The 144,179-nt window shown below is 33.7% G+C and overlaps 1 protein-coding gene across 1 annotated transcript; it reads right to left on the bottom strand.

The window, feature by feature from the left end:
• Positions 1–28,676: 28,676 nt before the first annotated feature.
• On the bottom strand, positions 28,677–142,209 carry LOC146528220 (octopamine receptor beta-2R). The gene is made up of 7 exons (XM_085202597.1): positions 142,051–142,209; positions 101,716–101,754; positions 79,756–79,807; positions 36,703–36,954; positions 36,237–36,419; positions 35,689–35,947; positions 28,677–34,653 (listed from the first exon to the last, which is right to left on the bottom strand). Exons 5-7 carry the CDS (start codon positions 36,407–36,409, stop codon positions 33,922–33,924), a joined length of 1,164 nt encoding a protein of 387 aa, XP_085058723.1. The 5' UTR covers positions 36,410–36,419; positions 36,703–36,954; positions 79,756–79,807; positions 101,716–101,754; positions 142,051–142,209; the 3' UTR covers positions 28,677–33,921.
• Positions 142,210–144,179: the final 1,970 nt, after the last annotated feature.

Below are 144,179 nucleotides of genomic sequence, written 5' to 3'. Positions count from 1 at the left end.
AGAAAGAGGAACAAGTCAGAAAAACTAGACAAAAAATATTTTAGTTTGTTAAAGTGTTGTACGTGAGGGGAGTATAGCCTTGTTATTATATCGACACACCTTATTTATGAAAACCTATCAGTTATTAGCATATATAGCTTAGCCTTAGTCTTATTCTATTGGCATAAATTTTAAAGTATAAAAATAAGTAACTTTGAAAAACGGGAAAAGGGTTTCGTATTTTCAGAAATAATGAAAAAAAAAATTCACAATCTTCGTTTCGCTTAATTTTTGGTATAATTTACTATCATTGAAAAAAAAACGAAAAACACTGGTTGTCTGTAAAGTATGTTTACGGATGGTACTCTTACGTGATACCGTCGTGAAGAAGAGAAAACATTGATAAAAAATTGCATCCTTATATGTATTGAATTGAATTATTGACACTGAATGAAATGTATCTTTTAAAAATATAATTATTTATTAGCTTGTGCTGTGCCTCTCTTGTATATACATATTTACGTAATATACAGGAATAACTTACGACGGATGTAATCGATTCGTACATTTTTGATCAGAAACGTCTAAAAGTTTCTTAAAGGATGAAGGCGTTTGATCAAAGCTTATCAGCCTGTAGAGTTTGACCATAATTTAACTTTACTTGTTAATTAACAAAGTTGAAAGAGGGTGCTATGGTGGTATTATAGTAGATTTTTTCTTTGGTTTTTTTAATATTATATGCATATGTAGTAGGTATAAGGCCAGGTCGTGTCCCAGGAGCAAAACTGTGCGACAATACAACTATATGATAAGCTGTGGTTTCGGTTCACGAAGAAATAAAATATATAATATTTTTGTTTTCTTCGCTCGGGTGTCAAGGCAAAACATGGCTTTAAGTTCCGCCTCTCAATTCAGCGGAAAATAGGTAGCGAAGTGTCTCTAGGTTCCCAGGTTCCCTCTGCTCACCAGGTTACGTGCAGGATACAGCATTCAGCTAAAAAAATCTAATATAAAATAACCAAGCAACATTTGTTCTCATCAAACTACACATCTATTTGTACTATGTCTTATTTAGTTAAGACATTTGCTTTATACAATTAGTCTCACTAAATACACTGTAAAGTGTTTACGTAACTGCAAGCAACTCTACACGAACAACCTCACCTTGTTTAAACTCGTATCTTCTGGACACATTGCTCTATTTATCTATCAAAGTCGACCACTAATGACCATACCGAGCTCATTTAATGCTAAACTTTTACTTGATTTTGCTGTATAGGAAACGGATCTTCTATTATGAATTGTTCAAAGGATTTTCATACTAATTCTGATAAACATAAAATTTAAATCAGCGTGAAATATCTTACATGTTGACTAGTAAGTGTACAGTTCGAAATTTTATTTGGTAACACTATATTCAACATGCGACTGTAATGTTTATTTCTATAGTCTCTAAAGACCACTTTTCTAACTAAGCTTTTAGCAATTGGTAGCAATGTTTAAGTAAATACAAAGTTTGGATCTGTCCAAACGATGTTACATCGCCGATATTCGGAGTAAAGTTGGGAACTTTTAATTTATTGCAACTAGTTCAATCTCTTCAATTTATGTGTTATGGCGTTAAACCCTGTCCCAATTATGAAAGCATTGTATGACGAGAGTGAAATTATACTCCAGCTTCAGCTTCACGCTGTATCCCGCACACAGCAGAGTAGGCAGAGGGAACATAGTATTAATACAATGCGTTCCCCCCTTTCCGCAAATTTTGACGCATTGCGTGTTGAGTGGCAGAACTCAACGCCGGGCTTTTGCGTTTATGCCAGAGCGAAGAAATGAAAATATTAAATGTTTCATTTCCTGGAGTGGGGATCAAACCCACAACTATCACGAGCATAAATTACAACGGGTTTTAACGCTGTACAGTTCACAGCCTGTTGGACACCAAAATTCAAAATTCTTCTACAATTTAAATGCCCTCCCGAATCATCTGTGTTCACAGGCGAGGCTGTTGCTTTGTTAGAAGCAGTCCTGTTTACACATTCCCACAATTTTAAACAGACGGTTATTTTTACTGACCCACTAAGCTGCTTAATGGCCTTAAAGGGAAGCCCATTTTATAGTAGATTGAGATCTTCAATTGTTTTAAGGATTCGTAAAGAATTGTACTCTTGTCATCTAAAGGGTTTGGATGTTACTTTGGTGTGGATTCCAGGACATTCTGGAATCAGTGGGAATGAATCTGCAGACTCCTGCGCTAAATCAGCTATTCAGTGTGGCACATTAGACCATTTCTCCAATTCCGCCCAAGATCTGATGTCCCTTGCGGATATTCATCTGCATAAGTCCTGGAATAATTCCTGGAGTGAGTCAAAATCCCATAAAGGTAAGTATTACGCCCTTATTCAACCTGATATTCCTAGGCGACCTTGGTTTTATTCTCAAAGGTTTATTGAACGGAGGATTATTACAACAATCTGTCGCTTACGTCTTGGGCATGCTTCTACTCCTGTACATCTAGCTAAGATCAGGGTCAGGGACCACTCTCTGTGTGAATGTGGCCTGGACGACGGCTCCCCTTCCCACATCCTTTTCTCTTGTCCTAAGTTAACTCGTCCCTTATATGATGTCCTCCCTCATAAAGTCCCTCGTCCTTTAAATGTTCAGTGTTTGTTAATGTTTGTGTTTAGTCCTTTATGTAAATTTTTATGTAAATATATTAAACTTAACAAAATAAAACTTTAAATTAACCCCCATGTAAAATATTATTTATTACTAATCTAATGTGTTGTGTATATATTGTAAATTTGTGTTTGTTTTGTTTTAGGTGAAGGCTGTACTAACACAGGATCTCTTTTTTTTTACATGTATTCTATAATTATGTATATTTATCTTTTTTATTACCGGTCAATTTCCTTCGTGTGTTTTCCATACAACGTGACATTGGCGAAATGAATTGTGCTCAACTGGCACGCTCGAAACGCCATATTTCGAGAAATCAATCAACGCTGTACAGTTCACGCAAACCGAGCTATGGGTAACAACTTTCGGTTAGACGTAACAACAGTTGTTAAACAACTGCATTACTTAAATAATAAAAAAAAACATAATATGAATCTCCATCCCTTTCGCACAAGCTAAGTGTGAAAAGGACAAAATAAACGACTAAAATCAACTATCTATCCATAAGTCTAATATTTATAAGGCCATTTCGCCTCTATCTGAATAAAACGTATCCGCTGTGTAACGTCTAAAGTATCATAGTTTTATTTTACTGTACCACAAAAATGTGGATTATTGCTATCAAATTTGAACTTTACATGCCAAATAATAAATATATCTTTTTAACTGAGCATTTTGTGCTTACGTTATAGGATAATGCATTTCAATTGAATGCAACATGCACGTAGAGACTAAAGACTTATGTCTCTTTGTTATCTATATATATATATTGTCGTCTAGAGCGCAGCGTTGAGTTCCCTACTCAACAACGCTGTCTCGAAAATTCAGTGGAAAGTGGCAGACGGAGTGTCTTAAATACTATTATTCTATTATGTCTTACTAATTCAAATAGACTATTGTAAGCATTTTTGAATCGCCGATTGAACTTATAAAAAAAGCAACCACCGGCTCGGGAGGCAGTTCTGCTGAGAGCTGGCATTTAGCAAGTTTTTTTTTCAAAATTTGTACATACAATCTATCGATTTCAATGATCGATTTACGAAGAACTTGGACTACTAAGACGCACAAAATTGTTGTTATTAAAAATTAAGATTCACATACGATACATGTTGACCCAAAAAAAGTTTTGATATCTTCAAAGGGATGATTCGACGCACGTTCACAACTTTTGGGTAGAACCTGAGTATTACGTGACTTAATCATTGTTTCTAAATATATACTTTTTTGAAAAATTGTTATTATATTAATTAACTATTTTAATGTTCATGTTATGTTAATATAAAAAAATATAAAAAAAACCGGCTACAAAAACTTAAAAAATAAAACAACATTTCCAATATTATTTGACTGATTAATGACCATCACGTCCGGTTTACCAAACCCACCGCTGCATCCATCCAAAGCAAGGGAGAGTGCTTGGCAGTTGGTTTGGGAATGGCAAAGACCTTCGATCGATTGTGGCATGGGACGCTCCTTGCAAAACTTAAACCTTACGAGCTTCCCGAGAATTTATGGAAGTGGAACGCCAGCTTTCTCACTAGGTGCAGCATCAAGATCACCGTCCATGATTTTTGCCCAGAATACATGCCCGTGGTCGCCGCGCTTTGCCTGGTAACCAAGACGAGGAAATGAAAATTTTTTTAATAATGTATTCCCCGAGTGAAGACTGAACCCACGACCGTCATGTTTACAGTCAGGTGTTTGAGTCCAAAAACAAGGAAAATGTATTATAAAATACAAAGTTTTTAACGTAAAAATAACGGACTTGTATATTTCGTGAGGGAAACTTTTAATAAACTCTTAAATACCCCGTAGCGTCTAAACCCTTTAAACTTTGGTGTTAAAATTCTATGACACTTTTATAAAGCTTTTTGTCCATGAATTAAATATTGTATATTACTACATATTTTGTAGACTAACAAAAAACATATAAATTATATATTTTTTATATTTTTCCTTTCTCTGTTTAGTTATCCACTGAGAGTGAATTTGAAATTTGTTTTTTATTTTAGCCACATTGTTTATTTTGTATAATATAGTAGACAAAGAAAACGACAAAGAAGACAAAAAAAACAAACATAACGACGCGCAGGCACATCGCCCTACACCTGCGACAAGTGGGCAAGGGCTACCGTGTCAAGTACGGGCACGGTTAAAGACGCAAGTACCCAGACGAAAACTCCGCTTTGCAACGTGGAATATTGGCTCTCTAACCGGACGATGCAGGGAACTCGCAGATGTACTCATGAGACGTCGGGTCCAGTGTGCTTTCCTCCAGGAAACTCGCTGGAAGGGCAATAAGTCCCGTAACATCGGACAGGGTTACCGGCTTATATACACTGGGTCACCTTCGGGTAGAAACGGTGTAGCGGTAGTGCTTTCTGAAGAGCTTCAGAATGGGCTCCTTGAAGTTGACCGTCGCTCCGACCGCTTGATGCGAGTGAGGGTACTGATTGAGGGCGTTATCACAAACTTAATCAGTGCCTATGCTCCCCAGGCGGGATGTAGCGCGGCCGAAAAGGAGACATTCTGGGAGCAGTATGAAGGGGTGCTACTTGCTGTGCCGTCTACCGAAGTGGTCTTAGTTGGGGGGGATTTGAACGGGCACGTCGGTAAGGCTGCTGAGCCGTATGAACGTGTTCACGGGGGTTTTGGGCACGGTCTTCGCAATGCAGAGGGAGAAAACATTCTGAGAACCTGTATTGCGTCTGATCTGGCCGTCGTGAATACGTTCTTCCAAAAGAATTCTCAGCACCTTATCACGTATAAGAGCGGGTCCCACTCAACTCAAATAGACTACTTATTGACCAGACGGTGTCATATGGGCAGGGTAACTAACTGTAAGGTCATTCCAGGCGAAAGCCTAACGGCCCAACATCGTCTTCTTGTCATGGACTTTAACGTCACTCCGAAGAAGAAAGTAGCCGAGAAACGTAGGCCTCGGATCAAGTGGTGGTTGCTGAATGGACCGATGCAGACCGACTTCCTGGCAGAGGTGAAAAGTCACGATATTTCGACTAACACCGAGACTGCTCAGGATGCTTGGGATCGGGCTCAGTCGGCAATCATTGCGGCGGGCAGGCGAGTTCTTGGCCTTTCTAGGGGAGGACGTGTCATCGACAAGGAGACATGGTGGTGGAATGACGAGGTGCAGGAGGTGACTCGTGAAAAGAAGGCTGCCTTTAAGAAGTGGCAGGAATCCAACTCTCCTGAAGACAGACTGGAGTACACAGTAGCTAAACGTGCCTGTAAAAGAGCTGTAGCCAGAGCCCGCAGTGAAAGTTTGTCACCATTGTATGATAAACTTGAAACTGTGGAGGGGCAGAAGCTCATTTACAAACTGGCACGTTCCCGGGATAAAGTGACGCAAGATATCGCAAAATGTCTTTGCGTCAAAGATTCCCAGGGCACGCTGCTCTGTAGTCATGCCTCTGTAAAGGAGAGGTGGAGAAGCTACTTCCAGGAGTTGCTGAATACTCAGCACCCATGCAGTCTTCATCACGACCCACCGCCTAACCTCGGACTTATTGCCCCGATAACCCTTGACGAAACACGTAATTGCCTTCGACGCATGAAGAACGGAAAAGCGGTGGAACCTGATGACATTCCGATCGAAGCGTGGAAATCGTTGGGCTCTCTTGGTGTGCTCATGCTTACTGACCTTTTTAACCATATCTTGAACACTGGTAAGATGCCGCATCAGTGGCGGCTTAGCTTCATTACCCCTATTTACAAAGGAAGGGGCAGTGTTCAAGATTGTGGTAGTTATAGGGGCATTAAGCTTATGAGTCATACCATGAAGCTCTTCGAGCGCATGATCGACCTCAGGCTCCGCCGAGAGTGTACTATCTCTGAGTCTCAATATGGATTTCAGCCAGGATCGGGCACCATGGACGCCATTTTCGCCCTCAGAACTTTGATGGAGGCATACAGGGAAAAAAGGAGAGCTCTGCATGTGGCCTTTTTAGATCTGCAGAAGGCCTTTGACTGTGTGCCTCGTCAGTGTATCTGGTGGGCATTGCGATCCAAAGGGATCCCTGAGGCCTATATTGAGATTATCAGAGACATGTACCACGATTCCGCTTCTATGGTTAGGACTGCTGTTGGCGACACTAGACCCTTCCCGATTACAGTGGGGGTTCACCAGGGCTCGGCTCTTAGTCCGTTCTTATTCAATGTAGTGCTCGATACTGTCTCGGCTCACATCCAGGACCAGCCTCCATGGCTGATGATGTATGCCGACGACATAGCACTCATTGCCGAGAACCGACTGACGCTGGAGCGTAAAGTGAACCTCTGGAAGGGTACGCTTGAGAACGGCGGTCTTAAACTAAATGTGTCGAAGACAGAGTACATGGCCTGCGGGAGCCGGGACTCGAGCACCATCCTTATAGGTCCTGAGCCAGCCGTTAAGTCGGAGAAGTTCAGGTACCTTGGATCCGTTATGCACGAGTCTGGAGGCATCGATCACGATGTCCAAGGGCGGATAAGCGCTGCCTGGGCCAAATGGCGGGAGGTCACTGGTGTGGTCTGCGACCGCAGAATACCGCCCAAGCTCAAGGGGCTGATATACAAGAGCATCATCCGACCGGTTCTTTTATACGGCAGCGAATGTTGGCCGGCACTATCTCGGCACACTCAGGAGCTTCACGTCACGGAAATGAAGATGCTGAGGTGGATGTGCGGCGTAACGCGGTCTGACCGCATACGCAACACATTCATTCGAGGTAGTCTTGGGGTCCGTGACGTAGCGGATAAGCTCCAAGAGCGCCGCCTGAGATGGTTTGGCCACGTTACGCGCCGGCCTAAGAACTATGTCGGATGCAAGTGCCTTGCTATATCAGTTCCTGGAGTGAGACCTCCTGGACGCCCAAGGAAGCGCTGGCTGGATGTCGTGATGCAGGACATGAGAGCCAATGGTCTAAACACCGAGGACGCAAAAGACCGTGCAAAGTGGAGTAGGTTGAGTAGGAGGGCAGACCCTGGCAATAGCCGGGATTAATGCCAGGAGGAAGAAGAAGAGTAGACAAAGAAAACCTAGTGTCAAGGAACTCCGTCCTTCTATTTATCCTATTTACCAAATTGGATAAATTGCAACTTGCCTCGAGTGGGAATCGAACCCACAATCGTCACGTTTACAGTCACACACTTGTGCTACGGCACCACGACTGCCTCAAATAAAATTTGATCATTGACAGCATACATATTCCCATAACACCTGTATAGAACAAAATGTATAGAAAGAAAAAGCAATCGCTTCAATAAATTGTTCCGCGTTCATCCTTAGTTAGCTATGTTTTGTGGTTCGTTAACTGAACTCCCATCAGACGCAGATGTTTGAAGGTGGAAGCAAAAATAGGGTAAATCGTAAATCCTCGTCGTTTGGTTAAGTTTGGTTCAACTAAAAAAATCTTATAAAAGTAGTTTTTTTTATAAGCTTTGTATCTTTTATTAAACATAAAGTCTGGTTTGCTTTTTTACCGTAGGATTTTCGGATTATCCACTCTTAGTGGTCCCCTACTACAACGAAAAACAACTTTAGAAAAAAGCAAATATTATTACCTATCCGTCACTACTAGTGCAATGTGTCAAACGTCGGGTTTCCAAAAATCGATATCTATATATATAAAAGGACTTGTCCTCACTGACTGAGGTAAGACGCACGCACAGCCGTAACCGCTGTGCGTAAAAACGTTAAATTTGAACAGATGTTTACTTTCGTAATCTGGACATCCACTGAGAAGGAATTTTGAAAAATTTTAACCTTAAAGGGGTGAGATAGGGGTTGAAAGTTTGTATGGAAAAAAAATTAAATCGGCACCGATTCTTATAACATTTGTAATTTAGATTTTTAAAAGTATTTAATTGAACGCGTATTTCATCGTATTCTAGAATTCTCCCCCTAAGGGCGCAAATAAGGGGTTGAAAGTTTGTATGGAAAAATCTTTAAATCGCCACCGATTTTTATAAAATTGGAAATTTAGACTCTTAAAAATATTTCATTGAATATATGTTTCGTAGTTTATTAAAATTCACCCCTAAATACGCAAGCGAAGCTGTGCGCGTCCGCTAGTTACTAAATATACGCGATTAAAGAGTTTCATTTAAAAAGCTAATATTCTTTTTTTTATAATTATAAAAAATTGCTTTAATTAAAATGAGCCTTACAAACTCTTTAATGTGATTAATCGCGATATAATTTTTAAAAAACGAATATAAGCGTGAAAAGACAATGTATAATAACAAAATGATCACTTAGTATTTTCAGCGCTTTAGAGAAACTGCGGTATATTGACCATTTAATGCTAATAAAATGTATGTAGCGTAAAAGCGCTTGACAGCGCTACATTGACTTGCTCTTTTGACATTTATGTTCATGTCAATCATTCGTCGACATGTTGTTTCTCGTCGCTGAGTCTGGTTTCCGAGTTTCTTTTGGTGTTTGTATCAATAACGACTTCGCTAGAACAATAGACTGATATCCTCTTAAAATATTGACTTCTGGCAGTGATTTACGGACCTACGAACGATAAGTTAGTATTGCTACACGGATTTGATAAGCTAACATGGATTTTTTTTGTGTTGTTTATTTTGTGTCAATTGTGGCTTAACCAGACAAGATGAACGTTCAACGAAGATGATGAAGTTCTCCACTGCATACAAGAATGGACTGCTCCACGTTTGGTAAGTATGACCTCCGATTTTGTTGTTGAGAATAACTCTTCTTCGATATCTTTGTATTATTTTTTATCTCCTACAGATATCTCTCAAAAATATAACCTCAAAATTTTAAATATTTTCGTATTACTTACGATTCTCTGAAGTGTGCGTTAATTATATTGAATTAGAGTCGAATGTATACGTTATTCAAAACATCAAAAATATATTTTCATACTTAGCTTTTGTATATTAACTTTTATATATTAATTTAACTAGAACTCTTGCATACTGTAAGCGAATAGACTAAATAGAGCAGTTTAAATTCACATAAGAAAACTCCATAAGAAAATATCTTAAAAATCTTCAACTGTAAAAATTATTTTACACAAAAACGTTTACTTTTACTTAAAAATGTAACATCTAAAGCTTGAGGCGTAATAACAGAGATGTATGAAGATAACGAGAACTGCCTTTGAAAATTCACGAACTACCTACACTTTGGTTAGTTCGAGAAAGTTTGTTAGAAATTTTCATATTAAATATAAGTTCTTGGATTTTATCAGTGTTAGTTTAACTATTTTAGATTTTTATGCGAGAATTTTCCTTAGCGTTATATGTTTATGTAATTTTGATTTTGTCTTTTTCCGTTTAAGAGTTGTCTGTCAACAAAGAAAGGAAACAAAGTGCTAAGACTCATCGTTCCTTAGCTTCCGTCATAATTTTCGATGTGTGAATTGAAAATGTTTGTTCAGTGGCGGAACTCAACTTGGCGGTTTGTTATTCTTTTATCAGCTTCGCAATGTATTCCGCATACATCAGGGTAGGCAGAGGGAACCTAGTGTTGAGACACTCCATTTCCCATTTTCCGAGGAACTTTCAAATTTTCGAGGCATTGCGTGTTGAGTGGCGGGACTCGAAGCGATTTGTCATAAGTTATTGTATTCGTGAAAAAGCTCGAACTCTTTTCATCTATAGAAGTATAGTTGTATAATCTAGACCACAGCTGTTTGCTTAATAGTAGGGGCGGCGAAGAGGGGACTTTGTGGAGTCATTCGAGCGCATCAGATTAAGATACTGGGGATTCCTTGTACTCGGTTACGTACTTCCACCAAATATGAGCTTCCTATGTATGGCCGCGCGTCTAGGATAAAGGATCAGATTAGTAAAAAAAAATTGATCATCGGACATTCTCGAGCGCGTCAGATTAAGATAGGGTAAGTTAGTTACATGCTAAGTCGTGTATATTCCACTAATCTGACAATTTGAGAGTGACGCAAAGGAGGGAGAGGGCTCCAAAGTTGTAAAAAAAACGTTATCTGGACATTCTCGAGCGCGGCTAATTTTTTTTTTTATTTTGAAGGGAATCATTCAAGGATTACGAAAAACATATAATCTGACAAATTCCACAAACCGAAGTAATAGAAATTGATTGATAAAGTTTAATATACCTAAGAATTGCATATATTCCTCTCACCGTATTTCTATTCCTATCGCACTCTTTTTTATTTATTGGTCCCTAACTCATCAATGAAGATGATAAATTAAAAAAAATACTTGAAAAAAAAAAATTTTTTTGTACTTTTTTTTATAAATACAAGTATTCTATTTCAAACATACATTCTTTTAGTTACATTCTATTTCTTGAGCTTTTCTATTGATTGCGTTCAATGAATAAAAAAATTGAGGCCAGTCGTGGCGCAGTGGCACAAAGTGTGACAGTAAAACAGACTGGTTGTGGGTTCAATCTCCATTCCAGGAGATGAAATATTTATTAAAATTTATATTTCCATTTCTTCGCTCTGGTGTCGAGGCAAAACAGTGACGTTAAGTGCTGCTACTCAACACTCAATGCCTTCAAAATTTGGCAGAAAGTGGGGAACACAGTGTCTTAACCTTAGGTTCCCTCTGCCTAACCTGCTGTGTGCGGGATACAACGTAAAGCTGACTTGTTTCTTGTATTGGTTTAAAAAAATATTAATAATTGTCAGATTAAGCAAGTCCCTTCAGATAATCGTCTGATTTTGAGATATCACGTCTAGGGCATGAAGATGAACCATATATATCTTAATCTGACGCGCTCGAGTATTTCAAGATGACGATTTTTTTTTGCATTTTCAAACAACGATTACGAGCTTGCGTCACATCCAAATCGTCAGATTATTACATAAGAGCTTTTTTTTAGGTTCACTTAACACCCCCTTAGAAAATCTGACGCGCTCGATAATATTTTTTTTTTTGCCATTTTTAACTCTTACGTACGACCACCTCCACCACGGAAACTGTCAGATTAACATATTTTCATACTTAAGAAGACGTAGGCAATTGATGATATCAATATCTGACGCGCTCGAGTATGTCCATGGAACAGTTTTTTTTACATTTTTGAAAATCTATAACCCCTCAACCCACCGGTGAAATGAAATTTTTTATATGACATTTTTTTCTTGTTATCATCTAAGCTTCGCAACCCAATAGGTTTCCATGACGCTCGAGTGACTCCACAGTTTGCTGCTTCGCCTCCCTAACTATAACGGTAAACATCTAATTAATAGCTATTTTTGTACTGATATTTTGTTTTGTATATATATATTGGTTGTTTAAAAATTAAGTACAAATATCTTTCTCCGATTATACGCCCAGACGATCTGAAACTCGTCGATTATTTTATACGTTCATTATATCCCAAGGTTATTAAAACAAAAAAATAAAAATATAATAAATTTAAATATCTGATCAAGTTTCTTTATTAAATTAGTTGGTTTGTAATTGAGACTTTTGGTGGTGTCCCTTTATACTAATTGAAGTCATTATCTCTTTGTATGTTATAACAACTCTTTAATTTAACTTCAGAACTATGTGTGGTGGAGCTCAACGCCGCACTTTGTCGTATTAGAACGAAGACATACAAAAATTGCTTCCGATCGAACTCACAAACAGCCATTAGTACATCGTAAGCAAAATAACAATTATTTTTAATATTTCGGATATTTAAGTTTTCATTATTTTTAAAGTAGAGTTTTAGCTAAAGCTTTTGCGTTAATATAACGTAGATTTAAAACGATGCACGGTACACAGGTGCATAGTTTATTTTTTAAAAAGTTACTAAATGGGGACACGCTGTATATACATTATACGTACATACGTATGTAGCAAAAAATGTGAAATGAGTATTTTTTTCAAAGAGTTTCACAAATATATTCTGTTTGTTTTCATTTTGTGTCTGTTTTATATAATGTGCATAGATTAATTTACATAGTATTAAATCAGCTTCACTTTGTATCCCGCACACAGCAGGGTGTCCCACTGCCTGTGGAAACCTAGTGTTAAAACACTCGGTTCCCCACTTTCCGTGAAATTGTCGAGGCCCGTGTTGTGTAGCGGAACTCGACGTCGCTTTGCCTCGACACCAGAGCGAAGAAATGAAAATATCATTTCCTCGAGTGGTTATTGAACCCATAACTAGTCGATTTTACAGTCACACTTTATGAACCTGCGCCACGACTGGCCTCGTTAATAAACACAGTTTTAATAAATGTAATAACTTATTCTCTCGAGTGAGAATCAAATTCAAAACCGTTACGTTTAAAGTCACACTCTCATGCCACTTTGCTTTCGCGCAAAAACTACTGACTAGATTTAAGAATAAAACTTTACATTACATTTAATATAGCTTATATGAGAGTAGCACAAACTCCAATTTATGTAAACATTTTGTGTAATTTGGCAATAGTGTAACAATACATTTAAACAGGCAAGCGTTGGTCGCTAGTATATGCTATACGTATGATTTAATAATCATGATATAATTAAAATTGCACCCAGAAACCTATTTAAGCCAATTTTGTGTAAAAGTTTGGGCACATACACATATATATACATTTTTAAGATTCCCCCTACTTTTTCAAGGCAGATTCTCTGTCACTACTTTTAATCAAAAAATATCTGACAAAGCATAAACACGAAAACGCTACTAGGGAAACATTACCCATTGATCCCAAATGTACAACTAAATCGTACGATTATAACCTTTGTAAGTATAGATATAAGATATATAATAGCATATATACATTTGTTTTATGTACTGCTCAAGTAAATATACCCAAAGGTCGTCGCGTAAATCATGTTGTATTCCACCTTCTAAGTCCTGTATGAAATATACGAGTGTCGTTTGTTCTCAACCAAATTACTTGGGAGAGTCAGCAAGAAAATTATCTATGTACTAATAGAAGATATCTCCATATTTATATAGTAATGGAAAATAATTTATTTACACGAGTGAGAATTGAGCCCACAACCGTCGCGCTTATTATGTCACATGCAAAAGCGCCTCGACGGCCTCTACACTAAAAAATACTCAGCTTTATTATAAAAATTCTAGATAATTATTTATCTACATACTAACTAATATAATACTATAAGCGGCTTCACCACTTGTCAGACACACCTATTACATGTTTTGCTTAATTAACTCGAAGTTAAATTTAATTTAACAGTACAATAAATTTCTATTGAAATATTTATGTGAAATTCAATATGTTTTAATTGAGCAGTGTATCATTAATTAAAAATGTTATATATGCATATATGCATACATAATATTTTTCGAAATAATGATACACTACGGCGGAAAGTGGGGAATGGAGTGTCCGCATACCCTGCTATGCACAGGATATACAGGATTTTTTTATTCATCTATTTATCAATTTATTAAAAATTGTTACTTCGCCCAAAAAATAGAAAAAAATATTTAAGTAAAGTTTAGTTTAGTGGCTAGAGCGTTTGAACAATTTTCATGAGTCGCAGGTTCGAACCCTATTGCGGTAACAAATTATATGTGCATATGTGTATATGTTTTTGTTTGGCTGTGTAGCTGGATAAGCAGAAATAAGAAGTCAAGACACTCCGCTCTCGGCTTTCCCCTCACATCGAAACACTGAGTGGAACTCAACGCAGCGCTTGTTTCACCAGTACGCTTGTGGAGAGATAAAAAATAAATTTTCCTCGAACCTACAACCATCGTGATAGTCATGTGGAAATCACACGCGTTGTCTTCAGTCAAAGTTTAGATCTGAAGCCTATAAAGCTAAAAAGTCCTAAAATACTGCGTTACCTTTAAAAGTGCTGTTAAATAATAAAATATACCTCGCTGTATCCATTACGGGGGAACTAGAGCAACAAAATTACGTTTTATATTACGTATTAAACACGAAATAGTGACTAGAAAGCGTTACACGTACCACTTAAACTTTTATCTCGCAAAATATAGGCAATGAAATTTAATACTTGACTAGCATTTACCTGTGGCTTTGCCCCCGTTGTCTTAACGAGAAAGTGAAATATTTATTTACGTTTGTTTCTTCGCTCTGGTGTCGAACCAAAGCGCGGCGTTGAATTCTGCCACTCAACATGTAATGCCTCCGCAGAAAGTAAGGAACAGAAGTGTCTTAATTGAAACGGAGTATTATAACACTAGGTTCCCAGGTTCCCTCTCCTACTTTGCTACGTGAGAGATACAGCGTGAAGCTAAAAATTGTACCAAAACTTTTTAACTGACAAACCAAACTAAATAACCGTGTTAGCTTTTAAGCTTTTGATGAAATGTTAAACCACAAAGTTGTGTTAATATTTTTGTGTATGTATTAGAACTTTTATTTATTTGACCAAAATAAATATTTTATTAATAATTTAAATTAACTAAAATCATTTTATTGCACGATATTGCGGCGATATTTCAATTATGATTAGTGGCTATGGTGCAATGGGACAGTCTGAATGCAAGCGTAGTGTTCGTGGTTTCGATTTCTCGTCAGGGAATTTATTATATTTAAATTACTTATATTTTCTATTCTATTATGGGGCTTAGTTCCGCGTCCTCTACACACCATTTCTCGTTTCTGATCTCTGTTCTTTCTGCTAATAGCCTTGCGGGATAAAACTGTAAACTAAAAAAGTTGGGGCGTCTCGCGTCGTCTCACAGTGTGACATAGTACTTATAACTATAAAATGGGTAATAGATAAATATGAGTTCAAAACTTCCACTTCGGACAATTATTAATTGCATTTCCTCGGAGTTCAGTTCCATTATTTACGCAATGTCTTGATAATTTCAGAGAAATTGGGGAGAGAGAGAGAAATTTCGGATCGTAGTATCCCAACACTAGATCCGCTTGCCTACCCTATTATAGTAAGCGGTATAGAGCGGGAAACTCAAAAAAAAAAGTATATATCCAATTTCATTTTACCGAACGCCTTAATTTCTTAATAAAAATATATTACTCACATTAAAAGTCCCTGCTGCAAATTAATTTATATTATTTAACAGACTGCGTTAATTGGAATCATTTATATGGCACGAACTTTAATGAAAAATACAACCATAGTAAATCGAGGAGTTGGCAGACGTATATTGACATTACGGTATTGGCTGTAAAAATACAGGACTTTTCTTTTTTTTTTACTTGTAACTCAGGCGGAAACTGTTATGTATTTTATAAAGTAGTACAAAGACCGTAGTAGTAGAAAGTTTTTATGAAATAGTGGAGAGATGTTGTAAGAAGAAAGCAACTATTCTCTGCAACGAGGCAAAGCTCGGTGTCGAGGTTCGGTATTCACGCAATACTATCAAAATTTGGCAAAAAGTGGAGAACAAAAGTGACTTAATGACAACGGAGTGCCTTAACAGTAAGTTCCCCCTGGCTACCCACCTAATGCAGGCTATAGCTGAGGGTAAAAAAAATATAATGGTTAAAAATAAATTAGTCCGAAAATTTGTCACCCCCAAAATCTGCGGCCATAGGCCATAGTTGAATCGTAACTGCATAGTGGTTTTATTAGTTTACTATTTACAAATTTATAGGACATCGTGGCGCACTGGACAGCTTCTGAGTTTAAACACGGTGCTTATGAGTTCGAACCCCTCGGAAGAATAAATTATTGTCATTTAATCTACCAGGGCGAGGTCTATCTGGTTCTGGTTAAGTGTGGTGTTGAGTTCGGTCACTCAACATGCGATATATCGAATTCAGGAGAACGAAGTAATTTAGACTTTAACTTTCTATGCATTTGTGCAGGGTGGAGTAGATATCTAACATTAATTGGTCTAAAATAGCACTGTTAACACGAAACAATATTCAATTGACTTTGAATTAATAAGACAAAGAGCATATGAGAGTAAATCATTCAAGTGCTGTAACCTAGATATATTTTTTTTAGGGAACACTCTCTTGATGCTACCCTAAATACATACTATATCAAGGGAACCTAGTTTTAACAAACTCCATTATCCACTTTTTATTCAGAGGCAAGGAACTCAACGTCGCGCTTTATTTTGTCACAAGAGCGAGTAAATCAATATAATTTATTTTCCCGACTGGGAATCAAACCCAACACACCATCCTTCGCTTTAGACACATTATAGAAAGATCTATTCTAAAATCTATTTTTGTTACTTATACCACTTTGGTATGCAATTTCATCGTATAATTACTTGTCATTTGCATGAATCGCACAAAGCTGACCGCATCACAGTTCAATAGTCACGACTGTTAGATAATGAACCATTGCTTCATATAAGAACGACTCGTAGCCCGCAACTTTGTTTGTGTGGACTATAAAGCGAAAAATCCTAGATTTCTTTTGTTATCGTATGAATTTCTGATAATTATCTCTTAATGCTCCTCCACAAGCCAACTTTGGACTGTAACAGGTGAGTCTTATACTCCGTTCCCGTTAAGATATATCCGTTCCTTATTTTTCATTGAATTCTGTAGGCACTGCGTGCTGAGTAGCGGAACACAACGCCGCGCTTCGTCGCTGGATGTGCTGGTAAGGAACAGAGTGGAGAAATGAAAATATTAAATATTTAATTTCCTCCTACAACCTGTCGTTTACAATCGCTCACTTGTGCCCCGCGTCACGACTGGCCTCTGGATGGCTTGATGATAAGCATATAATTAACAAGAAATTTAATAATATTGAATTTATTTATATCGTTCAGCGATATTAGAAATCTTATAAGCTTCCTCGTATTACGTAGCTTTGTTTACAAAACGTTCATACATAGAGGTACACCGGTTACATTTTACGTTGAATTTTGATAAGGCTTGTTTCAAGTTAGCGTTTTTCCAAGCTGCAGCTTAAAATTTAATAAAACAATTACTTAAATAATGTATTATTTTTATCGTGAGATTTTTTAGCTTCACTCTGTGTGCTGCATAAAGGTAACTTAACAGAGTAGAGAAATAGAGTAGAGAACAGAGAGAGAGAGAGAGATAGAAAAAATTATTAAATATAAAACTTTTTAGATATTACTAAACCATTCGAGTATTGTTTCATAAAATATAATATGTAGGTTCCTTGGCGAATGTAGGTACCAACTACCTGTAATACCAACAGAAAATTTGCCTAAAATCTTACGCAAACGGAAAGAAACACAATATTAGAAATTAACAATTTAACTAATACAAACTGATCTAAATAAAGGTAATGATTTTAAGATCCATTCAATTTGTCTTAACGAGTTTGATGTTTGTTTGGTTGAAGCCTAAAACGCGCAATTAACTAAAGCGGCGACACAGAAAATTAATTCTAACGACAACCAAGACGCTGGGCCAAATAACCGTCCTCCACTGGAGTCACTGATATTTAGTGCTATATAAATAAGCTTACTATAAATAACACTTTATACATGTAAGACGTTGGATTTTCCCTTTTGATTTTTATTTTGTTGTGGCTTCGATTCCCTATCGGGAGAATGAATTGGTTTTATTAACTCGATTTAGTTTAAAGAGAAAGTGTAGCGTTTAGTTCCTTTCACAAACGCGCTCAATAATTGGGTAGAAAGTTGAACGGTAGTACGGATTGTCTTCAAACCAGGTTCCCTCTGCCTTCCCTGGTATGCTGCAAAAAACATGAAGCTAATTTATTATATTTAGCGCCTACAAAATTTTTAAAAGCAATATCTCCTTAATGGAAGAGCACCTTCATTCCGTAATATAATATAATTTATAAAACATTTTAATCAACGAATTCCTAACGGTAACAACTGCCAAACGACTGTCATCTCGGTGCTAATTTCTAAGATTAATTGAAATTTTACCGAAAATATAAAATGTACTGATATTATCAGCGCCAGGGATAAGTTTAATTAATATGATTATTATTAATAATAAGCCAGCGCTAAAGCGATAATTGTATGTTCGATAGCTAACGTTAAAAACGGAGCGTCTTGACACTATGTTTTTCACTTTTCTTACTTGAAAAAAGTTACATTATCATTATTAGGGTAATATGAGATGTTTTATATAAATTATACTCATATTACGTGAAGTATAAAAAAACTAATGATACGAGTAAAACACTGTTTTCCATATCTCGTTTGTTTTGGAGATATTTTTCTGATATCGAACCTACTTCTATAAACGGGCTCAGAATAAAAGTATAATTTAGTACAAAAGTTTATTCGTTCGTCCACTGCTACGTCTCAGACTAGACTGTCATACAAATTAGAAACATTTCATAAGAAATCTTAGACAATTATAATATATGTGGGTAGTTAAATAATATGACATACTGACAATTATTGACAAGTATTGACAAGTATACAAAATAATGTCTATACAACCATATGTACTTTATATAAACTCTAACACTTCAACCACATATTCGGACACTTTCCAACTAAATATAGTTTTCATATATTTAAAAATGTTATTTGGGGTTTGTAACTCCTCTCGATTACTATATGAACTGAAAAAAAAGGTTTAAAAATTAAAACTTCACTTGACTTGAAATATCGCGCTCTAAAAGGCTCTTTCATTTGATGCCACACACGATACCATTATTTTTTTTATGTCCATGACATTATGTCAACAGGATTATTTTCACGACGTTAAGTTACGGTACTCAACTCTACGCATTGTCTGTGAAAATTAGGCGGATAGTGAATACAGAGTATGAGTATATTTAACCCTGAGATCCGCATCCCTTGCTATATGTGGGATATTCCATGACAAAAACTTATATTCGTACAATGTTGAAATAATTTAAAGTCATATTTATTATTCTTTAACGGTTCACGTCTTTTCAGAATTCGAAATTACTTTTCAGTTTTCATTCATATTCATATTATTGTGAATTCAAAAGTAGTAAACATCTGTTATTTTTACAATCAATCCACGGAACAGTGTGTCTTTTTGAAATTTCAATATATTTCATTTTTCACTATTAAATAAAGTTACAGACCAAAACTGACTGCCAAATCGACGGTAGTGGGTTCGATCGCTTTCGAAGGATTATTTAAATTATTTTCATTTTCACCGCTCTGGTCAAACATAACGAGGCGTTGTGTTCCGCTACTTATTAGGCACAGTGAATCGTAATATTAATCGAGTGATAAGTGGAGAATAGATAAGAAAAGTGAGAAGCTGAAAAAATCCTTTATGAATACTTTATTTCATTTTTCCCAGTTATTTCATTATGCCACCCACCAGCGTTGAGTTTCTCCACTCAATGTGTCGAAAGGGCGAAAAGTGAATAGAGTTACCAACTTCTAAGTCCTCCTTGCCCCCTAAAATATTATCTCACTAAAATATATGAATCTTTCAAATTACACTAAAGAAATCTAAGTTTCGTTTGTTAGATGAGCTCCAGATCAAATTAACTTGGGACTTACTGTAAATTACTTTCTTGTAAAGGCTAATTAGCCTTTTTAAACTTAAAATAACTACCTATTTAGTTCAACAAACACAAAAGTGTTGTTCACAAAGACTTTTCTATACATTTTGGTTTCACGCTGTATCCCGCATGTAGCAGAGTAGATAAAGGGCACCTAGTGTTATAGCACTCCGTTGCCCCCACCCCTCATTCCTCTGATTTTTTTGATATTGCGTGATGAGTTGCGGAACTCGACGCTGCGGTTTGCCTCGTCACTAGAGCGAGGATATGATTTTTTTTTAAATCAAACCATCACAGATAAATTGATTTATATATATATATTTTTATATTAAAAAATATTTACCTTTGTATGTAAGTGAGATAAACGTCTCTAGCGTTTACTTGTTATTCATTCAAACAATTTATTCTGTGAAATAGAATACAAATTGAAAAACAAGAAAGTCCTTTTAATATTACAGTAATTGTTCTAGAAGTCTAAGTCTGTAAATGTCTAAAATTTAATTAAATCTTAATATTTTGACAATTATTTTAATTTAATGAGTTCTATTTCTAATTTACTGTAGGTCTAGTTTTTAGCGAGATATGATAGAAAGGTAAAACAGAAAGCGTTAGAAGATTCTTTTGTATAGCTGAATCGAACGCCGTGCGTTGTCTCATATTTTTTTTCAGCTTCATCTGGAAAAACATAAACAGCCAGCAGAGTAGGCAGAGGGAGCCAAGCGATAAGATACTGCCGCCGAATTCATGAGGCATTGCGTGTCGAGTGGTGGAACTCAACTCAGCGCATTGTCTTGACATCAGAGTGAAGAAATGAACATATTAAATATTTCATTTCATTCTTTGGGTCATATTGGAAAAAATCTAAATATTTCTTAATTTAACCGCCGTTGTTTTGCAACGTTCTGTTCCGTCACTGAATTGCTTCGAAGATTAAGCTGGAAATGGGGAATGGAGTGATTCTCACTGGGTTCCCTCTGTTCACCTTGCTATATGCATTTTATATTTGTGGAACCTAAAAAGCAAAAGTAAAAATAGTAGTTGGTGAAAAATGAAGCAGGAACATTACTGAAAACTGTCACGTACACATCATAGATTATTTTGGGTCTCTCAGGTCTGCACCTAAATATATTATTTAGGTGACGTCATTTCATACATCAGCAAAGAATTATGATTGTGGCCTTGTTTTAACCATAATATGTATATATAGAAGAAGAAAAAAACTTTTTATATTTGACATATTCTCTTCTTATATCTTTTTTACTTATACCCTGTTTGTGGAGAAAGTGCTCTACGAAATTATTTATTAGCACAATGGGACAGCTTTTGACTGTAAATACTTGTGAGTCCCATTTCCGGTGGAATGTATATATTTTACTTATTTTTTTCCTCCACACACAGACAAAGAGAGGCGTTTAATACCACGAGTCAACTCGCAATACCTTAAATTCTTAGCCTTGATGGTAGGTTATCTTTGAGCAAAACATATTCTTATTTCATTAAAAAATATCTTTCTGTAGAATATTTTATAACCATCATTATTTTTACTCCGGAGTTTCACAGTCCCCAATTGATCAACACACTACATACAATCTAGTTTTTATAGCTTCACTCTGTATCCTGTACAGCAGGGTAAGCAGAGGAAATCTAGTGTTAAGACTCTCCGTTCTCATAAAAACACTTCTGTTACCGACTTTCTGTTGAATGCTCGAGGCATTGGGCTACTATAACTTGTCGCGTTTACAGTCGCACCTATGTACGTGTCCATGCACCACGACCGCGTCTATACAAGCTAATAATATATAATTGTTACAGAAACTAAGATTTTGATGTATATTTACTCTATATTCAATATTTCACCAAGTAAAGGAACAATATTATCATAATATATAACGTAAGGAAATAGCCACAAACTTAGCTACTAAAGTTACGACTGTTAAAAGTCAAAACTGACAAAACTACAGTCTATGTATGTAGCAGCTTTGGTTCAAATGAAAATCAATACGTATTTTGTTTACATTTTTAAAGTTGTGTTATTTCATACTTGTGAACACATATAAAACATATAAAATTTAACATAGCGGAATTTGAACCCATGCTCTTGGAAAATGTAACTGCTAACGCGTTTCTAAATAAGTGTCAATATATAAGCTTATTTCACAAAATTAATATTTTACTTTCACTCTACTTTGCATTTTTGATATCATTTTTTATTAATATAATTTGAGGCCCTTGCGTCGTGGGACAGCGTTCGCACTTTGAAAAATAATTATATTTGAAATATTTTTATTATCCTGTTCTAGATAACAAGAGATGCCAGACGTGTCGCAGGGGCACAAAGTGTGGCTGTAAGTTGTGAGTTCGATTCCCACTCGAGGAAATCAAATTTTTAATATTTTAATTTCTTCCCTCTGGTGTCGAGGCAAAGCGCGGCGTTGATTTCTGCCACTCATCACGCAATGCGGGCAGAATTCGACGAAAAATGAGGAATGGAGAGTCTTAGTAGTAGGTTCCCTCTGACTACCCTGCTGTGTACAAGATACAGCGTGAAGTTGATAAAAACAATTGTAGTTCGCTAAAAAGAAATTGTGGAGTACCAGTAATAATTTCTATCTATCCAAAATTCTCAACAGATTATCTCAAGTGGTAATTGAATAATAAATTAATTTTTAACAAAAACAAAAACCGACTTCTAACAACGAACTAAAAAGTGAAAAATAATTATATAAAGATTTTATAATTTTGAAGTCGGTGCCAAGTAAAACAAACTGGCTTAGTAATTAGATATTGTAGTAAAGGTGTTGTAGCATTAGTTTGGCACCGACTTCAAAATTATAAAATCTTTATATAATTATTTTTCACTTTTTAGTTCGTTGTTAGAAGTCGGTTTTTGTTTTTGTTAAAAATTAATTTATTTTACGATTTTTAGTGATGGGTAGATCTTAAAATGATGCTTCTTGAACGAGTGGTGATGGTGGTGGTAGTGGTTGTCAACGAGTGGTTGTGATTGTTCTATGTAAAACTTCATTTAATTAGCTATTATTTTTGTGCAAAGTTACATTTTGGTATATTGACAAGAACAAACATAATAAAAAGTATTCGGGTGAATTCGGAATCTCCCTTTTTTGAAGTTGGTTGAAAATGAGAACATCCTCTTTTTTGAGATTGGTTGAAAAGAAATGCAACGATCAGGAATCTCACTTCTGACATCAATTTAAAAAGTTTTTGCTTGTAACTATTACAGTATAATTAATTTTTGACCAAAAAAAACAAACTTTCTCAATTTTCTCCGGATTCCATAATCGAAACCTAACCAAACTTTCACCAAATTATCCTTGAAGTGTATCCTTTCAAATAAAAAAAGAATCATCAAAATCGGTTGGCGCGACATTGAGTTATTCGGCTATTAGTCGCGCACATGCATAATGCAAATTTAAGACTTATATGATTTTCTCATGGATACCATTGTCAGACATGGACCAAAAAAAATGGGACCATTCGGGAAGCTATACCTTTCAAATAAAAAAAAAATTATCAAAATCGGTCCACCCAGTTAAAAGTTATGAGGTAACAAACATAAAAAAAAATAAAAATTAAAAAAAAAAAAAAAATACAGTCGAATTGATAACCTCCTTTTCTTACAGAAGTCGGTTAATAAAAATATATTACAATAATAAACATGTTCTAGACTATCACATAATCATTATAATATGTAGATTTCCCTTGGCAGCTCTTGAGCTGAATACATCTAACACTAAATATTCAGACTCAAGATATTATCAAAGTTTCAATCTATCGATCGAGATTACAGCAGTATGTGAACTTTAATTTAGTTGATCGTTTATCATGACCTCTTATCATATAGAACCCCGGTAAGCGAAGAGCTCAAGGCTATATGCTCTTATTAAGATTAACTATATTTTCATTTCTTCGTTTTAATAACGAGGCAAAGCGCAGCGTTAAGTTCCGTCTCTCAACACGCAATGTCAAGAAATATAAGCGGGAAGAGTAGAATGGAGTAAATGCTATTAATTACCCTCTACCTATCGTGATTTATGCATTTATATTAAAGCATATTTTATATTAAATTTTTCCAAAAATAATTATAAAGTGAAATCAGTCGTGTCGCAGGGGCACAGGCGTGTGAGACAGGTTATCGGTTCGAGGCCCACTTGAGGAAATAGAAAAAAATATATTTTCATTGGCTCTGGTAACGTCGCGAAACTCGGCGTTGAGCTCCACTACACAACAAGGAGAGCCTTGAGAATTCGGTGGAAAGTAGGAAACGGAATATATCGTAACAAAAGTTTCCAAGGTTCCCTCTACCTTCCCTCTGCAATCAGATTACATTATTAAAAGTAATTATAAAACATCAAACAAATTAACTATTTAAGCCTAAATGTAATCAAGATATAGCCCCCACTAATTTAAGAGTCGTTAACTGCAAAGAAGCTGAGAGTTATGACCGTCATTATAATTTTAGACGGTAGTCACCTCATAAACCGGCTTTAAGGAGATATAGGGTACTTAAGAGGCAATTCGTTTCGTTCCAACTAAATTGACGCTTAAAATATAATATTACATACAGTCTTGTTAGTATTATGATATTGTGAATGAGATTATGTTTCTTTGGTGGTGTGGATGGTGAGAGAGGAGTGGTGGTGTGACGTCATTTTCTCTATAATTACAAATTTTCGCTAGCCAAAGATAATTACTATAAATTATCGTTTGGAAAGAGAGAACGCTATTTATAAAATATTTTTAAATTTTTTTGAATTTTGGAATAAGTCTTTAAAATAAATACAAACTTAGGAAAGGAAAACACTTTATTTAATAAAAAAATTAAGTTGTAGTATGTAATATGCTTAACGCATATTATGAGAATTTCAACGTAGCTTGATGAGAACGTACGGCTTTATGGTCAGACCCGCTTAGACGGGTACTAAGAGTCGACGGTTCAAAGCTTGCTACATTAAAAAAATTATAATTTTTTATAAAAAAATGTATGAAAAACTTTCTAAATAAGTATTCATTTAAAAAAAATGGTAACATTTATAATATGAGAAGTACATTCTTTGTCTTTTGTTTCTTTTAGAGATGCATTGAGTAAAAATCAAAGTTAAAAACAAATCAGTTATCCGCCTACATTTAAAATATTGCGAGTTGCACAAACCAGCTCAGTAATATGTTCGCAATTAAGTATAAATACATTATTTTCCAGAGAATCGAACCCGCAACCGTCACGCTTATAGTCAGATACGGCGTGACAAATGCTTCAACTAAGATACTCGTATATTCTAAATATATTCTATATAAAGTGATAAAATGTAAAATGGGTAAAATAGGCTGGTGAGGTAAAGTGAATGAATGTATTCATGACGAGGACTCGTATACATATATTAGGATTATCTGAATAAACTTTACTTAAAGGACTTTCAAAATTTACATAGAATTTGATTATGTGATATTTTATTACCTGACGTTTGTTGTGGGTTCGAACCCCACTTGAGGAAATTAAAAATTAAAAATTTCCTTTTCTTCGTTCCAAGGTAAGGAGGCTAAGCGCTATGGGGAACGTGTCTTAAAGGGAACGAAGTGTTTTAACACTAGATTCCCTGATACATTCTGCCTACCCTACTATATGCGGGATACATGCGTGAAGAAACTAAATGTAAAATATATTATATTACTATTTCTTAATTATTACTAAAAAATTAATGATAAATTTTAACCTTTATATCGAAACGAGAAACTACGAGTATTTCAATTTAAAATGAAAATAGTTTGCGAAACCTAACCCAAATATGTTCAATTGGCCACAAGTCGTGGGCTCAGTCAATAGGCAGTATAATCGAACACTCTCCACATGGCTGTAGACATTTTTATTATCATTAAATTAGCTGAATGAAGCATTTATTAGTTTTATGATAGTCAGACATAAAACCTTACAAATAAGTTTTATTGCCAATGAAAATAAACATATTGTATGCTGGCTGTAGGATAGTCTTACTGTCAAAGACTGTGACGACTGATGACCGATGTGAGACTGACACGTGATGGTTGTCGGTTCGATTACCAATTGGGCTAAAGATACTTTATTATTTATTTCCATTTTTCTCGGCTCCTCTACTCAACCTATTTCTGGAAAAAATATATATATATATTTGAAAAAGAGAGCTAAAACGTAATGTATTGTATTACTTCCAAATAATGATAATTCAGTTATCCGAGTGGGAATTGACCCCATAATTGTCGTGTTGCGTTTGCGCCAATGTACGCCATGGCACTGTGCGATGACCAATAATAAAATATATTTTTTCTTATTGGTCGTCAATTTCAATTTAAATATATAAAATATTTCTTGTTACAATATTACCAAAATTATCAACACTCCAGCGTTTAAATATTAATTTCCTCCCCATTATGAGTGAAATAAAATTAAACAAACCTTAACTTAAAAACTTATCTCTAACGGTTTCTTACTTAAAAACGTTTCAAATCGTTAAATTACTTTGGATATGAGAGCATCAGACAAATATTTTAAAATAAAATTATTGAAATCATCTGTTTTTTTTTGTATAATGAGTGATAGATAAATAGAAGTCAGTGAAACATCATCTTGTTTTTCAGTTTTCAGCGCCATACCTGGTCTAAAAGATATACCTAATACCTAATGCAAGTGAATTAGTCAAAAGGCAAATTACCAATTGATTGTGATAAAATATCTATTTCATAACAAAATCTATGACTACCTCAGAAGTTACAACCAGTAAAAACTAAGCCACGAGGTAGTTTCAGTGACAATATGAGAAGTCGTTGTATTAATTTAATGGGTTTGTATAAAATTTTGTAGGTGGTAAATTGTTACAGTAACTCAGTATTACGCGTTATCGTAGTGGCCATACTTTGAAATTTGGCAATTTATGTATTTTATCACAGCTTGGTGTATAAAATATGAATTTTAGTTTTTTACTTTATATTGAAAATTTAAATATCATGAGGCCTTCGTGGTAGCACGGGATCTGATTGTAAACGCAACGATCGTGTGTTCGATTCCCACTCGAGAGAACAATTTATTTTAGATTTCCCGGTCTAGCAACAAAACGAATAGCTTCGTTGAGTTACGTCACTCAACACTTCTTGCATTGCAAAAAACCAACAATAATTAATTAATACAATAGTTTATTTCCTTTAAAGCTTAATTTACAAACATTAATTTAAGTTACAAACTACAATTATTTCGTCGATGGTCGAACCAAGAACTATTAATTCACTATAATTGATCCATGTCTAACCCTCGACCTCAGCCTTTTAGCTCTTAAGGTAAAATTGAATGCTTAAAGCCCTTGTGAATTAATTTTGACTGTTTCATGGTACAGTGGATATCATTATAGTGTATATAGTGGTTAGCAAGTTCTGGCCTGTTTTCTTTCTTTTTAGCTTCACGTTTTTTTTCCGTTTTATTTTAGTAGTAAGGCACTCTGTTTTCTATCTTCCACCTGAATTTGAGAAAAACTGTGTGTTGAGTGTGTCATTATACTACTACATTTCCCACGCACCGTCCAATTTCCAAGACTTTTTGCGTTACGCGTTCAACGCTGGAACAGAACGCTACGCTTTGCCTTGATACTTTTATTCCTCCGAATCAAGCCAAGCCTCAAATGAAATGAGTAAGATTTTATAAATTCCGTACCGATTTTATTCCTGTTAAAACTAAATTCACGTCTCTAAGTGTGGCTGTTAGTATACTTAGGATATTTATAAATAAATAAACGCAAATACTTTCATATAAATCAAATCAGTCCATTACAGTATTAGCTTATCAAAAACACTTATATACATCAAAAGCTACTCTTGAACTTTACCCAATATTAGAGATTGTAAGTCTATATTTCTATACTGGTATTGTATGCCGAAGAGCATGTTTGGTGAGATGAGGTAATGTCAGGAACTACTGGTTCGAATCAAGAAAATATATGTTTACTTATACTACAGGCGCAGTGGGACAGCGCCACGAAATCCAAAATTTTATATGAAATATGTAAAAAGAATATTCTTATATAAAAGGTCTCGTAATTCCAAGCTTCATTCACATGTTAATCCTTTTGATTCACGTTTTACAGTTCTTATCCCGAGTGATGAATGTACTATGAAAATGATAAATTTTATACGGGCATAAGAAAATAAAAAGTTTTATAAAGGTCATTTTATTTTTATTTGAATAATTTACAGTTTAAAAATCAATTTTTCATCAATGTTTTCTTATGACGTTAAGTAGTATTTTTTAAATAGTTTTTTTTTTGTTAGATGACATTTATTCAATTAAATAACAGATTCACAAATACCACATTCTCGGTTCAACCCTGGAGGAAGAAACTCGGAGAGTGGAGGTGAGCGATAGTACAGAGTTCAGAGTTTAGAGAAAAGTTTTTCTTTTAATTACCAATAGAGCTTATTACACTTGTCTCCAATGGAAATCACTAAGCTTGTCTTATAAATCTCCGCTTTGGACTTTCCGCACCCGTTTGGCGGACCTTAAGTACACTTGGGTAACGGATGCATTGCTCTGAGCTCCTCACCCTGCAACGCTATGGGAAACCGCTTAGTCACTCCAGGGAGTGCTGAGTAATTTCTTCTCTTCTCTAATTATTTATATACTTAGAGGATAATAAATAAAACAATATAAATATATAAGAAACGATTTATTTAGTTTGCAAAAAGCATTTGATTACACGCACATATCGGGTGTTACCCGCGGGATAAATCACCATGCTATTTATATATTTATTGCGTAATATTATCATAATTACGCCAGATGGGAACTGTGACCGTCACCTTTGTGATCAAAAAAGATTTTTCATAGTATTTTTTGTTTATAAGTAATTTGTACTTGTTTTCGTATAACTTTATTAAATGAGAAATTAAATTTCGAATAAATGAAAGCAATAAAATTGGCTGTCATATTGAATAAACTTAATATAAAAAATCTTATTTATCGTTGATATTAAAAATTATACTCATTCCTTGAAAATATATTGATAGTCGTGGGTTCCTCTATTATTGGGGGAAACCTTATGCTTAACACGTTTTTATTTTTCAGATCTATTTTTATAAACCAAAGTTCGGACCTGCGATAGATAATTTCCTTAAAACAAAATAAGATTTACCTGCCTCTTGATATAAAATATATTGTAGGAAAAATAAAGAAAATACAGGCATTACCTAATATTACGCAATAATATACACATACACATAAACATATAATAACGACGTCATTACGCTATAAGACTATATCATATAATTTTCTATTATTTAAAGAATATTTACATCGAGTTCTCTTTTGGTAACATTATTCACTTTAAAACTACGAAGGAGACACGGCAATTACTTCTACAATATACTAAATAAACTTTGAGAGAATCAACGAAATATTGAGTGAAAATTTGAAAAAACAACTAACAAGTAATAAAATTATCACAGCCCAGATTGCTAAACAAATATGAATATATGTGGATTCGATTCCGGCTTGTGAGAGTAGATTATTTTCATTTCCTCACTCCCGTAACAAGATAAAGCGCGGCACGAAATTTCTCGGAAAAAGTAAGTTTCCTCTGCATATCCTGCTATGTGGGAAAAAGCGTGAAGTTGCTTTTTTTTATAAAAAAGATAGAGAACGGAAAGTGGCATTACATTAACTCTTTTCATTATAATATATTGTATCCCTTAAAGAAATTTAATGTAAACTAACTGTTGTGAAAGAAAAATTTACAGCATCTGTGATAACAGTAGTAACGTCGCTACATTGTGAAAAACCTCATGAATGCATATTATATTTAAGTTTTTATTTGTAAAGAATAATAAATTATATTAAAAAACTAATAGGTTTTACCATTTTGACATGTTATTCTGCATATAGATAGAAAAATATTTTATAAAATATATAAAAATTTTAACATAGCGACCACCTGGAAACCGATTTTATTAATAATAAATCCATGAGTACTTATTTAGCTGCGTCGAAATTTTTATGTCTGTTTATACGTTATTAATATTTCTGTGAGGAGAGTTTTCTTTATTCTTAAGGTTTTTTAACACAAAAATTAGTAATATTTCGTCGTAGTATATTTTAAAAAAACACAGTTACAAATTCTTTTGCCTTCAAACAATCACGCATAGCAAAGTAGAATACAGTGTCAGGACACTCCATTTTTCACTTTCCACTTGAATATGTGAGTTACGTTACATTAGTTTGACACAACAGTTATACTAAATATAACATTTTCTTATCGCTACAAGGAAATAAAGATAATGAATGCATTCTCGCGAATTGGCATCGAAACCATAAACAACTTGGACGTTGGACTGTTAATCAGTCCAACAGTGACTTCATGAGTAAAAATTTTTTTCTGAAAAGGAGAAAAGTAAAGAGAGAGTGAAGTTGTCACTAAATTCACTGCTTCCACAGATTATAAAAAAAATGCAAAAATAAATATGCAAAAGTAAATATGCAAAAATGAGGTTTTCACTTTGTAGCGGCGTTTGTGTTAAAAAATTCAAGTTTTTACATGAAATAAAATTTATTTAAATGAATTTTCAGAACAGACTTCAACAGTATTATTTTAAAGAAGAATAGTTTCTGTAATATAAATTAAGATTTTGAAGAAGAAATATAAACAAATTACTTAATCTCTGTCAAAAACGATCCCTTAAAAGTATTATATGAGAAATAATTTACCTAACTGTCTTTATAGAATACAAAGATTTAGTCAAACTCAACATAAAAATACATCTAATATATGTATGCCATACACTGAACTACTTATAAATTACATTAAACTTATATATTGCTGTTATATTTCAACTAGACTAGATATATTAGTTCGATTTGTCGAATATAAGTACTAAGGAATCTATATACAAATTGAAAAGAAAAAAAAGCAACAAAATTGTTGTTAAATGTTGTTTAAGCTAACATTTATTGTTCATACAATTTGAACATAAATTGGAACAAATATAAAATAAATTGTTGTTAGAAATTGAATGACCAAAATAACACGATGGACGGATTCAACTGAAGTGAACAAAATTCAATTGGGCAAAGTATTATGATATAAAGTAAGAAAAATAAACCACACGTTTCGATAATCATGATTATAATAAGATATGATTTTATTTGTTGTTATTTCTAAAAGATTCACAACCATTTATTATTACTTTTTTACAATTATGCGTTGCCACCTGTAATTTAAAAGGATTTTCTAAATATAGTATTGAAGATCATATTGGTAAACATAAGCAATGGTGGTAGGTTCGATTCCCGATAAAAATATTATACAAAGGGACACGAAGTAAAATGTTATCGGTGTGATAAAATTAATGTCGCTATTCATTATGTTATATTTCATCATATATTTCTTATTAGGTCATATATTTTTCTCATACAATAATATTTTGCACGTCTTACCTTACCAATCATCACTTCTTACCAATGTTGATAAAAATGCAGAATTATGGCTACAGGCTACTATGGGTTTTATTTAAAACGAAGATGAAGAGACATGAAACAGGAAACTGCCATAGAGTATGCAATGGTTATAGATTTGATTCTCAAATATAAAAACATATGATCATTTTCATTTCTTTACATAAAATAGGTGAAAAGGGTTACGCTACACTTTAAGAAAATTTATTAAAAATTTTAAAACATACCAAAATTATGATTTATTTCTTAATTTTTTTCTGAAATCTTCAAAAAGGTGGCAACTCTTCGCACGTGATACTTAAATGAAAATTTGCATTAAATATATATAATATTATTATGTTGTGTGGTAATTTCGTTAAGATCATTACAAGTTCTATTCAATATTTTACAACTTGAGCCTTATGCTTATTTAAAAGGAAGACACATTGACTTTTTAATATTACGTCTCATATATAGGCTGTAGAAATAAATACAATATTTATTTAATTTAAATAGAAATTTAAGACATTTTTTTTAATATTAAGAGGTAAAAATTTGTTATTTTTGACTAATTTACGTAAACTTTTAGTAATTATATTTATGATGGTAATTCGTCATTCTACAGCCTCTACAAATACAGATATGAGATCGTAGAGAACAAGCGAAGTGTTGTACGGACACCGACACAGAACAGACAGATTTATGAGGAATCAAGATGAACATCAAACACGATTTACTTTAATTTTGAGCTAAAATGCTAATACTTCATCTAACATCAATAAGTTTAGTAGAAAAAATCTGTATGGTAATGTATTTTTTATTTGAACCTGCTACCTTTAGATTCTTAAGAGTTTTCTTACATATAAGAGGAAAAGGATAAATATTATTGTTTCATCCAAACTTTCTGTAACATTGTTTACTACATTTATTTGTAGATTTTACATATTTTAAATCCCGTCTTTGACGTAGCAGGCCCATTTTGAATCATTATACTCGATCACCACTATAACATTATTAAACTGGTTATAAAATCCAGACAAATACTAATTTCTATGAAATCTAGTAGTTTTCATACTACATTTCACTCAAATTGTATCGTAAATCGATTTAATTAGGTTAGTATTATAATGACTATATAATAAACATTTCGAACACGACACAAACACATAAAATCTAAACGGTCGGTTATAGTTAGCACAACAATTACTTTAAAACTCGTCTATTGAAGCGTTATTTGTCCCCATAATCATTATCATATCATCCTACTAATGTTTAAAGAGTTAATTGCAGAGTGGGTGATGATGATTTTCTACTTATAAGATAATTTAGCATATTACAAATTTAATCAACTTTGAATCACAATAATTATATATAGTTGTATAATAAATAAATGAAATAAAATTATATCAATAGAATATATATATTTTAATTATAACACCACCCACCCTGTATAGCCTCTAAATTAATTTAAACCTACAAATTTATCTACAATCTTAAGTTTATTTACAGAGATTTACCGCTTATTCGAGTAAAGGGCTTTATTGGTACGATTTCAAATTAAATGGAACAAAAACTTTCTCTTGTTCATTACTGAGCGGACTTTGAAGTTGTATTGATGAAGTCTATAGACCTTATCACACTAAGCAATATTGAAAATTCCAAATAGATGACCTATTTTATATAGACCTATACTAAAGAAGTCGGCCGTATTATTTGACTATTTTAAATCAGATTGAAGAAAATATCACCTAGTGTTGATAAGTATTAGTATAGATAAATCTTAAAGTATAGAAATTTGATACATTTATTTTTAACGTAGGTACATTATCATAATATGACTAATTCTTATAGCTATTCCCAATTAAAAATACATTCTCATTGAAACGTTGAAATAACAAGAGTGAAACAGTCAAAAAAATGGTTTTTAGTTCAAAAATTGTAAGCGTAAATAATAAAAAATATACTAAAAAAAATTATATTAATGATCGTTTAATTTTTTTATTATTTTAACATCCTATATATTAAAAGCAGTAAAATTCTATAATTTAAAGAAAATTACACTACTTATTGCTATGAATCCTTCTTTATGAGCTATTATAAATATTAAGTTCTATAATAAATAATATATAAATATATAAAGACATATACACTAAAGCCTCTGTACTATATACACATACATCTAATATATACATGACGGCCTCGAGTGTACAAAACTGTAAGTTTTAGGCCTATAACCTTGGTTTTTACCATTTTCAAAATCTATACAAAATTTATTTACAATAAATATACACGTTTCTAAAACTAATCAATTAGAAAAAATAAACAACATAAATTCAGACAAAAATAACATAATCACATGAATGTCGATACAGAATTATTCTCGCTATATTTACAGTTCACTGTCACTTATATATTTCGTTGGATCACTAGGCCCGTCACACAGCAGTCACTTGGTTAGCTCTTGGCTGGATTCAAAGGGAAGCCAAATCTGATGCTCGTCTAGAAGGGATAGGTACCCTCAGTTGTGCGGAACCTCGTCTATCTAACCTTTCCATGGCCTCCGAATCTAATGCACCACGACGACAGAAACTACAAAACGCACAAGCTAACGTATTCTTGAAAGCATTACGAAAGTCTCTATTGAAATACGCATATATGATGGGATTTAACGCTGAGTTAAAATAACCAGTCCAAAACATGATAACTGTCACGACTTCAGGATATTCACAAGTTTCACATAAAGATGTTGATACGTAAAATAGGAAAAATGGCAGCCAGCAGAGGATGAAGGCACCCATTATGATCCCCAAAGTCCTTGCGGCTTTATGTTCTCTTTTCATTTTGAGTATATTTCTGTCTTTCGTTGGCGTGGTAGCATTTATATGTAGTGCTCCATTTTTGTCACCAACTTCTCTCGAATGGCGATGCATTAGCATGGCATTACCTGCTCTGGCGTGAAGAGCTTTTTCTTGTCTGTTTGCTTCTTTGAATATAGCTAGATAGGTGAATATCATGATGGTGCAAGGTATCCAAAAGGATATCGAACTGGATATAACTGCATAAGGCTTGTTTACCTTAAACACACATTGGTCTGGTGATCGTTCTCTTAAGAACTGACTCGTCGTGTACCAACCCATAAAAATTGGGGCGTAAGATATTGTTATAGGACTGAGCCATGTTGCTGCTAGCATCACGAACGCCATCTGTAAAAGAAAATATATTTTTATCTAATTTTATTTTCCGCTGCACTCATAAAAAAGTACGAGTCATTGTCACGTTCCGCCTGAGCCGGGTGTGCAAGCGAGAGCGCGGAACAAACGATAGAAAAGCACGATAGCTTTAAGCGTTCGGTTTTTCAAACATTCATTGTTATTTATAATTAATCTGGTTAATTTAAGTTTAAAAAAATATTAAAATTAACAAGTGCAAATAAATGTTAAATCATTGAATAATAATAATTTTCGATCATCTCCTTCTTTGTATTATATAAAATAATTATTTTTTCTCTGATATTATAATCGAATGCCTGATCACTTATTTCTGCTATTAAATAATGATCTTTAACCATAACCAAACTGTCACATTAACACGAAGGCTTCTAATGAAATATGCCAACAATATATTATTAAAAGATTAAATTACTGCCTGAGATAATGTAAAGTGCTCTTAAAAGCTTTTTACAGTACGCAATTATAACATTTGAATTGTAAGAGTGTTGTTTGAAATTTGTACAAAGTTGTAAGTTTACTTTGTTTGTATAACCCTCCTTATCTTTAATAACGATTTTAGTCTGAGCAATTATTAATACGAATATATTTAATTGAATAACATGCTCTTACTTTGTTATTTTAAGGGATTTTTAATTGGCTCTTAATATTAAAGCAATTAAATATTATTATTGTTTTAAATTGATTTAAGACATTATATGAATGGTAGGTTTACATTTTTGAATGTATAGCGGAGTCGGTAGAGAGAACGTGGTATCAAATTACTCCGTTCCCGTATATTATCTAGTATAAAAGCAATGCGTGGTGAGTTGCGGAACTAAATGCTACCCTTTGCCTTGTTACTTATAGTCAAAAATGTATTAATAAATAATAATATATATTCCCGAATGGGAATCGAGCCCACCACCTTCGCTTTTACAGCTACACGTTTGTGCCACGGCGCGACGGCTTGTTTAATTTAGGAAAATAATCAAATTAAATTTCATTTCCGTTGTACTTATTTTAGCTCACCTTTTTTGTCATTTTAATTGGATATTTCAAAGGTTTTACTATAGCGTAGTATCTATCCACAGATATACAGCACAAATGTAGTATAGATGTAGAAGTAAAGTAGACATCTGATGAATTCCATAAATCGCATATAACTTGGCCAAATATCCATTCGTTATAAAATTGTACGCTAAAATTGAACGGCATCACCACCATCGCGACGAGGATGTCAGCAAACGCCAGGGACACTACAAAGTAATTTGTTATGACTCGAAGTTTTCTGAAAAGAAATGTTTTTAATTAGTTGTATTAACCATATTAAAAAGATTTTTAATGTAACTTATCGCCATAACTGTGGGTGCCATTATCACTCAGGAGGTTGATTGTTATAATTTTTTTAGCTGGAAATGATTTTTTTTAGGAAAGTGTAAAGCTAAAAGAATATTATGATTTCTGCAGTCGGACTACGTTCGTTCAGAGATAGTACATTTACGAACATGTGTGCCATTAGGTACCCAAAATAATTAGGTTTAAAATATGTATATATAATAATGAATATGAATAAATACCTGTGTCTCATAACACTGACTATGACTAACAAGTTTCCCAGCACCGCCATGATGACTATGAGCAGGAGCACGGCGGTGCGCAGCTTGAACATCACCGCGTACGTCCATTCCGTGTCTGTGTCGGCGCCCGTCGCGTTGCTAGTCCCGTTGCGGGTCACGTTTACTTGATCCATAGGGGGTACTCTGGAAACGTTTAGAAATTAATAAGAGTTTACGGAGTAATCACATTATATCCGGAAAATTGGGTCGAAAGTTAGGAGTGTCTAAACCTTTATCACTAGCATCGTCTTTCTCTGTTTTTCTTCGTGTGAGTATTAAACTACGCTGAATGCATTATCCGTTGCCTTAGTCAAATTATTGTTTAGTTGCTCAAAAAGATGAACGGACATTTTTATCAAACTGTCAGGACAGTCTGAAAACTAACATGAGTAATTAACGCAATTTGTACAAAAAAACACTCATTTACCTTTATCTTTCTCGCTTGTCTCTTTTTACACTAATTTCTTTGTAACAAACTACCTCGCTCCGTACTTTGTCGTCTCTAAGTAACATTTTTGTAGCCCCAATTATAAAACTTCAGTTAGATGTGGAAAAACAATTAATCACTTTCATTTTTTTCTTCTTAACCGTCTCGGATCTTATTTCAAGTATTTTTTTCACATACATCTTCAATTGTGTAACCTCATGATTTGTTCGTTCTTGTTTTGTATCACATTATCTGGAACAAGATAAAAAATAATTTTAATTTTAATTTAAAAAAACCGCCGTGGCGGAGCGCACGCGACGTGTTCCACGTTGTAGATGCAATTCCCACTCGGGGGAATGAATTATTTTCATTACTTCATTTTTGAAACACGCGATGTCTCAAAATTGGGTTTAACAAGTGTTTTAACATTAGGTTCCCTTTGTTTGTTTTCCCTTACTCTATATGGGATGCGGTGTTAAGCATTTTTTTATGTTGTAAAATTTTCTGATTTAATAGTAAATTGCCCATAGGGGCAAAGAAAAAGATAGAGTTCATATGCACTAATATTATTAACTAATCACTCTTCTATAGTTTCTACAATCCGTTGTAGCACGGGGACACAAGGGTGCGTCTGTAAACGGTTGTGGATTTGATTCGATTCTACGGAATACAGCTTAAAACTATAGATTCTACCTATATTATTTAAACCTTATTGATAAAGTGTATTAAGGCTAAATTTTGTTTAACTCTATTAAATTAAAAAGAAATATTTTGAGAAATTATAAAGAAATATTATCAAGCGGCGTAAATGAAAACAATATTGAAAAATTGCTCATTTATCTACTATCTGACGTTAGAGAAAATAATTAGTTTTCACGTCGGTACTTTATTATCTTTATTTTTATACAAGTATTATTATTTTTTGAAGCGAACAAATAAGACCAAGGTAGAGCAGTGGAACAGCGTCAGTCGTGACTAATAAGTGACGTAAGCGCGATAGTTATGGTTTCGATACTGACTCGACTCGCGATTTTTTAGGAAAGATTCAGCACGGCGTTGAGTTCCGTTTGGCATTATCATTGTCGCGTTTATACTAAGTCCCATTGCGCCACAATGTAGTCTATAATTTTGATATGAAAATACAATGTACACGGAACTCGTAGCTATAAAAATATCCAATAAATCTGCCACACGCAGTCGACGGCTAAGCGAAACGTTTTGCTTTAAAATTATTTATTTTTTACTCCTTAATGCCCTTTTATATGACTTTTATCAATATAATTCAAATTACAAAAAACTTAGACTCTTAAATTTTAGTCGGACTTAATTTAAATAGTAATCTAGGTATACAAAGTTTCTCAATTAGTGGATTGTTATAATCTGCTTCACACTGTATCCCGCACACGGCAGGGTAGGCAGAGGGAGCGTAGTGTTAAGACACTCAGTTTCCCACTTTCCAATTTTCTTTTTCACGAATTTTGAAGCAATTGCGTCCTGAGTGGTTAAACTCAACGCCGCGCTTTCCCTCGACCATAGAGCGAAGAAATGGAAATATAAATTTTAATAAATATTTCATTTCCTTGAGTGGAAATCGAACCCACCCAGTCGCGTTTACAGCCACACTCTGTGTCCCAGCGCCACGACTTGCTTCCTCTTAAGATATTAAATACTTTATTCCCCCAAATGAGAATCGAACCCACAACCCTCACGTTCACAATTCACACTCTTAATATAAAAATAATAGAAAGCTTTGTAAATGTCATTGTAGAAGATCAAAAGATCTCTAGAAAGTAAGTGATGGGTCAGGGTGAAGTAAAATTAAGTCGTTTGACCTTTTAAAATCTTGTAAAAGGGTTAATCCTTTAAGGGCTTGTCTGACGTGATCGATGTAGAGCTCGTGTGTATAGATTTTAAGATCTTTACACATTTTTGTATTAAATACATTTAATTTAACTGAAAACGCAACTGCTGTGGGTTCGATTCCCGCTCGGAGGAATGAAAAAAATACCAAGAATTAGAAACATAGTACGTTGGTACAAAATGATGCAGTGCGAACCGAACTCACAATCTGTTGCGTTTAAAGTCACAGGGTTGTGCGCCTTCGCCACGACGCGACGGCCTCAAGCACATTATTATTTATTTCGCCTTAAATACAATCATTAGTCGTATCAAGTTCGAGCAGCATATCAAGAGAAAGACGTATTCTTAATAGCTCGTGAACCAATCCTGAATAATGGGATAAACAAAAGTAGAAAAAACTTCGAAGGACAAACAAACAAAGCTATTATTTATTTTTCGTAAGAATAAAAAGTTTTATTGCCATCTATCCTATAGGGCTTAGTAAATCGGGTGGAACATTTTGTTCCGATACGTTACGTTCAAGTTCAGTTCATGTCAGAAATATATCCGAAGTTTTAGTATTATGTTACATCAAATTAAAATTTTGTGTGTATATAGCGTGTTATTACGAAATGCGGTTATAAGTTTAATTTATTAAATACACAAGTGACCCACTAGTAGGTCCGAACACTTCAACTTTATATTCAAGTTTTATCCTATTGGGAACCTAATATTAATAACACTAAATTATTTGTGATTCCCCGTTCTAAATTTCAATTGAACTAAAAATACAAAAATATATATTGAATTAAAATTAACATATGAAAATTATTATGTTAAATCCTTTTATAATGTGATAATCCACAGATTAAAATTTGTTCATTTAGTAATATCGTCGTAAGACGGCCGACCCTTCGTGTTTGTTTAGGCTCTAAACATATTTTTACGTTCAAAAAATGAACAGTTTATTTTGTTTTTTACTCAAAATTAAAAAAAAATGGAAATTTTAATATTTACTATATAAATATGTGTGTAATTCTATATTTTTCTATCATTTCGTTTTGAGATTTTATCTTGTAGTTATTACCGTACGTACACTGGCTGTAGGTACCGTACGTGTAAGAGGCTTAAATTTACGTTTACATAGCAATCAAATTTTCCTGAGGCCGTCATGGCGCAGTGGCTATGGCCAGCGTTCATGGGTACAAATCAGAACTTCAACCTTTAAGAACTAATTATTATCATTTCTTTGCTCTGTTTTTAAAAAGTGTCCCAATACGTAGTATTTCGAATTCGTTTTAAAAGTGGAAAACGGAGTATCTTCACACTAAGACACATTTGTCTATTCTGCTATGTCCCGCACAAGGAGCAAGATGAAAAAAAACACTATTCGTCAATCGTTTTCATCGAAAACCATTTTGTCCCAAGTTTGACTCAAACCTATAACCATCGCATTTACACTGAGTTTCTCATTTCCCTACAATAGTCTCATGTTCCATCATTTCACATTTATTACAAGTAATTGCATTTTCCAGAATTAAATAATCATAAAGTGCAAGCGCTAAACGCGCTGTCAACATCAGCGTCTAATCCCCCCCTGGCCTAGATAGTTGGGGGAAAGTCTGTTTGTTTGTAATTCTGTAGTCAGATTATGTTATGTCAGCTCGTTTTAAACTTAATATAACTAGAATTTTATATAAGTTAATATAATAATAATAGTATATTCTTTTAAAGTTTTTCCTTCCCTTTTAGTTAAGTGGCTGCATATCGAATCGCAATCATCTCGTTACATAATATAAAAATGTTCAACTGCACTACTATACAATCAGAATTATCTTTACTTTTCAGCATATATTACAGCTTTCAGTTGGAACATACTGTCCAGGTATTCTGTTCTCCACTTTTCTAACCAATTCGAGACATGAAGTGTGGAGTGTAGTAATTTTCATTTCTTCGCTGAAAATAACTACACTCCACACTTCATGTGAGTGGCGAAATTCAATGCCGCACTTTGCATCGGCATGCAATATGCATTCCCTTTAAAATTTGGCGGCAAATAGAGAACGGGGTGTCTTAACACTAAGTTTCTTCTGCTAAAAATGTAGAGTGCCTTAACTTAACGCCACGTTTACTCTTAATAAACTCTTAATAATAAATTAAACATTATACCTACCCAAATATTACATTTACTGTCAAACGGCGACCCATTGCGTAATGATGGAATTAATAAAACAAATAAACAAAGTCCCTTCTCTTCTATAATATCTTTGTAACGGAAGTGTCGTAATATGCAATTTCCTCCTGAATTTCGACCTACAAACGGTTTTAGGAAGTACAAATATAAATAGATTGCAGCGAGTTGCTGTAATGACGGTTGTTGAATACAAATCATTGTTTTAATGAAACAAGTTACTTTATATGAATTTGCACGTAATTTAGTTGTTTTTTTTTTACGATTTAATTATTGTTTTCAGCGTCACATTTTTTCCGATATACACTCAAATTTGAGACATCAGGCGTTGATTGGTGGTGCTCAACGCCGCACTTTAAGGGTAAAGTGCGGCGTAGTTTATTTTCATTTCCCCTCTCTAGTCCCTACTAGCCTACTAGTCCCTACTAGAGAGGGGAAATGAAAATAAACTTGTAAGTGAAGATTGTACTAAATTTTGTATTTTTAATTGTTTTTTTTTTGTATATCTTCACAAAAATGCTTGATTGGGAACCACCTGCACCTGCGCGCTGCACCACTCAACACGCAATGCCCCAAGAATTGACCGGAAAGCGGGGAACGGAGTGTCTTACCACTATGTTTGCCAACTTTGCTGTGTGCGGGATACAGTGTGAAGCTCATTTACTTATAATATATAAACATATTATGTTTTCGAGGCATTTAGTGTCTTAGTGAGGCACACTAAAACACTAAATGCCTCGAAACACCAATGTCTCAAAAATTGGGAATCTTTTTCTACTCTGTTATACGTGATAAAAAAGTGAAGTTACTCTTTTAAAGTAAATATCAATATAAAAATTTAACAAAATTACAAGTTTTACATTTTATAAAATGTTTTTGCAAATTTCAACGTTTCAGATTTCACGACTCTCGTAAAATATGCATTCGAGTTATGAATATGTTGTCAACTAGAAAAAATATTTTTTGTTAGCTTCATAATGTATCCTGCATATAGCAGCAAAGACGGAGGAAACCTAGTGTTAAGACACTCCGTTCACCATGGACCATCCGATTTTGGAGAATATTGCGTGTCGCGAGAGAGACTATTTAGTAAGTATCAACCGCAATCTGGATCAGAACACACGACTATCGTCTTACACTTACAAACCGCAAGCCAAATGGCATACAAAATGAAGTAAGCGCGAATATAAATGAATATGTAATTAAATGAGCTTACGAGTTACGTACAAATGTATTCATCATTTTGAAACATTTACATAATAGAAGTATGTGTTAGCGTAACAGATGTTTTGATAGAAAAATGTATGAAAACAATATTTTTTGTATACCCCTAGTATAGTAATTTTAGGGATGTTACTATTAGTATAGTAACAGTAGGACAACGTCTGTGTCAAAATCGACTGTGGTGAGTTTGATTCCCACTCGGGGAATTCGGTGGAAAGTGGAAAACGGAATTGTCCTAATGGGGAACGCAGTGCCTCAAATATCATCCTGGGATCCATTCATAAAAACTTTACTTATAACTTTAATTATGTCATTACATTTTTTAATAAGTTCCTCAAGAAATAAGAAAAAAATTATGTGTGTCATCATCACATATAATATCCACGCTTATATTTCTATTGTATTAGCGAGAATAACTCATAAACTGTCCCTCGCATAGAATAATAATGGAGCGAATTCCATTTTCAGGACTAAAATGGGTCGGCATTTATTAAGTTGCATAGTTTACTTCATTCCTGCTTTTGCTTGAAGGCTATTGGTTATTATTATTGTAATATTAATTGTGATATTATTTTATAGGTTATCATGGCACAGTGCATTTTTAAACGGTTTTATTTAACTCACCCCGTTTGTTTGTTTGGGTCAAATTTAGTAATTGAAATTTAACTCTCTTCCCGTTAACCGATTGGTCTGAAATTTGGTATACGCCTTTGATTCTAGTGACAATACAATTATCCATATTCAATATTATTGTGAATCCAAGATGGCCGCCGCTACAAGATGGCGGACATCTTAGTTTTTTTCAATCCCATCAATATGGGTATCAAATGAAAGGGCTTGTCAAGTAGAATTCAGTGCACTATACAAAATCAAAATCAAAGATGGCCACTGCTACAAAATGGCGGATAATGTAATTTTTAATCCCATCAATATGGGTATCAAAACAAAGGGCTTGGTAAGTATAATACAGTATACTATACAAAATAACAAAATATGAATCTCCCTCCCAAGTTAAGATCTAGTATCTTGTGGAGGACTGTGTGGCGTTAGGGTGGCTAAAAATGATACGTCGCTAGGGGTACATCACCCAAGTTAAGGTAAAAGGTAAAAGCGCGCCGAGAACTGTATGGCATTAGGGTGGATAAAAATGATATGTCGTTAGCGTTTTCCCCTCAAGATTCAGGCACATCTTGTTGTACATAGCCTTGCCCCTCTATTGGATCTTTGGGGGCGTCAACCGTAAAAATGTGCAGTACTCGTGGGGACAAAATGGTAACAACAAATTCTACAAAAAAATAAAAATACAAAAAAAGCAGAAACAAAAATAAAAAAGTAAAAAAAAAATATTTTAAGTTAAACGGCTTTATATTGCAGATAAATGTACTAAAAGCTAAAAAATAATTTCATGGAAACAGTCATGGGTACCAATATACGAATTTTAAACATATGCATTGATTAAACTAAAATAAAATCGTGGGGCACGAATCCCCCATTCATGGACGACACTTGATGCTTACCACTAGGTGGGTGAAATCACATTCCATGTCTTTCGATTGTAGATATTGGACGCGCCCCACGATTTTATTTTAGTTTAATCAATGCATATGTTTAAAATTCGTATATTGGTACCCATGACTGTATCCATGAAATTATTTTTTAGCTTTATAAATCGTTGGCGGTAGTTTGATATAATAATTATGTCAACTGACAGACGAATGCCACCTCAGTCTACCACCGCGTGTGACCATGGACTACTGCAAAGTGTAGTAAGCGTCGAGTTTCCAAAAATATATAATACTAAACATGCGCGATTAATCCAGTTAAATAGTTTCATTTAAAATGGAGAACAATATCTTAACACATCCAACTGATTTTTTTTAATATTATTTTTTATGACATATAGTATAAATAAACAAGTTTTTTTAGCATGTCGCTTTATCCCTTGTTAGTTAGTGATAACAATCAGTCAATCAACATTTATTTTAAACGTATCAGACATAACTTAGCGTTAAAGTGGCTATTCTTATTTGTATTGGATACAATGCTTACTTGCCCAAAAAGTAAAGAAGTAAGCGAAGAAACGTCTTTTTAAAGTACAAATATTTTGCCAGGGTTGAACCAACAACCATTGCATCGTGAACTGATGTTCCTCATATAACATTTCGTAAATGCTTTTACTTAATAACTAACATAAAACGAGCAGGATCTCGACACGGATATGAATGCAATCTAGAGACGGAAAGAGGAAATCAGTGGCAATCTATTCTTGAGATTTATCTATCTTATATTATCTTTGAAGAAGATGGAAACGTCTTAGTGGCTTAGTTGAAACTTATTTAGCTACACTAATGGTCGTTGGTTCTATATCATTTTGGAGTTATTTTTATATAAAAAAAGTACATAACATTAATTAAAAGTATTTTGTTAGCTTCGTCCTTTATATCCTAAAGCAGGATAGGCAAACGGAAACCTAGTATCGAAATAATCCGTTACCCACATTCCGCCACAATTTGATGTACTTTTTAAAAATTGTTGTTTGATGAGTGACGTAGCTTAACGCCGCGTCGTGTCTTGCCGCGTTAGAGCAAAACAAATCATTGCGATGAGAAGGAATCAGGCAAAAGCTGTGTTGCTGTGCTTCTGTGAGTATGCCATAAACTGATAAACCTATTTTAAAGTTTTACAATAACTTTTACATTTGCAACTTTTTAAGTAATTCCTTAATTCTGAGGAAACGATCTGTCTTTTTCATTTGTTAGAAATTTAACCATTCTTTTCCTTTATACTGATAATATATATTTTTTTTTTATTTTTTTTTACATATAAATCCAAAAGCCAATCTTTTCAAAGGAAATGCGAAATCCATGATTAGAAAGACCTCCCTTACTCAAAAGGGAAAAGGTAAGCATAATTGTTATATTGCAATTTCATATAATTTATTTACATTCAAAAGGAGGCCATCGTGATGCCACTGCACAGGCGTGGTATTATAAACGCGACGGTTGTACATTCGATTCCCCCTCGGAGTAAATAAATATTTAATATTTTAATTTCCCTGCTCTGGTACAGATTCAAAGCGCTGCGTGAATTTTGCCACTGAACAAAATGCAATGCCTCTACAATTCAGTTCAATTTAAATACATTAATTTTTGTTTAAGAAATTTGACCCTATATTGGGTAAAAAATATTTTTTTCTACATAAAACAATTTTTATAAGGATCCTTAATCATGTAGGTACAATGACACTTATCTATCATAAATGTGTATATTCAGGGTTTACTTTGATCACGTGTAATTGTAAGCAAAGTGAGCCAAGTGTATTGTAACCTTAATTTAAATTTACATAGTATTATATATAATAGATCAAATAAGACATAAGTAAATGAAAAAAAATAAAAATTGAGGCTGACTAAGACGTAATAGCGGTGGTTGTGATTTTGATTCCAATTCAATTTCATCTGCTCGTTTTGGCGAAACGAAGCGCAGCTTGAGATTCGCTACTTAACTTGCAGTGTCTCGATTTGGGCAGAAAGCTGATAACGCAGTGAATTCACCTACGATAATCGAACACATCTTTTAGTCAGAGATTTCCAACTGCACCACATTGGTGATGAAGTATAGAAATAAACATATTCATGTTGTTTAAGCGTAGACATGAAAATCATGAGTAAGCATAATTTGCCTAATAACATAGAGAAGCCTAAAAAGTATTACAAATTTTTGACAATAAATTTTGAATGTATAAACATTCAAATCTCTTTGAATTGGGAGCAAAATGTAAAATGTAAAGAGCTTAAGATTTTCTTTCTTTGCAATAGAATGTGATATGTGTCTACTTCTGTGTATATTTAAAAAAATGTCGAGTGTGTCACAAACGTATGTACGACATTTGTAATTCTTTTTGTATATGATTTTTTTGGTATTCTGCAGTAGTAGGGTAGCCAGAAGGAACTAGTGTTAAGGCATTCTGTTTTTCACCTTGTCTGTTGAGTGATGAAAAATAATTTATTCGCCCGAATTAGGAAATTAACTCACTACCGCCGCGTTTACAATCAGACGATGAACCGTCTTAATTTTGAGATCTAACATTATATTTAAAATAGTAATCATAAAGGTCTGACAAAATCACAGATATCTAAAAATGAAAGCTAAAATAAAAGCGATGTCATTTTTCTTCCCATTCAATCGCACATTCATCACATTACTTTGAAGTTAAAATGACTTTTCCTTTTTGTCACGATACTTGAGCTTAAATTTAATTTTCGACGGTTAAACGACGCGACGTTCTGAAAGGCTTTTAGTGTTAATAGGTCTTTGGGCCCTTTGCAAGTTGGAATCTAGATATTTCTAATTATTCATAGTAGTGGGACAACGTAAAAGCGACGGTCATAGCTTCTAAATAGTATTTTGCCATTTCCCAGCTCTGGTAAACAAAGTGTGGCCTTGAGTTCTGCCACTTAACACATAAGGTCTCAAAAATTTAGCTAAAGGTAGGGAATGGAGTATCTTAACATTAATATCACTCTGCTTACCCTGCTGGAAAAAAGGAGCTGCTAAAAGCACCACCAGGGCGGTGGTGCATCGTCTTGGTTGTAGGTTCTCTTTTCTTACCCTGTCATACTGCAAAAAGCGTGAAGCTGATATAAAAATCAAGTGTTTTATTATATAGTGGCTAACAAGAATATTAAAAAACATTTAATGTAAATATTATAGTAAGTATAAAAGGCCACTCTCCTAAATGTGCCTTAAATTTTCAAAGTTTATACTACAATAGAGTAGTTTTGGTACTTACTGCGAGTACTCCTCTATTGGAGACATTAAGTATATACTTAGTTTAGTTCCGCAGTATGCAATTTAACAGAATAGCTCAGTGCTAAAATAAATAAAACGAAAGTTCTGTCGTCGTTAAAGAAATTCTCTGTTAATATCATGCCTCTATGAAAGAAAGTTGGAAAAGCTATTTCAAGGAGCTGATAAACACTCAGTATTCTTACAGTTTTGCACCCTAAATACCTTACCTCCCAACTAGTTTTTGTGAGTAAACGCGCAAAAGTAAGTCTTTTCCGCACTGTTATCAACTTTTTTCCATAAAAACAACAGTATTTCTAATTTTTTGAGCTTAACATGTTGGAATATTTACGAAAGATAAATATATCAATTTGCTGGGCGTTCTGCAGCGCAGCGAGTAATATCGCGCGGTCGAGTGACCTTTGCAAATGATTAATAGAGGCATCCGTCACGTGATGGCAAAACCGCACAAAAATGTGGGCCTATTGCTTTGTTTTCATTAGGTTGGTTTTTGTGTTTACTTCATGTAGTCGTAGATGCTTATGTCATTTTGTTGATAATTATGGTAATTATTATTTTTTTAATTCACGTTTTATTCTTGAGTGGGCACAGATAACCTGTTAAACCCCCACTTTCTAGACAAGGTGGAACGTTTAAAAAATTTGTCGAAAAATGGATATCGGAGTGTCTTAACACTACGTTCCCTCTACCACCTATGTTATTTGCGGAATACAGCATACAAAATGCTTAAAGATTATAAAAGATAATAATTCATCTCACTGTAAAGCGTAATATGCCCTTCATTTAATTCAGGGCGGCCTAATTCAGCTTTGGAATAAAAAAAGATTTTTTTTCCTCTAATGAAAACTCTTTTTGAGAATTTAGAAAAAGGAATGGCGGGTTTGATCAATGTAAGGGAAGTATAATTGGACGGGCACAGAGTAATGAGCTATGAGATGTAGATGAGATTTTTGTTACTTATAAGAATAAGTTGTGTTCAAGTCCAAAATATATTAAAAGAACTAATATTTTATATGAAATAAAGCAAAAGAAATCATTATTTTTACTACTTTAATATTTCATTATTTTCAGGAGACATTTCAACTGAACTTTACTTAATAATATTAATTTTTACTTAATAATAGTTATTAAGAACCTATGTTTATATCATTCTTTCTTTCAGCTTCACACTGTATCCCGCATGTTGCAGGGTAGGTAGAGGCCTAGTGTTAAGACACTCCGCTTCCGACTCTCTGCTTAATTCTATCTCGCATTTATCTCGCATTATTAATAAATAATTATCCCCCTATACATACGGTGTAACAGTGTCACTCAGATAGATGAATACCGCACTGCGCTATTCATGCATACATAATTCCAGTATTGTAACCATCACAGAACGTTTATTTTTATAAGAACAACATGTTAGCACCGTACCTATGAAAATAGAAACTATCTACCCATGTTCAATGGTCGTGAGTTTAAATCTTGCTTGGGGTAAATTATTTATAAAATTCTTGAAAACCGCACTGAGTTTCGTTGTATATTTTAAAAGCGCGTAAAGCGATGGGTGGTGACTGTTTTATATTATGTTATTAAATATATTAAAAGACTAGCGGACCCGGACGCGGCTACGCCTGCTTGAAATATAAGAATATAATTTCTATAGAAATATAATTTCAATCTAGATGAAATGCTAAAAGTGACTATTATATTTAAGGATGAATATCAAAATGACGCGGTAACGAACGCGGTCGCGTAGCGACGACGGTTGTTATTAACATGGCAGACTAAATTGCATGTCAAATTAGAAAGTATTTTAATTTATTAGTATATATGTGTAATGTAATATTATATAGCCTATAGCACTTCTGAAGAATGCAGCTTTCATACAAAACAAAAACAAAGTAAATCGATCCAGTAGATCCAGAGATCTTAGCGTTCAAACAAACAAACAAACAAACTCTTCCGCTTTATTATATTAGTATAGATAACAGCCGAAAATATTGGATTGCGATTAAATGGAAAAAATTCAATGTACCTACATTTTTTTTTATTAACTACACGCTGATTAATTAGATTCAAGTCCTGGACGGAAATAAAAGATAGAAAACAAAGACCACTATTCTCTTTTATATATTCTCTTTTTTAATACTAACAACATTAAAACAAAGCGTGGCGTTCAGTTCCGCAGTTCGAAAAAATTGAGGAACTGGGAACTGCTATGCGAAGAAGAGCTTGATTCTAGTCTTTCGTCGCACAGCGGCATAAGCATACCTACGACTGACTGAAGTTATGGTTCCATTTCCACTCGGGAGATGAAATTTTTATTATTTTAATTTCCTCGCTCTGATGCCGAGACAAAGCATGGCGTTGAATTCCACTCAACACGTAATGATTATAGGTAATTTTAATCGTTCAATTTAAAAAATATATTTTTTACAAATTATAATATCAGGGAGAAAAATCTTACTCTGTACAAAAATACAACACAGTGTAAGCTAATGACATTATATTGAAATATAAATTACCTATTCAATTTTATTTATATTAAAATGTTCCTTTTAATTAAGGTTTTTTTGGTAATTACAAATATTACAAAATATTCAGCAAAATATAAAATACTAGTGGTCGCCCGCAACTTTACTTCCGTGGACTATACATCGTTAGATCTCGTTTATTTGACCCAGAATTGAAGCTAGAGAGAATATCTCTACCAGGAATCGAGGGATTATGTGCTAAGTGACGGTAAATGAAATTGATTCATTCCCGAGAGTGGGAATCAAACTCACAACTGTCACGTTTAAAGACGAAAAGAAAATAGATTTCTAAAACTTAAATCAAAATATCTTTTAAAAGCAGTTTTAGTACAGCCATTCTACTCTATGTAATAAATGACAATTTGCAGAATGCTTCACGGAGCGCGCGCAAGAATTGACTTTTTAAACGTTTTTTTTTTTACCTTCAAATTGTGTCCGTATTCAGAGAATAAAAGTTAATGAGGTGCACCATTCTAAAAGTACCTTACCTAGTAGTAATGTATACCTATTGTTATCTGGATTTTGTCTTTTTTTAAAGATTATTTGCATTTCAAATGTGGTTTCTTTTGTATTTTCATAATATATTTTTGATTTCTCCGCTACGGTAGCCGTGTCTCGATTATTAAAACAATAGGAAACGGAGTGTTTTAACACTAGGTTTCCACTGCTTACCCTGTTAAGCGGTTAAAATCGTAGAGCAGTTTTTTTTTAAATTATTATACAACGTGGTATATAAAATAGTAAGACAAACTGCAGCGTTGAGTGCCGCCATTAGATACTCAAGGTCTCAAGATGCTATAAATAATATTACGATTTCTCAAATTCACTTAAGAAGACAAATAATTTAAAAAAAAAACTATAAACCAAGATACAGAGAATCTGATGTCAAGACTACGAGTGTACTTCGTTCTTCGCTGTCGCCCGAAATTGAGACGTGTTGAGTAGCGGAAATCATCATTGCATTTTATATTACCAAAATGGGGTAAATAAAAAAAAATTAACCCCCACGTGGCGATCGAAGCCACGACCATCGCGTTTACATTTACACAGTATACTGCCACGTTGATACAAGACCTTATTCTATCCTACTTAATATTTTAAATGTGAAAGTTTATGAAAATGGATGGTTGTTCTACTCTCACGCAAAAATTACTCAACAGATTTAGATGAAACTTTACAGTAAGGCTACAATTTATGTAAAGATATTGTAGGATTTGACCATAATATAGAAATAAGCGAAGGCGTGCAAACCCGCGCGTAGGTCACTAGTAGTACGTAAATTCATAGTATTAAGCTTTAAATTCGCAGCTTAAATTTCGAAGCTTATTTTCAGTAGCAATTGTTCTTTTTTATTGCAGCGATACAGTAGTTACAGTAAGTTATATGAACGAAATTACTTTTTCCGCTATTTTGGGCTGGAAATGAATGGGCGTAGCACTTTATTATTGCAACGGTTACGGGTTCGAATTCTACTAGGAAATAATGTTTAGGTAATTTGTACTAGTAACTAGTATATTAATAAAATCGATTCCTACTCAAGAGAACTAATTATTCTAATTTCACTTTCTGGTAAGAAGACAAATCGCGCAGTTGACTTCCGTCACTCTATACACCTACGCAGTACGCAATGTCTCGATCACTGGAAGGAAAATGAGAAGCGTAGTGTTTTTACTCTCTTTTGCCTACACTGCTATATGCGGGATAAAGAGTGAAAACAACCCACCACCGTCGCCTTTATAGGCAGAACGATGATCGTCGTTCACAAAGCCTCGACGACCCGAATAATTTTAATAGGATCAAATCATTATCTGCCATTAGACATATTACCCGAATATAATTGCACTATTAGTATTATATTATTACATCTAGTTTAGATTAAACTACTGTTAAACAACACTTGCAACACTATATGGAATATTTCTGTTTATTATCGTATACTAATTTTAGTATATTAAAAGTGTATGTTATTATCAATTTAATTATACATAATAGTAATGAAATTAACTGTATCCCGCACACCGCAGGGTAGGCAGAGGGAACCTAGAGTTAAGACACTCCGTTCCCCATTTTCTGCTGAATTCTGAAGGCGTTGCGTGTGGAGTGGTAGAACTCAACGCCGCGCTTTGCTTCAACACCAGAACGAAGAAATGCAAATATAAACGTAAATAAATATTTCACTTCCTCGAGAGGGATCGAACCCACAACCGTAGCGTTACAGTCACACCGTTGTGCCGCTGCGCCACGGCGGCCTCTAATATAATAAATAAACTTGTACATATAAATATTTGAGGGTAGTAACAAATTTCCCGGGGTTTACTATTATTTGCTTAATGGATATATGTTCCCCACAAATCGTAATATCGGTCCCCTCATTATGGAATGCCATAAAAGGACCGGAGGCCGCTGACATACGAAAATAACATTTTATTATATTCGTTCGTTCTGCAAAAGAATTGTATCGAATGTACATATTAAAGCTATACTTGTAAGTTTTTGTAGACGTATTTTTGGCATGTACAATGTACATAAAGAGAATCAAAATATTAAATATTTAAAATATTTCTACTCGAGTGGAAATCGAACCCACAACCTGTAGCGCTTACAGTCACGCCCTTGTGCCCGTGCACAATGACCTTTTTTAATAAAACATTATTTCATATATTGTAATAAAATAGAAACTGAATACCGTACTTCGAATTAATACTTAAACTAATTTCATATCCACTGTGCCATATATAATTTAATACTATAATTAAGCGGCATGCATGGGAATGCATCAAAGGTGAAATGTTCATAGACTTGAATTAGAAAATTAATCGATAGTGGTACCGTTTTACGACGAGTTAACAGTTGGTTGAAATCTATACATGTAAATAAAATGGATGTGTCTGTGCTTTCCGAGGGCATATAGATACTTACACAATAATAAAACAAACATTTCTTTTGTCTGTCTCTCTTTTTGTTTGTTAGGGCTAATCTCCGGAACAACTGAACGGATTTTTTTTACGCAAAATTTCTACTCTACCCCGCTATATGAAAAAAAGAAATCATATCTGACATTACTTATTAGGGCAACTGTAGGAAAGGCAGACTAGACAGTGTTTGTGTTGTGGGTTCGGTCCACACTAGAGGGAAGTACTATATAACTAACTAACTAACTAAGCAAAAAACTAACTTTAACAAAAGTTAAAGCGCAGCGTTGAGTTCCGCCACTAATCACACAATTTTTTTGAAATTATGCTGGAAATTAGGGAACTGAGTGTCTTAACACTAGGTTCCCTCTACCTACCCTGCCATATGCAGGATACGGCGGCGTGAAAGTAAAAAACTTGTAGCAGATGCATAAATACAAATTAATCAAAAATGGAATGTACGTTGGTTTGAATTAGAACTTTAATTAATAATAGTTCCGTTTTACGACTAGTTAACAGTTAGTCAAACGATATCAGTTTATGAGCCCTATTCCGTGTGAATGATAATGGATTTATATTACACTTATATTAAAATTATATATTTTTTGGTTATAAACTTCTTCTTTTTACGTATTTCTTTATAATATTATAATTTGCTTTAATATTTTAAAGTTTTTATTAGCCAGACGAACTTGGTGATAAACCACTAAGTTCCTACATGCAATATTTTCTGTAGGCTACCGTGGCGAGGTGGCGCAACTCGTGATGGCTGTGGGTTCGGTTACCACTTGGGAAAATGAATTATTTCCATTTTCATTCTCCCGAGTGGTAATCAAATGCCATTTTTCTTTCTTTGGTCTCGTATCTAAACAAAGCACTTGGCGCTGACTTCCGTTACTCCGTTATGAAACGACTTAACGAAATGTATTAAAAATTGGGTGATCCATGGATACGAAGTGTCTCATCACTAGGTTCCCTCTGCTTACGATACAATAAGAAGGTAAAAAAACATGTATTTATTAAGAATCGGTGTAATAGACGAACTGTTTTATTGAGACTGATTTTATGGGTCGATGAAAAATTACGACCCGATCTTAATTTAAGACAAAGTTGTATAATAGAGACACGTTCGTTGGTTATTTATCTGATCTATTTATATCTATGCTTTAAGGGTCAAAGTATGATATAAACATACAGAGACATTCTGTTTCTATTAAGACACGAGATTAAAATAGGAAACAAAGGAAAACAAAATGTCAATCATTATTTTGTATGCACCATTATTACATTTTTGCATATGTCTTGTGTCGGTGAGAAAGTGCAGGTGATTTAAATCGATGAAGCTACTTAATGGGACCTCGCCAAGGCCTGTGATGACGTCAAATGCATTCTAGGTATAATTTGGCTTATAAGTGCAGTGTTACCTGACTTTAAGCTATGGATCCTCACTTCGATTCTTATTTAATATTATTAATAGCTACACACTGTAGTCCACAAAAAGCGAGGTACGCAGTGGAAACTTAGAATTAGGACACTCCCCACATTCAGCTAAATTCTTGAGACATTTCGTGTTGAGAGGCAGGGCTCAATGCTTTGCGTAGTTACCACAGCGAGGAATAGAAAATATTAAATAAATCATATCCCCTGGCGAGATTCGAACCCACAGTCGTCGCGTTTACACGCTTGCGCTACGACGCTATCTAGACCTATTATTAATAAAAATATATATAAGAAGTTAAGTATTCATTCGGATTAACAGTAAAACAAACATAAACTGTCGATCGTAAACTTTACTTTTCTTGGAATGAGAAAAGTAAATGTTGGACATCATCCAAGTGTGTCGACCCTTTGCTTATAGTAATTATATATAATTTGATTATTTACCTCTAAATTTATATAAAGATATATTTTTGTATAGAATATGAAGAACTCGACTATTTTAGGTTAGATAAAGATACATATTTAAAAAAAAATAGTAGAAGTCACCAGGCCAGACGAGGCGCAGGAGCACAAATATGGCGACGGTAGAGGCGACAGGTCTTGGGTTTGATCCTCATTCGATGTGATTAAATATATAATATGTCTTCGCTATGTTAACAAGGCGGAGTGCAGCGTTGTGTTCTGCCCCTCAAATGCCCTGCATCTGCCTGGTATGTGCGAGTTACAGCGTAAAGTTAAAAACATCATAACAATCAGATTTACCAAATAACTAATCTTACATCGTCCACTTTACATTGAACCAGAGATTGAGTCAGACAAGTAAGAACACATGTAAAAACATTATTCAATAACCCTTTCTTTATTACGTCTTTGAGTATTCTCCTCAAGTTACTAATATGTGTTACCTTGCTATAGGTTCAATAAATCGAGACAATATATTATGAGGTGTTGAGTGGCGGAATTCAACGCCACGCTTTGTCATAAAATAGTTCTTATGATAAATACGATTCCATTAAGGATTGTATCATTTATATATTCATTATTATTTTATCTGTTTATATAAACGGAGTTAAAAAAACAACTTTAGAGAACTAAAATTATATTCAATATTTTCCCAGTATTATAAAAAGTACACAAAATGTAATATTAGCTGTTCTAGCGTGCAGAATTCCGCAACGCGTCACGATAGCAATTGGACGTCGGTTACACCGAACTATTTGAATAAGTATTTTTTATGCCATAAAAAAGAAAAAAAACATGTCTTTTCCATCCATCAGCCTTTCAACGTCCACTGCTGGACATAGGCCTCCCCTAATTCTCGCCACTCCGTCCGGTCCTGCGCCCTTTGAATCCAGCGGATTCCCGCTGTCTTTTTAAGGTCGTCGGTCCACCTGGTTGGAGGGCGGCCTGTGCTCCTTTTGCCGAGACGGGGTCGCCATTTGAGGACCCTATGGACCATGTCTTTATTATATGAAAATATATGTATTAGGGACCCAAAATTAAATACTGTTATGTACAAGGTTTTATATATTTTTTTAGTTTCATGCTGGGTCTAGCACATAGCAGTGTGGGCGTTGTAATGTAGGTTCCCAGGTATTCTCTGGGAACCTAGTTCCCACCGAATTCTTGAGACATTTTGGGTTAAGTGGCAGAACTCAACGCCGCACTTTGCCTCGACACCAGAGCGAAGAAATGGAAATATAAATATATAAATTTAAATAAATATTTCATCTCCTCGAGTGGGGAGTCCCCACAACCAGTCGATGTTACAGTCGCACTTTGTGCCCCTGCGCCAGGACTGGACTCTATCGTGGCATAGTCTTTCTCCACTCGGAGTAATAAGTTATTATCATTTTTCTCGCCTTGCCAAGTGCATAGCCATAAAGTACACGTTAAATTCCGCCACTCTACACAAAATGTCTCAAAAATCGGGCGTTACGTGGGGAACAAAGTAACTTAATACTACTTTCCTTCTGCCTACTATTTTAAATAGATTAGTCTAGCATATAGACTAATGCAAAAAAATACAATATTTTAAAATATTTCTTATACGTTCTAAGGGACATCCATAGTTGGCATTAATATGACATTAGCAACAAAATATCAACTCCTGTAACAGAAGGTTTTGATCCCATTCGTTTTAATTCACTTCGGCAATAACGATTCTGAATCACGCATTGTTTTTATATAGCAATGTATATATACAATTATATAATATACATACATTTAAATACGAAAAAGATTTTGTTTTTGAGAATCGATAATTAGAGTGGATAATGTTTTGACTGCTTAATTAACCTCATAATAGATTTAGGGGCAAGGCCAGTCGTGGCATAACCTTGTGTCTGTGAACGCGGGTTCGATTTCCACTCTAGAAAATAAAATATTTTAATGTGTCCTCTCTGGTGTCGGAGCAAAGCGGCTGCGTTCAGTTCCGCCACTCAACATGTAAAATTCCTCCAGAATTCAGTGGTGTTAAGACACTCTGTTCCCTCTACCCTTCTATAAGCGGGATACAACGTGAAATGAAAAAAAAAAAAGATTTTTAAAGTAATTCTAACAACCTATAACATGCCAAATTTGAAGTCTCTAAGCCGAGTAGTTTCGTTCCTGTGATTGTTAATTTATTTTTGATTTAAAATTCCATCAATTTTATACGTTGACGCTTTTTGTTTGTACTAAAAACGTACAATAGTAAATAAATATATTCACAATGTATAGAACTGACCTCAAAATGGTCTATCCTGTGTTTTGAATAAAAAATTAAATAATGACGTCATCGTGTCAAATTTGAAAGACTCATGATAGTTTCGATTTCCACTCGTCGGAATATTTATTAATTAATGATTTTCTTTTTTCCGCTCTGGTAATCAAGGTCCGGCGTTGAGCTTCGCCACTTAACAATTAAATGTGAGAAAATCTAATATTACTGTTACCCAATTTGATTTGATACCTTATCTATACCGAGGCGTAAAATTTATTAACAAATATGCAATAACAAATATACAATATTAACAAATATACAATAACAAATATGCAATTAAGAAATATACATAACTGGCAGAATTTTCAAAAATTTGGCGGGAAACACGAAACGAAGACTTTTACCTCCAGGTTCCTTCTAACCACCCTGCTATTTGCGAAAAAAATAAAATAAGTTATTCCTTTTTTTACAAACAGAATATTAAACACGACTATACACACGAGTACTTTCATACGCGTGCAATAAAAATATATGTATATTCAAATCTGTATACGATCTCTTTGTAAATACATATTTTCCACCTATTCTTTCTCTCTTTTACATTCGTATTGAAACCGTTTTCCGCAATATGAAATACATATTTTCAGAATTCAAATTGAAATTTCAGTTTTGTGAAAATATAACACTTTGACTGAGGGCCAGTCGTGGGGGTGGGGCACCAGCGTACGATTTGCTTTGCGACATTGCGTGCGTAAATTGTGGGTTCGATTACAACTCGAGGAAATGAAATATTTATTATTTTCATTTCTTCGCTCTGGTAACGAGGCAACCTTGAGTTTCACCACTCAACAACAGTCCCTAGAATTCCGCTGAAAGTGGGGAACGACAGGGTAAAAAAGAAACTGTGACGCCATAGTTTATTTAGATTTTAAAGACCTCTGCCTAAAAAAATGTTGCAAAAAACATGGGTGTACTGAAAAAAAAATATATATCAGAGGAGGCATATTTCATATCTGATATCGATTTAACATCTCATTAAAAAGTTGCATGACAGACAGAGTAATTAGGTCAAAAACATTAAGTTACTTTAGCTTTAGCATAATATTTTTCCTTCTTCCTTCAAAATCCACACCTGAATAGTACATTCAGATTTTCCCAGTGTAAATATAATCCCCGCCCATCAGCCTATATTGTCTTCTTTCTAGGTCAACGAGTTTAACGGATGTGCATACTTGGTGTAAAAGTCAAACTTCAATTCTAGCTGTAAATGTAATTAATTGAGACTGTAAACGTTGACATGCAAAACCTCTTAACACTATAATAGGCAGTAAAATAGTAATAAATATAACGATCATATAATATATCGGAGCTATAACATGCTTAATAAAATATTTTAACCTAAACACTAGGCTCCCTCTGCCTGCTGTATGCGGGATACGGCGTGAAGCTGATAATGATTTTTAGTAAAAAATGGCAGCGTAGCGACTAGTGATAGCTATTAGGGCTATGTATTAGAAAAAATAGCCTTCCGATTCAAAAAAGTGTAACTCAAAAACTCATCTATCTATCCACAAGTATTAAATAAAGAGGTTCCTCACCGCATCTATGCAGTACCGACTGGTGACCTAGAAAGCTCACAATACTAGTTGATGGCGAACAAGCTTTCTACTTTGCGTCCAGCGTTTTCAGTGACAAAAGTTTAGTTTGTCGCTTCTGGCTGGCGTGATTTGAAACGTGTCGGGTTTTTTTATGCTGTGTATAATAAATATTATATATATTTTTAGCTTATACGCTGTGTAACGGTAGGCAGAAGGTACCTAGTATTAAGATACCCGCGCGCCGCCGAAATGTCGTGTTTACAGTCGCACGCTTGTGCCCCTGCGTGCGTTACGACGGCCTAAACCCGCAATATCTCGATACCGGAGAACGGAGTGTCTCGACACTATATTTAACATGTGAAGCCGCGTTTATAAAATATAATATTTCGAATTCTAAACCAACCTGAATAATCTAAAGACCCAGTCACTTAATATATTCATGCATATTTCACGTAAATATACAATATTTCCCGAGTAAATTGGCCTAATTTTGCCGCCGCTTAATTCCAAATAAGGTCAAGAGATTGTAAGGATTTTTCGAGATATAATTTTTAATTCATATTAAAAAGTCCTATTTCGTGTTACTTTAGAATTTATTGCAACTTTTATATAATTAAATTTTAAATTATTAAAATATTTTAGCTTTACTTTTTTTCCTATATAGCAGGGTAGAAGTGAAAATATTAAATATTTACTTTCCGTGGGTGGGAATCGAACCCACAACCGTCGCGTTTACGATCAGACACTGTTCCAATGCGCCACTATGGGTTCAATTATGCTTTTTGCTTCATAAAAATAGTGAAAATAAATTATATAAATAAGTGAAGGCCAATAGTCAGTGGTAATTTCGGAAAAATGTATCGAAATACTTTGAAATATTCCTAGAATTAAAGCTCATCATATTTTTCGTCTTATTGGGGCCGACACTATCCCCTTGGTCCAAATATAGTTACTTTGAAAAGCTCTACACTACTAATAATAATTCTTTTAAATATTACTAATTCTTTATTCTATTCTATTCTATCTATTATATATATATATATATTCATATTAGAAATATCAGTTTGATTGATTAATTGCAGTAATATTTGTTTAAATTGAAAAAAATGTGGTATTTATCAATCCAGGCCACAGTCATCATGTTAATCGTTTAATGTAACAGACTACATGGCTGCGGTCAGTCATTTCCATTTAGTTACGCGGGCGAAACCACAAGTAAAAGCTAGTATTTATTTTAGCTTCACACTATATTCCGCCCATAGTACCTAGTGTTAAGTTTTGCATCTATATATGTACGTACAATGTACTTATATGTGAATGAATCCAACACACCAAAGTAACATCACAGCGTTCTAAGTAATTAAAAAGAAACCCTACAAGTTAAAGCTTTGCTTAGCGTTTGTGAGACGACGTGATTAAAATTATATACCTCTATAAAGTATGTATGTATTTTTATTCGTTTAATAAGAATAGAAAATAATTTATACATATATAATCATTCTTCCACTAGGGATCGCACTAACAACAATTGTGTTTACACTCACTAACTAGGGCACTATCACTACTAAAAAATAAATGATACAGATAAGTGAGAGAATGCCGTTGTGCGCCAGGGGTATAGTCGCACAAGCGTGCAACTACAAACGCAACGGTTGTGGGTTCAATTTCCATTCGTAGGGCTGAAATATTAATTATTTTTATTTCCTCGTTCTGATAACAAGACGAAGAGCGGCATTACGTTAGGCCATTCACGTATGTACGTAATTCTTCAAAAAATCGCGGAAATGCGGAAATTCTCAATGAAGATTAATTGAGAACGAAATTACCAGGTTCCCCGCACATAGCAGGGTAGATGACCGTCCTGCTATGTGCGGGATACATCGTGAACCTAAAATAAATAATATAAATGAAATATATACAATACACCAGGCAATGTCTCATTTAAAGATAACATTATAACAGGGTGAGCTTTTCCCGACAGAGTTTCGTGTTAAACGTTTATCGATAGTCCCAGGGTGGGCTTAATGATAGTCGCTGTTCTATCTAATCTTTTCATTTATCTGTCTACAGTAATGAAAAAAGATATATTATTATCTTTTTCTCTGGATATATTTTCGTTCTGATTGTAATTGCGATTTTAATGGATTCGATTTCCTGTGTATGATTATATTTAAATTAATTGCATTTCCCGCTCTTTTAAATCAAAATGTTCAACAAATCATTCAACACGCAATATCCCTAAATATATCGAAAAGTGGAGGATGGAGTGTCTTGGCACTAGGTTCTTATTTTTATATATCACCTATTTTCTGTCAAACCCTACGATTAATAAGTCATTTATTATTATTTATTATATTTTATATTATTATTTATTATATTTACATTGCGTTTTTGCAAGCGAAATTTAACTCTGCGCTTTACTTAAATACTTCAAAAAAGGTTATAATACAAATTTTACTTCAATATTTTTATATGTTATACCACATTTAGGAAAATAAATCTTATTTAGAAAACGTGTAAAATTTGGGAAAACATATAAAAGTTGCGGGATTTGGACCTGCGCCCTTTATAAACCGTCCAAACGCTCTAACCACAAAGCCATATGAACTCATAAATATTGATCATATATGATATCTCTAAAGTATCAAGATCATCAAAATATAAAGCTAAGTAACAATCTAATTAGATTGTTATTTTTTATTCTAATTAGATTACTGCGGTGAAGCGGCGGCCGCCATTGCTTCATATTTTGATGGGTGACCGCATGATATCATAACATTAGCTAGGATGATGATATTATTATAGCGCAGTTTAACGACCGTTATCAGTCAATAGCAGACGGCCGATGGATACGCTGGTAAACGGTCACCCATTCGAATTGCGGTGCTTGCGCTGCTTGCAGACATTTTATTATGCAAAAATATTTATTATTCAATTTTATTAGGCTTGTTTATGCAAAAACATTACGTTTATGTAACGTGTATAAGCGCTCATATATCGAGGCAACGCGCGGCGTAGAGTTCTGCAACTCAACACGCAAAGCCTCCAGAGTTCGACGGAAAGTGGGAAACGGAGTATCTTAATACTAGGTTGCCTCTGCCTAAGCCTTCCCTGCTGTGTGCGAATCACGAAAGCTAAATTTGTTTGGAAAGTGAAAAACAGAGTGCTATTAACGTAGTAGGTTTTACAGGACGAAATTTTACATAAAAAAGCAGATACAGATTCGCTATTTCGCTTTACGCTTTACGCTTATTTCTTAAGAAGTATCTATGTAATAAAAATCTAAAAAAAACACATTCTAATTCACTTTTAATAATTGTATCATTATAAAATTTGGCAGTCATACGTACAATACAATAATAATATTATCAAGCGAGTCTGATGATGGAGTCAGGACCTGAACTGCGGAGTGGAGTGATGACCTCCTTAGGGCTTACTAGTTAACCACTCAAGTAGTGGCTCATATAAATTACAGCCACAAGCACATTATATAGAAATTGTTACACTAGGCGTAAAAAAGTGTGTTTTTTCAGTTTTTTAACTGTACAATATTTTACGTAATTTATCCGTTTCTTCGCTCTCCTAAGCGACATTACTAACAATAAGTTATTACAATTGAGAATATTTTTACCAAAATAGTCAACTCTGAAGCTTTTACAAAACTTAATCCACTAGAATACGGGGTTTATCTGAATTTCAACAAAAGATGGTTTTTTGTATAGGAAAAAAAACTTATATATTTTTTATATTTCAAAAAGATAGAAGATGCGGGCGTTGTTATTTTTTACGCCGGAATTTTTATCAGATGTTGACATTTTTGTTCGTAACAATAGATGTTATATGTTTCGTAAAGTATTACATATTTTATAAAGTGCTTGGGAAATATTTATATTGTTAATACGGAATTTTGGTTTTGGTTAAATAAAAATAATATGGAAAATTCTTATTTTGAATTTGATTGCAAAGACTGATTAGTCCAATACAAATTAATTTATTCAACATCTCATTTATTTTAGCTTTAACCATTCGTATAAATGTATTTTTTTCATTTCTCCAGCAAAAACCTGGTGTTAAAACAATCCATTCCCCTAATTTCCACAAAATTTCTGTGCCATTACCTGTTGAAAGACGAAAGTCATTCCGTACTTTGACACCAGTAAAATCGAACTTACAACCATTGTTTACAGTCACAAATCGAAATTAACTTTAGAAATTATATTTTTTTGTGAAAAAAGGGGTAATCTATTTACCTCTACCGAAAGAACCCAATGAGTGTAATGACATGCCCGGCTGAAAGTTATCCGGGTCAAAATAATCAGAAGCAGGTATATTTCAGTATTAAGTCACTGTATACATTAAGGTATGCTCGAGGCATTATGTCGTCACGCGATGTTCCCAGCATTATTATCTGCCATCACGCACCAACTAAATTATAGGGTAACTTTTTTTGGGCCTTTCATTAATCAAATGATCGAATCCGATGAACAATGGTGTGAAGTGATACTAGTTAAAGGAAATATTTTTTTTCAGCTTTATACCGCATATAGCAGGAGAGGCAGAGGGAACATAGTGTTAAGACACTCCGTTTCCTATTTTCTGTCGAATTTTCTAGGCATTCAATATTGAGTGCACCAGAGCGATGAGGATCAAACTCACAACCGTCGCGTCATAGTGACGCGCTTGTGCCCCTGCGCCACAATGCCCTCAAATATATTCTGATAATGCTATACTATATAATATATAAAGCAGTCGTGATGAAACAAAACACTGTGTGACCGTAACCCAAACGATTTTTGTTCAATTTCCCACTCGTCAAATTGAGTTCTTCCAATCTCACTCTGAAAAATTAGGCGGTGCTATAACTCAAACTACGTAGTTAGCTTAGAAAGTCATAAATATACATAATATGTCATCTCAATTACATTTATCGACTATTTAATGGAAATTGGTGACCGTAAAAGCAATTACTCTAATTTAATGAACTATTAATGACTTTTCAACTATTAAAAATTTCATTTCTTTTATTTTTAGATAGCTTCGATACTATATAAGATGAGCAAATAATTTTTAGTAACATATTTCTTCGTTAATGTAAAGATTGTTGGAAAAAAACTCAATTCGATAACCTTTGTAGTCTAGTCTATACTATTTTAATCATTTTACAAGGCATGCAGGCAATGCATTGGGACAGCATGTAATGTAATTATATTTAATTTATTTTCATATACCCGGTTAGGTAGACGAAGCTTAGTTGGATCTCAACGCCACTCTACACGCAATGTACCGTAGCCGTAACTGTCTTACTTAACATAAGGTTCCCACCGCCCACCGCTATGAGGGAACCGTGAAAAACCGTGAAAAACAAAGAAGATTCGAATTCATAACAATCGTCAAGTCAGATTATGTCAATCAGACACATTCCAGCTGCGTCATGATGGAGTCCACAACAAAATAAACACTTATCAAAGTTGGCCCCCTCTCAAGAGCGGTAACCTTCTTAACAATGCTACAATAGGAAAAGGACAAAAATATCTTCTTATTTTAATCCGCAATGTCATGTATGAATGAGAGAGCTAAAAATATAAATTTGCATGTCATCTAATATTTTCGTTTGTAGATTTTATTCGAATAAAGTATTAGGTTGTCTGTTCCCTCACCAAATTAAGTATAGTTGTTACAGTAAAGCGTGGAATCTTCTAAATATTTTTATATTTTACTTGAGTACCGCCACTCAACATAAAACTCGAAAATTGTGTGCTATTTGTGGAACGGAGTCTCTTAGCACTTGGCTCCCTCTGCTTAGCGGCAAATGAATGAGATTGAAAAAAAACTTCACGCATACCTTTTTTTCCTACTTATATAACAAAAAAAAAAACAATTGTGACAGAGTTACAAATGAACAAAGCATTTACAATATTTCTGTAGACAATAAATAACTAAAATTAATGACAACAGAAAGCAGGATGTCCTCATACCTCATACGACTACAGTCTAGTCCACCAGAAGGGCCAAGATCAAAGTATAATACAGGAACGTATTTACGACTGTTGGCCTGATGACAAGATCGCCAACCTTCGGCAATGTGTCACCGACTAAAATGATTACATCCGAAGGAAAGGTACTTGTCCAGTGAGAGGAATTTGTTTTTTTATATACGCTGTATCCCGCTGTATGTTATAGCAAAGTAAACTATTAATTATTAACAATTGAGAGTTGTCTATAATTTTAGCTTTTCTTGAGAGGTAAGAAGAAACAACTTTCTACATTTTATGGTAGATGACAAATACAATGGTTTTTTGGCTAAGTATTTTTCTGTATGTAGTAGACTTGAACGGTATAAATTACAGTATTGTCTTATTAAGTGAAATATTTTTTCAGCTTCATGCTGTTTCCCGTATTTAGTAAAGTAGCTATATTATCTGGATCAGACACTAAGTTAATCACTTTCCAGCAGTTTTTGAGTGGTGACGTTGAGTTTATTTCTATGCTTTATCTTCTTACCATTCAGGGAAATGAATTGTTTTCATAAGAAACGAAAATAATTCATTTCCCTGAATGGACCCATCAACCCATAGCAGTCGCATGTCACTGTGCTGCGAGAGCATTCATATAAAATAAGGTATATTTAAGCGGAACAGTAATAATGGAGTTATAACCACTACATTCTCACCACAATATGCTTAATAAAAAAGAATATTATCAAATATCTATTTTTTGCTACAATTAACACAAAGTTTAGCAATTTAATAGAGTTTCATATAACATTTTAATATTAAACATTGCTTCATTAACGACTAAATTTACGATGTATTTTATATAAATTTTATACAAGCTTTAAGATATTTCCAAGAATTTTTTAAGCCAAAATCAACCAGTGTTATTTAAATATTGTGCTCTAAGCTAAAAGTAATTACTCGTTCATTATTTTAAGCGGCATCGTGCCGCAGTTGAGCAGTATTTAATTGTTGGCGCAATGGTTATAAATTTTATTCTTATTTAAGATATTGGTCTACTTTTATTATTGGAATATGTGCATTGAATGTTAAGTCACTTTGCTTATCACTTTCCGGTCTATATTGAAGACATTATGTGTTGATTGGTAGAACTCAAAGCCGTGCTTTGTCTTATTCCGAGAGCGGGAAAATGATAATTAAAAAAAAGGAAATTGAGCCCACAACCGTCGCGTTTACAATAAGATATTGTGCCGTTACTCAACGACGGTTCTTTTAATATGAAGTTTCTTAATTTTAATTAAATATATAAATGGTGTGTGGTGCATCTATACATGATAGGTATTTACGGCTAAGACTGGAAAAATATGTGACAAGTTACGTAATAGTGAAACGCTCTAATTAAAAGACAAGAAAACGGCACAGATAGAATAATATAAAAAAAAAAACAAAAATATAGCACATTTCCTTCACTAGACGCTCGCCCTAACTCATAACGGAAGCATGAATGGCACATGTAATTACGTCGATTTAGTACGCGTTAGCAATATTAAGAACTTTTTATTGCATTCAAGCGAACATGTCGCTTTATTAATATGTTTGTATGCGTAATGAGTTTAATTTTATATTATACTACATATAAGTATGTAAGATATTAGATATTTTGTTTTATTGTTAAATATTATTATTATATTTAATAAAATAAAATTAATTATTAACAAAAATAAAAACCGACTTCTAACAACTAAAAACTGAAAAATAATTTTACAAAGATTTTATAATTTTGAAGTCGGTGCCAAGTAAAACAAACAGGCTTAGTAATTAGATATTATAGTAAGGTTGTTGTAGCATTAGTTTGTTCAGGTTCACTAACACAATAAACAAAGCGAGCAAGATTTATATTTTTTTTTTTTAAATATTCAACATTTTATAATAATATATAATTTTAACGCCAGAACAATTACTATCTAAAATAGTATCACTGACTGAAAACAAAACATAATTTTGACAATAGATGTAAGTATAGCATTCAAAGAAATTTTATTTGAAGAGAATTTTCTATTCCAGTGCAATATTTTCGTTCTATTCATTGCTGAAATTTCACTGGTTTGAGATTTCTGGTATAAAAGGTTCTCTATAGTGGAAATAAAAGTTAGTTTTTATACGTAAGTACCTGTTGGCGTTATAAAGTCGTGATAAGTTTTATAAAATAGAAAAGTAGTGTTAGCATATTCTATTCCCCACTTTTTGCCCAGTTTTCCATTTCTTTTAAAAAGCGTGAAACTGTCACATAATTTAAAAATAAAACAAAGTGACGTATGTCTCCTGCCCACGTCCCGTAATATTTACATATTTATAAATATATACTACTAAATTATTTTAGAAAATTATTAATATCTCTGAGTATCCGCGACAGGTGCTGGCTAGTGGGAATCTTCAGTAAATAATGCTTAATTTATTATCTGACTTGTTTACACGTGGATGACACAACATACAAATAACATATCATGGCTTCACTTCATTTACCATGTATCTTCAAGACACGCAGAGAAGATTTAGTGTCTAGACACTTTCAAATTCCAGGCGAAATTGAAAATAACTTACGTCGTCGTCGTCTACTCCGCTACGACGGTTCTTATCTACCTACTTTTTCCTTGTTTTTTTTTTTCTGTTATGCAGTGATATTATAAGAACTGTCGTTAATTTTAAACCCACTACCTTCGCAGTACTACCGACATCCATTTCACTCATATCGCGTAAAACACGCGCCGATTATTTACAATGCATAGCTGATTAGGCATTGTTTTGCCCAATCCCATTGTATGACAGTACAAAGCGAATTGAATAGCATTCGATTTAATCTTGTTTGTATAACTACTTGTATTTACCATATGTATATGACTATTCAGTTATTCACATTAGTTTAAAAGTGCATTTATTTTAAAGTAATAGAAAATAATTCGTTTAATAACTATGGCCTTTGCTGATTGTGAACGCGACCGTTGTGGGTTCGATTACCACAAAAGGAATGATTAATTCACAAGATAAAGCGCGGCGTGGAGTTCTGCCACTCAATACATAATGTCTCAAATTGAGTGGTGTGGGACAAGGAGTGTCTTAACACTAGATTTTTTCTGCCTATCCTGTTATGCGCGGGATACAGCGTGAAACTATTTATTTATGTACCACTTGGCTTATCTAATTTAGGCTATGACACGAGCAACACGCCTACACATAAGCCACTTTATATTTAATCTTTTAAATCTGGCGCTAATGTTGACAATTACAAATTGAATCGCTTTCGCGTGAAATGTATGAATTTTAGAAATCCTTTTTCATTTTCTTTTATTACTGGTTTCGTATTAAACAAAATGTAAAGAGAAACAAATAAGCTGTTTCACGACTTTTCGTTTCATTTCCTTTCCTGTTTAGTATTAATCTTAGCTTTATTCTCTACTTTTCACAAGAGACTATATGTTGAGCGGAAATATAATATATATTGAGGATATGTTGGGCGGAATTCAACGCCGTTATATGTAACGTAAGAATGAGGAAAGAAAAATAATTATGCTGTTGTGCTGTCATAGGTACATCGAACGACCTTAGTTAGATAATCCGCTTCTGGCAACCCCGGTGCTAACAGCTGATTCCGACTGAGAATTTTAATTTCATATAATTTAATTCAATTTGAAGCCCATTTCCACAATAATTGCTAAATTTAAATAAGCAAATAGTGTTACTTACGTAATTATAATAGTTTTTATGTTTTAAATAGATTTTATTGTGAATTGTAAAGTGTTCTTTGTGTAAGTGACTGGTGGTATGCCGGCATAATATTTAAGTATATTTTACTGTAAGTACGCGTTTTTATCATTGTTTTTAATTATTAGGTGCTATAGAAACCATATAACGTTGATTTAATTGTGGTTTAATTGCGTAAATTAGTAGTTAAAGCTTAGTTTTCCGTCGTGCATAAACTACCCGTTATTTGCATATAATCCAAATCCTTAACGTTACTCAAAAAATACTTTACTCAAAATGATGACTCGCAGAGCACTATCTCGTCAGGAGGAGTCCAAACTCCAACTGACTTTACAAGAATTAAAAAACACTAAGGATTTGTGTGCCCAATTACAGTGTGAAAGGCAAGATAATGAAATAGAACTTTTACAATTATTAGACAATAACACTAGGCTTAAGAAAGAAATGACTGCTATACACATAGAATTAACAACAATTGTAAAAGAACGGGATACTCTCAAAGATTTAGTAGATAAGTTTGACCGGTGCAGCGAGGAATATGAGCAGGCCCTTATTAGGATAACTACCTTGGAGCAGCAGCTGCAAGAGGCTCACACACTCATTACTAAGTTACAGGAGGATGCTCAGAATGCTACCGTGTCACATAATATTAGCTTGTATAATGAGTTAGTTGAGAGTGCCCCGCAGTTGGTTTCTCCTGTGTTGGACAGACATAGTCACTCAATTATTGATCTCACCAAGAATGACACATCGTTGTTCAATCTTAAAAAAGGATCAAGTCTGCCTCACTGCAGTAGAAACAAACTAAAAAAATACATAAAAATCAATAAGTTTATTGTCAAAACTAAAAAATTAATAAAACAACATAGTTATATGTCCAAGTGTGCAAAATTAAGTAAGGAGAAATTGGAACTATATGATGATTTAGAAATGTGCACAAAAAAACTAAATAAGTGTAGGTTAAATTATGAAGCTGATACACAAGCACTACAAAGTGAAATTAATTATTTAAAAGACTCCCTTGATATACTTAATAAAAAGTATGTCAATTCATTGAACGAAATACAAGAGTATTCCAAGGTGATGGACAATCTTATTACACTGTCCACAAATAACACTGAACGTTTTGATTCTTTAATCAACAATCACTCTTGTGATTGTGCCCGTTCATCACAGCAATCACCTGCAAGTACTCCGGTGTGTGTCCCCTTGACCAACCCCTTGTGTGACAGCCTTCATAATAATAGTAGTAGTAGGTTCAGGTCACAGCAGTCATTTCGTGCATCAATTCATGAACCTAGTTCATTAGTTAATGCACAAAACATAGTTTTATTTAGTGATGATATTGGAAGGAATATGGGTTCAATTTTGAATTCTTGTTTACCGGGACAGTCAGCTGTTAGTTTTTGTTATCCGTCAGCATCCTTTGAAGTTCTCATGCAGAGAAGTTTAAGTTATAAATTTAATAAGTGTGACAAACTTGTTATATTATCAAGTAATAGGGGAAATTTAAACAAAAAACAGTTAAATTATAAACTATTAAATTAAATTAAACTTATTAAATTATAAACTTACAATACTCATATTGTAAGTCATTATTAAACTTAGATATAAGTAAAATAATTTTGTTTACATTTCCTTATTGTAAAAATCAGCCAGAAGCGGAAAATAATTACAGATATAAGCTAAACTCTACTCTGCACACAATAAGTACATATAATGACAAATTTCATTTAATTGACACTAACAAAATAGTTAGTAAAACTTTATTTTTGACTCAAAGTAAATATTATTTTGGTCATAGGTTTAAGAGACAGATAGCTTCTGTGCTATCCTATTATTTTGACTTATCAGCCAAGAACTTGGCTACTACTTCAACTGCTTCTATTGAGCAGACTGACATTCCAATTTATTCTGACATTATGTCTAATAATTTACACTCTGTTGACATTTCTCAACATTTAAATTAATTTCTCAGACAACAGAGGTAGCAACCTCTAGCTCTAATTTATTATTAAATATCCATTTGATCCAGCCAGCTTTACAATTAAATTACAATAATCACGCACATTGCACATCATCACAATATCCGTGCAAAAATAATAATAAAAATGTTAATTCTATTAGATTAGTTCATCAGAACATCTGTTGCTTGACGGGGGGCAAGCAGCTAGAGCTGGAATTATTCATGAACTCGGAGGAAATTAGTATTTTGTGTATTACTGAACATTGGTTAAAGGTGAACCAGCTCATGTTTAATTTCAGAAACCACCGGGTAGGAAGCTCATTCTGCAGAATCAACACAATACACGGGGGGTCGCTTATAATATTAAACAAGAACCTTAAGTTCAAGGAACGGAAAGATATTGTGTCCCTTTCTGTAGAATGTTCTATCGAATTAGCGTGTGTTCAATTAGAGCAATTCATTGTTATATGTGTATACAGACCTCCCTCCGCCAATTTAAAATTATTTTTAGAAATAATGGATGAGGCCTTAAGCAAACTTACCAAGTCGGGTAAGCCTTTGTTAGTGTGTGGGGACTTTAATGTTAATATTTTGGAAAGTTTTAGTCCCACCATTAATTTATTAAGTCTTTTTAAGTCACACAATTTACTTAATTTATTTATGGAGCCAACCAGAATAACTCCTACGACTAGTACTTGTATAGATAACATATTTACTGACATTATTCCATGCTACAAAAGCATTATTAATAAATTGGATTCTGACCACTCTGGTCAGCTAGTAGAATTCTATAGTAAGAAAAAACAGGTGGCTAAGAAAAGAATTGCTGTTGTACCTGTCACAGCTAGTCGTTTGGAACGTATGAGAGTTAGTTTACTAACTAATTTACTAGTTTTAGATATAACTTTACCTCCCAATTCTTTGTACAATTCTTTTTTTTACTCTTTTATTAATAAATTTCATTCAATATTTACTCCCAAAGAGATTACAATTACTGATAGTCCTATCTTTGGAGACTGGGCCACAGCAGGTATTTATAAGAGTAGGGAAACACTGTATATGTTATATTATGAAAAACAGTTTAATAGTGGTGAAGAGTTTAAAGAGTACTTAAAATCTTACTCTAAAATTTTCAAAAGAGTTTGCAAAATTGCTAAATCCTTATTTATTAAAACAAAAATCAGAAATAGTAATAATAAAATTGAAGCCACTTGGAAGGTTGTTAATGCCGAGACTGGGAGAACTAGGGTGAAAGATTCTAATTTTAAACTTAGTATTGACGGTCACATTGTTGATTCCGATTTGGAAGTGGCCATTGCATTTGAAAAGTTTTTCTCTACTTTCCCAGTCAGTCTAACAAACGATTTAGGTTCTTCCACCACTATTGCAGAATCGTTAATTAAAGACAATGTTCCCGAATTTTATAATGGTTTCATTTTCCGTCATGTAAATTATTCAGACATTAGTGTAGCTTTCAAATCAATTAGTATGAAAAAGACAGCCGACTTGTGGGGTGTCTCAGTTAATATCATAAATTCTTTAATTGATATTTTGATTCCTGATTTAGTTACAATTTTTAATAGATGTATTGATTGTGGAGTGTTTCCTGATTTGATGAAATATAGTAAAATAACTCCATTGTTTAAATCAGGTAGTACGCGAGACCCCACAAATTTCAGACCGATTTCAGTACTACCTACGTTTAGTAAAATTTTTGAAAAGCTGATACTCAGTCAGCTTCTTACTTATTTTAATAAAAATAAATTACTGCACACAGGTCAATTTGGTTTCACTCGTGGAAGGTCAACATCTGATGCTGGGGTCAACTTATCAGGAAGCTACACCACTATGGTATAAGAGGCATTGCTTTGGATCTTCTCACTTCTTATTTAAGTGATAGGATTCAAAAGGTAAATGTCAACGGGAAACTATCACACGGGTCACCTGTAGCATTGGGGGTGCCACAAGGCTCTATTCTGGGTCCGTTTTTGTTCCTTTTGTACATTAATGACTTACCTCACCTTATGAGAGATATCTGTGAAATGGTGTTGTTTGCAGATGATACATCTTTAGTTTTTAAGGTTAATAGACAGCAATTGGAAATTGACGATGTAAACAATGCTCTTTCTAGGATATTGCACTGGTTTAGTGCCAATAACTTGCTTTTAAATAGTAGTAAAACTAAATGTATCAGGTTCTTTACTAAGAATGTTCAACAAGTAGAAACCAGGGTTTTGATGAACAATAAGGAACTTAAAGTAGTTAATGAAACTGTTTTCTTAGGTATAACATTAGATGCTAAGTTACAATGGGGTCCGCATATAGAAACTTTATCTGGTAGACTTAGTTCGGCAGCGTATGCTGTCCGCAAGATTCGTCAACTGACCGATGTTGACACCGCGCGTTTAGTATACTTCAGCTATTTTCATAGCATTATGTCTTACGGCCTATTACTTTGGGGTAGTGCCGCTGACATAGATACCATTTTTGTGCTCCAAAAACGGGCTGTCCGAGCAGTCTATAAAATGGGTCCACGGGAGTCACTAAGGAATAAATTTAAAGACTTTAACATCCTCACACTACACTCCCAATATATTTACGACAACTTAGTATATGTGCATAAGAATATTAATAAATTTAATAAAAACAGTGACCTCCATCAATATAATTTAAGAAATAAAAATAAGCTTGCTGTGCCCTTCTCTAGGCTCCATAAAGTGTCTCACTCATTCGTAGGTCAAAGTATACACTTTTATAACAAACTTCCAAACGACGTGGTTAATTTATCACTGAACAAATTTAAAAAAGTGGTAAAGCACAGGCTCTGCCAAAAAGCTTATTACTCTGTTAAAGATTATGTTCGCGATAAAGATGTTTGGAAATGAGTTGCTCTATTTCTAAGTTAAATTGTTAATTGTGATTTATAACAAATGTTGGCATTTAAAAAGAGTAGCCATGAGTTTCTTTGCCTGTATCTTCTCATGAGCTCAACCATTTGAACGGGCTTTTTTCAAGTCAAAATTGCACATTTTTTTTGGTTATTTTGTTTTCCATTTTTTTTTTATCTTTTATGACATGTCCAAGTGAATGTTAAGCATTTTTATGGAATAAAGATATTTTGACTTTGACTTTGACTTTAGAGCGCCTGGTGTCGAGCTACACGTATACACACAATAACACACGTATTTTTCGGAGTCCAGAACAATATTTTACTATATTTTAGTAACTTAATATAACTTTATTAAGATATTTTTTTATTATATGCCATTTAAGCTATTTTGACAATTTAACAACTGTTACAACTATTTTGATTATTTTCCTCCCGAGCGAATAATGCTCAAAAGTTCAGAAATTCGTACTTCTAGGCATTTGATATAAAAAAATTGTTCATAGATTTTAGTGGAAACACCAAAAAACCACCAATATATAAAATAGATATCAACAATAAATAACCCATTTTCACTTCACTTTTAAATAAAACCAATTAACATTCCAAAAGTTATGGGATTTTTAAAGACGGTTCAGAGTATTTACTACTCGGATTAAATGATACGCTAATTTAGAACTATGCCTGGAGTACATCCAACTTTGTGTTAATATATGAGAATAATATAAAAATTGTTATATCCGGCTTAGCAGGGTAAGCAGATGGAACTTTCCGCTGAATTTTAAAGACTGTGTGTTGTAGTAGCAACTCAACGCCGCGCTGTTTTTGATTTTCTCTCTCTGATTATCTATCAAAATAGGAAGATGAAAATAGTTTAAACATTGTGGTGAGTGGGGTGGGGTGTGTAGCACTTACAACCTTCACGGGTACGGTCAAACGTTGGAAAAATCTATTAATAAGTCTTATTAATGATATTTTGCATGTACCTATAGGGAAAAAAATAAGAGATAATATATGAAAATAATATTATGTTCACATTTAATATTTTTGTAACGAACAAGAACAATTTTATATTTCAAATAAAAAGAAGGAAGGAGCAACTGTAAACGCGACGATTGTGGGTTCAATTCCCACACTAGGGTTCTAAATAATAAATATTTTCATTTGCTCTAGTGACGATTCAAAATCGTGGCGTTGAGCTCCGCCAATTAACATACAATGCTTTGTAAATTCGACGGAAAGTGGGGAGCGAATATATGTTAATGGGTACGGAGTGTCTTAACACTAGGTTCACAGATTTCCTCTGCTTACTCTTCTATAATACTATATCACGGCATACAGCGTAAATAAAAAAAAACAATATTTGTTATCGATTTATTGTCATTTATAATACATATTTCTCTCTTCTCTCCGTTTTCAATATCGTAATGAATTGCTTCGATTTCGTTAAACGTTAATTATTCATTCATTAAAAATCCATTACTTTTTTGCATATGAAACCTAATCCCCAATATATTATATTTACTGACAGAACTGACAACAACATATTTTTATAACTAAAGACATACCCATATCATAATATATATATATACTTAAATATGATAATTCCGACACGCGACAGTTGACTTCTTATCCACCTGGACCGTTTCCAAGATGTAAAAATTGAATATACGGTGGCATATAAAAATTGATATTAATGATTTATAGTGTTACAATAGCTATGTTGTTTTTTATAAGTGTATTTTATATAAAATTTATTGTTGTTATCCACAAAAATATAAAATTTTATTAATTGGAGCCGTCTGGCTGTAAACGCGAGGATAGGTTCAAATCACAGTTGGAAAAATGAAGTATTTTCATTTCTTTGATTTTGTAACAAGACAAAGCGCGGCGTTGAGTTCCACCACTCAACTTCTCAAAAATTGGAAATTGTCTTAACACTATATTACTTCTGTTTACGGGATAGAGCGTGAAAGCAAAATAAAATCTATGTAGTGTCCATCTATATTTTTGAGAAGCTAATGATTTTATTCTTTAATTTTTCTTTTATATAAATTATTGGTCTGTTGAATAAGCTTAACCAACACTTCGCCTTACCAAGCGCTGGAGACATTATATTTTAAATAAAACATTTCTATTTAAAATTAGGTTAAGTAGTTCTATAAGTGTTGTTAGAAGGAAGTTTATAGAAGCTTTCAAGCTAATAAATATACAAAAATATTGTGATATTTCTTTTATTTATTTTACGGAGTAAACTCAACGTCATTTCCCCGAGTGGGAATTGCGTTTTTACATAACATGGCTAAAATAATTTCAGTGTGACTCTTACTTTCTGAGAAATTACAAGCATATAAACATACACGCGTAAAATTTAACACGTGCGTTACAGCCTAAACATTATCCAACGCACAAAACAAAACATACACACAAGTCAAACTGATAACCCCCTTTCTTTCGAAGTCGGTACTAAAATTCACTTCCAGCAAAATCATATATCCATTCCCTGACTCCCTCATATCATTATACTTATTACATTAAGCGAGCACTCATCACTCATCAGTTCTCAATGTCTGGATGTTACAGAGGTTGTAACTAAATGTACGTTAGCGCAAGGTTAACGATTTAAAACTAGTGATAATACTTTGTTTTGCTTGAGATTTTTTTATCTTGTAGAGGCTAGTCTTGACGCAGGAGCACAAGTATATGACTGTAAACGTGACAGATTGTAGGTTCGATTCCCGTTTGAAGAAATGAAACATTTAATATTTTTATTTTCTTGGTTTGGTAACGAATCACAGCGCGGTGTTGAGTTCCGCCACTCAACACGAAATGTTTCCAGAATTTGGCAGAAAATGGAGAACGGAAGTATCTTAATAGGAATGGAATGTCTTAGTACTAGGTTCCCAGGTTCCCTCTGCCTACACTTCAAAGTGCGCAATACAGCGTGAAACTAAAAAAATCAAAACGAATAGAAATTAAAACGTTATTTAGACTGTATCTAAGAGGCGGGTTTAAAATAGGTAGTCTATATTAACAGACACACATATGGCGAACACTGAAAATTATTAAAAAAATTATTATCTGTGTTCGAAAAATATATATTTTTTTCTTATATAGAGCTAAAATAAAAAGAGAAATAAAAGAACATAAATATAAAATATAGTACAGCTATCACGAGTTGGCTCAAATAAAAGACTACAAAGAAAACAATTTCCATATAAGAAATAGACAACTACACTGCAATAGTACTATACAATACGACTGCGACAGTGTTGGAGATAAAGAAATATATTTTCATATAAACTAGAAACTTTGTCTGTTTCAAGAAAGTTTTTATACAATCTTAGAATATCTTTTGAGGGCGTGGAAGCATAACGCCAGAAAGCCTGACTGTAAACTCTCGGGGGGTTTAGTTATTATATGTGAAACGGAAACGGGGAAACGGAGTGTCTTAACACTACGTTCCATTAGATGCTCTATCAGGTGCAGGTTACAGTAGAAAAAGCATGCCGAGTTTTTACCATTTACTTTGTGAGTGAGGAAAATTGGTGCAGTGTGTCATTGCGTGTTAACTAGCTAATTGGCAATTAAAAAATAGAAACTGTGTTTAGACACTTTTTTTTCTGTGGCACTTATGAAGTTTATTCTTTTGTATGGTAATTTTCGTGTACATGTTTTGTTGCCAGAGTAAGGAAATAAAAAACGTGCGTTCCTCCACAAAGCATCAAACCCACGACTCGCAAATGCTGTACTGCTGCGCTACGAAATATTAATTAAAAAATATGATTAAGATATGCCTTTCAGTGAAAGTCCGTATAAGGTGAACTATACGCTATTATATTACTTCAGTTTGCCTTTTAATGTTAGAAACATATGATTATGGTTATCTATCTGTATATATCTAACACACTTCCTTTACTGTGTGACTGACAGACGACGCACAGACAAAACTACTGAATTTTGAACCTTGGAATAGCATGGTAGATACAGTGAACCTGGGAACCTAGAGAAGACAGTCCGTTTTTATAAAGAGACTTCCCGACAAACTTTGAGCGCATTGCGTATTGAGTGGCGTTAAGTTAATGCCACGCTTGGCGTGACATAAAATATTGAATAATTCATTTCCTCGAGTTTGAATCGAACCCACACACTGTCGCATTTACAGTCGCACGCTTGTACCACTGCACCACAAGTGGCCTCAATTCGGTTATTCACACGTAATTCGATTTCTATATTTTTGTTTGTACCAGCGATACACAAAATGTGCTAACATTTAAAAAAATCTTTCTCCACCCTTGTTGGCGTCTTGCCGAAACATTGTAAACTCATGAAATTAATATCATTATGAATGCGAAATGAAAAAATAACATCATTATCTAGAATGGGTGTTGTCATGCCAAACTAAATCGTTTCGAAGTTTCATAATGGGGTCTTAGGACATATTGCTTTAACTTATAGGTGTTCTATATTTTATGTTACAAATAAAGTCATTTCGTTTGATACCTACATTAGATGGGTTGAGCGACAACTTATAACCCGCCCTTTTATATTAACAACAATTATTGTTGATATCGAAATATCAGTTCCATCGTGCCCTTTGGGAAGTGGGTCAAAGTGTGGGAGCTTGAATATTTCACGTACACCAACAAACACGGTAAAATAAATAAAAAGAATACTTTAACTTAAACAGGCCATCGTGGTGCAGTGGGATAGAGTGTTAATGTAAAGGCGATGGTAGTAGGTCCGATCCCTATTCGAGGACATTAATCCTTTTAAATTCCCCGCCCCAGTAAAACAAAATGCAGCGTAGAGTTCCGCCATCCAACGACTCAATATAGAGTGGAAAGTGAGCGACGGAGTGTTCTAACACTAGATCCATTATGCCTACAGTGCTACGAAAAAAACGCTTGAACTCATTTTTTAATAAGAAAATAACAATTTAGAATATATTCTCCGTGTTTATATATGATCAGATAATAGTTGGCCGTGAGCCACGATTTTATAAGAGGCGACATTTATTTAAAGCGTCCAAGCAAGGTCGTCCATCAGGGACGCCAGTAGGCTATGCACCTGTTACATATATCCATACATACAAATACAATATATGAGTACAGTGGGTTCGGTTCCCACTTGGGGCTTGAAATATTTAATATCTTCATTTTCTTGCTCTGGTAATGAGAGAAAGCGTGGCGTAGAGTTTCGCCAATCAACACGCAATGTCTCGAATATTCTGCAGAAAGTGAGGCCGTCGTGCCGCAGCGGCACAAGGGTGTGACTGTAATGCGACGGTTATGGGTTCGATCCCCTCGCGAGGAAGTGAAATATTTATTTACGTTTATATTTCCATTTCTCCGCTCTGGCGTCGAGGCAAAGCGCGGCGTTGAGTTCTGCCACTAAACATGCAAAGCCTCCAGAATTCGGCAGAAAGTGGGGAACTAAGTGTCCTAAGACGAGGTTCCCTCTGTCTACTCTGATATATGAGTATGTGGGATAGCGTGATGCTATAAGACATATAAGTGTATAAATACATGGAGAGTATGCTCTGTTTAATATCAAATGTAAATATTTGGGTAATAATTATTGATTTTTGTTTGTTAATAATGTGTCGTGACTGTTTTATATAATCCATACAAGGAACAGATAAAATTAAGTTCGTTCAACCTAAAACATCTGGACGACCTAAATATAAGGAATCTCTCCAGCGCCAGACACGCTGCCAGTTTTTCTCCATAAATGGAAAAAATTGTGAAGTAATAATATTAATAATAATAAAACCAGGAATTTTATGTCTTATTTAAAAAGTTTAAAAATAATTTCTTCCAGGAATATTTACAAAAATAATGTCTATTTATAGCATTTAACATTTTATGTTTAACGTGTGACTTGAAACGCGATAGGTTGTGGGTTCTGTTCTCACCTGAAGAAAAATAAATATTTAAAATTTTCATTTCCTCGCTCTGGTAACGAGGCCAAGTGCGACTTTGAGTTCCGACATTCATCCTCGTTCATACCTCGAGAATTCGTCAGAAAGTGTGGAACGGAAGTATCTTAATGGGAACAAAGTAAGCACGGGGTTCCCTCTGCCTACCCTGCTAGATGCGGGATACAGCGTGAAGCTGAAAAAAAATCCCTAAACAAAATCACGAGCTCCGATTCCTGTAAAAGGCACCTACTATAATTATTATTATTTCTACCCACTTGTACTAAAAGGCACACAGTATAAATGATTTACACGCGGTAACCAACCAGACATAACGTTAATTAATTTCTCCCTATATCCGTATTAAGTTAGTCGATTTCGCTAAGATCTACTCGACTCGAACTAATTTCATAGAGGAAGCCCGAATAAGAAAGTTATTCGGGCGCCTTAATGGGTGGAATCGAAACTGTAGCTTATAATAAATAAATCAATGTATATATTTATTAGTATAATATATATTTTTTTCTTTTGTTACTGTACAATAATAATTTCAAAAATGTGAATGCGAAGCCATGGGCCCAAGCGTGTGGCCGTAAGTGCTACAGGTTGTGGGTTCAATTCTCACTCGAAGAAATGGAATATTTATTCGTTTTATTTGTTCCCACTGGTACCGAGGCAAAACGCGGCGTTCCGCCACTCAACACGCAATGCCTCTTGAATTCAGCGAAAAATGGGCAGCTGAGTGTCATAACACTAAGATCCCTGTAACTACCCTACACGTAGCAGGCTAGTTAGAGGGATGTTAGGGTTCGAAGTAAAGCGTGTGGTGTTATATCGAAGTATGGCAGCGTCTGTAAACATGATGGTAGTGCTTGTGCTCTTGCGCCGCGGTGGTCGCAAAAGTTTTTAAGTAGTAAAAAGTTTAAAATTCACCGAGCTTCCTTACTGCCTGCTTTTTATTAAGTTTCCAAAGTTTTATGCAGACGAGGTGATGTCCAAGGAACTCTGATTTGTTTTTAACTTCATTTTTCTTTAATAAACCTTTTTAACCGCTACTACCATGATGTGAAAGAGAGAGGAAATTTCATTTAAGTTTTAGAGAGCTTTTGTTAAAAAGAATACCTACCCCTGAGGGCAGTCGTCGTGCAAGGACACAAGTGTGAGACTGTAAACGTGACAGATTGTGGGTTCGATTTCAAGTCAAGGAAATAGATTCCACATTCACTCTGCATACCCTATGTGCTTTTTGTTTACCTGCTATATGCAGTGCTTTACATCTTTTTAGTAAATTCTGAATATTTTAATACCATATAGTAAAAACATATATATACCTGAACTTCCGATGAGGACTATATCCTATGACGAAGTTAGCAGATTCAGTACCTGTAAAACAATAAAAATATAATTAGCTAAACAAAATTAATCAACAGAATAAAACGTCTTAAATAGTTAGAGTGAACTAATGTCACGATAGATAAAAGATGCAAAAATTATACCTAATCTATTTAATGAAATCATTTCTTGTTTTATAGAAATTTCTGTAATTATTACGCTGTATTCCGCACGAGCAGCAGAGTAGGCAGAGGGAACCTGGGCACCTAGTAGTAAAATATTTTATTCCCATTAAAACACTTCCGTTCCCCACTTTCTGCTGAATTCTGGAGGTATTTAGTCAAACCCATAAGCAGTATAGCAGGCCTAACAATAATACATTTTATAATGCACGTAAAAGTAGGTACCCACCATCTAGAAATAAATCAAGAGGTCAAAAAACTAATTAATTGCAATAAAAAGTGTATTGTATTTTAAAAAAGAACTAAGAAAGCTAGAATAAAAAAAATACACAAAAATTTATATCTTGGCGCTTGTCCACCGCGACCGATGCACCTTGTGACATAGGGACAAGCATTTGGCATTGCTTGCAACTGATTTAGATACGATTATTGCACGCTATATTTGTAAATAAACGATTTTTATTTAAACGAGTTGTCGCGCGCTACTTTATTTTTAGGACGTTAAATAGAATTTACCTAATATTAATCTACCCTCCATACCTACATTTTTTAACCTACCTTCATGTTAAATTTCAACTTTTTAAATCCAGTAGTTTCGTCTGTGTGTTGTTTGTCAATCATTATTAAATAATATTTTTTAAAGGTAAGGTATCTTTTATGGATAGACAGAGGGAGCCTAATGTTAAGACACTCCGTTTTGATTGGCAGAAGTCAACGCCACGTTTTGCTTTTAAGCCAGAGCAAAAAATGAAAATATAAATAAATTATAATTCAGTCCCCCGAGTAAAATTTTTAACTATCTTATATTGATAAAATCAATGTGGTATTATTACACGAAATTACTATCATTGGAACCAAATTACGAATTCAGTTGTATGAATGAACATAAACAATATCGATATACGATTTAGCTGCAACACTTGAAACGTACTTTATTATTATTGACCATATGAAGGCGTGCATTCGTATATTTAGATATAATTTTACTAAATACATTTTATATATTATAAAGGCCGTCGTGACGTCATGATCACGATCATAGAGTCAGACTGAAATGCGATGTTGTCGGTACGAATCAGACTCCGCACAGTAAATAATTTTCTTTTTATCGCTCTGGAGAGGACACAGAGCGCGGCAGAGAGTATTACCACCACTCTCAGCAATCATGACTCGCAAATTAGGTTCCCTCTCCCAAACATGCTATGTGGGACAGCTGTAAAAAAAAAAAGAAATATTAATATTGTCAGTACGATAAAAAGATCGGTTGGTAGCTTCATGTTCGTTCGAAGATTCAATAATGCATACAAAAGTGTGTACTGTTTTATTAAATTATATTTTTATTTTTATATTTTCCTGTAAAATACAAGCACTTTCCTTGTGACTTCTGATCTTTTTTATGGTTTGCCTGGAAGAGATCACCTGTGGTGATAAGGTGCATTTACACTAAAATTGTATTTTCCTTTTTATATTATTTTTATTATAGGTGGTAAATCTTTTTAATGTAATAAAGCACTAAATAAATAAATAAATATTCTTAACGAAATACGATTTTTTTATAGTAAAAGACCTTAGAAAATTATATTTATTACATGACTCAACGTATATCGAAAGTAATTATATGATAATAAAGGCGTAAGAAGATAATTTACATTCTATAACTGTATAAAACTATGACTCATTGGGCTATAGCTGGGACCCTCGAGTCTAAATACACGCGACGGTTGTGGGTTCAAGTCCCTGTTAGTTATATAGTCAATATATTCGTATACTAAATAAAAATATCAAGTCATGTCCAGTTGACGTGAAAATATATTTTTCATGTCTTTTTCAACGCTTGTCAAATGTTTCGAAGTTGCCGACAGCTGACATTGAAACAGTATGTTGATTAGAATAGGTATAGTTTAAAATGTATATTGTGTTCTTTAAAATAGATTTCTTTTAGCTTCACGCCGTATCCCGGACATAAGAAGGTCACAGGACACAGGGAACCTGGAAACCTAGTACTAAGGCATTGCGTGTTGATTCGCTGAATTCAACGCCGTGCTTGCTTTGCCTCGTTACTAGAACGAGAAAACGATAATATTAAATATATTATTTTCTCAAGCGAGAATCGAAACCACAACCATCTCGTTTACACGCTTGTGCTGCGCCACGACGACCAAATATAAATTATAAACCCAACATTATTTAAACACAGAAAACTATTATTATAAATCATTGTCACAATTAACATTCACATACACACATTCTCTAACAACCACTTCCCTGAAACCAGGTTACGAAGTTTCCCTGAGGTTCCTTTATATTCACACAATACTATGAATTTTACACATGCATAATTCTCAAAACAATTTTGCTTGCCAATTACCTCGATTATACGAGTACGTACTGGAAGGTAGTTGGTGTGGTCGCGTTTATGCCGTTTTGTTGTGCCTCTAGGAAACTATGTTAGTGAATGCAGGAGTTATTGTAGCTTTGCTAATGTTCTAATTGATTTTTTTAATTATTTCGTATCTTGGCATTATATGTTTTAGTGTGTTGAGTTCGTAACTTAACGCCGTGAGAATATTGTAGCTACTCTAATATACAAATTGATTTTTAAATGTCCTAGTGTCGCGCTTATGATTTTTCACCGCCAAGTGAAAAAATGATAATAATTTAGGAGTCGAATCAACAAGACAGCGTAGTGGTGAGTCACTACGATCTTTATATTCCTTTTTAAAATATTTAGTTATATATGTTATGTGGAGAAACTATCATCACAAATTGGAGAATTTGGATTGGATGTGGAGAAACTATCGTTTTTAATTAATTTAATGTTAATTGACATCTGTGAGTACGGCAGCCTGTATAATAAAAAGCTTAGAACTTTATAATAAACTAAAAGGAATAAAAGAAAATATTAATAAAAAAAAACTTCTGAAGCATAGAATGCAGGTCAGACGCCACGGTTCTTTCAAATGTCGTACGTACGGCCCAGAAACATTTACTTTGTCGAGTGCCGATTTTAACAATATATAAATATATGGATATCCATTAGTATGGAGAATCGAAGATATATAATAAGTTGTTATATTTTAAAGTTTTAAGTTGAAGTAACTATTTTATAAAATTTATATAAGGCCGTCATCACGCAGAGCACAGCGACTGAGTAAGAAAATAAATTTGCTTTAAGAGAAGCTGATTTAGATTTATTTTTTACTTATAATTATAAGTAGAGTTCTAGTCAGTAAGCAAATATAGCTTTTTTCGAAAGAATAAATTTATTAAAAGAAAATTGGAAAGACTGTACCAGAATATCATATACGCGTATATGAGGTATCAAATGAATACATTCACATCACGTACTAACGTAGACGTTTGATTGAAAAAATATTATATTCTTTTTTATAGGTTCACGTTTAATCTCGTATATATCAGGGTGTTCCAAGTGTATTGACACTAGGTTCCCTCTGCCCATGGGGGATCCCATTTGGCAGGTTGTAGCTTAAAAAAACATCATAAAAATAGATATTATTAGTTATTTGTTTATATAAAATATCTCAATTATTAATTACGTCGAAATTTTAATTTCATATCGAAAGGTAACTGAAATGATTAATTAAATTATAAGATCTGCGATCTTTACAAGTGTCTAAATTATAGAGTGTGGATTAAAAAAAGTTGATTTATGTTTTTTCAGTATAATAGGGTAGGTGGAAAGAATATAGATTAGAGAACCTCCGTTCTCCCTCTTCCACCCGGATTCCAGACATTGCTTGTTGAGTGGCGGAACTCAACGCCGCGCTTTGTAATAATAAAACGGGGAGATGATAGTAATTCTTTACTTCGACTGGGAATCAAACCCACAAATTTATATATTATTTAAATTAATAAATTTTCTTATATTATAAAAGACTATATTTTCTTATCTTGCATTTGAAATCACAATTAAATAAAGTGCAGTGGGCAAACTGCTAGACGTTGCAAACAAGCCTTACAGGCGTTTTAATCGCGTTATTATAATATTTCTTTCGCTTCGCTTTGTATCCCAAATATATCTGGGTAACTAGATGGAACCTAAGAGTTAATAAGAATTTCCGTTTCCCACACTGCAAAATTTTGAGACATAATTCACTTCTTTAAGTTGAAATCGAACCCCCAACCGTCGCGCTTAGTGTCCGACGGCCTCTTACAATCTATATACGTGCACTTAAAACATTAACGTAAAAATAAATGACTCCGCTACACCCCAACCCTTGCACCTCATTTCAAATGTAAATTAACTTGTTTGCCCGATACGCTCGAAGATTCTATTCAATTACGATGTGATCAAAACGGCGCGTTAATTATTCATACTTGTTATTTTGTTCCAAAGCTAAAAGGATAATAGGAGGCTGTGCGAGTGAAGGTTGGCTTTAAAATTATAATAGATTAGCTTGTTATGTTGGTACTTGTGTTGGGTGGGTGTGGCTTGGGTTGTGGTTAGTTAGAAGATGATACCGGGTTCGAGTAATTTGAAGTAAATATTCATGAGATGAAGTTATGGATTCGATGCCAACTCGAGGAAATGAAATATTTATTTAAATTTATATTTTCATAACTTTGTTCTGGTGCCGGGGCAAAGCATGGTGTTGACTTCCGTCACTCAATACGCAATGCCTTCACAATTTGGCAGAAAATGGTGGGAGAGTCTGGTAGCTGGCGGAAGTGGAGAACGGAAGTATCTTTACGGGAATGGAATTTCGTTCCCACGTTGTCGCCTCGAATAACGTGCTATGTGCGGGATACAGACAACTAGTTATAATTATTAACAAAAAAACCGACTTCTAACAAACTTATTCATACCTTCGAAATTCGTGTCTAAAATCCGGAATATTATCTTTATTTTGAGCGTCATTGGCGAATATTTTTTCAAATGTGCCACTGGCTCGTACTGCAGAGTCTTGGCAATGCGACTGTTTTCATAAATCTAGCTTGAAGCGGATGGATTTTTGCTGTTCGATGCTATTATTTTATTGGGGGGTTTTAAAATGAAATGAACAGTTTTTAGTAGAGAATTGTGGTAAGATACAATTTTGGACAGCAGTTAACACATTGAGTGTAATAGGGTCATCATATTGCTCGCTTATTGAAGATAATTTCTAATAATAATGATGTAATATAATTATAATGTACGTGTGCTACCGTGAAAAGGAGTTTTAATTTATATAGCAAAATAGCTAATATAAGAGATATAATCTAGTGTTAAGAAATTTAAAAAAAAATTGTAATTATAAAACATACATATAAAACATGTATTTCGCAACCATCGTGTATATAGTAATAACTAATGGAAAATATTAATTAAAATAATGTTTTTAAAAACTAGATTCCTAGATTTTTTTCCTATTTGATACCCCAAAAAATTGTGATCCGTCATTAATTTGGTTGCGACGGCCATTTTAGAAAAAATCAATTATTAAGTATCCCGCACGCAGAAGGGTAGGCAGAGGGAACCTAGTGTTATAAGACACTCCGTTCTCCACTTTCTGCCGAAATCTGGAGGCATTGCATGTTGAGTGGCAGAGCGAAGAAATGGAAATATAAACGTTAATAAATATTTCACTACCTCGAGTGCTGATCGAATAAAGAATCATCACAGTTACAGTTCTATCCTTATGCCGTTGCGCCACGACGGCCATTTTAGATCAACAACAATATTAATTATATGCAATTTTATGGTCATCAAAACTGAAGTTATGGTAAAAATTTCAGCTTAATCAGACTCTAAGAAGTGTGTCAAGTTGCTTTTCACATAATATATGAAAGTATATATTACACTAACACATCAAGTTAAATAAAAACTTCAAATAAATAAAAAAAATACAACTAATTTCCTCATACATATCCAAATCAAACCTGTTACTACCAGTATTTATGAAAATTTCCACCCAATTTTAGTAACGAAGACCTCTACAAGTATTTTCCGCAACAGCTGTGTCCATATTACACGGTCGTTCCATTGTAATGTTACATGAGGGAACTTTATGTGATGAGTTACATAATTAAACCTACTAGCCGGTAGCCGGTAGCGCAGTATGCAGTTAGACGTTTTGAAACGTATATATCTACTGAAGAGTGCTACGTATACTAGGCTTTATATTTTGGTAAATGGATTTAAATTTAGGACAGTTATTCTATCTTTTTAACGATTTCTATGAGAAAATGAGATTATCAATTTGACTGTTTTTTTTTTTGGGTTTGTTACCTCAGAACTTTTCACTGGGTGAACCGATTATTATTGACGATTCTTTTTGGTTTGGTCCATTGCTGAAAATTATATCCATGAGAAAATCACATAAGTCTTAAATTATCACTGGGTTAATTAAGATGCTGCGCCGGCGTTTAGTTCTGCTACTGAGCACTTCTCTGCAGTACTCGGCGAGAAATGGGTATCGGAGTATCATAATACTAGACTGACTATGTCTATCCTGCTATAAGGAAAAAAAGCGTGAAGCCAAGAAATACCAAAACAAAAACATGTGGTCCATAATAACGCCCTGATTGCTTACAATAACCAGTTAATTAAATCATACTGCTGTAAAGCGTTTATCGACGTTTCATACAAATGACGGTTATTTGTCCGAATCAATTGACATACGTCGATATTGGAAGCGAATCCGAAATGCCCGGTCCTGATTACGAAACTTAATGAGGGAACCGAAATAGGCAATTTAGGTGATTATGATGGTATGATGACCATATTTGTTTATCTACAATCATGGGTAACAGAAGCCAGTCGTAGAACTATAAGCGCAAAGGCTTAGTGAGTTTGGGAACGGGAACGGAGACTCTGACACTAGGTTGAGTATCGCAACGTCTGCAATCCAGCACTCAATCTTTTTTAGAACTCTTTTCCTCGTTTCAGTTCATTGGCGAATGTAGGAGAGCAATAAAATAGAATTGCCAAAAATTGCGGAAACAAAAATAAACATAATCTGCATTCTAGGGCAGAAGCGACAAATCACTACAGTAAATCACTATATCTTTTATTCCTGACTGACTTCAACGTTAGATTTTTTAGTTTATTTTTCCCTAACTTTGCACTCCTGTATTAGGAGGGTAAGTAAGGGAACCTAGTATCAAGACACTCTATTTCCTACTTTCTGTCGTTACCTTTAGAGACCAAAAGAACTCAACGTCGCACTTTGTCTAGGTTTGATTTTTATTCTATTTAAAGAAAAAAATAAAAGAGATAAGCGGGCGTGTCGACCACCAGCAAATACAATATTTATTTAAATGGAACCTAGAACATTTTAATATGAAAATACATTCTCTCGTTTAATTACCAATTTCATTTCAAAACAATAGCACTGCTAAGTAAAACGTATATTGAGTAATATTGGTTTAAGCTTCAAACTATTTTCTCTATAATTATAATTTAATAATAATTTTATTTGAGGCCATTGTGGTTCAGCGGCACAGCGTTGACTCTAAAAGTGGCGAAGCGATGGTTGTGGCTTCGATTCCCACTCGCGGAATGAACCATTTTCATTTCTTCGTTTTAGCAAGTAAAGATAGCGTGGAGTATGGGTGCCGCCATTTAATAGGTATTTTTTCGAATGTTACGGATAACGAAGTGAACTAAAACCAATTTTTTTCTATCTCCTCTTATGTATGCGGAATAAGGAGAGAGATACCGCTACTTTTAATGCTTGTAACTGCTCTTTATAACGTTAACATTTTTATACACTAGTTATAGTCACTTTTAAACGGAGTTTGTTGAGTTGTACGCGCTAATCTCAGGAACTATTGTTTCGGTTTGAAAACCAATAATAAGCTCAAAAATATTGTTGTTTTTTATATTCCATTTACGAGCTTTTCGTTATTTCGAATTAGAGTCATTCGTCTTATACAACTGCTTATTAGATACTGTTTATTTTACTTCATTGTATACAATTAAGAAACAGACTTTGTTTAGATAAACTAATGATTATTGTGGGATTTGTGTACACAGCCTATTACATTCTCATTAAGATTTATTACATTAGGTAATATTCAATTCGTTATAATTAGTGATCACTTTCAGACAACCTTAAGACACATATGTAAAGAAGCCGTCGTGTCGTGTCGCAGTGGAATAGCATCTTATATAAACGCAATAGTTGTGGGCTCCCATTTGGGTAAATTTATAATTTTTACTTGTTAGTGGTAAATCCATTTAATTACGTATGCACTGATATAAGTTAATTTCGCCTTTTTACTAAGTACTATATTTTGACCCATTTTGTACAAATTTATTTCTAGGCTCTACTTTTATAATAATATTTTGCATCTCAAATATATATATATATTTAAAAATATATATATAATTTTTATGTCTTAAGTATAGGCCTTCAATCTTTTGAACATCATCTATATATTAGAAATCTAAAAATAAAACATTACAAAATGGTTGCGAGTAAGAGAATAATATATCAAGTAATGTTTTTTTGATATCGTAATGGAAATACATACTTATGAGGGAAAGTAGCTTAAATACTATTTGTAATATGTTTGCTTTATAAACATTATTCTTATTAATTTTATTATCCTGACTTTATTACATAAGTAGCGGCCCGCGATGGCTTCGCTTGCTTGAAACAAACGATTTTTTTTTAAATGTTACACTGTATCCCGCGCATATGAGTACCCTCATAGAGGGAATCTGGGAACCTAGTGCTGACATAGTCTGCTTGGTGTATAGTGTGAAGCTAATGCTACAACCATCTTACTATAATATCAAACTACTAAGCCTGTTTGTTTTACTTGGCATCGAATTCAAAATTATAAAATCTTTATATAATTTATTTTTGTTCAACGAAATCAAAGTACGTTTTGCTTTATGTTAAGTAATTTTTTTTTTTACTTTTTAGTTTATTGTTTAGTCTGTTTTTTGGTAAAAAAATATTTTAATATTTAATAAATCTTTTTGTCCATTGATTTTTGTATATTTGTATATATAAAATAAAAACTAAATAACTAAATATGCGGTTAAACCGTTTCAAGAGTCTTATACAAATTATTTAACAAACTCGAACAATTTCTCTAATAATCCCACTACAAAACTGCAGAACATTTCCCAATGTGAAATGACGCTTGAATTGGAACCTAGAATGGTGAGTTAAGTCTCAGTCAATTACCGTTCCTACGGAAGTACCTGCAGCGAGTTGTTGAGATCGGTGAATAGATGTATTTATTTACTTTTTATGCACAGTACAATTATGGTTATTGGTGATTTATTTTTCTATATAAATAATATTTGGTTTTAGCTTGTCGGTGTATTCTGCACCGTTTCAATAGATTATCCACTCAAGTGTAATTTAAATTATAATTCGTAATATTTTTGATACAAATATACTTTTGTGTGATAATGAGTTTATACATGTATTCACTACGCTAATGAACGAACTATAATTCTCTTATTCTTTTAACATATACATAAAACTATGTGTTCTGGAAAAGTAGTTGTTTCGATGTATTTCGCAAAATGTACGCTCTATTCATAATTAAACAGAAAATAAAATTAAAATTCTAACTAACTCGGTTATTACTGAGTTTAAACAAAAGCAAAACAATATGTGTTTTCAAATGCTTCTAAAGTAAAGTTGTAATAAAAGGGAAATTTTCTTTTATTTACAACGACTATTCAATTGAATCTGTAGCGTATCTGGACTGGAGCGCGATAATTCTGAGTTCCATTCCCACTTGGAATATATTTCCTCGCTCTAGAAACAGAAAAGAGCGAAGTTGAAGAAATTTTAAATATTCTGAAATATTTATAAATTTTATAGAATGTTATTAAATATGTATCTTAATTTATATTTACTGATAAAATGTATATTTTTGACAGTCACCAATGTAATATTATACTATACAAAATAAAATAAAAGGTACCTATAAATTAATACTTTAAAAAACATAACATTTAAGTGTTTACCATTTGGTTCTTTCTGAACAGTTTCTCGCTTTTTATCGCATAACAGGGAAAACAGAGTGAACCTTCTGCTAAGATTCTCTAAGCCGCATTTTGCCCAATTTTTGGGACATTACGTTTTGAGTGGAGGAACTCAACGCTGTTCTATACTTACCAGAGCGATGATATAAAAACAAATCCTGTCATTCCTCTGAGTGGGGTTCGAATCTACAACCTGTCAGTCGCTGTCCTACGGCGCTATGGAAAATGAATGAATGAAACTGTCAACTAACCCTGCCTACCATGTCCACATAATATTCCAAGAATTGTTTTTATAATATCCCTATAATCTCTACATCCTTATTATAAACGTTAGCCTATCCCGTTATTGAGACGGACAAGAATCCGGAAATATGTATTTTGTACTACCCACAAGTATACAATGGTACAATATCTGCTGAAGGTCACCAGTTCATTTCTCTTAAAATTAAATTAGTTGTTTAGTTTTGTTAAACAGTTCATTTACCCCTTTTTATTAGGAAATTAGATATTATTTAATCTCTTTTTAAAAGCATATTCTATGAAGAATGATAAGAAATATCTCTCTAAGTATAATATAAGAGTACTGTAGTGACCAGCCTATTTATCTTTATTTGTCTTACGAAAGTAAGGCAAGGTTTCTCCTAATAAATCCTTACGAATACGTGTGGAAGTGAATCAGTTTGTTTGTTATTTCGCGACACCCTAAGTATCTACTAAGATTTGGAAAGAACGTGATTTGGCACTTGACGACATTTATCAAATGTTTTTTTTCTGGCTAACCGCTCCGAAACCCGCATCTTTAATTGATATAGTACAAATAAATGTATTAAGTGACAGAATTTTACCTCTTTTTCTCTTCTGGAGGCATTCGTAATTTAAATTTATTGGCGTGCTCGTGGTTCTGTTGTTCTTGACGACTGTGAACGTAAAAGATATTATATGTAGATCTTTCTTCATTTATCTACTGTGATAAGATAAAGTGCAGTTGTTTTTCTCTGCTCCAGGTACATTCCTACCTACCTTGCTGCTGACGTCTCTGATGGAGACATTAAAAGAAACAAGTGGCACAATATTTAACAAATTGTACATTAAAAACGTAGATTAGATTAACTAGACCAGTTGTGCCGTAAACGCGATAGATTGTGGGTTCGATTCCTACTCGAGGAAAATCAACATTTAATATTTTCATTTTATTGCTCTGGTGTCGAGGGGTTCCTCAAACCGGCGAAAAGTGGAGAACGAAGTGTCTTTAGTACTAGGCTTCCCCCACCTACCCTGCCATTTGTGGGATACGTCGTGAACCTGAAAAAAAAGTAATAAAAAAGGATCGATAGTAAAATTAATAAATATAACGAACTAAGTTTATAATAACAAAAATAGATAACCACAAGCTTGTTTGATCAGGGAAAAAATATCCTACGTGTTTTCAATAATAGATTATTGACACTAGTAGTATCAAAAAGTGCGTGGATGAAAATTTCATAACTCTATTTATTGCCGTGAACTTTACCCGTTTGTCTATTTTATGCATATTAGTTTTTTCTCAACTACATATTGTTGTAACTTGTATATATATAGAAGTGTAGGCAGAGTGTTGAAACACTTTATAAATCTATAATAAAATTGGAACTGATACCTTTCTGTATATGGAAGATATGTGAAAAGAATCTATCATTGGGGGCATTTATCAATGTAATAGAACCTGCGCTTTTTGTAGGTATCCAAGTTAATAAATATAATATAATTAATATAAATGATAACATTATTAGAACATTAAAGTAATTTAGATTATTAGATAAATAATGATATAATATAAGGGGGCGAAGTCGCGAGCGCGTCGCTTGTGTTAAAGTAGTTTACACTTTCTAATGGGAATTGAATCTATAACTGTTGCATTTGATAACAGACACTACGCCACGATGGCTGCAATGACGCTAATTTTGTAATGGATGACACGCAGAGTCTCTAAAATTGGACGATTCGTGAAGAATGCAATGTCTTACTCTTAATCTATTAAGTTAACATATAAATTAAAATGAAATTATTGATAATTTCAAACAAAGCTGAAATAAGTTTACTTAAAATATATATTTAAAAAACTATCCTGGTATATGCGTGAAAGTAAAAAAAAAAACAACATAAGCGAATAATCCCGAAATTTAACACTAGTTGAACTAAAACCGCGGCGCAGTGCAGCCGATCCAGGAATCCACGTTATCAAATCATTAAACAGTCACATTCATAAACAGAGTATGAATGCAATGGGATGAATGCAAAGTGTATGTAGGTCGGTACTGTTGGTACAGAATAGTGGGGACAGATGATAAATTCTCATAGATTTACTTAATTGTTTATTTAGAATTATCATATCTATTTCCCATTATGAGGTCAGTCGTGAAGCAGGCACAAGCGTGTGACTGTAAGCGCGACGGTAGTGGGTTCGATATTTTCATTGCCTCGCCCTGGTGACCAAGCAAAGCACGCCGTTGAGTTTTACCACTCAACATGCAATGCCTCTAGAATTCAGTGGAAAGTGTGGAACAGAAATGTCTTAATGCGAACAGAGTATCTGTAAACGCATCGGTTTTCAGTTCGATTCCCACTCGAGGAAATTAATTATTTTCATTTCCTTGCGATGGTAACAAGATTCATCGCAGCGTTGAGTTCTGTCTCTCAAAAAGCAATATCTCGAAAGTCGGACATTGCGTGGGGAATGGAGTGTCTTAACACTAGGTTACCTCTGCTTACCCTAATGCACATATTACATATAGAAATGCATGAACCTCAACCTCTTTTGCCATTTCTAATATATACAACTCTATGCTCACAATATAGCACTGTAACATAGAGTCATAATTTATGGATATGACAATAATATGCTAAGCTATGATTGCTTTACGAGTAGAATGGGCAATTCGCATCCATTGTCGATCATCGTAATGTTCGATCTTATAGCCTGTGTAGAGTAGATTGTTGTTGTTTATTATGTAAACGTCGATAGAACAATAATAAATTATGTAATTTGATGACTTCTTTATAATTAGCGGGGTAGACAATGCCACGCTTTGTCTTCTTAAAAGAACTCGGGGAACTGAAAATATTTCATTTCCCCGAGTGGGAACCCGTAACCGTCACGTTACAATCAGACACTGTGCCGCCGTGCCACATAAATTTATATTAGAAAAATCGACACTACTATAGTTTTAGTAAAACAGAGAGCTACATAATACATCAGATATTGTTACGTTAGCACGCCCGAGAGCGTTGGATCGTCTTACCACTTTATAAAGAACACTAGGTCAAGACTAACTTCTATTTGGTCTAGAAAGAAATCGAGAAGTTTTTTATTTTTTATTTATTTCTAATGGTAGAACTTTTATTAGAATTTGATTATGTATCATGAAATATTCAATATTTTCATATCTTCGTAAGAAAATAAAATACTTAATAGTTGAGCCCCGCCACTTAGCATGCAATGCCTCCAGAATTCGTCGGAAAATGGGGAACGGAGTGTATTAACACTTATCACAGAGGACCCTCCCCTCCTCTGCCTACCCTGCTTTATGACACAGTGTGAAACTGAAAATAAAAAAATGTAATTTTATCATAATCATCGTCTGACAAGAAAAACTTCAGCTTCAAATTCTTCCTGTCAATATGCAACACTCTAAGTTATTCCTATTAATCACCCTGCTGCCGTAACATTAAAGCGATGAATTTAAACCAACACCATTGTTTTTAGTAAATATTCAGTCCTGAATGTAATGTTAAAAAGTATGTAAAGATGATCGTTACACTCGTTAACTATATTTTTTTAGCATCCCGCTCTATCCCGTACATAGCAGAGACAGAAGGGAGCCTGGCATTCTTCATTTTCTCCTAAATTATAGGTTGAATGTTCAATTCCCACTCGAGGATAACAAGAACTTAATATTTTTATTTCTTTGCTTTTGTAACTAAACAAAGCGCAGCGTCGAGTTCCGTTACTCTACATGCAATGGCTCCAGAATTCGTCAGAAAGTGGACAGCGTGAAGCGGATTTGATTTGATTTGATTTGATTTAATTTGCTTTCTCTATTATATACGAGACAGACGAATCGAATCCTATAAAAAACATTACTTTTTTAATGTTATTTTTTTCTACTCAGCATGTGCCTACTCAATGCCTCCAGAATTCAAAATAAAGTCTTAACACTAGATCCCCAGGAAAATCTTCGAATATCCATTATTCACATACTCTTTGACGCGACTCGCCTCGCCACGCAGATTGCCAATTACAAATCTTCCGTTGTACAGAGTACGAACAATCTTTTCATCTCGGCCGATGGGGCTCGTACCTCGTGCAATCATTATTGTGACTTGTTTCATTTATTGAACTGTTCCGTTGGAATGCTTAATATGAATTTTGGTGTTTGTGTTATTATTTTGGATATGGATAATTTTATTTATCTATACAAATCTTTTAAAGCAGAGAAGCCTCCTCTCCTCCAGAAGAAGAGCCTGTTCTAGTTTTAATTTTCGGCAAACTAGTACCGATGCAAAACATATTGTATCGATCCACACAACTAATTCACAATCTTCTTTCTTTCTTCTTCAATCTCTTCTTTTTTATATTATGAATAAAAATTACATAAGGTGAGAAACGGAGCGTCTTAACACTAGGTTCCCTCTGCCTACCGTGCTGTGTGCGAGATATGGCGTGAAGCTGATTATTTTTATTTTTTTAAATTACATAATTCGTTAAATAAAAACATAGAAACAGCATTAGATCATTGGAGTGTTCGTAAAGAGCGATTACATTTAATTTATAAATGAATACTTTTTATGCCTGCGGCTTCGCGCACCTGCGTTTTGCAATCGGTTAGACACCAATACACAGTTTCCGTTTTATTTAAAACCACACTTGAAAATGAGATTGACACATTTAAAATAAATAAAGCAAAATTCATTTAATTTATATTAAAAATACTTAAGTACAGACTAATGATAAGCACGATTTCTTTGTGCATCAAATTATTTCTAAATTTAATTTTTAATTAGGCCTATAGGTTATGATAACGCGGCGAATTTCATACAAAATACACCAAAATCGATGCATAAATACTTATATCTTTGATTTGATTACGTTGAATAAGAAGATTTTTCTCTGTTTCAAGGGTTTACATATCTAAATATTTGATATCAATCTCAGCTTGATGTCTCCGCGATCCAGGTAAATAAATGGTCTCGACGGTCAGATGGCCGACAAAGTGATCTATCCTTTGAAATCATTTCACCTTTTGAGGTATAGAACCCCAATTATTATAAAAATATTCACACCCAAATGATTATAAGAAAAGTTGTAGCAACCAAGATGAAATACCAATCAGTTTTGAAAGGATAAAGGAAGGGATTGATTACATAAGTTGGATGGAATCAAAATTTCCGGCTTGTAATCTTGCACGCTTAAGTTTGTTTTTGAAATTGTTTTGTATTTTCCTGTACTCTGATAGAGAAAACACGCCGTTGAGTTCCGCCGCTCTATACTCAATGTTTCGAATCCGAAAGGAAAGCGGAGCTTGGAGCGTCTTGACACTCTAGCAGCAGGACAACGCGTGAGGCTAAAAAAATCGTATAAGATGCAATAAAGAAATATATTTAGTGGTTTTTCAAAATTTAGTCCTTGTGTATGTTAATATTTTTAATTATTAATATTTATTCGAAATTGTTAACGAAAATTATTCAATTTAAATGTGGGAGTAACATAAAATCTCAATAATGTTTAATCTTTCACTTTTTTTTATTGTGTCAATACTACCTGATCACTACTCTGCACCATCGCACTCTCCGGTCACTCCAGATATTCAAATATATCAATGATTCATATTCATTTAAATTAAATTATAATTAAATCTGCTTCACGCTGTATCCCGCACACAGCAGGGTAGGCAGAAGGAAAGTATTGCAGTTCACACAAACGTAGCTGCCGGCTGCGACTCTTCGATCCATGCAATAATCGAGATAGCCATAATAAATTTTCACAAACCTTTTATCGTTTCTGTTTTATAATAGATCATTTTAATCTGAAAACGCTACGGTTGATTTTGAAGTACCGAATAATGTCACTGTGGTTTATTATTTTGCCGATAATGTCGTATTTTATTGGTGAGTGAAACTGTTATTTACTTTACAATGCTTTTGGTTATCGATGTTGGTATTGCAATATACTTATATAATTCTGATTTCTGATTTTTTATTACATTTATTCGTTTATAGTTTATAATTTAGGTAAATATTAAAAAAAAGTGCTTATGTATATATAACGACAATGGGCGCTGTGAACATTTATTTTAAGACAGCATTTAAATGTCTGCTAATTGTTTTTTTGACACTTGTAGTAAAAAGTAATTATTGTTCCCTTATCTTTTAAAAATGTATCAATTTTCATTTCTATATATCGTATGACAAATGAAAATTACCAAACTCTAAATTAAGAAAATACGTGAAAGTAAAAAAGATGAAAATTTTGTCGTGTTTTAATAAATATGTAGGTATGTATATGTAAACTCTTCAGTAGAAATCATTACCATACATTTTCCAAAATATAATCAGGTGTTACAAAAATATTTCAGGGTTCAATGCAAGACCACGGCCACCATTACCATTCCCACATTTGACAGACTTTCAACTGTCAGACATTGAGAAACCGGTTCATATATTCGAAGGCATTGATTACGATAAGTTACCAGAACACTTGAAAATAGAATACAGTAGCTGCTACGACGATCGAAACAGATGTCTACGCGTACAGTTAGAATATATATATATTTTCTAAGATTTAACTGAGACTGTCTCAAAAAATTTGGATTTAAATTGAAATATGGACGTTTGTACAAACATTACGCTTACAGTCATTACAGCTCAATAGCACTACGATTATGTCAATATTCATATTATATTTAATTAAGTTATTTATTTTCTGCCTACCCTGATGTGTGCGGGATACAGCGTGAAGCGATTTCAATTTGATTTAATTTTTTTTTTTTATTTTTTATGTAAAGATTTCTTATCTCACATAATATTTATACTATACCAACTCAATTTGGGTGTTCAGTTTATATTTATATTTACAGTAATATCCTTAATATCTTTGTCTTCGATTAATATGAGTATTTTTTTACTTCACATCGTAATCCGCACATAGCATTGCAGCCAGAGAGAACCAAGTATTAAGAAACTCTATCCCCTTTAAGAATAGAATTCTGTAGGCGTGTTTAGTAGCAGAAGTCAACGCCACGCTTCTTGGTCCCAAAACGGCAAAATGAAAATATTAAATATATCATTTGCTTAACTGGGAATCGAACCCACAACCTGTCTGTTTAAAGTGGCACGCTTGTGACACTGTGCCACGACTGACCTCTGATCATCCTGAACAACAAGAAATTTTAAGATAAAAATATATATCGCTGGTAGTTTTGCCACGTCAAGAACGTTCGTTTGAACTCTTATTCCTTCAAACAACTTTCTTAAGTGACGAACTTTAGCCTTCCCGTATATTGTTTTCAGACTATCTAAAGGGGATACCCTTTCAAGAAATCCGATTGTCCAATAAAAAGTCTCATATCAAATAAAAATAGCACCGAACCGAAACGCTTAAATGCACGATAAAAATATTTATTATAACAGTATTTTTGGTGTAGACATAAAATATTTTTTATTTCAAACGCTTGTGCATAATAAATACATTTGAAGATTATTGAATATTTTCAGAGATAAATCGTTCTAGCAAAGCTAAACTTTCGATTACTTAATCGTAAGTGTAGTCAGATACGCGTGAAACTAGGACGACGGCATTCGGTGGACTAACAATAATATGATGTTGATGATAGGATGGTAGGTGACGATCACCAAATGAAGATATTGTCTTAGTGACAGTGATTAAATCAAAAGAGGTTTGCTGAGACTAAAGCTAATGAAGCTCTTGGTTAGGATGCTCTAGATAATTAACAAAAGTCGCTCTGGAACATAGAGGATAGTATGTATCAGTTCCTACCTCTTGGTTTGTAACAGTAGTTGCCATCCTCTGTTTAGCGACGTGATTAGTTGAGGAGATATTATTTAAGGTAGTCTGTTAAAAAAAAATAATTTTCATCTTTAGGGTTTTCCCTTATAAAAGCGTAGGCATTTTATGTAGTGGAATTCCGTTATAACGCAATAATAAGGAAAAGAATCTTAATTTTCAGAACTCACATGAATCCAGTTTGTGGCTACATTTACAATAAGAGAACATTCAAGAGTTACGTTAGCATTTGTGATCTCAACCTTCAAAACTGTCTCGAAATGACTGATAATGATAACAAAAAATTTGCAAAGTACGGTACCAATTACTGGGATCGTAAGTTGTTATTTCGTTTTCTTAAGTATGGAATGGTCTCTTGTTGCGTGATGTTATAAGAGTATAACTTGTTCGCCTACCCCAGTGATAAGTGGTGGAGCTAAACTGTAAGGAATAATTAAATGCTCCCTTAAGAGAGAGAAGAGAATGTGTTGTCATTACAAAAATTCAAGATCTGAATCATCCGATGAAGATCTTTAATGGTAACCTAAACTAATTTGTTGAAGGGGATGGTAGTTACATTAATTTTGCTGACCATAAATATGTGTCTAGACACATATCCGAGTATGTCCATATTGCCTCCACGATTAAAGATCAGAACTAAAACCTGCCTGTAATATACTTGCAAATAAATATTTGCAACAGCTGTGCCAGAACTACCTTCAGTGAACTCCCATTTTTAGAATTACATTATCTGCTTATTCAGGCTATACTGGAAGTGTACCCTAATAAAAAATAAGAGAATACTCTACCTAAAAGAAAACTAACTTCTTTACAGGCAAAATCTACTACTTAGGCGAAGGTTACAAATGCGAATACTACGTAAGAAGCTTGAAAGAGATAATGAAAGTCGATAATACGACAATTGTAAATGCAACGAGCGTGTAATCGTATAGGAAATGGTGATTGGTCGAATTAAATGGTTTTGTAAAATTCCTTTTTTCATTCTTCATAATGAAATATTGTTGCTTAGGTTTTATTGAATATTAATTTAAAAAGACAAGGATAACTTTTTTTCTGTCGGCATGAAAATTTGACAATTGTCAATGTATACATTAATATAGTATCATAGAGCTATTCTGATGGCGGAGGCGAAAAAGGAACCCCTGAGCTTGGTATAGACTCTTATCCTATATTCCTATCGAAATATTTTATCTATTTTTCCGGTTAACGGAAACCTGACGATGGAACTGCAAAGGGTGAAACTTAAACGTGTCTTTAGTTTTTAAAGTGTTTAGTGTTATTAGCTTCACGTTATATCCCGCATATAACAGGAAAGGGTGAGGGAGTCTAAAGTTAAGACACGTCGTTGCCTAATTTCCGGTGAATTTTAAAGACATTGCGAAGATGAGACTTGTAATAAAAACGAGGTGATTTTTGACACAGTTATTAGCTTTAGCTAAACCCATTTGTGTTTAACAGTAAGTACACATAGTGTATGTTAGTGTGTGTGTAATTACACGTACACACATGTCACTTTTTCATATTTTTCTATAATTGGAATTCGCTATAGTACTCTACATAAAATTAAAACCTTTTAAGCGTTATTCCCTTATATAAAAAGTTTAAGCGTTTATAAAAATCGTTTAAAACTTTCAAATACAACCGTACTTGTTGCAACCCACTTTAGAATATATGTTCCAATGTTTAAAACTCACGCTATCTACCATTGTCTAAATACTTTTTCCATATAATTAATTCAACGTAGCAAATTTTTAAAGTATCAATATGTGTATATAATTGCAGTGACTTAATTAATATTTTATTTTTATAAGCTTAATATATTTTTTAAGTTATTTAAAGTCGAAAGGCCAGTCGTGGCGCAGGGCACAAACGTACGACTGTAAATGCGACGGTTATGGATTCGATTCCCATTCGGGGCAATGAAATATTTAATACTTTTATTTCTAGCTCTGCTAACGACACAAATCGCGGCGTTAAGTTCCGCCACTCTACATGTAATACCTTATAAATTCAGAGGAAAATGGGGAACGGAAGAGTCGTAATGGAAACAAAGTATCTTAGCACTAGTTTCTCAGGTACCTTCTTCCTAAATCTTCACTGCTACATGCATTATGATTAACATTTAAATTAAACCTGCATGGCCTGAGAGAATGTCACAGAGAACGGAGTGTTGTGTAGATCCTATACAGCTTATATTATAATATATGCCAACCCTGCTTATAATATGCTATATGCTCGATACGATGTAAGAATGGGAAATAAACTATTATTAAACTTATTTTTTATTCGGCGGCGTTGAGTTCCACCACTCTTAACATTACTTTCCCTCTGCCTTCCCTGTAATGCGTGATACAGCGTAAAGGTATACAAATCTAAATTTGCAACATAAATAATACTTACAAAATTGCAAGTTGGTTTTTGAATAATTTCGTGTATTTTAATAGAGTGGTCAATGAACTTATTACAGTCGATCTGAAGTTATTATTTAGTTCTGACTCATACTAGCGTTAATAATTAATATCACGACATCGTGGAGTAGTGGGACAGTTTCAATAAAATGTCACGTGTAAATGCAATAGTCGTGGGTTCGATTGCCAACCAAGAAAAAATAAATACGTCTCCATTTTAGCGAGACGAAATGGAATCAAAATCTGGAATTCAGAAGTGAAGAACATGTTTTGAATGGAAATCGAACTTACAACCATGGCGCTTACAGTTTGATCATATGATATTGTATTACTTTTCCACAATGGTTTGAAAAAAGAGTTTGTTTAATTAATAATTAATTGCTTTCACTCTTTTTATGTTTTCGTTCATTCAAAGAAATAATAAAAAGATGATTTACGCATAAATTTGATATTTATTCATTAATATATCCATATTATATGAAGGAATAATTGAATGGAAACCGAAAATTACAATAATGAAATGCGCTTTAAATGTACGAGAACAATTATAAGATAAAACAACCAGAATTTCATATAAATAATAACCATTTATTAACTTGTAGCTGCAATTTAATGCCAAACTATAATATCCGCAATGCGACTATTACAATGTGAGCTATACCTTATATTATACTTATATGCATGTATACTTTTAATTACTAATAAATATAATAAAGTAGATGAATGGATTATTCGTATAATTTACTTGTATTTATATTGCATATCGAATTATTTCTAAATATCCCCTTTATATTGATAGGTGTCACTGTAATTAAGAGGACGTCATTTGATTTTGTTTCCGATTGTACTAAGTGTAGGTAGTGTGATAATAAAACCACTAACAACACGGCACTCGTTTTCATTACATTCTAAGATATTGTCGTAAGAAATTTTGTCGTAACAAAACTACTGGACTAAGAATGTGGAAATTTGGCATATAGGTACATATGTTATGGAATCTAGGAAGAGAGGAATTGAAATTTCTACGGGAACAATTTTAAGGGTTGGTTTACTTATTTCTAAATAAATATACCTCTAGTCTCATTTTATGTAATATATAAAAATCCAGCAAGAGGGAAAGATGGGAGATGGTGGGTTCGATATGAGAGGCATTAAGTTCCCCAACTCAGTATTCAACATCTCGAAAATTAAGCGAAAAATGGAAAACAGAGTCTCTCACTAACTGGGAACCTGCGTACCCTACTATGAGGTAAAAAGTGTGAATTTACTGCCAAATTCCCCTACATCTTAGTCAGGTTATTAATCAATCTTTACTTATAAGCTATAAATATATTATTTATTCCTTCACTCACCAAGATTTGCGTCGATGAGCTGCAGACGTACAGATGGTTCTGAAAAACAATACTATCTTAGTTTATATCGTAATTATCTTAAAAATATCAAAAGAAAAAAGTTTTTGCACAATTTTGTAGTTACGTGTGTTTATGTTCTACATTTTAGTTTATATTTAAGAATAAATATTACGTTGAGTGAGATGTGGTTTAAGATTCCTTTCGATTTCTAACAGTGACAATGTTAAATTATTTGTTAAAGGGAAAATCCGAAAAATGAAAATTTATAAATATTTCTATTATATTCATTCTACTCTCTGCTTACCTCACCCGGAGATAATACGAAAAATATTTGATGATTGACCTTCGAGAATACAGTATCGATGATATTAAAGGTGGGTCTCGTAAAAACCGTGAGGACCCCTGAGAACATGTACGGAACGGTTAATGACAATGGAGTTAAAGAAGTATGCATAGGCTTTAAATTGTATCGAAAATCCCGATCTCGCGGAAACTCTACGTAAATATTTGCCTTTATATTTTTCCACAGCACAAAAAACAGATAGGCAAGAATTTCAAAATATTTTATTTGTGTTTTAATATCATGTAAATAACTACTTATACACTCGTGAAAAAAAAACCAGTTATTTTGAGATCACGAAGAGAAACATAATTTTATTTATGAATGTATAGATAATATCACCTGTCACATATGAGGGATTACAGCCAATTAATCCATAGGCACGAATTCTTAATAAAACGATCACTTTCATTAAAGACTATAATGAATTTTCCATGTAACGTACAGCTTTGGGGATATTACGTGAAATGAAGACTGCGAGATTGATGGGGGTGGGAGGAATTTGATTATTTCATTGTCAATGTCTTTCTGGGTAATACAATGTAATAAATTAATTTTTAACAAAAACAAAAACCGACTTCTAGCAATGAACTAAAAAGTGAAAAATAATTTTACAAAGATTTTATAATTTTGAAGTCGGTGCCAAGTAAAACAAACAGGCTTAGTAATAAGATATTGTAGTAAAGGTGTTGTAGCATTAGATTGACACCGACTTCAAAATTATAAAATCTTTGTAAAATTATTTTTCACTTTTTAGTTCATTGCTAGAAGTCGGTTTTTGTTTTTGTTAAAAATTAATTTATTTTACAATTTTAAGTGATGGGTAGATCTTAAAATGATGCTTCTTAAACGAGTGGTGATAGTGGTGGTAGTGGTTGTCAACGAATGGTTGTGGTTGTCCCATGTAAAACTTCATTTAATTAGGTATTATTTTTGTGCAAAGTAACATTTTGGTATATTGACAAGAACACACGTAATAAAAAGTATTCGGGCAAATTGGGAATCTCCCTTTTTTGAAGTAAGTTGAAAATGAGAACATCCTCTTTTTTGAGGTTGGTTGAAAAGAAATGCAACGATCAGGAATCTCACTTCTGACATCAATTTAAAAAGTTTTTGCTTGTAACTATTACAGTATAATCAATTTTTTACCAAAAAAAACAAACTTTCTCAATTTTCACCGGATTCCATAATCGGAACCTAACCAAACTTTCACCAAATTATCCTTGAAGTGTATCCTTTCAAATAAAAAAAGAATCATCAAAATCGGTCAGCGCGACATTGAGTTATTCGGCTATTTGTCGCGCACATACATATGTGATTTTCTCATAGATACCATTGTCAGACATGGACCAAAAAAAAATGGGACCATTCGGGAAGCTTCACCTTTCAAATAAAAAAAAAAATTTCAAAATCGGTTCACCCAGTCAAAAGTTATGAGGTAACAAACATGAAAAAAAAAAAAAAAAATACAGTCGAATTGATAACCTCCTTTTCTTACAGAAGTCGGTTAAAAAAAGCGGTCTAGTTGAGGCAGTCATAAGGGTGTTACTGTAAATGCGATGGTTGTTAATTCGATTCCCACTCGGGGAAATGAAATATTTTATTTAATATTTTCATTTTCTTGCTTTGGTAATTAGAAAGCGCTGCGCGTTGTCGCAGTGTCTAAACACTAGGTTTACTTAGCTATAAACATCGAATCTCATTTCCGCTTAGCAGAGTAGACAGAAGCTCTATTTTCAAGACCATGTGGCCAGAGCGAGGTAATAAAAATAATTCATCTTCTAGATCCCGCTGGAGAAAGTGAATTAGTTTCAACCAAATAAGCAATTCGATTATTCGTTTCGAAATAGCGTAACAAGCTCCACCCCAGTTAGGTATGTAACAAACTGACATATATGTACCTACCTATAAACCTTTTGACATACCTACCTACTATCTATTATTTGGAGTCGAGCCAAGTAGCGGCTATGTTTTTGGCCAAACTTACTGTACTGCGACAAAGCGTTTAAATACGAATATGTAATATATTTCAGGTTAATTATGATACAGTGAATAGTGCATATTTCGGGTTAAGCAACGTCGACATAGTAAAAAAATGTGTTTTTCTATACTATGCAGCCTTTATACAGCAGACACAGCCAAATGAGTCCATCATGGCGCAGTGGCAAAGTATCTAATTGTAAACACGTTTATTATGGGTTTACTCTCCCACTCAGAGAAACAAAAACACTTATTTTCATTTCTTTGCTCTGGTCAGAAGACAAAGCGCAGCGTTAAATTCCGTCACCCTTCACTCAATGTCTCGAAAATCGACGGAAAGTTGGCCCACCTTTCCGTTAGGGGAAAGTTGAATTTCCTTTACATTGTTATATGCGGAATTCAGCATGAGAGTATAAAAATATGCAAATAAAATAAAACTCATTATTTCCACAGATCATGTAATAATTTTATTGTACCACTCGACGCTGAACTACTCTCTGGGTACATCTAGAGAGTAGTTCCCGAGAAAACACTAAAAAGTCGATACTTTTACTTTTCATGGAAACTTCTTACCATAGAGTCAAATAATTGAATTTAATGAAAATTTTTTAGGCCTGACTTGGAACTTCAAACAGTAAGCGAAGAGTTTATAAAATGAATTTAGTTAACATTAATTAAACAAAAATTATTAAATAAGTATTTTATATTTTTGAAGTTGGTGTCAAGCAAAACAAACATGCAAAATGAGAAAAAAATAAATTGTTTCATTTTTTCGGTCTGGTAACACGTTCACTCAAATTAGGGTGGAAGTAGTAACAGAGTGTCTATATCTACTAAAAAAACTAAAATACTATTTGGCTTTAAAATTCAATATTTTCAGGCAGGAGAACGTGTTTACCGATTTTCCGCCCAAATACAGACATTGCGTGTCGAGTGGCGTAACCCAACTCTGCGGTTTTCCTAAAGAGGAGATAGAAATAATTCATTTCTCCCAGCGGGAGTATATACAGCATTAACATTTTATTTGACAGTCTATTGTTCTACTCCATATATTTATATTTGAAAAAATATATCACTTTTCCATAAGACATTATACCTAGTTACGCAATAATTTTATTCACTCCACCATTTAAAACGTTTCTCGTATAAATATCTGACCATATTCCATTCTCATATAAGACGAGTATTTTCATCTTCCAGAGGCCTAACGATTCGTAATAATTTAACGATCTTCATAATAACTGGAGTACCATTGTGTAGATCTTGCTAACGACGACAGAAAATATTAAAATACACGTTTTTATGTATATATCTCTATATGATTAAAATTTGATGTCAATTTCATCAATTTGAATCTTGTGTAAGGTTTTTTTTAATACACAAAAAAATTATGGGCAAACGTCAAAGAAATTTTGCGCACGTGCTTTGAATTGTAAATCATACACAACTATTAGCTAATTCAAAGAATCACAAACATACATGTAAAACTAGTCTTTCCTTTTTGAAGTCGGTTATAAATTAGCTAAATTAAAGATATAATTAGGTAAAAACAAAGTTTCACACTTCCTGCATATCAGAATAGATCAGATCAGCTCGAACCTAGAGTTAAGACACTGTTCTCCGTTTCAGGTTTGAGTATTGAGCAACGGAACTCAACGCCGTGCTGTGTCTATCAGAGCTGAACAATGAAAATAATTTAATATAATCATATTTTGTTTAATCAAACCTCTGACTGGAGATCGATCCCACAACCATCTCGTCTATAATCAGACGGCCTAGGATATCATGTTAAAGTAGAAAAATACTAATATTAGTTGAATAATGAGTTCTCCGGAAGCTCCACGAGTAGCAACGAAGAATATTCATCAGGCAACCGGTATTTAATAACCAGAGAGAGGACGCCGCGTGTTTTTTATTAGTTCAATTTAACTGAACTCGCTTTAACTGAAGTTTCTGTAATAATCTGAGATTAACTTTTGTAGATCAAACTTGGGTCTTTAGTGTAAAGTAATATAAATGGACTACTTATAGTGGATCTTTTACGGGAATGGTGGTAGTGAGTTTTATTCCTGCGTGGGGTGAATATCTTTTTTTTGTTTTATGTTATTTTATGTTATGTTTAGATGATGATGAGATGTAAATTTTAGCAGTATAAAAATAATATGAGGCTCTAGAATGTATACGTTAAAGAGAATCCGTATAGATATTTACCTTTCTTTTTCAAACATTCTATAAAAATTGTATATTATAGTGTCTAGAACGAAGAAATAATTCATTTATTTAGTTTATCTATTGCTTTATCTTGTATACAATAGTGGTAGATAGAACACTTGGTCCTGTCTACTACTCGTCCGTTCTCCGCCTTCTATCCGAATTCGAGACATTCTATGTAGTATTGTGAAACTAAACGCCGCGCTTAGGCTTCATACGGCTGGTACTGCTTCATAACGGCGTATGCGCGTTTTTTTACTTTCTGCTATTTATATCAAACTCATTTTGTTAGAGAAATGATTTATACAGTAGATGTTGAATCTTTAAAAGTTTGAAAGTGAAGTTTTATTAAATTGCCCTTTTATAAAGATCGGTCTGGAGCTTTGTTCCAGAAGTTCCGCCGGAGATATGCTAATTTACTTTCAATTTTGTTTTTTTTAACTTTTCATAGAAATTTCAATGTTTTAGTCATATTTAAAAAAAAACGAATACGTAAGCGGAGTGATAGATGATAGATAATCGTTTTAGTTCGCCAAGTTTAAAAGTAACTGAGTTGTTTTGTCTTCATTTTATTCTTTATTTCTTTTGCGTAATGATAAACATTCATCTACTAAGAGGTTTTCGTGGTGCAGCGCCACAACGTATGACTGCCTCTCTCTCCTTTTCTCCTTCTCTTCTAATAAGACTAAATGAAAAAATTCCTAATTCCTACGGAAACGTAAAATAAATGATACAGGCTACAACATACCGTATACGCGTAATGTATCGTTTAATATCTTTTATATCAGATGAGTATCGATTATTATTACCATAATATAGCAATTATTTATTAAAATAACAGAAAATACATAGCCTCAAGTATTTTAAACCAATTATTTGTTTTTCTTAGTACAAATGATGATTAAAGAATATTCAATAATAGTTCTCGAATTGCATTCTATGAATCTTCAAACAATTGAAGTAACTTTCCTTATTAGTTTGTACATTTTGTTTAACATTTAAAGGGGTTCTTAGTATTTAAATTAATTGAAGCCCACTGTGCAATTATAACGGAAGCCTTCGTGATGCTGTTGTACAGCGGCTAACTGTAGAGTCGACAGTAGTGACTTCGAATCCCAGGAGAGCCAATTATTTTCATGCTCTGGTAACAAGATAACTCGGTGTCGACTTTCGCGACTCTACGTAATGTCTCGAAAATTGCGAAAAATTAGAGAACTGGTATCTCCTCGCATGCGGTGATCGCGGTCCTTCCAGTGTGAAACGATCCCCTAAGAATTTTTGGATAAAACTCCTATAAAAATCGGTTCATTTGTTCCGGAGATTATTTTGGACAGAAGGAAGGACAGACACAAAAAATAGTCACACATCAATTTAACTTTTATATGAAGAGAAGCATAGATTACATGCATTGCCATCAGTATACCAGAAGTACTAAGAACAATTTGTATTCCCCTGTCCTCTTTAAGTCGGCCTTGTTATTTGTTCACCATGAGAAACTTTGCGTGGAATTTGTCTCATTAGCGCATAATCGGCTTTACTCCCCCATAACTTGTTAGTTCAAAAGATAGACTGACAGATTTAGGAAGTTCTGTTCTACTCAGTTTGATTGTATGTTCCAACTGTAATATAAGGTTTATCAACAAATTGACTTACAAAGCATATTTGTTTGTTCATTTGTGTATTCACAATTCATAATTTTTTTAGCTTAATAATTTATTTAGTACAAAGCAGGATGGGCAGAGGGAACCTGGTGTGAAGATACTTCTATTCCCCACTTTCCGCTAGACCCTGGAGGTATTGCATTTTGAGTGGTAAAGCAATAATACCTCCTGGAAATTGGGCAGAGCATGGGGAACGAAGTGTACCCAGCTGTACATGGGCAGCTCTTTTTATCAGATTTAAATAAAAAAAAAACTTTATCTATTCACTTTTTAATTAATAAAAACACAAAATACAATTTAAAACATTCATAAAATTTTAATTAATTTGATATTTGGCCGAAATAATCTAAGTTGTCTGAATTGTTAAATTGTAAAATGTGTTAATGAGAACGGAGTGTCTTAACACTAGGTTCTTTAATTCCGTCTGCCTTCAGGATACAGCGTGAAGCTAAAAAATACTTAAATTTAAATTGATTACTTAATAATTTTGCCCTTAACAGTATTTTGTATGCGAATACTATTCCAGTACTTGTTTGTTGTTTTAAGACAAGTACAAACTCGTAACATTCTTGTCTCGGATTCTACAAAGGGAGGTACGTCAAGGAATTGTGAAGGTAAAGTTTTGAAGTTTCTTTAAAGTTCACAATTTATTGAGCTTTTCCGATATTTTAGTTGTATGGCATTAAAAACCTTGTTATGTAAAGGGAATTTGAGTGTAGGGAACAGGTAATCTATATATATAAAAGGACTTGTCCTCACTGACTGAGGTAAGACGCACGCACAGCCTTAACCGCTGACGGTAGAAACGTTAAATTTAGACAGATGTTTACTTTCGTAATGTGGACATCCACTAAGAAGGAATTTTATAAAATTTTAACCCTAAAGGGGTGAAATGGGAATTGGAAGTTTGTATGGAAAAAAAATTAAATCGGCACCGATATTTATAAAATTTGAAATTGAGATTTTTAAAAGTATTTAATTGAACACGTGTTTCATCGTTTTCTAGAATTCTCCCCCTAAGGGTACAAATAAGGGGTGAAAAATTTACATGGAGAAATCTTTAAAATGCCACCGATTATTATAAAATTTGAAATTTAGACTCTTAAAAATATTTCATTGAACACATGTTTCGTGGTTTATTACCCTTAAATAAGCAAGCGAAGCTGCGCGCGTCCGCTAGTTTATTATACCTAATAAATGTAATTTAGTGTAATAATGTCAGAACTTCCGTCGGCACATTTGTCTTTCAAAAAAAACACTATTACAGTGGGCAGATTAAGCTGATGAAACCTAATGTTTAACTCTGTTTTCTGCTTTTTATCAGCATTTTATCTTAAAAGCAGAAAACAGAGTGCTGCTAACTACAGAATACTAGACTACATGCTAACTTTGTGTAGCAAAGCGAAGAATGACAAATATTTTCCCGCCCACCCCTAAAGACGACGGTTGTACGCCTATCCCCACGTTATGAACCCCCAACTATCGCATTTATAATTAGATGCATTCCCATTTATCTTAAAAAATAATTCGTATAAAATATATAAACTATTTTATATAGTTTTCTTTTAACTAAAATTCCTATAGCATCGACAATACATTTAGCAGAACAATTTGGCAAATGGATCATTTACTAGTAATTGCTTGATTAATGTCAAACATTGGCACGTCCGTCTTATTGAGTTTAACATGATTGACTATTATTAACCTGGCGGGGGTCTTGTATGCCCAATACATGCGTATATGGGATGAATTATGAACGTTATGGTGACGGCTGTTTCTCAGGAAAGTGTTGAATTAGTATGAATTAGTTTGTATTGTAGGGAATTAAAGGAAATTAAAGTCTTCTGTATTTAGTATGAAGTGGGAATCGAAAGTCAAGCTATTTTGTTCCTAGCATTCCACCCAAATACATGTTCTTTGGACATTAGTTAGTCGGCACAAGTCCTAGAGAGGGGAAATTAACATAAATATTTCTCCTGACTGAGGTTCAATTAATATTTTCAACAAAAAGTATCCCTTGCAAAATTTGAAACAAAAAACATTTCAGTTTGCAGACGAATGTACTAATTTTGGATAAAAATAAATATGTAATAGAAAAAACTTAGAAGCTTATTTTTTTCTATGCCCCAAGGGACAGTAGACATGGATATGTAATAAATTTCAACTTGATAGAACCACAGAAAAACGACCGTACTAGCCGGATAGACAGATGGACAGACAGATAGAGAGACAGGGGACAACAATGTGATCCGCTTTTTTCTTTTAAGGCACGGAACCCTAAAAAAATAAAATGTTCCCCTAAATTTAATTCGAACTTATAACTTGCCAACCGAACACCCAAGTTGAGTTACCCTAGTTTTTATCGAGTGTGAAAATATATTGTTTTGTTTTGTTTCATTATTTCTCTTTGTATTCGATAGACGGTTATTAATCTTGCGCCATTGTTGCCGGAAATGTACGAATATATTGGTTTTTTACTATCTCTTACTTGTGATATGAAAAGAATTTTTCTTTATTGCATCACTAGTGGGCATAGTATAAACACTGCAAATATATTTGTGGGCCGCAGCAGCACAACACTGATTGTAAACATGACGGTTGGGTTTGATTCTCACTCAGGGTTAAATGAGTCACTTTCATTTCCTGATTTTGCTTTGGTAAACAAGAAAAATCGCGGCATTCAGTTCCAAGACCTAACAGCCAATGTGTCCAAAATTTACGGGCATGTAGACCGGCGTGTCTTAACACTAGGTTCCATAATATATGCGTGATACTGCGTGAAACTAAAAAAAATAAAGTAAAATCATGCATATATCAGTATTAAAACTAGAAAAAATATCCTTCATACAATAGCGGCATATGATTGTACTGTTACCATTGTGGCCCTTCACAAAGAAAATTACGAAAAACAAAATTTATACCATATTAACATATATATAAGGTCGATTATTTAATATACAATTTACTACTATAGCTCTTATTATGTTACAATTGCGTATTTGTATGTATAATGCAGTTTTAAGTAAAGTCAGTTTTTTAGTTATGTTTGCTTTTAACCTAGTTTTGGATAAATTTAACTGTCCGGTTTCAAAATTTTATAGACAAAATAATAACGTTATTTTTCATTTTCATTAAAAAAATATTAAATTTAATATTTTTGAGACCAATCATGGTGCAGGGGCACAGGTCTGCCACTGTAAACGCGACGGTTGTGGGTTCGATTCTCACTTGAGGAAATGAAATATTTAATATTATCATTTCTTCACTCTGGCGTTGAGTTTCGCCACATCCAATGCCTTAACAGAAGCGGAGTGCTTAAATTCTTGGTTTCCAAGTTCCCTCTGCCTACCTTGCTATGTGCGGAAAATGTAAGACAGAATAACGTAAATAGAAATATTTATAATGATATATTCTTATCAGCTAAGGCTTACTGCTTCTTAAGGAATGCGGGTTCAAGTTCCGCTACGTTCAAAGTTTCAAATAATTATTAAATGTTTACTAAAAACATCACTTTAAAAATGTATAACAATATACACTCAAATTAAAGTGTACATTCGATTTAAAACTCATACAAACATTAACAAATATAAATAATGAGAATGTAGTGAAAAATCACTCCGCTTTTTCAACTTTCGCTCATTATTCAGTCAGTTCAGTTTTCCAATATTATTTGCAAAAATATAAACGCTTTAAAATGAGGAAAAAAAATAAAACGTTCAGTACAAATGATGCTTCAAAGTTGAAAAGTAAATCTGTGAAAATAGGTCAGACTGCGCCTGTAGCCTGGACGTGATTCATTTGAAGCCTGTTTTCACTACTCCAGTTACGGTTGTAGTTGCATCTCGTATTGTCACTTTTTTGTTTATTTTTTTTGCTTCACGCTGAATCCCGCTGCAGAACTACTTAGTGTTAAAATCTAGTGTTAACACAATTTGTTTCCATTAAGACCCTTCTGTTCCCCACTTTCCGCCAATTCTGGAGGCCAGAGCGAAGGAACGATAGTTGATGGCAAAAGTAAGCTAATAAAAAGAACATACCTACAAATTACATCAAAAATATAATTCCACATATCAATTGAATAAATGTAATGTAATATTCGAAGTAGCATTTATTAGGTTTCATACAAAATATGCTTATAACTAATACTCGTATTAGTCTATAAATTGGTATCATAATTTAATAAAAGTTGATCATTGTCTATTTTGATAAGGTTTATTTTAACTTGTGGCTGTATCCCATATATAATATGCTAGGCAGAGGGAACATGGAAACCTATATTTCCTTCTGCAGATATTTTTGTTCCCCAGTTCCCGCCGATATCTGAAGACATTGGGCGTTGACTGGCGGAACTCACCGCAGTGCTTTGTCTCGTTACCAGAACGAAAAAAAAAATAAAATAAAAAAAAATCTTCTTCCGCTGACCTTTGATCAGCTAACAGATGAAACAAATAGCTTCGAGCTGCATCATGCATAGTAAGGTAGGAAACTTATTGTTAAGACACTCTGTTCCCAAAGTGATAATTTTCAAGGCATTATGTGTTGAGTGGATGAAATCAATGCTATTCTTTATCATTCTACCTGTGACAGGAAATGAAAATTATACGTTAGCCCGTTTTGGACTCGAATTCACGGCCCCTAAAAATTAAGCAATCCCAGTCGATTCCGGCAAAAAAAAACATGAAGCTTTATTTAAATAATTATAATATTTTTTCAATACCTTATATTAAAAATATATTACATCCAGTTCACACAAAATGCCTAACAAGCATATAACCTAGTATGAAATAATCCTTATTCCACAGCTTGCCCCAGATATGCTATACGCTTTATTGAAGCTCGGTATTTATATTTCACATCGGTATACTTGAATGCGGTTTCTATACCATTATAATATGAGGTGAATAGAAATTTACATTGTTGTATTGAGGTAGCTTTGGATAGAAATAACGTGACAATTACACTTAAGTTGTGATTACTATTGAGAATGATTATAAAATTATACTAGCTTCTGACTACAGCAGGGTAGACAGGAGAACCTAGTGTTAAGATACAGTATTATACAAATACTCGTATATAAACTCCATCAACTAGTTTTTTAACTACAATACAATACTAAATTCAACGAAACTAAGTAATTAAATTTGCTTAACATGTTTATTGTGTACAAGACTATTACAAACAGCACAATAATATTGACTAATATTAGATTGCTAGTCTGTTTTGTGTACTATATGAATTTAATGTCAAAATATACTAAGTTAGAGTAAATAATTGACTAAATGATTTAGAAAAACATTGCGCTATATATGTTTTTAAAAGCGGCGTTGAATTCCGCCAATCAACTCGCAAAACCTCTAGAATTCGGTGGAAAGTAGGGATCAGAAGTGTCTTACTCTGCCTACTCTGCTATATACGGGATACTGTGTGGAGCTAAAAAACGCTAAAACTCCACTACTGTGCGGATTTCGAAGGAGGAAAGGGAGTGTTTTAATCTTATTTTTCACCTACCCTGCCTGCTATATGCGGAATACTGACTGCATCAAGCTTAGCTTGCTTACCTATAATTAGACATAATAGTAGCATAATATAATTATGTACAAATCCATTAGCGTTAAATACTAATATTTCATGGAAATTAACAATTGCTGAAATTGCTTTATAATGTTTAGTAAATACAGGGATTTCCAACTTATTTATTAGTTTAATGTTCATTATTTATAATTTACAATATGTAAAATCGTGTATAGTGACCGATGTGGCGCAACGGCGCATATCGGTGCGAATTCGCAATGATTTGAAAAGAGACGGTGGGCATGTGGAAAACGGAGTGTCCTAACACTAGGCTCCCTCCGCCTTGCTTGCTATATGTACAGCGTGCGCGGCGGCGGCGGCGGTGGAAATCAACGCCGTGATGATAATGAAAATGAATATAATTTCTTCCCTTGAACGGATGTCGAACCAACCACCATCGAGTAATATATTATAATATATTCATGTCGGAACATAATTTGACACCGACAAATCACACAACTGTGAGACACTCAAAGACCCACCGAAATTGGATGAAAGTAGCACAGAGTAGGTACCGACAGACTCTTGCATTGATCAAACAAAATTACTCCACTTGTCGCATGCACATGATTGAGAGGTATCGTGAACTTATTAAGTAACTACTTCCGTTTTATGGATCGGGCGTCCGATATATAGATAAAGATATATAACGATAAAGTTGTTAGTGATAAATTAATCAGTCTCACGCTTTATTCCGTACAACAGCGTACCCTACGCAGTGGAAATTGGTGTCAAGAGACTCTGTTCCCAATTTTCAAAACTTACCCCTTTCAAAACTGTATACGATAATTGTAGATCCTAATTCTGCTTAAGTCTAATATTTATATTGTATATACATTTGAACTTCACAAGTTCTTAATAGACAATTTATCTGCATACGTATTCGAAATCTTTCAAAACTGATTTCTGCCTATCCTGCTACATACAGGATACAGCGTAGAGTCAGACAAACATAATAAGTTTCTTTATAAATAACAACCTACAAATTAAATTGCTGTATAGCTTAACATGTCACGTCTCTGTATCTATTTGCTCTGTAAAATGACTTGATTTGAACTGACGTGGGTTCGGGATCGAGTCCAGTTGATGTGGTATTAGATTTAAGGAAGTTATATCGGTGCTATGATGTCGAATCAATTGATAGAGGCTATAAGTAAACGTATAAAATCTATACTTTACTGCGAGTATATAGTTTTCTGTTTTTTTTTTTCGTCCTCCTTTTGAGACATTCTCTCTTTCTTCTTTTACAACGTAACATTGGTGAAGTGATTGGTGTTCACCTGGCACGTGTTTCACTATAAACCAAAGTCATAAACGAAGAATTGAACTGAATATATTTTGAACTGTAATTTATGTCAATGATATTTAATGTACATTTAGATTTTTAAATAGGCTCGAAACCGTTTGATTTCCGCTCGGAGGAAATTTTTTAATATTTCCTCGCTTTAAAAGATTAAATATTCGTAATATGATTGCAAAAATCTAAGCGTACATCTATGGGAAGAAATTTGTTTTTACTCAGTAAAGGAATATGCACTTTGTATGAATGATATACAAATCTTAGTTTTATCATTAATTCATAGTTGCATAACCCAATTGCTCTAGAGATATTTCCATTAGCCAATGTCTATACATAAAGTTAGAGCCTCGCTCTGTATTTAACTTCTGTGTCTAAATTTCACTTCGAAATCTAGAAATGGTGTACCTATAATATTTACCTAAGTTATATTATTACCTAGTTAGCTTAGTTCCATAGTGGCGAAGTGACTGCCGTGATACTCAAATAGATTGTAGGTTCGATCCCAAGTTAAATATGCTACCTATTTAATGCGTAGCAGAGTAGACAGAGGGAAACTAGTACTAATACACTCCGTTTACTTATTTGCATCCAATTTTCGAAACATTATTCTACCAGAGCGGTGAAATGTCTGTCAGTGCGGGACAAAGACAATCATCATCATGCACATTTATAAATACTCTTCAAGTGCAATTTAAGTCCACAACTCGGATATTAATGGTCAAATGAAACTTAACACCTCGTAATTCAAGGTAACGACCGCAGTACAATACATACACATATATAATATGTTCATATATGCCAAGTCAATGTATGTATGTTAGCTTGTTACATTGTATATACTTTAGTACGTTTACTATAAACTGAAAATGTCCTTAAATTAAATATTTAACATCTTCATTTCCTCCTTCTGCCTCTGCTCTCTACTCAACTGAACTACATCATCTGGGAAAATTTCAACTGACAGGCCGTGGATTTTTACCCTTTGGTTACGGAAATCTAGAAAAGCCTGGTAACCTAGCTACATGTTTTAAATATTTATGATTAATTTAATTTACAATTGGGTAGCATTTAACTGTAAGTCCGATTGTGGGCATGATCCTCATTCGGAGGAATGATATTTTGCATTTTCTCGCCTTACAGAGGGCAGCTTGCAGCATCGAGTTTACTTTAGGTTTTCTTTGATTCCTTTCTAAAGCTGAAAAACAATCGATAAAAAAATTCAAAGAAATTTCATAAAAGTATAATATTTTATCAAGTAAGCCGCGACGGTGTCTAACATAATATATTTAGAGTTACATTGTTCACGAAGCACTTGCCATTCACCATGGCTGTCAGTCTGTAGACGACGGTGGCGGCGTATAATAGATTATTCCGGGTATAATGACTATGGAATAGGTATACCATGATTTTTGGTCAAAACTTGTAAATTTAAAGCGTGGACGTGAAGCGTGCGGGATACAGCGTGAAGATAAAAAAATATATAAAAACGTAATAGCGTACCATAGTAGTACACATAAACTATAAAATCAATAAACAAATGTAATTAATGAAAATTAAGACCATGACGGCGCAGTGAGTGCGTAAGACTGTTAACGTGGTTGTGTATTCGATTAGTGACTAATTTTCATTTTGCCGCCACTGGACAACGGCAGAGCCTAAACTCCAAAGGATATATTTGAGTTCATATTTATCGCTAATATCAGATGCGAACTGTGCCACAATATTTTCATTTATTTTTATACTTATATAACAAGAATACTTTATGTATACAATTTAAAATCGTTTTTAAACATTTTATATTTTTTATTTTATGAACGGAATATTTTATATAAACAGAATTTTAATAAACGTAAAATAAAAACATTTTAACATAACATTTAAAGTAATAAAATATTGTAAAAATGTTTTAATGCATTTTTGGCATCGAGTAAAGTGTCTGTAGTTATAAAAAATTCTTCCGTTTCTGAGTGAATAATAAATAAACACAGACTATTGGTCTATTCGTTTTTTTTTTAATTTGGTTGTGACTTAAAGAGTTGCAATGTCAAGTCATGCCTTAAGGAGTGTAGGAAAACAAGAAGAGAAGATTTCTCGAAATTTTTTATGAGAACAGGTAAAAATCAATTCTATTTTAAGTTTAATTTGAATCGAACCCACAGCTATCGCGTTAACAATCGCATGCTTCGGCTCCTACGCCTCGACGGCCTCAAATATTTTAATAATAATCTTTATTATAATCCAATAGTAACGTATTGTCTTAAACAGGACAGTAAAATTAATACTACAATTAATCTATGAGATTTGAACTTGTAACTTCCTGCCGCGTCAATTTAACTCTCATCATATAAATCCACAAGGTGAATCTTAATATGAGTCAATGATAGAATTACCCACTAATGGATGTCAGTACGATTTACAATGGACGGTTGGATAATTGTCATTCCTATGAACGCTACTTCCATGTTTATATGAACAGAGCAAACTAGACATTTTATATAATATAAATATATTTTATAGTTTCACACTGTATAAAAGCACATAGCAGGGTAAGCAAAGTGAACCTGGGAACCTAGTGTTAAAACACTCCATTCCCATTAAGACACTTCTATTTTCCACTTTCCGCTGCTTTCGGGAACTGGCGGAAACCAACGCCACGCTTTGCCTCGTTACCAGAGTGACGACATACAAAAATATGAAGTATTTAATTTCCTCGAGTGGGAATTGAACCCACATCTGTCGTATTAACAGTCGCACATGTCCCTGCGCCACGACCGCTTCATCAGACCTTGTATCGGCATAATTGCAAGTGACGGCAATGAAAGCGTGTTATAATACTATTAAGTGAATAACACTTCTTTCATTATATTCTTAATTGAATAAGAAATGTTACTAATTAACAATTACGTCAATTAATGATTGATAGATAGTTGAGTATAATAGTTGTTCACAAGCACTCGATGACTGTGAGTTTGTTGTCAGCTTTATGCTTTATTCCGCTGCTTGCCCTACTATGTGCAGGATACAGCGGGGAGCTAGTGTTAAGACACTCTTTATTCTCTTTGGGAATCGAAGGCGGACACTGCGCCACGGTGACGTCAAAGATATATTGTTTTTAATTATATCTAACAATTGTAAAATACAGATTGTTATTTTATAAATTGTTGTACTTTTTTAGTATGGATACAAAAAAACATCCTTCATGCAATATCGACCTCGAGTTTTTGTAACGTTGTGTTTTTATTTTAAACGTACGAATATAAAATACAGGTATATAAATGTGTGTTGGAAAATATTTTCCGAATGTATTGCTTGAGGCCGGCACAGCGCCTGCCATGTTTGTGGGTTCGATTTTTGGGAAATAAATTATTTTCATTTCCTCGTTCTGGTAATAAAATAAAGCGTTTTGAGTTCCGCCACTCAAACTAAGCAATAGGTACTATAAAATGGAATGTTAAGTGACCAATCACTAAATACTTACAAAATTTAAATATTTCTTATATAAGAGGTCACTTTACCCTTCTCCCTACTCCCTTTAAATTTACTTTTACTTCCTGAGGACGACCCCAAGTAATACAATCATAGAAACCAATCATATTATTGGCCCTCAACTTTTCCCTACTTTGCTTAAATGGAATGAATCCCTTTGTACGTGATTCTTAGATATCGGGTACAATTCTGATTAAAAAAATGTCGAGTTACTTATAGAAAAGAGCCAGTTCGTTAGCGATAATGGGTGCTGTATTATTTTTGGATCATATTGAAGATAGTTTCAATATGATATATGATGATGTTAAATGATTTTAGGTCTCATATAACAGAATCGAACATCCAACTTTGCGTTTACCTTAAGACGTTATGCCTCCGCGCCACCACCGCCTCATTCCTACATAATCTGTACACATATTTTTATTTAAACAGAGACAACCTAGTGTTAAGACACTCCATTTCTCACCTGATTGAGTGGCAGAACTCAACGCCGCTTTTTGCCTTGTTGCCAATAAAATGAAAATATAAATATTGAACATACAAATGAACGCTAGTTATGTAACATTTAATTTAGTAATAAATGTAGGTATTCAGTTATTATACTATTTTTAATAGAGTTTAAAAAAAACTTGATTACTTCAAGCGCATTCAATTTATGTAAGTAGTACATAAAATTATAATGTATCTATAATTAGAAGAAGTACTTAGTACTTAGGTATTAAATGCAGTGTGATTCATAGATTTTATTTACATTAAAAATGTATATAGGTAGCCTCATCCCGGATGTAGCTGAGGATACCTAGTTCCAAAACATTCGGTTCCCTGCTATGTGCGGGATGCAGCGTAAAGCAATAAAAAAAAAATCACTACCCCAATGGAGATCTAACCCAATACAAGGATAGATTCACCCCAAAGATTATCGAATTAATCTTCCCATCAGATCAAAACCGTACAATTGATTTAATTGCACTAGGACATTATGGGTTCGAATTCCTGTCAGGAGAATACATTTAAATTATTTTAATTTCTTCACTCTAGTTAACAAAAAACGGCGTTAAGTTCCGCCACTGACCACACAAAGTATTATAAATACTTGAGGGGACAGTGGGGAGCGGAGTGTCCTTATGTCAGGTTCCCTTCCTATTTCTGCTATAAAAAATACCGTGAAACTGCAAAATCAGACTAAAATCAAAACCTACGCTATAATAAATATCAAATAACTGACCAATTTGTATGAAAATACATAATTTAACTGTGCCATTTGCAATTTACCAAAGTACCGTCTATTGCCGCTGAATATGGCCAGCCATTATGTTATACCAGAAACAATGAGCTACATTAGCCAAAGTACATAAACAGACCGTGTGGTTTGGAATATACGAATATATATATCACAGTGATTATGAAGGAGAACTTGTTGAAGTATTTGGGCAAGTCGAGAGAATGAGTAAAGAAAAAAAGGCTGGAAATATTTATGACGCAAGAGTGTGTGGTAAAAGAGGCAGGAGGAGACTTCGGTTGACCTTCAGGTACTCCGTTCTCTCGGGCTACTCCACTAGGAAAAAAGCGCGAAGCAATAAAAAAATGTATCTAAGTACCTGCTCATATGAGAAAATGAATTGAATATCATGCAGAATAGCTGCCAGTTGTTGAGTTTTTTTCTTTTCTCAGCAGAACTGCCATTCGAACTGGTAGCTAGCTCTTTTTATATGTTAATTCCAAAGTGTTTACAAATTTCGAATTTGAAGAGAAAACAGAGTGATCAATTATTACTAATTACTTCCCTGTTAAATCAAAATACTAAGCATATTGTTTAATATACTAGTAGTGTGTAAGAGCTCTCTGATCGCAGTTACAATGCAGTAAATGACAACAACATAAGTAACGATTTAAGCACTAAAAATAGGCCATAGTAGTGGTTGTGAGTTCCATTCCGTAGTAAGAAATATTGTCATTTCCTTGTCGTGACAACGAAAAAGAGAGAAAATAATGCGAATCTTTAAGAAATTAGTCCTCTAGTAGTTAGGTATCTGAAATATTAGAGGTGTTGCTTTGTTAATGAAGCGATGAGCTGAGAGGTTGTTGTGATCATCCATGTAAGTTAATGAGGTGAAAGGACAGTTTTTGAAGTAGGTATAATTATATCATGTAAAAATATATATACATTTTATATTTATTACGCTGGCTGTATTGGCACTGGCTGGTTCGATTTCTACTCTGAATTAATTATCATTCCTTTGCTCTGGTGACAAGATAGAGCGGAACTCAACACCGTGCTTTCTTTTGTTACCACAGCTAGGTAATGAAAATAACTTATTCTCCGAGCTCGAATGGAATCTACAACCAACATTCTATAAAGTCAGACATACATACGCCACTGCGCCATGATGGCCTACATAAAAATATATATTATAGTAAAATATATACGAACTTTTATATATTTACATAATATATGAAAATTCCTATTTCCAAGCCATCAATGATGGCCAACGTACCGCAATAGTCATGTAAATGAGCAAATCAACCAAGCGTGTAACTAAACGCAGGCACAAGATTTCGGCGTTCGAAAACAAAACGTTTTTCTCACACTACATTAAAAAAAACCCGACATTTTTTAATATTATTTCCTTAGCAAATACATGAGAATTGTATATACGAGTAGATTAGTTGTTACTTATTACCTTGTTGCTTTTAGAACGTTAAGGTGATGCAAATCGGTCGAAACTGCTCTACAGAGTTAAATAAGATTTTCCTTGAGAGTATGATAAATTAGATTTTTGGCAGATATATGAATATTGTAACTGGTAACTATAGATATTAGATACGTAGAAGTGATATTTAAAGCTAAAGTAAGGCAAAGATAAATATAAATAAATAATAGTATTCGACGGAAAGTGGGGAACGGAAGTGTCTTAGCAGTAGGTTCCCTCTGCCTGCCATGCTGTGTGCGGGTTACTGCGTGAAGCTGATTTAGTCTACAGATTTATAAACTAGGTATAGTTGTTATTGAGCAGTTAAGGGTCATTAAATGTAATAAATATTTAATTAATATCTCACGTACAAAATTTACATCGAAAATAAGAAAAGAACAACTTTAATTATCTATTAGATATGCTCATAACAAATTATGAAAGAAAAATAGCTTAGAAACGAAAAAAACAACCAAATAATTATTGTTACATAGGTAGGTATACTCGTATGCGTTATTATAAGTATTATGTCTTACCTTGGATTCGTGTCTTATTTTTTTATACATTCAATGTAGAATTTATCTGAATGGCTACTTGTGAATTTATATATTTTTAATATTTAAAGTATAATAATGTTGTTTCAACGGCGTTGAGCTCCGCTTTATACGCTTTTTTTGTTCAAGTACCGAACCAAAAATGATTGTAGTTAAATTGTCCATATTCCAATCTCTCTATATTATCTCTATATATATTTAATAATTCGATTTATTAAATAAATTCTGACAATCCAATGCCACGATATCTACAGTAATGCCATAAAGTAGTCTCCACCGGAATCTTACATATTCGTTAGAAACAAACTAATATACTTAGTACCTATCTTGGCAAGTATAACTAGGCCGTAACAAACGTTAGAGGTCTATATAACAGATTGTCCTACTTCAAGTACTAGTGATATCTTTGTGATAAATGAAATGTAAATTGAGGCTATCGTGGCTCAGCTCTGGTAGCAAGATAAAGCGCGGTGTTGAGTTCCACCACTCAACACGCAATGTCTTGAATATTGGACGGTACGTGGGGAACAGTGTCTTAAGTCTAGGTTACATCTGCTTATATTGTTTATAAAATAATATAATCATATTATAATTATTTATTTATTTGTAAAAAATAATGTTAAAAAGTTCCAGTATTTTATTTAAATTGTTCAGGATAATGAAAATATGTTAATATAAACATTCTTCCGAGTGGAATGCAAAACCAACGAGTGCAGTTTGTACCGTACGATTTTGTAATTAACATAACTAACGACTAGCTTCCTATAAAATTTGTATAGATAATATATTTAATTATTTGTTTTTTTTACCTTCACGATTTATCTCACATGTGGTAGGGTAGACAGAGGGAACCTAGTGGTAAGACTTTCCATTCCTCACGCGTAGCACATTTCCAGACATTACGTCATGTCGAGTGCCAGAACTCAGTGCGCCTTGTCTTGTTACTAATGAATGCGAGAAAATGAAAATAAATAATTCCTCTTAAAGGTATTCGAACCTACCATATTCAAAAAGGTTTATATTTTTACATTGGGCAAAGCTAAGGGAGTTGGAGCAAAAGCCAAATATAATATTGCTAAGATTTAATATTCTGTAGAAGTTGATATAAGTATTTTGTTTAAAAAATATGTTTATGAAACTCTCTATCAATTGCATAAGATTTAAGTACACGCTAGATATATCGTAATATAATTTATGAATACCTCACATCCATCGTCGAATGGTTTGAGCGTAATGTTTTATATTTATTTTTAATATGAACGAAATTATGTTGAAATTTTAACTCACAGTTAAAACTATAGCCTACGTTGTAATTAATGAATTAACTTATAGTAGCAGTAACAAGGACACTCGTGGCGCAAGGGGCACATGCGTGCGACTGCAAAGTGTGTGGGTTCGATTCCCACTCGATGAAATTAAATATTTAATCTTTTCATTTCCTCCTTCGAGTAATGAGGCAAAGCACGGCGTAGAGTAGTTAGTTTGCTACTCAACGCCATGCCTTCAGAATTTGGTGGAAAGTGAGAAAGAGAAGTTTCTTATTGGGAACAGAGCGTCACAACACTAGATTCCCAGATTACCTCTGTCTACCCTGCTAACTTTTTTGGTCATTTACCGTTCTCATAGGAATATCGACAATTTTTTGCTCCCCTTTACCATACATACATATACCACACTTTTACCACATTGTAGGATAGACGAAGAAAATGTAGTGTCAAGACACTCTAATAACAGCTTGCGGTATTAGTAGTGAGTTCGATTTCCACAGTGGGCAATTATTTTTTTTATTATCTCACTTTAGTAACATACGGGCAGCGCTGAGTTCCGCCAAACAACCCGCAGGCTAACAATAGTAGACATAATACTGCAAAATATAGCAAAAATATTTTATGTTTGTTTCTCTCCTACTTTTAATCCTTCAGAGTTTCGGATCCATTGACCGATGAATTAGCTAAAACACAATAAAGCTTTAATGACAGTCATAAATCGCCAGCTATTTATATTATATGTTTTTACTTCTATTTGCAGATTTACTTGAGTTATTGGTTTAATTTGCGAAGTGATTTGTTATAATTAATTGATCATTGTTAAACACTACCAGCACAGTGAGATAGATTACGATGATTGTTGCTTCGATTCTTAGTAGGGACATGTTCATATTAAGTTTTCTTTCGACTGTCTGGTAAGATAAAGTGCAGCGTTTCGTTCCGCTATACAGTTAGTAAAGCTTCATAAAAAAGACAAGAATGTAGAGAACGTCAACAATGATTATAATTATTGTTTCTAATTATTAAAATTCTATTATATATCTTTAGTGTCATTAATTATGTTAGTTTCTATAATTACTCTGAGTTTGATCTTCTTTCATATACGTCATAAGATATTTGTATTTTTTTGTAGCAGGCTAGGGGCAAAGAGAACCTTATGTAAAGACACTCGATGGCCGAATTTCGGAGATACCCTCAACAGCCCCGTTTACAATCGGGCCCTGTACTGCTGCGGTACGACGGCCTGTACTTTTTATTCCTGTAAAAGCTCCAATGATTTGTCATAATATTTTTTTGGCTAGTCATCAAAAAAATCATCCTAACCCATATGATTTAGAGAAATAATATATTGAATTATATATATAATTGTGGATAATTATGAATAGAGACGCTACCACAATGTCAAAACAGTAACCACAAGCCCTGACGGATCATTTGCTATAGCAACCTCCGCCTGTCTCTATCACAGCCAAGCTATTGTACAATCAATACTCTTTGTGGGATTGATATCGTCACTGCGCAGTGAAAATCTTGTAATTGCATAGTTTTTTCATCTTGATGCATTTTCCATGTTGCGTTTGGTAGGCTGCCAAGAAACCTGTGTGTTTAGGGGTCAGCATCTCAAAAGAAAAAAAACAATTATAGGATCAATTTGTAGTCCGTCTGTCTGTACGTCTGTTGGGACAGCCGCCTGTGAAGGCCCTTTTTCGCAAGGACACGTCAAGGTATCAAACTGAAATTTATCTCAAATGTATCTTGTAGGAGGTTAGGCAGAGGAAACGAAGAATTAAAAAAAACCCACGGAATACACTTCTAACTAGGGCAAAGAAATAAAACCCATTAATTTCCCCAAGGATGGGATCAAACCCAACATTTTGAGTGGTTATCATCGTGCACTGTCGAAATCATATCTGTAGCGGGAAAAGATCTAAATGAAGACATAAAAAATTTTAGGTGCAGTGGGAACTATGACCGTAAGAACAGTAGGTTATATCGAATTAATCAACGTCAAATAACATAGCCTATAGCCTTCTTAAAATTAAGTATTAATTTGTAATTGTTTGTTCAGGAACTATTGGTACAAATTGATACTTGATAATTTGACGTAAATTAAGATAAGCACGGTCAACCAAATAAAATGTTGAGTTCTACAATATCAGTATAGGTAACTATTTTTATTTAACGGCACTTATGCTTGTTAATTTATTTTATTAATTTACCCCAACTGGGAACTGAATTCATTCACTCATGTGTTCAATAATAACAATTACGCGGCAATGGCGTAATACTTGACTATAGAATATACATATGTCTATAGTAACTCTATACTGTTTGTATTGTTCGCTTACAATGTGCGTTTATGAGCCAATGGCTGCCTCGACTATCGGACATGAAAAGGTAATAAATATAAAATTATTATTATTACATTACTACTAATAAATTATTAAAATAATCCACGTTTTAATTATTTAAACGATTAAAACAAAAATAAATAAATAAATTGTTATGAAACAACGCACAGAAGACAGAAGAAATACTTTGTCCCTCGTAATTTCGGCTTAGCTTGAAGAACTAGGCTTGGCTTGTGGTTTGGACGGTTTTTAAGACTCTTGGGTTCAATTCCCGCTGCGTTTAAATTTTTATATAGTTTCTAAAAAAGTTACGTTCTCTCTCCTAGAAGCGCGGGCTTGAATCTCGCTACGTTCCTTTTTTCTGCTTCAAGCTGCTTCCCCCATATAGCGGAGTAAGCAGAAGGGCGCTCTGCCTCCATATCAAAATAAAGAAATTAAAATATTGAATATGTTACCTCCAGTGAGAGAAAATGCGTAAAAATAAAAAAACTTTATAAAAGATAAAAGTGTAGGTGGACACAAAAGATTCTATTTAATTTTGTTTTAATCAAAGAACTTTCGAATGAAGCTGGCATTGTCCTTTTTGTGAATGTTTTCAGCTTATTAATTTTTATTATGAAGTCATTTACGACTGTAATAAGCGTACAAAGTTATGGAAAATAATAAAAATTCTTTTGTGACGCAAATTTAAGTTGGAATTCAGAATCTCAAATTTAGGTTGGTATAGGATAAATACTCGTAGATATTGATTAACTTCGCCCGCGTGGATAAATGGTAGAATCTCCAAAAATCTATGAACACTTTTTAATTAATCAATAAACTCCTTTCAAAACGTCTTTTTTTGCTCCCTTAGCGCTGAAGTTTCTAAAATGTTTACCCAATGCTAATTTATTTTATACAATAACTGTCTGTAAAATTTGAGGATTCAAGGTTCAGCGGCTTGATCTCTGCGTCAGTTAGTAAATCACGCTACATATGTACAGCGATTTTGTAAAATGATATTATGATTTATATAATATAGATTGTACTTAGAAACACAAACAATAAAAAAACATAAAATTGTACAACTTTAAGCATTTAATATAATCCCATAGGCCGTTCGTATTACATCGACAGCCATTTGCATTAGCAGCTGGGACCACTTAGTGCTTTTACTCAGACCTTTTTAGAGCTTACGATAATTTGAAGATATTTCGTAATTTTTTTTATACATTTTTTGTTATGTATTTACCTAAATATTACCTAAATATTGTCAATTACCAAGAACCAGTAGTTCCTGTGATTAGAGCGAGCGTGATCGAACATACTATTTAGCTTAGATGTAGTAAGAAAGAAATATAGAAAAAAACAAACAAAATTCACATAAAAATCATCATTCCGCTCCATCGATTCCAAATAGAGATTCAATAAAGGCGTATAAAGCTTTGGCTAGTAAAGATAAAAACGTGAAAATTCGGCAAATATTTTCTTTAGATTGTGCCAAAGCTACTTCTCACTTAAAAGGGTTCTTCTAATCAACAAATCTTTTTCACGGTGAAGCCAAGTCAAGTGTGAAAATTTTATATGGAGATAAAATCTATGCTATTTTCTTTAGAAATATAGAGACTTTTGCTATGGTGGATGCAAATCTCATTCGAGAGCAACATTATATTTATTTTTTTATATTCCCCTTTTCTACTAAACAACCAGTTACAACGAGTCCCGCTACTTAACAAGTAATATGTCGAAAATTAGGAAACTGAGTGTCTCAACACTCGATTCGCCCTTCCTCCATATAAGTCGGAAAAAGTTTTTTGAAGGAAAAATGAAATCAAGGGTTTTGAAATGATTTTTTTAATATTTTTATGCATCTGCCATAGTTTTTGATATTGACTAAGCCTAATGTTCCCAAGACATTCCGTTCAAGTATCAATACAGTCTGTTTTCCCGTCTCTGATGTACTTCGACACTGCTCGTTAAGTGGCGGAACTCAACGTCGCGCTTTATCTTGCTCTATCCTTATTATTACTATAATCAATTATACATATAGGCACTTTAATTGTTCACAGATATACGTCGTCATATTGTAACAGATGTTGTTCAGTGAGTACAGCTGCTTAATAGAAAGGTCAAGTACTCTTATTATTATAAGGTACGCATTAATGATTAAATAGGAAATGTCAAATAAAGTATAGATCATACAAGTATTATATGGTTATTTTTTTAATTTTTATACACATCTAATAAATAAAATTTAATTTTTAAAAAACGAAAAAATTATACAGGGTAATGACCTTGTACCTCTTGGAAACTGTACACATGATTTGAATGCTAAGTTATACTTTTATTGTAAGTTTTCTAAAAAAGGTATTTAAATAAAATTCTATTAATAACTTTTATGTAACATTATTTAAGTAAACAAAGTTCAACGCAGAATCATCATTTACTTTTTAAATGTAATTTAGTCAGTACAATTGTAAGTGTAGCGTGATTCAAATGAAAAATACATAAAAATTTTAGCCTTTTAGATAGTAAGCAGAGATAATCTAGTGTCAAGACATTCCGTCTCCTAGTTCCCTCGCGGAATTGAAATTCATGTCCGGCGCGTTGAGTGGTGGAACTCAACGCTGTGCACAATCTTGACAGAGCAGGTTACACTAAAATATTTCATTGCCTCAATCGGACATTGAACTCACAACAGTCAAACTCAAAACTAAACCTAAACAACTCTAACAACTTCATAGCTCAACTATCAAATGACACGTACTTTGCTCTGCAAAATGAAAACTAATGCATCACAGCGCTCCATTACATTTCTATACTCACGAACATGTCGTTAAATATTCCACGTGGATAATATTGTTATAATATATATGTATGCTATAAATGATTTTTGATATTGCTTTTGTTTCAAAATTCATATAAAAATTCTGGCTGGAGTCATTGTATGCTTAGTGGCGGAGCTCAATACCGCGTGTTGCTCTATTACCAGAGCGAGGAAATGTAAATAGGTAAATCCCTCGAGTGGGATTCGAACCTACAATCATCGCGTTGCAGTCAAACGCTATTCCACTGCACCACGGCGGCCTCAAAAGAAAGATAAATATAGGAATGATTAAACGATTTCTTCACAAAGAAATCGCTCAGAGAACAAAAAGCTAAGCTTAATTTTACTTTTACATATACAACAAAAAACAGTCGTTAATTTTTGTTACGTAGAGGGCTTTTGTTTAGGTCACAGCTCTAGAGGGAAAAGGTAATTATGCGAGAGGTTGGTCTAAGAAGAGCCAAGGTCAGGACGGAGTGCTTGTGAGATGTCAAATAGATAAAGCTATCTTGAATGTAAGATAAGAATGTATATAAAACGAGGTTCAAGCGAACCTCGTGTTATATACATTCTTTGCGGTTTTTTGATAAAATTTAAAATAGAATAATAAACTCTATATAATATCAAACGAAGGAATGAAATATCTTCATGTCATTCAACACACAAAGTTTCAAAAAATTGTTGATAAGTGGGGGACGAAGTGTGCTAACACTACTTTAACTCGTCCTATTGTGGAATATGCGGGATACAGCGTGAAGCTGAAAGAAAATCAATAAATAAATTATTTGGAATTTTGCCAGAACTCGGCCAAAGCGCGGAACTTGGACTTAGGAGCATTTTTCAGTGCTATCTGTACCAATTCCAATTAAGATAACAATATTTTTAAAAGAATTTCGCTAAACATTCTTATTTAAACTTACAGTAAAAAAATACAGTTTCAACTTATCCTTTTATCTGTGTACAATAATGAACATTTCTTATTAAATATAACTTGAGTATTTTTCCCAACGTTTGTAATTGAGGGTGAGGGTGTTAAGTAGTTATGATAGAAAAATATCTTAAAAAACGTATAAAAAATTAAACGTTGCGGGACTCGAACCCGACGACTTATAGATATTTTCAAACAGGCGTGGGTCTCTTTTAATAGCTTGAAGCTGTATTTCTCACAATGCAGAGTAGGAATAGTGCGAGTAACGCGTATGAGCATTCCACCTTATGTAGACATAGTCATATAAAACACCGGTCAAGTGCGAGTTGGACACCAAAGGATCGAGGACACGAAACCATCGAAGGTTCAGTCATTCTGTACCAATTTCAGGATTGTAGTATAGCTTATAAAATACAAATATAAGTTTGTAATGTTTTTCTAAGAGATCGCTATTAATTTCTACTCTTCGGATCTTTATTTAAATAGTAAGTTCTCACCTCGTACCAAATTTCATAACTGTAAGTTTACGGGAAGTTTACCTTTAGGTTTTGTTTACAAAGCTAATTTCATACAAAATGCACCAAAAATGATGCATAAACGCAGATATATTTTGATTGTTTTGATTTAAAATAAAAGCTCGTTGGAAGTGTTGTGTTGTTTAGATTCATCTTGCCGCGATCTTGACCTCGTCAGAGATAAACAGACGAACAACAAAGTGTTATTACAAGGGTTTCGTTTTTTTTAAATACACATCCCTAAATTATTTTTAATAGATTGTCTTCAAAGCCTTCCTGACTTTAGTATCAGTATTCATCAGTGTATTACTCCGTGTATACTTGTATTTGCCTTACATAATATTTGTAGTAAGAACTTTACACTGTAACATTGCTTGACCTAGAAATGAAATAAGAATTTTCTTATTGTAAGCTAGCTCTATGCAATAAAATGTTATATTTATGTGAGACCTACGTAACATTTACTTTGGTATACGCTAAAGCCAAATAGTACTCTTAGAAAGCCCGTTATATAAATAATATATTCTATTAGCTGCTGCTCTCAACTTCGTTTGTGCGAACTATTTTTTTTACCTTCATGGCGTTTCCTGCATATAGGCAGAGGGAACCAGGGAACCCAGTATTAAGACACTTCGTTATATTAACGGCGTTTCTCAACGCTGCGCTTTGTGGGAGTGGGAATCGAACGCACAACCAACGCACAACGTCGTCGCGCTTACAGTAGGTAAGCTCAAGGTAAATACTCTTGACAGACGGACAGACCGACAACAAAGTAATCCTATAAGGGTTCCATTTTTACCTTTTGAAGTACGGAACCCTAAAAATTCAACAAATTTTGATCTTGTTGGTAAATATAATTGTACTTTATATCGATTACACTTCACCGATCCAATCCTGCAGCATTTTCAACAAAAAAAAATATTACATCCTTTTAGTATTCATTCTAGTACCTTTGATTAAGTGTGTCAGTTGAAACTGACGTTAGAAAGAGGTGGAAACCTCTTTCAAACCATCCTTTACAGTCCATAAATAGAAAAACAGAAAAAACCTAGCCCATTTATTGGAGAGGAATTGGAAGTGAAAAACATTGCAACAATTTTTAATGTAGACTGTTTTTTGTGTACCAATTTATGAAAGCTTATGAAAGGTGTTGGATTCATTTGATGATAATTTTGTTTAGTTTCACGTATCCTGCATTTCAGACCCTGCCGTGCGTGATGACCCAGAACCTGCATTTAGGTAGGGTTAGAAAAGAAAACCTATCAAGAAAATCAATTATTCTAGATATTGTGTGTTGAGAGGCTGAATTTAACGCCAGGTCTTCTTCAATACCAGGGCGATGAAATTCAAATATAATTTTTAAATAAATATTTCGTTTTCTCGAGTGGGGTTCGAACCCACAACCAGTCGCGTTTAGAGTCACACACTTGTGAATTTGCGCCACAAGTATAATATAATTATATAATATTAGTAATATAAAAAAAATATAATATAAAGAAAAATAATAACCAATCATAGTATTTCCCCCATACTTTACTTGAACTAAGAAGAACTTATATTGAAAATCCCGAAAAATGTATTCTATTCCTTTTGCAGAACGAGACCGAGGGATTACAAACGGTTACGTAGTTTTATTATGGGATTGAATTTGCCAATCTACTTCGATTTTCCTCTGGCCAGATAAAGGCGAGGTCTATTAGGAAATTTTAAATTTTTTACATCTTTTCACTCTAGCTTTGATTTTGTAGATTATTTTTTGTAGACAGCTTTGTTTTTAACCAAAGGTAAAAACTGAGGGGGTGTTATAAGTTCGACGTGGTTGTGTTTGTGTCATACACATATAATATGCATCTGTAGCGGTGCAGCTCTCAAACAGATCAATCGAATTTAATTACAGTTTTTCTTGTTTGAAAGGTGACTTAATCAAGAAGGTCCTTAGGTATGATTCAAGAATATAATACAGTCTCCTTCTTGTCGTTTTTTTTTACTTTTTGGAACTTTTTGTGTCGGAGGATTTTAATTACTGTTATGTAGGTACCGTGGTTATGTGATGATCTTATCAACTGAGACAAATCTGGCTAAACGCGATGAGTTAAAATTCCAATTTACAATTTACTTATATTTTGACGTATATTAAATACGTAACTCCACGCTGTATCCCTAACGGAGTAGTCAAAGAGAGTGCTATGGCCAAAAGATACGGTCTCTACGTACCTCTTTCATCTCGTCCACTGTCAGGTAGATGACAGAGGATGCGGCGAAAAAGTGTACGGCCCTCTAGTTATATGCCCTCTAGTGTGGCTTATCCTCCTCATGCTTTTAACGTGATCTTTGTCCTCCAGTATCTTTGATAAAGTGTTTACGAAGGTCAACCGAGTTCTTCCCCTATCTCTCTTACCGCCCACTTTTCTATCATAAATCTTTTGGGCCATTCTTTCATCACTTATTTCTTTGACGTACCCAAACCAGCTGAATACGTTCTTCTTCATTCTCACCGTGACCACCTCGCTAATACATGCCATTCTGTGTATCTCTTCATTGCGGATTCGATCAGCTAAGCCATAAATTCTACGAAGAGATCGCATCTCCACAGCATTCATGTTTCTTTTATTCTTCTTCTGTAATACCCACGTTTTGCTGCTGTACAATAGCGTTGGTATAAATACTGCATTTTGTACGGCCACTTCACCGTCAAATCATTGCAACTAAGGCACCATTAACCCTGTTACCGGCAGCTGTATGCTTTTGTACATATTAACAAGCGTATATAGAAAACTATTCTCTCAGGGTTTCCAAGAGGCATGGGTTCAAGTCTTGCTAAATAAAAAAGTATATCTATATATATAAAATCAAAAGGTCACTCACTCATCACGAAATCTTAGAAACTATAAGTGCTAGGAATCTGAAATTTTGCATAGGAGTTACTTATAGGACGTAAGTGCTCGCTAAGACGGGAATTTGCAATATTCGACTTCTAAGGGGTTGTTTTTGGGGTCGAAAGTTTGTATGAAACTTCGTTACTACAAATGCTAGGAGTCTCAAATTTTGCATAGACGTCACTAGGACGTAGTCATGGAGACAGAAATTAATAATAATAACATAGTTCACGCGGGTGAAACCGCGAGCGGGCCGCTAGTATGTATATGATTTTTCTAACAATAATTTTCTAGGTACAGCTAAGTTTTATATTTTCAACTTCTTAAAGCTTACTAACACTAGCTAATCTACACACAACGAAAGTAGATTTAGATCTTATTGGGTTAAAACGTAAAAGCTTAATGCTTAAGTCTAGAGCGAAAGCTTAGAAGGAAGCTTTCCTTCCTTTCAGCACTAACCTGAGATCAGGGATAAAAGTGATTTATTACTTTAAAATCATCTCAATTTTAATTCTGATTTCAATGGAAATTAAAGACAAAAAATATTTTGATGTAATTTTTATTAATTGATTTAAGAAGGAATAGTACATACTTATTTTGTTATAAGAGGCCTTCGTGGTGCAGTGGCACAGATATATGATTCTCACTCGGGGGAATGTAATATTTTCATGTACTTGGTACTTTCTGGTAACAAGTTAAAGCGCGACGTTGAGTTACGCCTCTCAACAGAGTCTTTGCAGTAGATTTCTTATGTCTACCCTGTTATGTATGTTTTATTTTCAGAGTCACCCACATCGGAATTTGCGTCACACCGTTCGGAAAGGTATTCGATCGGAATACTTCACAGTTCACACGCTTAGCATAATTACTATATGTTTTAGATTCGAAAAATCTATACTAATATAATAAAGCGGAAGAGTTTGTTTGTTTGTTTGTTTGAACGCTAAGATCTCTGGATCTACTGGTCCGATTTACTATGTTTTTGTTTTGTATGAAATCTGCATTCTTCAGAAGTGCTATAGGCTATATAATATTACATTACACATATATACTAATAAATTAAAATACTTTCTAATTTGACATGCAATTTATTCTGCCATGTTAATAACAACCGTCGTTGCTAAGCACCGGTTTGCAAAGTTTCTTTGTTGTTTTAAGAAAACGTCACCCAAAATGAACTTATATTTTGATATTCATCCTTATAAAAATAAATATATTATATAATATTAATTAAATATTCTTATAGTTCAAGCAGGCGTAGCCGCGTCCGGGTCCACTAGTCGAGATATAAAAGAAACTAAATGACTATTTATGTGAAAGGATTGCTGCGCGTTCAATACAATTTGTGCATGTTTCAAGCCATACGATACAAAACACTTACAGAAGTGATAGCGGTTATCACTACTGTAAAATTTTCGAAACGTCTGTTTCATAAAGTATTTTCAAAACGAAATATATTTTTTACAATATTTTCTGTTTTTGGTAGCTCAAGGATCATCAATTAAAGTGAAATTGACCGCACCGCGTAATCATCAAGACATTGAATATGGAAATCAACACCGCGCTTTGTCTTATTACCAGTGCGAGGATGTGAAAAAGACCATTCCACTGAGTAGGAATCGAACCCACTGTCTATTTCTGTCGTGTTTACAGTCAGACACCGTGCCAGTAGGGTAAATTAGAGCAATTATTTCCATTCATTCGAAACTAAAATAAATTAAAGCTAAAATATCGTAGGTATGCCATTATAGTTGATTCGAGAGGCTGAAACTTTCAAATTGATTTTCCGTTACAGCGGCAATAGTTTAAATGGGTTTCAAAATTTGTTGTGAAAGTTGAAAAACTGTCGTGTTTTTATATTGAGAAAAAAAAGGAAAATTTTAGTTCATTATTTGGTGAATGATTCAATAGACTAAGTATTTCTTTGCTTGAAATACTCGTACGTTGTTGTTGGAATATGTGTATTAGCTTTCACTTGCTACTTTGCTTACGTGGTCACATAGAAAAAGCTACAATGAAATGTAATATATTATATTATTATTTATTTTATTTTTTTATTTATTTATTTATTTATTCTTTTCTTCTTTTTCTTCAGAAAAAAATTGAACTCTTACATAATAATTCAATGGTAAAACAAATAAATAAAAAAATTACGTAATCAATGATTATAAGAATTCTCCTGTTTTTCCTTGAGGCATTTCATGTTGACTGGTGGAGCTCAACGTCGTGCATTTTAAAAAATGTAAAATTTTTCATTCCCTGTGTGGGAATCGAACCCATAACTGTCACGTTTACCACGATGGCCTCAAGTGTCACAAGTGCAGTGACTTCTATTCCTTCTTACTTCATTTCTCTGTTCTGTTCTATTCTATTATTTTATTATTAACGCTGTGTCCCACATGTAATGGACTTAGGAAACCTTAAGAAAAATCGTACTTTACGTTCCGCCGAGTCTTCAAGTCATTACGTATAGAGTACGGAACTCAACGCCACCCATTGGCCTATAACCAGAGCGAGAAAATAAAAAAAGTCATTCCCCCGAGTGAGAATCGTACCCACTACCATCGCGTACTGTATCATTACAGTCATATACGCCACAACGCCCTCAATTACGAAATACCTATTGAATTTCACAGTTATATACAAAGCAAATCTCTACAATTTTGTAGAGCCGTCTTTTTAACAAACAAGCTAGGTCAGAAAATTCGATATCCCGAGGGATTATTTAACCAAGTCTTTATAAGATTTTCTTTGAAAGCTGAATCTGAAATCTCGAGTTTAAAGTATATTATAGAACAACAAGCTAAGTGTAGGTACTAGGTGTTGTTTAAAGGAGGTATTTTAAAAGGGGTTTTTCGCTGCTCATATACATGATCATTATTAAATTCGCTTTCATCAGTTTAATATAATATGAATATTGTTTTTTAAAATGAAGTGATTAATACTTCTATACACATATTTTGTATTGTCAACGTTAATTGTCAATACCATATAAAAGTTAACATAAAAAGCTTTGTTTTATTTCCAATTATTATGGCGAAGTACTCTTTTCTATTAACATTTTCGTTCCGCTAATACCTTGTTCCCACGAAAATGTAATCAATTTATTGTTTTAAAAAAATATTTTTTATATAAAAAATGAAACAGATTGAAAATATTATTGACTAACGGTCACCTGTGGCTTTATCCGTGTAAAATAACGGAAATAACCAAAAATTGTGTTCGACAAATGATCGAATTCGTGGTTCCCCACTTTCCCCCGACTTCTAGAGGCCGCAATGCCTCTATATTGAGCTGCGAAACTTTACTTTGCCTGATTACCAGAGGTAGGAAACGGAAATATTAAATATTCCATATCCTCGAATGAGAACCGAACCCATAAACTGGTGGGTAACATTGACATAATTAATATAATATAATTTAGCCTTCCTTTATAAATAGACTGTCATAGAAAACAATTTTTCAATTGAATCAAGTAGTTCCTGAGATAAGCGCGTTTAATTAAAAAATATCTTCAGTCTTATTATATTAGTATAAATTATCATAGTTTTTGCATATTGGATTACATTCATTACAAATATCAAGATCCAGATTTTAAAGAAACGGGCCTCGAGCCCGCGCCTCTGCGATACTGTCCAAATGCTTGTCGTTAATTTATGCCATATGTATATGCATGTAAAGCTAGATAAGATATTATTATAAGCTTACTATAACCTATTTTTTAGCATCTTTGTAGGGAGAATTTTACAAAATTACCCTATCCAAAGACTACTAGCAACTGGACCTAAAATTGTTATTCGACAAGAGAGAATGCTACTTGTTAAATACTTCTATTTTTAAATGTATGGTGTATATATTTGAAAAATTTTAATAAAAATGTTCAGGTATATAATTCAAAGAGTTACATGTTCTAAGTCCCGAACAAATCCTGTCTACAAAATGAAATTTCAGAGAAAATAGCTTCCAACAAGTTTTACCTAGATTAGAAGGATATCCCAGATGCATGACTTAAAATCTTGTTGCATATACATTTATGTCAAATTCAATAACACATATTGTTCATATAGAAAACTGATAACAACCGAAGAATTGTTTTTATGTAGATATTTTAAAGCATCATTGAGATTCATTTTCGCATCCAAGTTACATCACTTTTTACTAAGAGATCAATCGAGGTTTCCTCTGCCTCTCTTACTTCATAAATATATTTTTTGCTATGCCTTTCGTCACTCATTACATCGACGAGCCAAAACCACACGAGCAGGATCTACTTCATTCTTCTCGTTTACACCTGCCGCTCTGTGTATCTTTTCATTGCACATTCGGTCAACCAAATTGAATCTGAATATGCTACAAAGAGATTGCAATCTTCATTATGCATTTTTCTTTCTTCTTCTGTTATACCCACTATCAGCACAGTACAGTCAGCTAAAGTCTCAACAGCACTGATAATTCTGTTGATAATCATAATAAAGCGAAAGAATAAAAAGTGTATTTCAACTCAAATTATGCATGGCTACGAAGAATGTATGACAACCATGTATCTTTTTATTTAATACGTATTTAATAGTAATATATTATCTAAGCGAAAGTATTACAAGTTAACTTGCAAAAACGCCTCAACAAGATTCCATTATTAGATAGAATACTTTAAAGTTGTTACTAAATTCTCGCAATAACGAAACAGCGAACTGCACCAAGTTTTATTAGAAGCAGATTGCACTGAAACATGTCTGAAACTTTAATATAAGGCTGACGGTTAGAAATGTGAAACTAAAACCTTGTAGAAAATAATCTTAATTGGAGATGACGGTAGCCTGTTTAAATGTATATCTTTGGCTTTGTTTATAATTACTTCTTTAAGAATTATTATAAAAGCAGCTTTACGTTTTTCCCGTAGGTATTTTGGAATTTCGGAATTCTCTTAATATTTTTCTACATTTCTCAGTATGCAATGACTCCGCCGATATGCCAAAGTTCAGCATGCTACTCCGTATTGTATACCTCGCATATTCTATTGCTTTCTTCGCCCACATATCTTCAACCAGTATCCCGCACAGCAGGGTAGGCTGAGGAAATCTAGTGATACCCCGTTCCCATTAAGACACTTCGGTTTTCCACTTTCCACCGAAATCTTCAGGCATTGTATGTTGAGTAGCGGCCTATAATGTCACGCTTCGCTTTGCCTCATTACCAGAGCGAGGAAATAAAAATGTTAAATATTTCACTCTCCCAAGAGGCACCTCGGTGTTCGCAAGTCGCGGTCCGAGTCTCAAAGGAGACGCCCTTGCGCCACCGTGTTCTCTTTTGTTGGTACCTTCCATGGTAGCCATGCCAAGGTCAGAGCTCGTCTAGCTCGGCCTCCCCAAGCCCGGTGACGCTGTAGGGGCCGATATGGCAAACAGCATACTGCTCATTCGAAAAACGAAAACAAGAGGCACCAGAACCCACAACCGTCACTGCCCCTGCGCCACGATGAGCTCAAAAATTATAGATAACTAACAATAAAAAAATATCATAATCCATACCTTCCATACCTATATTATAAATTCGAAAGTAACTCTGTCTGTCTGTCTGTCTGTCTTTTACGCAATCAGGGCCAAACCGCTAATTTAATTGTGATAAAATACTCATATAGAGATACTTGAGGGTCCCGGGATGAACATAGGATACTTTTTTTTCTCATATTTGTAATATTTTCGATATATACCAATATATTAAAATAATTAATTTGACAAGCAATTTATTCCGCCATGTTAATAACAATTGTCGCTACGCGTTGCTAAGCAACAGCTTACAAAGTTTGTTGTTTTAAGAAAACGTCACCCAAAGTGAGTTTGCTTAATGCATACATGGCGCGCGCTGATATAGATTTGTATACATTAACAAAAATTAGATGATTTCTATAATTTCTATTGATGATTTCTATAATTTCTATTGATGATTTCTATTTAAATTCATCCTTATGAAAATAAATATAATAGTCACTTTTAGCATTTCATCTAGATGGAAATTATAGTTTACTGTATAACATTCTAATAAATAATTAAGATGCCACTGATTCCAAATGATCTAGCCTACGAGTGGTATAGCATGACCGACGCGAACGGGCAGATGACTTTGATGATTTTGTAAATTTTTATATATTTTCGAATTACTATTATTTTTTATGTAATTATTTGCTGCTTATAATTAATTTATCTCAGTTCGGTTATCTATACAGATGTTATACACTTAAAATATCGTAATTTTAATCATTTGGGATTTTATTTAATATTGTTCGCAAAAATTAATAATTATTTAATATAGAAAAATGTTTAGTACGCGCGCACGGCAAAGTTTAGGTACTTTTTCTAATATTAAGAATTTCCTTTAGTTACTTTTACTTCTTTTGTTTGTTCATTTCGGTTACTCAGATATTTTTTCTAATAATAAATCTCCACTTATTATTATTTTTTAACTTATTTTAATTATTTAGGCTTATATTTTCGCGGGCGTAGCCGCGTCCGGGCCCACTAGTTCTATCATATATTACTCTTTAGCCAACACTCAACATACTTGTTACAATAATGAAATAATTCAGTGCTACTTTTGACTTAAGTGGAAATGGAATTAATCATTGAAATTTATTACTGAACTGATAATTAATTAAATTAGAATATCCAATATTTTATGTATACTCTACACGCCAAATTGGTATTTTTTATAGCTTCACGCTGTATCCCGTAATTAGCAAGGTAGGCTGAGGGAATCTGGGAACCTAGTGTTGAGACACTCTGTCCATAGATATTTCCATTTCCCATTTTCCGCCAACTTTTGGAGGCATTGTGTGTTGATTGGCGGATATCCGCGCCGCGTTTGCCTAGTTACCAAAGCGAGGTAATGAAAATATTTCATTTCCTGGAGCGGGAATCGAAACTGTAACGTCTCGCGTTCACAGTCGCACCCTTGTACGTTTTCGCTACGACTGGCCTATATAAAAATATTTTATAGTAAAATACGTAGTTTGTCTCATTGTAATTTTTCTGGTCAAGGCCACTATGGATGGCAGAATTTCATCTTTCATACAGCTTTTCTGTTGAAAAATGTTTGAAACATTTTTTTTACAGAATTTTAGTTCTGATATAGGGTTATATTGTATGTGTCACTCGATGGTTGTGGGTTCTAATGTTACTGAAGGGATTTATAATTTATACTAAATCTATTTTGTATACATACCTATATAAGACTCTCCCGTTGCTAAATGACTGACAGACTTACGGGAACTGGAAAAATCGGATTTCACGTTTTGTAATTTACGCAAAAAAAATACAGGGCACACCCACTTTAGCATATAGAAGGCGCATCTAATGAGGTGTAAGAGTGTAGAAACGGGATAGTGAATGACAGATAGTCAACTTTAAAAGGAAATAAATGTAGTGGGCATTTTAATCATTTTTTTAACTTCACTCTATATTCCGCACATAAGAGGGTAAGTTATATCAATATCGCTGCTGGAGATCGCACCCACGATCATCATTTTTCTATTCAATCGCTTACTATTTCTCTTATAAGAAACTCTAGAAAAATAGCAACAATACAAATCGTCCTTTATCTCCAACCTCTAACAAATTAATTAGAAAATCTCAACTAACAACGTTATGACCGGGATCTAATAAGCCACCGAGTTGGAAAGTATTTTTTCACTCGTCTATAAACAGAAGAGGCGCTAAATTTAAAGTATACGGGTATATTCTATCTCAATATACACACATTATAAAAGACTTACATTGTTATGTGACTTTACTCATGATTAATTATTGTAATTTAGTTTCTATATATAACGGATATCTCAAAAAATCTCTCTTTAGTCATTTCTTAAAATTAAGTGCAAGTGAATTTTTGTGAAATTTTTCTGTTCTACAATGAAATCCGTTCTCTGTGCCTACTGAATGAAAGAAACCACAAAAGTATCATGTCACAAAAATGTCATCTTACACATAGTTTTCCACATAATTTTTGAAATATTGCGTGTTGAGTAGCGGTACTCAACGACAGGATTTGTCTATTAGAGCGGGGAAATAAACATAACTCATTCCACCCAATAGTAATCGAACTCCAAAACGTCGCCCTTGAAGCTAAGTAAAAGTGCCGCTGCGCCACAAGGGCCTCATATATTTAGTAAAAAAGTAAAATATATAAGAAGTCCACATATTCTATTCAATGCTCTGTCATTACGTGGCTCTATTGAGTAATTTTTAAAATATTCACTTAACTTACTTTATCTTTTGTTATTATAATCGTTTGTTAGCTTATGGTTTTAGCGGACATGGATATGTTTCTTAGTGACAGACTGTGATTTTTGTAACACGTTTTGGAATATTTTAACTTCAATAAGATTGAGACAGCGTCTAATTATCAAGGCAATGGTAGTGGGGTCAAATTCCAATTTTATATATTTTTTTCATTACCTCGTTATGGTAGACATCATTGAATTTCGCTATTCAACTTGAAAAATTGGCGAAATATGGGATGCGGGGTGATTTAATGCTAAGTGCCCTCTGTCTTGCTATTCCGTACTTGCGTAATTGGCTAGAGCATGTGAAATAATTTAAGTGCAGGTTCTATTCTAGTATAGTGATAACAAAGCGAGACGTTGAGTTCCGTCACTCAACTTACAACGTCTGCAGAATTCGACGTTAAGTGATGATTCCCAGGTTCCATCTGCCTACCCTGCCATGCGCGTGACATGAAATTGGTTAGTTAATAAGTTTTTTCATTATATTAGCTGTTTTACTTCTATCATTCCCCACATTAACATTACAATTAGACATTAATTGTACCGGACGATCTACCAGTCATATACAACTCTTAGTTATTTTCATCTGACCAAGCGAAATCGCGGATAAAGGCGAACTAAATATAATATTTTACTTAAATTCTATATAAAAATATTGTAAAGATACAATTTTCTTCCATTTTTGCTTGATTTAGCTCAATTATTTAATTTATTACCATTCAACGTATGACTCATAGGACTCGTCCGAAGACGACAGTGCCAAGATCTTTGATTCAAGTGTACGTACATCACTATTATTTGTCCAAATGAACATTATATATAGAACGTTATGCATCATTTTGTAACAGAATCCGGAAACAATGTTCATTTATTTTATTGACCTAAATGTAATATTTTACAATTGCAAGATAATATTTCATATAATTTTGATATTTTTTTAATGAAAACGAAGTTATTTTTTTAAATCATATCTATAGGTCACAGACTAGGCGACATATTATGTTAGAATATAACGAAATAATGCTTGAATTTTATCAAAATCAGTCCGGCCTTTATATTTTGCTAAGTTATCATAATATTTGTATATTAAGATTTTTTTTCACGAATAGATTTTCAAATATATCAGAAGATGAAAGAGATATTTATAATTTTCTTTACATTATCAAATTAGAACGCAAAATTTGATAAAAACCGTCTGAAACATAAAAGCGTAGTAAATTAATTTTATTTTACTTACTCTTAGATGTCAACAATTATATTTAAAAACATTATATATATATAATGTATATAGAATATATAAAATTAAGTTAGTTTCTGAAACATGAGATTTATTTTCAAATATTAATTTAAAAATTACTATTTTTCTTCAAAATTATCAATTATCAATCACCTTTTATCTGCGAATTGTTCATATTAAAAAAAATTACGAAATTTTTCAATGTCATACTGCAGATAAAAAGCTATACGGACAGACATGCATACATACATATATATATATATATAAAAAAAATCCAACACACCTTCCCAAACTGTTCTCCAAATATCACTTCACTAGAACATTCTTTAGAACCACTGTCACCAATTAATAATCCACTTAAACAAAAATAGCGGCATATTGTAGGAAAAGCGAAGATTTTTTCTATTAATACGTTTGCATAGACACGTGCACACACCGCGACGCTCCGAGACCGACTGACCTGGGAGCTACGGTCGCGGGAAAACGCGGGAAATGGATGAGTTTGAGCGTTTTCTTTTTTAATTTGAACGATTTTTAAATGAAATATGATGGCAGCGATTGTTATTTTTCGAGCCTTTTTATTTTATTTTGCTTTTTGTTATCTGTTGGATAAAATGTTGTGTGGTGATCTTAGAATTTAATTGTTGAGTAAACTAAAAGCGCTCTTGGCGCAGTGAGAGAGCGGTCGACTGTAAAGACGACGGTTGTGGATTCGATTCGCACTCGGGGAAAATATTATATTTATTTTCCTATTTTAGCTCTAGCAGGTAACAGACAATGTCTCGACAGACGGGCAGAAAGGCTAGACTGGAGTGTCGCAACACTAGATTTTCTCTGCCTGAGAATGCTAAAAAGCTTGAGGCTGTTCTTTTTAATGAGTAAGTTGTAAAAATATATTACATTATTACTAGTATAGTGAATAAGAATTTAAGATTTCAGATCCTATAAATAAAGCAAAATAAAAATTAAAAACAATAAATATCCACCATCTTCGCTGTTTAAGTTTGATTTATATATTTTGCTTATTAAAAAATATCCAATATTTTAAATATTAGATTACAAGTGATGCCGGCTACACACGGACAAATAAAAGGACGTACACCTTCGGCTTCATAAATAGTTTGTTTAATGTAATTTTAAAAGAATTATGAGGAAATGTACAATTAAAGAAAAAACATGTACAATTTAAACATTTTAGTCACGATTTTCTTCGAAGGAAAGTGGAAAACGTAGAAATGTTTATTAAGCGAACAAATAACAAAATGTAGACGACCATGTGTCTAACTTAATGAATAAACGAATAAATTAACGACATAACGAATGAATAAGCGAATAAATAAATACTCTTCGGTTACTTCCGTTCAGAGGCTTCTATTCTATACTGAATAGCGACCCGCCCTAGCCCGCTCATGCCTAAACGCCACTGACGCTTTTCGTATTTTAGCGAGGACCTGTCGCCCTTTGTCATGTTTTTGTGAATATCGAAATTTCTAAATATTTACTCAAGTATTCATTTTTTTTTGCTCCATGCTGTATCCTTCACATATTCGTAGCGGGATAGGCATAGGGAACCTGGGAACATAATATTAAGACACTGTTCCCATTAAGACTAACACTTAACACACAATTTCACATTCGATTTTACCTGTTTATCCTATATCCTGCAATATAAAAAAGTTGTTTTTAAATTTAATAAATTATTATTATTATATTCTCTTTATTATAAATATTATTGTATTCTCGCACTAGTAACGAAGGAAAGTGCAGCATTGAGTTCCGCCACTCAACGCGCAATACCTCCAGAATTCGGCGGAAAGTGAGACACGTAGTGTTTTACCACTAGGTACCCATTACTTATCCTGCTATACACTCCAAAGTTAAATTAAGCATCTTTTCTGTAATATTTGAGCTCAATATTTATCACAAGCATATCCTGTGCGATAAAATCTAATATTTTATATGAACTTATATTAAAGTGGGTGAGACATTTTTTGCATAATTTATAGCTACGAGAACGAAAAATAGCGTACGCTTCGCGAATTGTGATGTAATGTATGAAATATTGTGCTATCTAATGATATTAGTGGAGGGTTCTTTTAGTTTTAGTTTTGTTTAGCTTCAGACTATCCTGCGAGGAAATTTGGTGCCATGACACACTTGAGTGGAGGAACTCAACGCCGTGCTTTGTCTCCATAAATAAAGACGAAATACAAACCACAATCCCACAATCCCACAATCGTCAATCATATATAAATGTGGATGCGAATTCTATTCCTGCAAGGGAGATAAATGATATGATATATTTCGACTATTTCCATTTCCCTGCTCTTATTAGACTAATCGCGACGTTGAGTTCCGTCACTCAACATCAACATCATAGATTGGGCGGAAACAAAATGGTGATAATGTCTA

The sequence above is a fragment of the Heliconius melpomene genome, chromosome 19 (assembly GCF_056956725.1).
Source record: "Heliconius melpomene rosina isolate 202511_hmr_F chromosome 19, ASM5695672v1, whole genome shotgun sequence".
In the NCBI taxonomy this organism is placed as follows: domain Eukaryota; kingdom Metazoa; phylum Arthropoda; class Insecta; order Lepidoptera; family Nymphalidae; genus Heliconius; species Heliconius melpomene.
This window is presented reverse-complemented; position numbering and strand designations above follow the sequence as displayed.

What these genes read in the sequence shown, in the direction of transcription:
- LOC146528220 (XM_085202597.1), bottom strand. Translation starts at nt 36,409, where the DNA reads ATGGATCAAGTAAACGTGACCCGCAACGGGACTAGCAACGCGACGGGC. An exon ending in GTCAGTGTTATGAGACACAG is followed by an intron (nt 35,948 to 36,236) that starts GTATTTATTCAT and finishes ATTTCTTTTCAG; the next exon opens with AAAACTTCGAGTCATAACAA. An exon ending in CAATTAAAATGACAAAAAAG is followed by an intron (nt 34,654 to 35,688) that starts GTGAGCTAAAAT and finishes TTTCTTTTACAG; the next exon opens with ATGGCGTTCGTGATGCTAGC.